At 43.4% G+C, this 136,398-nt stretch overlaps 2 protein-coding genes across 4 annotated transcripts; both read right to left on the bottom strand.

Moving 5' to 3' along the window:
• Positions 1-25,075: 25,075 nt before the first annotated feature.
• Positions 25,076-75,623, bottom strand: lmnb1 (lamin B1). Of its 2 annotated transcripts, none has more exons than XM_078566999.1 (11): positions 75,088-75,623; positions 48,817-48,973; positions 47,060-47,185; positions 40,981-41,151; positions 38,019-38,144; positions 37,708-37,928; positions 35,999-36,224; positions 35,791-35,895; positions 34,321-34,440; positions 33,738-33,836; positions 25,076-25,933 (listed from the first exon to the last, which is right to left on the bottom strand). In XM_078566999.1, the coding sequence occupies exons 1-11, from the start codon at positions 75,444-75,446 to the stop codon at positions 25,892-25,894; spliced, it is 1,752 nt and encodes a 583-aa protein (XP_078423125.1). In that variant the 5' UTR covers positions 75,447-75,623; the 3' UTR covers positions 25,076-25,891. The 2 variants fall into 2 exon arrangements, with proteins under 2 accessions (XP_078423125.1, XP_078423132.1); XM_078567006.1 differs by lacking the exon at positions 75,088-75,623 and adding an exon at positions 54,999-55,109.
• Positions 75,624-94,166: 18,543 nt separating this feature from the next.
• Positions 94,167-118,762, bottom strand: LOC144695897 (protein JTB-like). 2 transcript variants are annotated; one of them, XM_078566979.1, is made up of 7 exons: positions 117,788-117,862; positions 117,597-117,613; positions 116,380-116,487; positions 115,323-115,363; positions 112,232-112,317; positions 104,669-104,742; positions 94,167-94,888 (listed from the first exon to the last, which is right to left on the bottom strand). In XM_078566979.1, exons 3-7 carry the CDS (start codon positions 116,451-116,453, stop codon positions 94,732-94,734), a joined length of 432 nt encoding a protein of 143 aa, XP_078423105.1. In that variant the 5' UTR covers positions 116,454-116,487; positions 117,597-117,613; positions 117,788-117,862; the 3' UTR covers positions 94,167-94,731. The 2 variants fall into 2 exon arrangements, with proteins under 2 accessions (XP_078423105.1, XP_078423115.1); XM_078566989.1 differs by lacking the exons at positions 117,597-117,613; positions 117,788-117,862 and adding an exon at positions 118,728-118,762.
• Positions 118,763-136,398: the final 17,636 nt, after the last annotated feature.

Below are 136,398 nucleotides of genomic sequence, written 5' to 3'. Positions count from 1 at the left end.
GCATTTGCACCCCTTTAGAGATAACAAGGTCCTTGCTGTTTTCTGAAGGCTAGAAATTCCTTTTGTGTGAGCCGTAGCTTTGCCTACCTTTTTTAAAATAAAAAATTTATAAAGTAGCTAGGATGAGATAGACATGTTTTCCTTCATGACCTGAATTTTACCTTTGGCGGGCACGGGAGCGGTCGGGAAACAGGCCCCCGCCTGCGATCAGTCCCTGACCACAATTTCACACTGGCTAGCCAATTAACGGACAGCCAGCGTAAAAAGCACGCTGAAAAGCTCAGCGCTGCCAGAGTGGGAGCAGGTGATGGCGTTTCCGCTGGCACAGGTGAGCACTGCGAGAGAGCTCCCAGAAGGCAGACCGCTGCCTCAGGGAGCTGCAGACCTGAAAAAGCTCAAATAAAGACTTTAAAAGCTGCAGGCAAATGTCTGTGCATCACAATCAATCACCTGAAAATATAGCTGATAAAAATTCTGCCCGCAGATATTTATTTTTATTTTATTTCATAACGGAAATTTCATCCTGCCCTTGGGTGAGATTTGATGAAAAATGTAAAGGCCGCCTGGCCAATTCGCCCGTCCGCCAACCATCGATTTTTTTGTGACCCATCCAAATTTGAGACAATTGCACAGTTAATGAGCTTAATTGCCCTCTTGTCGGCGAGCGCGCTTCCGACTCTTGCGCACACCCGCCGAGCGAAACATCATGTGAGTGCACGATGATGTCGGGATGCTCCCCCGACAGCTTGCGCTCTTTATGCCTGATCGGGTCGGGCACACGCCCGCAGGACGTAAAATTCAGCCCCATGTCTTCTGGGCACGAGAGAATGTTTCAAAAATTCGTATCTTGTTCCTCCTCCAATGCCTCCCCTGCATGTTCAAACTGGGTGGGACTGCTCTTGTCTGATTCCATTTTTATCTATCCAGTTGTAGCTAGAGAATCACCTGTAATGGTTTCTCTTCCTGCTCCTGCATTGTTACCTCTGGAGAACCCCTGGGATCTGTCTTTTCCATGCTGCTTCTCATTTACATCATCCAAAACACAATATCTGGTTCCACTTGTACACTGACAACCCTCCGATCCACCTCACCACCACCTTGATTGACATCTCCACTGTACCGATTTGTCATTGTTTAATTTGTCATATTGTTTGTATGTAAGACATCTAATCCTGGATGTAAGAAATGTTCTGCAACTAATTTTTGGGAAGACTGAAGCTATTGAATTTGGCCCCTCTGCCAGTTCCATTCTCTAGCCATTGGCTCCATCTGGGAACTCTCAAGACTATTCACAACCTTGATGTAATACCGGACCATGAGATGACCACATATCCACTCCATCACAAAGGCCACTTACTTCCAACTCCATTACATCTCCTGACTCTGCCCCTGCTTTAGCTCATCTGCTACTGAAACCTCATCCACACCTCTGTTACCTCCAGCATTGACTAATAAAATGCTCTCTTAGCTGGCTTCCCATCTTCAAACGTACAGAAAATTGACATCATCCAAAACTCCTGTATCCTAGTTTGCACCAAGACACATCCCACATTAACCCCTGTGCTCACTGACCTGTCTGGCAACTCTTCAATTTTAAAACTCTCATCCTTGTTTTCAAATCCCTCCATGGCCTCTTCTCTTCCTATCACTGGAACTTCCTATCCTACAACCCTCCAAGATCTCCAAGCAGCTCTTGCTTTCAATTGCTCCACTGTTAGTGCCTAGGCTCTGAGCTCTAGAATTCCTCTCCCTGCCTCTCTTCTCCTTTGAGACGCTCCTTAAAAGCTATTTCTTTGGCCAAGCTTTTGATCATTTGTCCTTGCGTAGCTCAGTTTCAAATTATGTTATGCTCCTAAGCAGTGTCTTGGAATGTTGTGCTGCATCAGAAGAACTATATAAATGCAAACTGTTATTGGGTAAATGCCATTTTTCCAAGGACTCTGAGTTTACTCTCAAAGTTACAGTGGACAACAGGAGAACTTGTATGAAATTCAACCTTTTTTAATTGTGTGGTAACTAGAATTCAGAGAAACTAGAAAAAATTCTAAATTCAAGCAAGAAATGTGCTGAAATCAAGCTGGCTACCTTTATAATAGGTGCTACAGTGACATCTAGTGGCTGATGAGAAACTTTTTTATTCACTCATTGGATGTGAACTCGCTGGCAAGACCAGTGTTTATCACCTATCCCTTAATGATCTTGAGAAGGTGGTGGTGAGCTGACTTCTTGAACTGTTCTCAGTCCATGTGGTGTAGGTATACTGACAGTGATGTTAGGAAGAGAGTTCCAGGATTTTGAGCAGAAGCTTGGCCAAAGAAATAGGTTTTAAGGAGCGTCTCAGGGAGAATAGAGGTGGGGAGAGGAATTCTAGAGCTCAGAGCCTAGCCACCAACGGTGAAGCAATCATAGTGGCCTGGAAGGGAACTTGCAGGCCATGATGGTCCAATGCTTCTGGCTGCCCTTGTCCTTCTAAGCGGTAGAGGTCATGGGTTTGGAAGGTGCTGTCACAGGTGGCTTAGCAAGTTGATACAGCACATTGTGTAGATGGTACACACAGCTGCCATTGTACCAATGGTGGAGGGAGTGAATGTTAAAGGTAGTGGATGGGAATCAAGTAGATTTCCTTGTCCTGTATGGTGTCAAGCTTCTTCAGCATTGTTGATAAGTGTTCATCCAAACACATGCAAAGTATTCCATCACACTTCTGACTTGTGCCTTGTGGACTTCTTTTGGGAAGTCAGGAAGAAGTTCAAGCCTCTGACCTGCTCTTGCAACTACAGAATTTATATGGCTGGTCCATTTAAGTTTCTGCTCAAGGGTAACCCTCCATGTTGTTGGAGGGTTTGGTGATGGTAATGCCACTGAATGTCAAGGGAAGATGGTTAGATTCTCTCTTCTTGGAGATGGTCTTGGCCTTGCAATTATGTGGCGCAAATGTTACTTGCCACTTAGCTCACACCTGAATGTTGCCCAGAATGGACTGCTTCAGTATCTGAGTCATTGTGAATGGTACTGAACATTGTGCAATCATCAGTGAACATCCCCACTTCTTATCTTATGATGGAGGAACAGTCATTGATGAAGCAGCTGAAGATGTTTGCACCTAGGACACTACCCTGAAGAGCTCCTGCAGTGATGTCCTGGCGCCCAATAACCACAACCACCTTCCTTTTTGCTAGGTGGTGTGTCTCCAACCAGTGGAGAATCCGCCCTCACACCTTCTCCTCCCTCCCAGAAACATGATAGGGTCCCCCTTGTCCTCACTTATCACCCCACCAGCCTACACATTCAAATGATCATCCTCTGCCATTTCCGCCAACTCCAGCATGATGCCACCACCAAACACATCTTCCCTTCAACCCCCCGGCGGCATTCCGTAGGGATCGTTCCCTCCATGACACCCTGGTCCACTCCTCCATCACACCCTACTCCTCAACCCCCTCCCATGGCACCTTCCCATGCAACCACAGAAGGTGCAACACCTGCCCCTTCACTTCCCCTCTCCTCACCGTCCAAGGGCCCAAACACTCTTTTCAAGTGAAGCAGCATTACACTTGCGCTTCCCTCAACTTAATCTACTGCATTCGTTGCTCCCAATGCGGTTTCCTCTACATTGGAGAGACCAAACGCAGACTGGGTGACCGCTTTGCAGAACACCTTCGGTCTGTCCGCAAGCATTACCCAGACCTCCCTGTCGCTTGCCGTTTCAACACTCCACCCTGCTCTCATGCCCACATGTCCGTCCTTGGCCTGCTGCATTGTTCCAGTGAAGCTCAACGCAAACTGGAGGAACAGCACCTCATCTTCCGACTAGGCACTTTACAGCCTTCCGGACTGAATATTGAGTTCAACAATTTTAGATCATGAACTCTCTCCTCCATCCCCACCCCCTTTCCGTTTTTTCCAATAATTTATATAGATTTTTCTTTTCCCACCTATTTCCATTATTTTTAAATGTATTTCCATCCATTGTTTTATCTCTACCTTTTAGCCTTTTTAGTATTCCTTCACCCCACCCCACCCCCACTAGAGCTATCTGTACCTTGTTTGTCCTTTCTACCCCTAATTAGCACATTCCTTTAGATAATATCACCACCTTCAACACCTTTGTCCTTTTGTCTGTGACATCTTTTGGTTATCTCCACCTATCACTGGCCCTTTACCTAGCTTTTCTTGTCCCAACACCCCTCCCCCCTTAAACCAGCTTATATTTCACCCCTTTCCTATTTTTACTTAGTTCTGGTGAAGGGTCATGAGGACTCAAAACGTTAACTGTGCTCTTCTCCACCGATGCTGCCAGACCTGCTGAGTTTTTCCAGGTATTTCTGTTTTTGTCGTGGAGAATCCCATCGACTTCAATTTTGCACACCTGTCAACAAAATGGAGATGTAATGTTTTATGACAGAACATGTAACTAAGCTGTGTCACCTTTTGAAGGCCCAACCTGGGCCTCAAAACAGGTCATGGACACCACTGCCTGAGGCTGCAAAGGTCACTATGGTTGTTAAACTTTTATACCACAAACTCCTTCCAGGCTGTAGCAGACGATATCAGTGAAATCTCCCATTTCTATAACCATTTCTGCACAAGGGACTTTTTAATTCTCTGGGGACCAGGTGAGGCAATGGGCTTTATGTGGATTGCAGGTTCTCTAAAGATACAGGAGCTGATCAACTGATTGCCCATTACTGTGTGTTCCACGTGAGAAGCCTGGTGTGTTTGTATCCTGCTCAGACCATCAAATTAAAGCCTAGCTACTTGGCAATGTATGATTTATGCACCAAACACACCACCTGGTTCTGGTGTCAGGAGACAAACCACAGATGCAGAACTGTCCTACAAGAAACCTCAGAGCAAACCTTCAGCATACTCAAACAATAGTTCTTCTGCCTGGACTTCCCTAGAGATCTGCAATACATGCATGACCTGTCTCTAAAGTTGTATTGGGCCCAGAACACCTGGGCAGGAAGAACAGGAACAGTAACCCCCACCAATCCTACTATCCACATTACCACAGTCCTTATAGCCATCATCTGAATGGTCTTGCATCGTCCAACTTTAAAGTATTGCCTATAAATACCACGGAGCAGGCACACTGACATTGAGCATGGACAGCAGGTGCCAATGCCCTTTTCATTCATGGCCTTCAACTTTGCTGACAAGCCTAGGTTGTGGCATTTTATCAAAACACCTTTTGGAAGTCCATGTACACCAGATCAATCACATTACCCTCATCAACCCTCTGATATCTCATCAAAAAATCAATTAAATTAGTTAAACACGATAACCCTTTAACAAAGCCATGCTGAATTTCCTTAATTAATCCACATTTGTCCAAGTGACTGTTAATTTTTATCCATAGGACTTAGGAGCAGGAGTAAGCCATTCAGCCCTTCGAGCCTGCTGCCCCATTCAATAAGATCAAAGCTGATCTGGTCTCAAAGCTATTCTCTTATCATCTCCCCACCACCAACCCCATAACCCTTGTCTATCAAAAACCTATCTAACTCAGCCTTGAATAAATTCAATGACCCAGCTTCCACTGCTGTCTGGGATACAGAATTCCACAGACTAATGACACTCAGAAAAAAAATCACTCTCATCCCAGTCCTAAAAGGGATATCTCCTCTTAAACTGTGCCCCTAGTTCTCTCAGGATCTTATATGTTTCAATAAGATCACCCCTCATTTTTCTAAACTCCAATGGGTATAGGCCTGACTTGTTCAACCTTCAGATGATAAGCCCCTCATCCCAGGAATGAGTCGAGTGAGCTTTCTGCAAACTGAACATTTGGCAAATGGAGTTTAATGTGGGAAAATGTGAACTTGTCCACTTTGGCAAGAAGAATAAAAAAGCAGCCTATTATTTAAATGGAGAGAGATTGCAGAACTCGGTGATACAGAGGGATCTGGGTGTCCTGGTACATGAATGACAAAAAAGTTAGTATGCAAGTGATTAGGGCAGCAAATGGATTGCTGGTGTTTATTGCAAGGGGAGTGGAATATAAAAGTAGGGAAGTTTTACTGCAGCTGTACAGGGCCTCGGTGAGACCACATCTGAAGTACTATAAAGCTTTGATCTCTTTATTTGAAAATATATATTATTTTCTCCTATTTCTAGTAGCTTTTCCACCACCAAGGTTAAACTGACTGGTCTATAGTTATGTTTATCCTTGCAGGCTTTCTTAACAAGGGTGTAGCATTTGAAACTCTCCAGTCCTCTGTCACCATCCCTTCATCTGAGGAAGACTGGAAGATTATGGCCAGTTTCTCTGTAATTTCCAGCCTTCTTTCATTATTCTCAAATGCATCCCATCTAGTCCTAACCACTTAAGTACAGTCAGCTTTTCTAATATCTTCTCTAGACCCACAATCTCTCTATGGAATCCAATTATTTTATTGATTTGAATGTTAAATATCTTTCTGGATATTTGGAGCTCCAATTTTGCTTTGTTCTTTAATCCGCAGGCAAGTTTCTTGAAAATGTAGCTTCACTACTTGGTACAATATCTGTGTTCCTATTCAAGCCAGTACCTCAACTACCACCTCTTTCACTGTGACTTTGGCAGTGTCTTCTTCCTTGGTAAAGATAGATGCAAACTACTCATTTAGTACCTCAGCCTCCACGTGTAGACCCCCATTTTTTCTCGAATCAGCCCACCTCTCCTCTTACTATTTACAGAAGATTTTAAAGAGAACCTAGTATTAGCTGTGGCTCAGTTGGTAGCACCTTTGCCTCTGAATAATAAGATTGCAGATTCAATTCCCACTCTAGGAGGTAAGCACAAAAATCAAGGCCAACATGCCATTGCAGTACTGAGGGTGTGCTGCACGGCTGGAGGTGCTGTCTTTCAGATGAGACGTTAAACTGTAGCCACGTCCTCTCTTTGTAAAATATCCTGTGACACTATTTTGAAGAGATGGGGACAGTATTATCCCTCACTCAAAATCCCCCCAAAAAATGTGGTCGTTATCAGATTGCTGTTTGTGGAAATTTGCTGTGCCCAAATTGGCTGCCGCATTGTGAACATTACAGTGATTATGGGCTGAACTTTCCCAGAATTGCACTAAGTGCAGTAATGGGCAGGTAAAAGGGAGTCCTACCTGCCAACAAAAATGGCGGGTCTTCACACCGTATCTTCCATAGCCCGCCTCATTATATATTCACTCCCACGAAACATATCGTTTGCATGACAGGCAGGCTCTCATTCGCCCGCTCGCCAGCACTCCGCTGATGCATCACGCCAGCCGCCATCTTTAAAAGGCAGCCTGCAGCAAAACACTCATCGCCACCAACTCACCACCGCTGCCTGGGGGCACATGTCCTGCAAAGGCAAAAAGACTGCAGCCCCCCACTTCAACAACGGGTCCCTCAAGTGACTGCTGGATGCCGTGGAGGCCCGCTGGGACGTGCTGTACCCCCGCTCTGGCCGGAGGATGGGTAGCAATGTCACTAATCTGGCTTGCGAGGCGGTGGCAGTGGTGGTCAGCGCCAATGCCCTTCAGAAAAGGACAGCCACCCAGTGCCACAAAAGGATGAATGATCTCCTCTGTTCCACCAGGGTAAGTCACTCTTTTCATCACTCCCAACTCTCTCACTCATAAACCCATCACACATCCACAGGGCCCTCACTCACTGCCAGTGCAAGGAACATCGCCATTCACTCTTTCACACACACTGTCATTGTCCTCATTCCATCCATGGGACCACTCAGCACCCACACAGGCCAGGCACACATCATCTGATGTGGCAGGCATCCTGATACACTCTCCCCATCTCTATCCATGCAGGACAAACTGGCTCAAAACAGGGGGGAAAGGTCGCAGACAGGTGGAGGGATGCCGGAGATTAAAGCTCTGACAGAATTCGAAAACAGCCATCCAGTTGGCCGGCGATAACCGGGACCGGTCCTGTGCTGATGGTGAGGTCGGCACTGCTCTACCAAGTGAGGATCCAGTAATGCAACGTCCACCAAATAACCATGCTGTGAGTGATGTGTCCTCTTTCACAGGCCACTGCCATGCACTAATTATCTCCTCTTGCAGGCACAACTGTGAAGCAGGCGACGGAGTCCATGGCCCAGAGCCTCCAATCAAGCTCCAAAGAAATCTCTGAAGTGGAATCTGAAGGCACCCTCCCTGAGGTCACAGCGCTCACCCACACCCTCCACCAGCGCAGAGCCAAACACTTCGGTGGGACCTAGCTTTAGAGTAGTCTCAGGACCACAATCTGGTGAGCACATCGCACTTTCTGATCCACAGCAAATGGAGGCAGGGACTTCCCAGGTCCCCGGCACTTGGAGGACTGCTGGAGGCCAGAACATTGCTGAGTCCAAGTCAGATGACGAAACTCTGGACTCAGTCATGTCACAGTTGCTGGAGCTGCAAATCAAGCTCGGGAACATCAGGAAGGGATGGCTGCTGCACTCCTCAGATTGCAAGGCACGATGGAGGAGTCTGTCCACCTTCAGGCTAAGGTGATAGCGCCGGCATTGCAATGCATCGAGGTCAACACTGGCAGGATAGCGGCGGCCATGGAGACCTTGGTCCAGGATATCACTCCTGCATTGCTGAACGGGTTTAACTCCATCGCTGATGCCATAGTTGGCCTCCAACAGTGTGTACGCGAGAGGGATGCCCAGAAGCTCGATCTCACTTCAGCTACCCCTTCCAATCAGAGTCAGAAAGGGGCCCTCAGGCACCCATAGAGAGGAGGATCAGCAGATGCATACCCCAAGGCCATCCACCCAGTTGGCTCTGGGAGTAACTGGCCTATCTGACTCCCCTCTTCCTGTGACCTCCACGGATCCAGTTTCACAGGCCGAGGAGGGTGCCACTGCCACACAGCAGGACCCCAAAAGCAGGCCGGGGCCCTCCAAGTCCCAGCCCTCCAGAGGACGCCCGCCAAAGTCATAGCGGAGGCAGCCTGCTGACCGTGGTGGATGCCGGGGAGCACCAAGGCAAAGCAGCAGGGTTAGGAAAGTTAAGGAGAATTAACTCTTTTGAGTCAACCAAATAAACTAAAGTAACACAATGAGGGACAAAATAAACACAGCCCCTAAATTAGGGAAACTGCAAAAACAAAGACAAAGTCTAAAGGAAGCTTGCAAATATTAAACCAAAATGTGATTAACAGGGTCAATAAAACACCCCAGTCCCGACAGTGCCCACTGAGCATGAAAGGTGCCGACAGTGCCAGCAGACACCATGTGCTCCCTCTCCAGGAACACCCAGCCATGAACATAGCAGCGAAAGAGGGGCAGACAGTCGGGTCGGATGACCCCCTCGATCGCCCGCTGCCTGGGCCAGTTAATGGACAACTTGGCCAGGCCCAGGAGCAGGTTCACGAGGAGATCCTCCTCCCTCCCAGCCCCCCTCCGCACCAGGTGCCCATAGGTCAGGAGCATGGGACTGAAGTGCAAACAAAACATCAATAAAAGATTTTTTAGATAACTGAAAAGCGCATACAGCCTAACACCCTATATAAACGTGTTCCATGGACTCCACAAGCCACAAAAGATGCAGGTATCTTGGGAGTCCGTGACCCGACACATCCTGCGGTTGTACAGGACTGCTGCATGCAACACCTTCCACCCCAGTCCCCCGATGGAAAGCGGGAGGACACCTCCGTAGAGGGCCCCCCAACGGGGACCTCCGCCACCGGACGTCAACAAGGCATGCCAGGGCGGCAGGTGAGGGCAAGCAAGTGAACAGTGTGCAGCAGCAGCCAGTACAGGAAACACCTCTGCGCCGTGCTAAAAGACATAGAGGGCATTTCCATGAGGCGACTCAGTTTGTGGGGCACAGGCTCCCGAGGGAGGGTTCGGGGCTTAGGGCCAATATGGAAATCTGTCCAAACAGGAGTACGCTCGGACGGAAGACCATCGCACACCTGGGCCACCTCGAGACCCAGAATGACGTCAGGGCCCAAGTATAACCGTCCTGAGGTCTTGAATGGCATTGGCTGCAAGCTGGACATCCACGGACATGCGATGTGCCAACCCCTGCGGAAGCATTTCAGCCCACTCCTCCGCCACCCAGCACGTCCCCGATCTTGGTCACCCCGGCAGCCACAGCCCTCCTCTCTGCCAGCCACTGAAACGGACGGAGGTGTGGATTCCTGAGCAGCAGCTCTCTGACGATAGCTGCTACTTCTGACGAGGGAGAGCTGCGTCGCGAGGCGACCATGTTCCAGACTTTGATCAGGTCCTGGTAAAAGACGGGCAATGCCTGCAAGGAGCCACGAAGGCCCCTCAGGTCTATAAACAGGAGCTGCACGTCATAATTCAGGCCGTGCACCTGGCGGAAGAAATACGTCGCCAGGGCACACCATCTCGGAGGAGGCTCGACGTAAAGGTATTGCTGCAGGGCCTGAAAGCGGAAAGTCGCCACCTGGGTGAGTAGGCACACCAGCGCCTGACCGCCCTCCCTAAGCGGGAGACTCAGAACCTCAGCAGCGACCCAGTGGAATCTTTTGTCCCAGAAGAAGTCGACGAGCATTCTCTGGATTTTCGTGACAAAGTCCAGGGGAGGGGTCAAAGTGACCAGCCGGTACCACAACATGGCGGCAATCAGCTGGTTTATGACCAGAACTCGACCCCGGTAAGACAGCACTCGGAGCAGTCCTGTCCAGCGCCGCAGGCAAGTGGAGACTTTGGTCTCCAGCTCCTGCCAGTTCGCTGGCCAGGATTCATCAGCAGGGCAGAGATGGACCCCCAGGTAGAGGAGGCTGGTCCTGCTCCAGGTGAAAGGCCTGAGCTCCTCGGGTAGGGGATCCATCTGCCACTGACTGACCAGGAATCTAGAACATTTGCCCCAGTTGATCCTGGCAGAGGATGCGGCAGAGTAGACCTCCTGGCACTCACGCATCCTCCGCAGGTCAGTGAACATGAGGAACACGTCATCGGCGTAAGCCGAAAGGACCACCCCAATGTCCGGCCCGCGCAGAACCAATCCCGACAACCTCCTCCGCAAGAGGCACAGGAAAGGCTCCACACAGATAGAATACAACTGGCCAGACAGGGGGCAGCCCTGACGCACCCTCTCCCAAAGCGAAGGGGCGCCGCCAGGGACCCGTTAACCTTAACTAGACACTCTGCAGCAGTGTACAGAAGCCGGATCCGGGCGACAAAATGCGTTCTGAGCCCGAATGCTCACAGAGTCCCGAATAAATATTCGTGATCCACCCTGTTGAATGCCTTCTCCTGGTCAAGAGACAGGAAGGCAATTGACAGACCAGCCCTCTGGGAAAAATGGATAATGTCCTGGACCAGATGGATGTTATCAAAGATGGTGCGGCCCGGGACGGTGTAGGACTGGTCAGGGTGGATCGTGTGGTCCAGCAGGGTGCCAAGGCGAGGAGACATGGCCCTGGCAAAGATCTCATAATCGGTGCTGAGGAGGGAGACCAGGCACCAGTTTTTAAGAAGGCGGAGATCCCCTGTCTTAGGCAGCAGGGCAATGACCGACCTGCGTCACAAGAGGGGCATCTCCCCGGTCGTGATACTCTCCCCCGGGACCCCCGCATAGTCGCTCCCCAGGATGTCCCAGGACACCCTGAAGAACTCCACGGTCAGCCTGTCTAGCCCCGGGGATTTGCCCCTAGAGAGGCTGTCGAGGGCACCGGTCAGCTCCCCCAGACTTATAGGGGAGTCAAGCTCTCCGGCGCTCTCCGGGCTGACCTGTGGCAGGTCCTCCCACAAACCTCTACAAGCATCCTCGCTGGACGGATCCGGAGAGAACAGGGCAGTGTAATAGTTTCAGGTAACGGCCTTGATGCCCTCCAGACCCAAGACAAGGGGTCCATCGTCGGCCAGCAGCGTAAGGAGCTGCTGATGGACCCCGTGCCTTTTTTCCAGCGAGGAGAAGAAGGGGGAGCCGGGGTCCAGGTCCATGAGGAACTCACGTACGCGCCCCGGGACCCGAGGAGTTGCAGGTCCCGCAGCGCGCCCTTCTTCTCATCGTACACCGACCGCAGGGCCGGGTCCGCGTCGGGCTGACGGAGACGTGCCTCCAGGTCAAGCACCTCCTTCTCCAACTCCTCGACCCTGGATTTCTGCCTCTTTGTCGACCCCTTCGCGTACTCCTGACAGAAAACGCAGACGTGAGTCTTGCCCATGTCCCACCATAGCCTCAAGGAGGGGCTGCCTCCCCGCTTCCTTCTCCAGCCGGCCCAGAAACGACGGAACGAGTCCAGGAACCGCTCGTCCTCCAGCAGCAGGTTGTTAAAGTGCCAGTACGCGGACCCCATCCGAGCGCAGAACGGAGCGAGCTCCACCTACACCAGACGGTGATCCGTGCACGACACCCACTGCACAGAATCTGACGGAACGCAGGACACGTACGCCTTCGAAATGTAAAGGTGGTCGAGTCTGGCCACTCCCACTCCAGGTGACACGAAGGTGAAAATACCGGAGTCAGGATGGAGATTTCGCCTGATGTCCACCAAGTCGAAAGACCTGACTTGGTCCCACAACTTACTCACACCCAGTGTGTGGTGCTGGGCACCGTGACGGTCCCGGGCCTCAAGGGTACAGGTGAAATCCCCCCCGAGGACGATGCACTCACCCGCGTCGATGGAGCTGAGATGAGTGGACACTTCTTCAAAGAAGCTCGCTTGCTGCTTCGCGCCCAGGGGTGTGTACACATTCACAAAGTGAAGCACCGCGCCCCCCAGGTGCACAGTAAGGTGCAGCAACTGGCCTGGCACCGGCTCCTTGACCCCCAAGATCTCCGGCTGAAAACGTGGGGCCCAAAAGATAGCCACCCCGTCAGAATTGGAGGCTAGGTGACTCATGTAGACCCCCCCTCGTCAGTCCAGGAGCCACGTAGCTTTGTCTCCCGGAACGGTTGGGTTTCCTGCAGGAAGCACACCGCACACTTCCCACCCCTGAGGACCGAGAAGTTCTGGAACCTGCGCTGTGCGTCCCTGCTGCCGTGGATGCTGAGGCTGACTATGGTAGTCTTCATTGTCAGAAGTATGTGCTACCATCACCGGGGCTAAATAAAAGGAGAGGACTATTTTAATCCTTCCTCTCCTTCAGGAGCCCAGTGAGAAACATATGGACCCTCCGCCGGGCGCTCCTGTCCAACTCAGGGGCCTTAAGGGCCTCGTGGGCAGACCAGACACAACAGGAAAAGAATGCCACTGGTCCAGGGCTGACTGGACCCTGTCTCGGTGACCGCGATTACTCTAAGTCGTCCCCGGTGCTCACCACCGAAACTCTGTCCTCCTCCAGGTGGTCGCCTCCAGCTTCCAACCCCTCCCCCGTATTGAGTACGGGGGCTGGTTCAGAGCTGCCAGTCAGCTCCACCTTAATCCCACTCCCAGGATTAAGGGCAGAGGGGTCCTCTCTGGTCTCCTCCTGGGACTCTGGGTCAGAGGGCAGCAGCAGCACGGAGACCTGCTCTGTCTCAGGCACTGGGTCACCAGGCAAATCCAGAAAGAGCTCTGGGCCCAGAGCAGTAGCGCCCAGTGCCAAAGGCTGAGATGGAGCAGGGAGGCCCTCCTCTCCACCGCCACCCAATGACCCAGTTGTCGGGGCCAAGAAGGGACTGCTGCAGTCTCCTGGCGGGCCAGATGACATCTCGAGGCTACAAGGTGGGTCAGGTGGAGCACCACTTCTAGGGCGGTACCCTCACCAACCCCTGAGAGGCCCTGCTCAGGGGACTGCAGCGAGGGAACAGGGGTAATAGGGGTAACGGGGGTTTGGGCTCCCCCCAGAGGGCAGAGCAAGGACTTACGGGGTGGAGACACCACCACCTCTTCACTGGGGGAGAGGACACATCCAACCTCACCCCTCAGACCGTCCTGCCCCTCCAAGGAGTGACGTCTCTTCCAGGGTAGGCTGGGGAGACCTCAATCTGCGAGGCCACCCCGGCCTCGTCCAGCCCTCCCGGAGAATCCACCCTCTGGGGTTTGGGCAAGTCCACTCCCTTCAATGAATCCACCAGCTCGGGGTCATACGCCTCAACACCACTGGACCCGGTAACTTGCGCGGGGACGACGCTGGGACCAGCACATGGCGCTAAGGCGCACACGAGCACGTGCGGACACGTCGCCAGGGTTGGATGATTTTTGACTCCCCGAGCCAGTGTCATCAAGGGTCTGGTTTGCAGGGTTTGGGGAGTCTCGGGGACCGCCCCCAGGTGGCGGGTCTTCCTCCGTGCTCTCTTACGGTGTGGGGGCTCTCCACCCGCCTCACTGGCAGCCGAGAGGGCAGTGGCTGCCGGTGGCACCTCCCCTTGGGGGGTGTTTGGGGGGGGGGGGGGGGGGGGGGGGGGGGCAGGTGCGGGAGAGAGGGATGGAGTGGTGGCAAGGGGAGGAGCGGCCACCTGGATGTTGCTGGCGGCCTTGGAGGTGGGGCAGTTCTTACAAACGTGCCCCACCTCCTTACAAGCGTGGCACCACACGCCATCCGCAGCCCAGAATACCCGGCAGGCAGCCCCCTCGAATTCCAGGTTGAAGGCCCCCTCCACGCACTCCTCCCGGGCCAGGCGAGCGGAAGCCTGGCGCTGGAAGGAGTACACGTGTCAGAGGGCCGCACCCTTGAAGCCGAGTGGGATTGGTGCAACCCCGGACCTAACCTCTCCCAGTTGATGGAGGTGGGGGAGGAGGAGCTCACTGGGGACAAAGGGCGGGACATTAGAAATGATGATCCTCTTGGCGATGGCCTCCAAGGGGTCCACCGCCCACAGTGAGCCCCTTTTCCAGGGCCAGGTGCACTGCCCGCTCGGTCCTCAGGAAAATGACGGCTTTGCCGCACATCTTCGAGGCGGCGACAATGCCCAAGGGGCCGACAACCCCGGCCATCGCCTTAACGCACACCTCAATGGTCATGTCAGGGTGGGTGTAGCTCTTCACCCCCAGGCCTTAGTAAGGAAGTGGAAAGGTGACATGGCTGCGGGAGCAGCTGCTCCCGCATAGTTTTCTTGGAGGGCCCTGCCACCAGTGACAGCACCGCCTCCAAATTCACCCGGGAAGGCCCGGCTACAGGTGCCCCTGTCACAGCCATAGGGGCTGAGCCACACCCCACCCCGAGAAATATGAGTGACAATGTCCCTCCCTGGAAGAAAGGACGGTGTTACCTTCCCCTTCCGGGATGGCAATTAACAGAGGGGAGAGGAGGGAGAGGGTAAAGGACAGGGAGACACAGGAGGGAAAGGGTAAAGGGTAGGTGGGTGTCTATCGGCTGGTGGGTGCCTTGATGTTCTTCCCATAGGGGGAGAGCGATGTCTTCACCAGGCAGCCAGTGCTGCTCTGACTTGGCTGAAGTGAGAAGGTGGGGTGGCATTGGTAGCAAGATTTTAAACAGCACACACACATACTCCCTTTCTTCCCCTACAACTTCTTCAGCCCCCGCCAAGCAAAAATCTCTCTCTCTCTCTCTGGAAGGCAGCAACACCAGAGCAGGAACAGCCACAGGAATATAAGAAATGCCACTGGAAATCCCACAACAGCAGAAGAGCTCCAGCACACAGCAGCAGCCAGCAGTAGCACACCCAACTCTCCCAACTCCCAACTGCAGCAGCAGCAACAAGCTACAACTGAGAGCAATTGGGGAGAATTAACTCTTTTGAGTCAAGCAAATAAACTAAATTAACAAACTGAGGGACAAAATGAACGCAGCCCCTAAATTAGGGAAACTGCAAAAACAAAGACAAAATTTAAAGAAAATTTACAAACATTAAACCAAAATGTGATTAAGAAGGTCAATAAAACACCCCAGTCCCCACAGTGCAGCCTGGGCATGGATGTTAATCACTTGTACTTAATGTTCACTATTGTCAATAAACTCCCATGAATGTCTCCCTACCTCTGGCTCCCTGTCCTGATGAGCAGTGTTCTTGTCACTCAGATGTGAAACCTTGCTGCACAAGATAGAAGGCAAATGTCTCAGTCTGAGGCCTCTTCTGTGTGGCCTTCAGGCCACAGTGATGGTCCAACGCCTCACTCCCTGGAAAGATTACTGATGCCTGCACTTCGGCGGTGCTGGTCATTGCTGCCAGAATGTAGTGGGCAGGCACCACAGAGTTCTCTCATTCTCTCTGTGTGCTCTCAGCACCTTTAAGGTGGGGTTGGCCCCCATCACACCAGCATCTGTGACCAGTGATGCTGTGCACCAGCTCCTGAAGGGCTGAGGTGCTGAAGGCAGGCACAGCATCAGATGTGTCTAAAGTTTCATGGCTGCGTCTCTGAGATGGCCCTGATCATGCAGCGCATGCAAGCTGCCCTCGGCCAGACAGGAGTCAGACATTCTCAGAGGCCATGTGAAGATCTATGGAGTGTCCTCACTGCATGTCATCATCATCCTCCGGCGATCGAGCGACTATTAGGGCATCTCCACTGCATCTCCATGACAGGAGCATTTTCACCGAGGGTATTGATGCTGAGATAAGCCAGACTGGAGTCGAACGTTCACAAATGCAATATGAGGATCTATGGGGACACCACTGCATATTGTCATCATCCTCCACAAATCTGGCAGCTATGAGGGCCTCCCGAGCGTGCCTGCCTTGTCTAGCCAGTGCGGGAGCCTCATCCCCATCGTCGTCACCACCGAGGACCCCCTCACCCTCATCCCTATTGGAGTCCTCCTCATTGGAGGAGACATGCAGCTCCTCCATCTCCTCACTCCGTTGCAGCACCAGGTTGTAAAGGGCGAAGCAGACGAGGAAGATGCATGACACCCTCTGTGGACTATATTGCAGGGCTCCACCAGACCGGTCCAGGCACTGGAACCGCATCTTCAGCATCCCGATGGTTTGCTCCACCAAGTTGCGAGCTGCTGCACGAGCCTCATTATAGCGTCGCTCTGCTGCAGTCTGAGGCCGCCTCATGGGTGTCATCAGCCACGGCAACTGCAGGTAGCCCTTGTCCCCAAGGAGCCAACCCTGCAGCCTCTGTGGACCCTGGAAGACGGCAGGGATCTGAGAGCGACTCAGGATGTAGGCGTTGTGCACACTCCCTGGAAACCATGTGCACACCAGCAGGATGTGTTTCTGGTGGTCGCACACCAGCTGCACGTTCAGTGAGTGGAAGCCCTTGCGGTTGATGAAGTCCACGGAGCGTAGCGATGGAGACCTGAACGCCACATCAGTGCAGTCAATCGCACCCTGCCCTTATGGGAATCCCGAGATCAGGGCGAATCCAATGGCCCTTGTATCCTGGCTGTCCCGGTCCCGGGCGAAATGCACAAAGTTGTGTGCCGTGGAGAAGATGGCATCCGTGACCTCATGGATGCATTTGTGGGTGGTGGATTGTGATATCCCACAGAGATCACCTGTAGAGCCCTGAAAGGAGCCACTGGTGTAGAAATTGAGCACCGTGGTCACTTTCACAGCCACTGGCAGTGGATGCCCTCCATGTCCACTTGGCGCCAAGTCCTGCAGTAAGTGGTAGATGTGAGCCACCAGCTCCCTAGACATGCACAGCCGTCGGCGACACTGGCTTTCAGTCATCTGAAGGAATGGCAGGTGGTGTCTATAGGCCCTGGGTGTCGCTAGGTGCTGACCAGCCACGGCTCGCTCTCGCTCCTGGGCAGCATGTGCAGGAGCCCCTGCTGCTCCTTCTTCATGATGTTTCTGATCCTGCCTTTGTGCAGCCAGAAGCCTCAGTCACTCTCTCCTCCGTCTTCTATAGTCTCTGTAGGCCATCAGGCATACAGCTAGGTCACCAGGATCCATGATCCTGACGTAGTCCTCCTGCAGCATGAAAGAGAGAGAGACGTGGTTATCATGGGTATACTTAGCACCTTTCCTGGCCCTGTGTGATTGCCCCTTAATGCTTCCCGGAGAGTGTTGATCACCCCTCGGATGGCCAGAGATGAGTGCGCTGCATGGCTGTCCTGTCAACCTGCAACATGGGGGACACTGGTCCAAACCGGGATGCTGAGATTGCAAGGGGCTGTGAGCACCTCCAGCAGTGACTGCTACTTGGCCAGTGCTGGCGAGGAGATTGTACAACGTGTGCAGTCCAATAAAGTGGTGGTGGACTCGAAGTCTGTGCCAGTGGAGTAGGGGGACGGAGGGGCAGGGTAAGGTGTGGAGCGCTTAGTGGCCCTTTGGTGCCTCCGCATTGCTCGCGTGGGCAGGTATGCTAGGAGCCTGACTCCAATCACATCACTGTGGCTGCTCCTGATCTGTCTCAGTTGCAGAGGCCTGGTCAGTTTATACAGGTGTCCCTAATGCGTGGCCACTTCCCTCACCTGCCCTGCCCCCCACTTCAATTGCCTGTACGCGGGATGCAGCGCCAGAGCAGCACTTGACCACCCCCACTCCCCCTTCAGCAGTTGCCTCCGTGGCTGGCCAGCACTTGCCCCCAGACACCCCCCCCACCCCTCAGCTGTCGCCTCCGAGGCTGGCCAGCACTTGCCCCCAGACACCCCCCCACCCCTCAGCTGTCGCCTCCGAGGCTGGTCAGCACTTGCCCCCAGACACCCCCCATTCCTCAGCAGCCGCCGGTGGGACCAGGCATTAGTTGCCCCCGCCCCGTGGTGCCCCTGAGGCCTGTAAACAACGGGCGAGTTGTGGAGAAAGCTGCTGCTCACTCATCTCAGTTCCCCCAAAGCGAAGGCCGCCAAGTGCGTGTCGCCCATGTGCTGTTGTGAAACACGTCGGAATGTTTTCCCACCAACGTGGACGGACGATACGGTGGGGTTCCTAGTGCCTGGCAGGATGGCCTTTTAATTAAATGCTAACATTTTACAATTAGCTCCCTGCCAGCCGATGGTGGAAAACCCGGCCCACCGGTCGCGACCTGCCTGCACGTTGTCATGAAATGGGTCCTGCCATATCTTCCGTGCATACCACCTATCATGCCCACCGCCAGCGGGCTTGGAAAATTCCACCCTATACTTCAAACATACTTCATTAGCTAGAAAGTTCTTTGAGATGTCCAGTCCTGTTGTGAAAAGTGCAATTTAAATGTAAGTCTTTCTTTTCAGATTCCCTTTTATATCAGCTGTCTCTTTTTGCCCCTTACCTCTTTGCCTCACATTTCCTTTTTTGCTTGCCCTCTGAACTTTCTACATTCAGGTTGGTTCTCACTTGTATTATCAACCTGACATTTCTTTCTGCTTCAGCTCACACTCTCTGCATTGTCATCCAGGGAGCTCGGACTTTGGTTGCCCTACCTTTCCCCTTCATGGGAATGTACCTCGACTGTACCCAAACACACACATACACTTCTGTAAAGGCAGCCATTTCCCCATTACAATTTTGACTGCCAATCCGCGATTCTAATTTACCCAGGGTAGATCCATTCTCACCTCACTGAAATTGGCCCTCCTCCAATTTAGTATTTTTTACTCTAGATTGCTCCTCGTCCAACCTAAACTTTGACATTATGATCACTTTTCCCTAAATGTTCCCCTACTGACACTTGATCCACCTCATTTCCCAGAGCCAGATTCAGCAACACCTCCTTCCCTGTTGGGCCAAAAAACTTACTTTAAATTCCCCAAAATACACTTCAGAAGCTCTTCCCCATCTCTGCCCTTTGCACTATTATGACACAACCGATGGTGAAGGCAGAGTTGTTCAAATCCCAGAGAAAAACTTGAAACAACTGTCATAACCCATTTTTGCAATTTGTACGTTGAGATGCAGGCTTTCAATTCAGTAGTAATAAGACCGAGTCTCAAGGGTTTTTTTTTTATAAAACTAAACATTTATTAATGCAAGATTGTAAGTATATACATATGTCTACAAAATTACTATGATAACTACAAAAATCTCCTAATTAATCTAACTCTCAGTTACACCCCCATTAAAGCAATAGTAAATCTCAAATTTAAAGAGACACCTGGCAAAGCACAACCTGGGCAGACTCATTCAAAATGAGTTTCTTTCAGCTCTGGGTCCTTGCAGACAGCAGCTCGAGGCTTACTGACTGGAGGCTTCTCTCACTTGTTGAATCTTAAAATGCCTCTACCTTACACAATCTTCTTTATACATATCTTTCTCTTTGAACATAAATTTTCCATTGTATCACTAGGCTTTTAACTTTGTCTCTTCTAATAATAACATCCTTTCATTCCACCAATTTTATCAGTAAGCTGAAAAGAAACAAGCACATTGCTTGGCGTCTTCTAGCCAGGTGTGAGATTTCACCCGCAGTTTTAAATGGTTTCTTTTAACAAATGCACATTTACGCTTTACCTTCTACACTCCCTACGTTTATCTAATTAACATCTCAAAACTACTATACATCAAAACATCCAGATTAGCTGGCTTTAATCCAATTATGACACACACAGACACAGACCCTGCTAGAACTCTATTTTAAAATAATTTCCAATAACATTATATCTTATTAACACTACTACTATTGAAGTCTATATCAGGATAACTAAAACATCCATCATCACTACTCTAGTTCTTGCACTTCTAAATTTCCCTGTAAATTTGCTCCTTTGTATCATTTCCACTAGTTGGTAGCCAATAAAATACATTGAGCAGTGTAACAGTGAAACAGTTTGTTTCTTAACTCTTAACCAATTGGATTTGTCCTCAACTAATCCAAGGCATCCTCTCTCTCCAGCACTGTAATATTCTACTGTAAATCAATACTGTCATCCCTCCTCCTTTCTTTCCTGAATACCTTGTAACCAGGAATATTTAGTACCCAATCTTGTTCCTTTTGAGCCCAGTCTCTATCATCTTATTCCCATTTGGCTATCTGCGCCTGCTGCTCGTCAACCTTATTTACCACACTTTGCGCATTTACATAAGTAAACTGTAAACCTAATTCAGACCTTAAATGATCCCGTTATTACATCAGCCTTAAACTTATTGAATGGTTTACTCCTGCTGAGTCCAATGTTCCTCCTTAGTCTGACCTTCCTATTTCTAATTCTAGTGCTAGCTGTCTCTCTCCATCCTTTGGTGCACCTAATTTCTCTTTTCTACTGCTATACCCTAGTTCCCACCACCTCCCAAATTAGTTTAAACCTCCCCAACAGCACTAGCAAATCACCCCAAGAGGACATTGGTCCTGGGTTGGTTTAGCTGCAAGCTGTCCGGCCTGTACAGGTCACACTTCCCTCAGGATCAAAGTCTGATCTTATTGAATCATAACCTGTCAAGCCTCCTCAGAATCTTATGTGCTGAGAGGTTGTTTGCTCTCATGGGGCATCTAGAACTAGGAGCACAGTTTAAAAATAAGCAGTCTCCCATTTACGACGGAGATGAGGAGGCATTTTTTCTCCGAAGTTCATTAATCTTTGGAATTCTCTTCCACAGAGCTGTGGAGGCTGGCTCATTGAATATATTCAAGCTTGAGTTAGACAGATTTTTGATCTGCAAAACAGACTCAAGGGTTATGGAGGACCAACAGAAAGTAGACTTGAGGCCACAATATCAGCCATGATCTTATTAGATGACAGAGCAGGCTCGAGGGTCTGCTCCTGCTCCTATTTCTTATGATATTGGGAACCAGTCTAATGTCTCAGGAATATAAAGCCCTCCTGCACCATCTCTCCAGCCATACATTCATCTGCTCTATCTTCCTATTTCTATACTGAACAGCATGTGGCATTGGGAGTAATTTGAAAATTACTACCTTTGAGGTCCTGTTAGTCTTCAAAAACATCTGTCTGCAGGACCTTATCCCTCTTTCTACTTATGTCTTTGACATGGATATGAACTAAGACTCAGTTGCCGTCCGCCCTGCCACCCTCCACCTCCCCTCCAGAATATTCTGCAGCTGCTCAGTGGCATCCTTAACCCTGACACCAGACAGTCAGCATGCCAATCTGGATTCATGTCAGCAGCCACGGTAACACCTGTCTGCTCCCCTAACCGTAGGACATCCTATCACTATTGCTTTCCCAATATTCCTCCTGCCCACCTGTACAGCTGATGCCATGAACTTGGCTCTGGCTGCACTCCCAGATGTGCCATCACTCTCACTGAATACTTGTTGGAGTATGAGATGCACTCAGAGGACTCCTGCACTACCTGCTTGGTCCTGCTAGACAATCTGGCAGAAACCTCCCCCTACACACCCTTAAGCTGTGGTGTAACCATCTCTCGAAACACGCTATCACTCAGCCTCAGATACAGCAGTGATGCCAGCTGCTACTCAAGCTCTGAAGCCTAGAGCTCAAGCTTCTTCGGATGATAACACTAGCTGCATAAATAGTTGTCCAGGACATAAGAAGCATCATGGAGTTCAGACATGGAACAGGATGTGCATTCCATGGGACTGAAGTGCCTTAAATAAACACACACCAATCAGCTCAGCCCCTTGTGCTAACCTCACATTTTATAGGTTAACTTAATTCATTTTATGTATGCATCAGATATTAATTTAATGAAAATGAGGAACGCTTTAATGTTACAACCTCTCTTTAGTTAATTTCAACTTTATCCCAATAGACCAGATTAATTGAACATGGATTGTAATTATGATAAATTGTATAACATACAATGTAGAAAAATAAGTTAAAATTTGTGAATTCAATCAAATTTTCTTACTTTTAGTTTTATGCCAACTATTTTATCCAGCTTATTTTATAATTAAATGCTTTCCAGTAGGCTTAGCCCTACACGCCTCCTGTTGCAACATCACTATGGATTTTTTTCCCCCCATATCGCTCAAAGACTCAGAGGGAGAGACACAGACCGCACTCTATCAGCACTCCATTCCCTGCCTTAGCAACCATCCCCATCCCCAGTGATAATGACCAACCTGTGACTGCTCCCAGCCTCGGATCCAGCCATTGTTCAGCTCTTGGCCTTGTCCTGTATGATTACTCTGCTCTTGGCCTTGCCATCTCACATTTTCCTATATCAGAGTTCAAAACAGCAAGTAGAACTGACTGTTCTCCTTCCATCTCAAAAATCTTTTTTCACCTAGTTATATCCCTTACCATGGTATCTACGTGGCAACATAACATTCAGGGCCTTGATATGCAAACAACTTTATTCTCCTGGCTGGAATTAACCATTATGGTGTTATTCTGCACTTCACTTGCCACTTCTCCAGCCACCACTTGCTCATGGTTGCCTTGCAAGTTGCGATTGTGTTCAACACACAAGAGGAAAACAAGCTTTTTGGAGGCAATTTGATTGATCCGGACTCGTCAGGAGGTTCCAGTAGCTACATCCTGGTCAGCCCTGCAAAATTGCTCTCGCTCAGCCTTATAAATGCCAAGACCATGCAAGAGTTGATGACAAGGCAGCTCTAATGTTCCTTTCCTTCCTGGACAGAGTATAAAAATAGGCAGTTTTTAAAAAAAATTAAAATCCATTACTTCTAGCATCTAGATGGCTCCAATTTTTAAGAGATCAGGATTTGTTTACTGCCCCTACAAAGTTGATTTGAAAATAGACCATGATCAGATGCCAAACATTTCCTCATCATCCTTCTTCCATGTTTCCCGCATCATAGTACATGCTGGATAGTTGTCAATTATTTTTAATATAAAACAAAAAAATTCTGATAATTTGAAGTCACTGAGATGACCAAACAATGCAAAAACTGAATAAACAAATAATTTGAATTAAATAACTTTGAATTAACTGTGAACTACTAATTCACCACAAAGAAGGAAAATGTTGCCTCTATTGGTACTTAAAAATTGCATACCCTCCTACCTAAAACAGACCACCTATTTCCTAGATGTCAAAACTAAGTGTGGCTGGGATGTCAGGTATATGGGCAGTAAGTGCTACAACCATGATTTTCAAAGGGTTACTGCCCCTTTCTCACATTGATTTCCTCAAAATGGCCAACATTTACAATAAGTATCAATTTTCAATATGCAATTGTGAATTATGTCCCTGCACTTGTAGTATCAGCCAAAAGTTCTCAATTTAACAAAATTATACATCACACCAATAGAGGATAACCAAGGGGCTGATAAGGGTGAGGAACTTGCAAAGAAAGGGACTAAAAGCTGATAAATCCAGAAGGCCTGACAGCCTACCTCCTAACGGAGGTAGCTGCAGAGATAGTGGATGCACTGGTTACGATTTTCCAAAATTCCTTAAATTGTAGAATGGTACCAGTGGATTGGAAGTTGGGGAGAGAGGGTAATCTCATTGAAAAATACAAGAAACAGAAAGGGCTTGACAGGGTAGACACGGAGGCTGTTTCTCCTTGTTGGGGAATCTAGAGCACAAGGGATATGCCTCAAGAATGTTGTGAATCTTTGGATTTCTTTATTTGAAGATTGTGAATGTCCCATTGTTGAAAATATTTAAAGTGGAGACAGACAGATGGTTGGTCTCTTTAGGAATCAAGGGAGATGGATAACAGGCAGGAAAGTGGAGTTGAGGCAGATCAGCCATGATCGTATTGAACGGCATTGCAAAGTTTGGGGAGCAATACGGACTACTCCTGCTACTTATGTTCTTAAACGTAATGGCACACAAACATCTTTTCTCAAAACAATGCAATGAGCTGTTTTAATGTATGGTTACAAAACAATTGGTTTAGTACAATGTCTCTTCACCTCCAGTGTCTTAATCTAGCACAGAGTCACACTGTGACTCAACCCAATTCTTTAGACACAAACTAAAAAGCCACTAGTTCGGTACAAATAATCTCACTTAAAGAACACAGTATCCATAGAGAACATTAGCAGATACTTCATGGGCAAAGTACATACTTCATGGGCAAAGTACATTGCAGACAAAAAGAATGAAGAAAGCTAAGTTTTACTACAGCTAATTTAGAAGTGTTGCATCCCTCAGTGCCAACTTATTCTTGCAATTCACTTTAAATTTGTGAACCATAGCTCACCTCATGTGGTTTCCCCTTATATCCAAGAGTTCATCAGGAAAATGCAGCTGTTGCTGATCTCTGCCCAGACACTAGGTGAAACTCTGATTCTGAACATGCCTTATATAAGGGATTTCCCAATCTTGTGACAGTAAATGTTTCTCATCACCTTCCCCCAAACAATTTTTTTAGGGGGAGGTGGGGTTGGCCATTACGACAAAATCTAATCAGCCAATGCACAAAGCAAAACGCGAAATCCCACCTCTTCAGTTCACTTACAAATGCTAACCAGTATACAAGCTCAGTCTTAAAAACTGGGGAAAAAATGATTTCCTAAGGCAAGGCAGTAAAAGTCATCAAGTTTAAAGTTCAGTTGAACTACATACTTCATTAGAAGGTATTACAATGGCAAAGCAGCTATTTTGAAATGCCTCGAATCATGGTACTTTGATGCAGGTTTAGTATCAGAAAGAGATAAGTAACAATTATTTATTACACAATGTTTACTTTATTTATATTTGCCAAGAAAACCCAAGTAGATCATTGCTACATTAAAACTTATTAAAACATTTGCATTTAGTCATACCATGTTCCCAACCACTATCTAAATAAGGGGGCAAAAGCTACAAACAGAAGATTTTCTTCATCCCATTTTGTGGTATATTTTTGTCAACCTGGTATAAACAATTAAAAAACATTAAAAAAAGGTTACGTTCAGTGTTGTTCTATTTATAAATTTACAAAAATGTCATTACCAAAATGTCTAATCCCCCTTTCCCTGCTGCACATATTAACTCAAGTCCAGTCACAAATGCATGCTGCCCCAAAATAACTGTAGTTTCTTCAACTACACAAATTATTTTTCACTGGTTTCATCTGTAATCTTCGGAAAACCATCTTCCATAGGTTTAAAAAACCTTTGATTCACATTAGTTTGGTTTCAGAATTACACACTTTTTTAAAGTCTAGACCTTGTAATGTTCTAAAAAAAATTCTCAGTAACAGTATAAAAAGCCCTGAACCAATGCCATGTGTACAAAAAGAAATTAACAAAATATCTAAAATACAAATTACTGAAATACAAAAATAGTTTGAATTTCTAGATATTAAGTTTAATGTAGGCAGCGATGAGTTTTTGAAGAAAAGTTGTCTTGCAAGATGTTCACATTACTGCACAGCTCCTGTCAGCTGCTCTTGGATCTCCCTAAAAAAGGACCAATACAAGTTTAATATTTTAAAGTACCAGTTTTTGGTGGATTGGTAAAATTCAGAATAAGTCCATTCTTCCCAAATTTTACTCATCAGGTTTTTACTATTTTGATACTCGCAGACACTAATACAATGATTTGCATTTATATATCCTCTTTAAAACAAAAAAGGCTGTTCTTCATTAAAGCATAATCGATCTAATTTGAGCCAAAGACACATTAGGGTGGGGGTGTAGGGGCAAACTAAAAGCTTGATCAACGAGTTGGGTTTAGGTGGGTCATAAAAGGCAGCTGCAGAAGTTTAGGGGAAGAATTGTAGAGCTCAGCATCTAGATAGCTGAAGGGATGAAGATGCCAAAGTTGGATGATCGCAGACTGGATTGTAAAGGTTGCAAGATAGCAAGCAGATTAGGCAGTAGACAGGCTTGGACACAAGGGTGACAATTTTAAAATTGAGTCCTGGGAGACTGGGAGCCAACGTAGGTTAGGTAATATAGATAATAGGCAAGTGAAACTTTGTGTGGGATAAGAAACAAGCTGAAATCTGATGAGTTGAAATTCATATTGAGTACAAGATTCAAATTTGTGTACTACATTAGCCTCCTTGTTACCACATTACAATTGTATGGTCAATTGCCAGGTGCTACAGGAAAGTTATGGATTCATATAAATATTTCCATTAGTAACATGCTTAAAGATTTATTTTCTCATTCAAAAGTTTCTACATGCAGTCATTTTCATTCTTCGAACGCAGTTCAACCGCCCAAACAAGGAGTTCTCCAAGTGACCTGGCCAGCTTTTATCCCTCAACCAGATTAACTGATTATTTATCTCACTATTTGAAAGATCTTGCTGCACAAAAATTGGTTGCCTTGTTTGTCTATATTTCAAAAGTAATTTGTTAGCTTTGAAGCAGTTTGGGACATCAAAGAACTTGAAAAGAAATACATAAAAGCAAATACACTTGGAAGCATAGTGTACAGTGAAGCTAGTAGTAACCTTAAAAAGAACACTGACAGACTGGTGGAATGAACAGACACATAGCAGATTAAATTTAATTTAGAAAAAAGTCTGAGGTGTTGCAATTTGATAGAAAGAACGAGGTCAGACAATACAAGCTAAATGGTACAACAGACCTATTAGTGGATGAATTTCTAGAGCGTACATGAGATAGTTTTTTAGTCCAGTACGTCAAAAGAACCAACTAGGGAATAGGCTGTCCTAGAGAAGGGGTTACTTAATGATCTTGTTGTGCAGGGTCCTTTAGGGAAGAGTAATCATAACACAATTGAATTCTTTATTAGGATAGAAAGTGAAGTAGTCCAATCTGAAACTAGGGTCCTAAATCTAAACAAAGGAAACTACGAAGGTATGAGGGGTGAGTTGGCTACGATAGATTAGGGAACTTCATTAAAAGGATCCTTTTTCCCACCTCCAATATTCTCCCTCCACCTGGACCCCTCCCTCTGGATTCTTACCTTCTCTTGATCTTTTCATTGAGAACTGTCGGCGTGACATTAGCCATCTCAATTTCTCTGCTCCTCTCACCCATTCTAATCTGTCTCTCTCTGAACTTACTGCACTCCGTTCTCTCAGGTCCAACCTCAACATTATCAAACCCCCTGACAAGGGTGGTGCTGTTGTTGTCTGGCGCACTGACCTCTACCTCGCGGAGGCTGAGCGTCAACTCGCAGACACTTCCTCCTACCTCTCCCTGGACCATGACCCCACCACGGAACATCAAGCCATTGTTTCCAGGACTGTCACTGACCTCATCTCCTCCGGAGATCTTCCTCCCACAGCTTCCAGCCTCATAGTCGCCCAACCTCGGACGGCCCGCTTCTACCTCCTACCCAAAATCCACAAACGGAACTGTCCTGGCAGACTGATCGTGTCAGCCTGTTCCTGCCCCACGGAACTCATTTCTCGTTATCTTGACTCCCTTCTCTCTCCCCTTGTCCAGTCAGTTCCCACCTACATCTGTGATTCCTCTGACACCTTATGTCACATCAACAATTTCCAGTTCCCTGGCCCCAACCGCTTCCTCTTCACCGTGGATGTCCAATCCCTCTACACCTCCATCCCCCACCAGGATGGTCTGAGGGCCCTTAGCTTCTTCCTTGAACAGAGGCCCCAACAATCCCCATCCACCACTACTCTCCTCCGTCTGGCTGAACTTGTTCTCACACTGAACAATTTCTCCTTTAACTCCTCTCACTTCCTCCAAATAAAAGGTGTGGCTATGGGTACCTGCATGGGCCCCAGCTATGCCTGTCTCTTTATGGGGTATGTGGAACATTCCTTGTTCCAGTCCTACTCCGGCCCCCTCCCACAACTCTTTCTCCGGTACATCGATGATTACTTCGGTGCTGCTTCATGCTCTCGTCGGGACCTGGAAAAATTTATTAATTTTGCTTCCAATCTCCACCCCTCCATTATTTTCACATGGTCCGTCTCTGACACTTCTCTTCCCTTCCTTGATCTCTCTGTCTCAATTTCTGATGATAGACTGTCCACGAATATCCATTACAAGCCTACCGACTCCCACAGCTACCTCGACTACAGCTCCTCACACCCCGCTTCCTGTAAGGACTCCATCCCATTCTCTCAGTTCCTTCGCCTCCGTCGCATCTGTTCTGATGACGCTTCAAAAACAGCTCCTCTGACATGTCCTCCTTCTTCCTTAACCGAGGTTTTCCACCCACGGTCATTGACAGGGCCCTCAACCGTGTCCGGCCCATCTCCCGCGCATCCACCCTCACGCCTTCTCCTCCCTCCCAGAAACATGATAGGGTCCCCCTTGTCCTCACTTATCACCCCACCAGCCTCCGCATTCAAAGGATCATCCTCCGCCATTTCCGCCAACTCCAGCATGATGCCACCACCAAACACATCTTCCCTTCACCCCCCACCCCCGACGGCATTCCGTAGGGATCGTTCCCTCCGGGACACCCTGGTCCACTCCTCCATCACCCCCTACTCCTCAACCCCCACCTATGGCACCTCCCCATGCCCACGCAGAAGATGCAACACCTGCCCCTTCACTTCCTCTCTCCTCACCGTCCAAGGACCCAAACACTCCTTTCAAGTGAAGCAGCATTTCACTTGCATTTCCCCTAACTTAGTCTACTGCATTCGTTGCTCCCAATGCGGTCTCCTCTACATTGGAGAGACCAAACGCAAACTGGGCGACCGCTTTGCAGAACACCTGCGGTCTGTCCGCAAGAAAGACCCAAACCTCCCTGTCGCTTGCCATTTTAACACTCCACCCTGCTCTCTTGCCCACATGTCTGTCCTTGGCTTGCTGCATTGTTCCAGTGAAGCCCAACGCAAACTGGAGGAACAGCACCTCATCTTCTGACTAGGCACTTTACAGCCTTCCGGGCTGAATATTGAATTCAACAACTTTAGATCTTAAACTCCCTCCCCCCATCCCCACCCCGTTTCCTCCCCCTCCCTTTTGTTTTTTTTTGTTTTCAATAATTTATATAGATTTTTCTTTTCCCACCTATTTCCATTATTTTTAAATCTACAACTAATACCTTGTCAATCTTTCCACCCCACCCCCACTAGAGCTGTACCTTGAGTGTCCTGCCATCCATTCTTAATTAGCACTTTTCTTAGATAATATCATCACCTTCAACACCTCTTTGATCCTTTTGTCTGTGACATCTTTTGATTATCTGCTCCTATCACTGCTTGCTTATCTCCACAATCACCACACCCTCAACTTCTCGCCCCCCACCCCCCCACCCACCCCCACCACCTTAAACCAGCTTATATTTCACCCCTCTCCTAACTATACTTCAGTTCTGTTGAAAGGTCGTGTAGACCCGAAACGTCGACTCTTTTCTTCTCCACCGATGCTGCCAGACCTGCTGAGGTTTTCCAGGTAATTCTGTTTTTGTTTTGGATTTCCAGCATCCGTGGTAGTTTTTTGTTTTCATTAAAAGGCATGTCAGTAGGTAGGCAATAACTAAAATTTAAGGAATGAATGCAGGCATTGCAACAGTTATACATTCCTTTCTGGTACAAAAACACAACAGGAAAAGCAACCCAACCATGGCTAACAAAGGAAATTAAGGATAGTATTAGATTCAAAGAGGAGTCATATAAAGTTGCTAGAAAAAAATAGCAAGCCTGAGGATTGGGAGCAGTTTAGAATTCAGAGGAGGACAAAGAGATTGATCAAGAGGGAAAGAGAGTATGAGAGTGAACTTGCAAAGAAAAATAAAAGCAGACTGTAAAAGCTTCCAAGTATGTAAAAAGAAAAAGATTTGTGAAGACAAATGTAGGTCCCTTCCAATCTGCAACTGGAGAATTTATAATGGAGAACAAGGAAATAGCAGAGCAATTAAACAATTACTTTAGTTCTGTCTTTATGAAAGAAGACACAAATAATTTCCTAGAAATGCTGGGGAACCAAGGGTCTAGTAAGAAGGAGGAATTGAAGGAAATTAGTATCACTAAATAAAAAGTGGCTGGAGAAATTCAAGGTACTGAAAGCCAATAAATCCTCAGGGCCTGATAATCTATATCTCAGGGTACTAAAGGTGGTAGCATGGAAATAAAGGATGCATTGGTTGTCACCTTCCAAAATGCCATAGATCCTGGAATAGTCCCAGCAGATTGGAGGGTGATAAATGTAACTCCACTATTTTAAAGAGAAGGAAAGGAGAAAACAGGGAATTACAGACCAGTCTATCAACGGAAATAAATAAATAAATAAATTTTTTAAAAGTCTACAAAAAGGGAAAATGCTACAGTCTATTATAAATGAGGTGATAACAGGACACTTAGAAAATATTAACCGGATTAGACAAAGTCAATGTGGATTTATGATAGGGAAGTCACAGAAGAGGTTAGTGTGCAAAATTAAAGCACAAGGGATTGGGAGTAATATATTGGGCATGAATTGAGAATTGGTTAGCAGACAGGAAACAGGCAAGGTGAATTTTTCAGTTGGCAGGCAGGCTGTTCAGGAGCGGGCATGATCGCCGCCCACAATCGGGTGTGCACTGCCATTTTACACAGGCGGTCCAATTAAGGCCCCCCCCAGCGTAACACTCAGCACCACCTGTGTGGGCAGGGGGGAGGGGGAGGGAGGAGGGAGTCAGGGTCTGCACTCTTACGCACACGAAAGAGCGCAGCAATCTCCCTGAGGTACAGAGCTGCCTCATACAGATAATAAGAAAGTTTCATCATCAGCCTATAAAGTAAAAAATTATTTAAACATGTCCCCTCATTTGACAGTGTCACGAGCTGGGACATGTTTGTGAATGTAGCAAAATTTATTTAATTATTTTATAAAACCTTCAGGAAACCTCATCCCGCCCATGGATGAGGTTTCCTGAAAAATACGAAGGCCACTTGGGCTCTTCGCCTGCCCGCCAACCTTAAAGTTTGATGGGCAGCGTAGCTAATAAAGTAAATTACTTTTTTAATAGCCTTAATAGGCTGTTGAGAGTTCGGTGGGCACAACATCACCTCCAGCACACGCCCGCCAAACGCAATATCGAAATGACGCGTGATGATGTCGGGACACATGCCCAATGTCATGTTGCATCATTTTACCCGTCGGCGTGTCAGGCCTGCCCCTGCACACCAACAGCAATATTCTGCCCTAGGAATAAATGGGTCTTTTTTGGGGTAATAGGATGCGACTAGTGGGATACTAAAGGGAGCAGTGCTTGGGCCTCAGCTATTCACAATATATCTCAATGATTTGGATGTGGGAGCCAATTGTAATATTTCCAAGTTTGCTGACAACAAAAAATGAGGTGGGAATGTGAGTGGTGAGGAGGATGTTAAGAGGCTACAAGGTGATTTGGACAAGTTGAGTGAGTGAGCAAATACATGGCAGATGCAGTACAACATGGATGAAATTATTCACTTCGATAGGAGAAACAGAATGATCGAATATTATTTAAATGGTGATAGATTGGGAAATGTTGATGTACAGAGGGACCTGGGTGTTCTTCTACACCAGTCACTGAAAGCAAGCATACAGGTGCAGCAAGCAATTAAGGCGGCAAATGGTATGTTGGCCTTCATTGCAAGGGTATTTGAGTACAGGAGTAAGGATGTCTTATTGCAGCTATACAGGGCCTTGGTGAGACCACACCTGGAGTAGTGTGCACAGTTTTGATCTCCTTCCCGAAGAAAGGATATACTTGTCAGAGGGAGTGCAGCAAAGGTTCACCATGCTGATTCCTATAATGGCAGGGTTGTCGTATGAGAGATTGGGTCGAATTAGCCTGTATTCACTGGAGTTTAGAAGAATGAGAGGGGATCTCATTGAAACGTATAAAATTCTGACAGGGATGGCCAGACTGGATGATGTTCCCTCTGGCTGGGGCGTCTAGAACAAGAGGTCACAGTCTAAGAATATGGGGTAGGCCATTTAGGACTGAGATGAGGAGAAACTTCTTCTGAGGGTGGTGAACCTGTGGAATTCTCTATCACAGAAGGCTGTGGAGGCCAAGTCATTGAATATATTCAAGGAGGAAATGTATAGATTTCTAGACACTAAAGAAGTCAAGGGTTATGGGAAAAGAGCAGGAGTATGGCATTGAGATAGAGGGTCAGCCACGATTATATTGAATGGCAGAGCAGGGTTGAAGAGCTGAATGGCCAACTCCTACTTTCTATGTTTCTAAGTGGGAGCACGTGCTCAAACCTTTGAAGGTAGCAGGACAGGTTAACAAAGTGGTTAATAAAGCATATGGAATCTTGTGCTTTACAAATAGAGGCAGAGTGTACAAAAGCCTGGAAGTTATGTTAAATTTGTATAACACACTAGTTCGGCCCCGGTTGGACTATTATGTTTGATATGGGCACCACATTTTAGGAAGAAGGTGAAGGCTTTGGAAAGGGTGAAGAAAAAAAAAATCTTACTAGAATGACTCCAGGAATGATGCATTACAGTTATGTTAGATACAGCATGAAAAACTGTTTCCAATGGCTGAAGGGTTTATAGCCAGAAACACAGATTTAAGGTGATTGGCAAAAGAGTCAGAGGCAACATGAGGGAAAACTTTACTGATGAGTCATTTACGATTTGGAATGCACTGATTTGAGCAGTGGAAATGGATTCAATAGTATTCAAAAAGGAATTGGATAAATACTTGGAGAAAAATTACAGGAATATGGGAAAGGTGCAAGTAAGTTTGTGGGGCTGACTGGGTTGTTCTTTGAAAGAAGCAGCACAGACTCAATAACTGAATGGCTTCCTTCTATCCTGTGCTATTCTATGATTCTATGAAATAAAACACGTTGGTTTGGAGCCAGCATATCAGACTGATAAAAGCACATATACAGTCCTCTTCTGAAGAGAAGGGAATCACATTCAAGTAGCTGATATAGAGAAAGGCTTTTCTCAGTCATGAACATTTTCCAGATTTATTGGTCCTCCAATTACACAAAAATTAAAATTCACATTCAGGATCTGCGTCAGAACTGGTGTACGATTGAGTCAACCACTTCCCTTTCGCAAGTATTCACTTATACAAAATGAAACCAAATGTTACAGAGGATTGATCCACAATAAAAAGTTAAAAGGAAATGAAGCTCAAGACGTTTCAGTCCACTTGCATAATGCCTGGATGTATAGACATATGTTGTCTTAATTTTTAAAAAAACTTTAAATGCAAGTTTTTGCTTCAATTGCGGACATTCCATCGCTAATGTGACCTAGAAGCTTTCAAGCTCCCACAGCTAATTTATAACATGGCATCAGCCCACAAAGTCTCCCTGCACTTTGTCTGTGATACAAATGTCAATTGTTAGATCAAAACATACCTGTTGATGGAAGAGGTCTTCATCTTTAATCTCAACTTCTTCCTCCTCCTCCTCCTCCGGTACAGTGGTTGTGAAGATGGTGGTTCTGTCAGCCACCTCCTATATAACACGAGAAATCAATTGCTGATGAAGTTAAACCTAAAACTGTGGCCACTATTCTACATGCAGTGTGTGTTTTCTTAAATATAACCGCACATTTTAATCTTTACCATCTATGAATTTTAGATAAAATACCCCAGAACCTTGACCTCCCCATTGCTTAGTGCATCCAGCTGTTAGTTACTGAGACTAGGATTTAGTCAGTGTTCAAATTATAAGGGGAGTTATTTCAGCCTCCATAGCTGCAGCAAATTTCAGCACTTCTCGTAATAAACTGTACATATGCACGAGCTCCCTGACATCCTTTCTTTCTGCCAGTATGGAAAAAAATACCATTTAAACCTATGAAACATGCTAACATAATTTAAAGACTGTTACAGCATTAATTTTGATTGCTTGGAACTGGTAAGAGAGATACTACTGGCTAGGTACCACACACACAAGGTTTAAGTACAGCTTTCCCACTGATTGAAAGAAGCATTACCTCGCCCTGAGAATTCTTGAGAACTACTTTCACATCTGCCCCAGTGCCCCAAGCATTTTGGTTCTTCCAGATGAGGTTGGCAGGAGGCGCAGAGGTCACACCAGCATCAGCAGCCCAGATCTGCAGTAATACAATTATTGAATAAGCAACTTTTACATCAGGCTATCACAACAGCTACTGAGTTTCACACAATCCTTAAAATTGAGTCAACCTCATGGCAGGGACATCTTTGGAAAGTCTCTACATAACTATTTGAATTAAGCAGTGGGTATCATACATCAAAGTAACTTTTTTGGCAAACTGTGCTTAACTTCGTCCATCAGCAGCAGACACACAGGTAGTGTACAAATTTAAGACTTCAAATACAGTTGCTGGAACTGCTGGGTGTTATGACTTGGAAGCTAAGAACAAAAACATACATGCAAACCTTTACATCTAGGTTTCAGCACTTAAATTGATTGGTGAGAGTTAGGAAGCAGCTGAGGTTCCACTTCCCAATTGACAGATTAACTGTTTGGGTACAGTACAAAGTTAATCATGAGTTGTGTTTATTATTACATCACTTGTAAGAAAATTTAATTAATATTGCTAGGTTGACAAGTATTAAATCAATCACTGAACCTAAGAGTGACTATCCCCCCATATGTGGGTTGGGAAGAGTCTCTTGGGTCAAGAAAATCAGCTGGATGATGAATAGAAGGCAGTTGTTCTTATGTGGCTGGCTCAATACCCAAAGTCTAAACCAGATAGATCTGCAGCAGATGCAGATCTGTGATGAGGGACTAGGATTCTTCCCACTTGGCTGCAGATAACCCTGAAAACTAATGCCATAATAGGCAAGGTTACCCTACTGGACAAGAAGAAAGTTCACTAAAGTAGGGATCCCACCTTTGCTCATGCCATACTTCTCTAGGCTTAAGTGAGGCATAGCCCTGTCCAGAGAGAGAGGGTTAAGCACTCCTCAGACAAAAAGGAACTGCATGTTAGTCACCTGAATAACTAAAAAAAAAGGGGGGGGGAATTTAGGGGATCAATCACTGGAAGCATTCTTGCATTAGGAATATTAATACATTACTGATTAATATCCAGCCTCCTGTTATGGAAACTGTAGATTTTCTGGTTACAGGGCACATGCAGATCACTTCTTTCCTAAACCAACTCTACAAACCAGTCTAATTTCAGCTCCCAGAGAAAATAAGCACTCCAGCCCAAAAAAAATATCAGACTAATCATTTCAGCAAGGGTCACTGGATACCAAAAGCAGGATCTAGGACCCTGGCTGATTTTTCTAGCTAAGTACATTGAACCTGACGCTGTCGCTCCCTGCCACAACCCCCAATTGAGATGAACTAACTCTCAGACCTGATGCTAAACAAAACACCTTCCTGGTTTTTATGGGGCTGTATCTCACTTTAAATAAGCATCTTTATTAAACTTACTGTGGTAGTCTGTCCAGCTTTCAACACTTACTGTAGTAGTCTGTCCAGCTTTCAACACATACTTTGGGGTAAATTTGTAAGAGGCAGCTGCATCACCAATTTTCCTGGTCAGCTCCCAGCCACCCATAAGTTGATCCTGTTCAAGAAATATTTGAGGAAATAATACATTTTAAAAATCAGCACACCTAAAACTTAAATAATTTGATGCACCCTATACTTAATTTTGTCTCCACTCATACCTGTTCAGAATTGTTCTTTAGGCGGATAAATTTGCCATCTACATCCACTTCTTCAATGACAACATTCCCTGTGGCAGAAGCATGATGGGAGATACTAACACTGCTGCTGGCCTCAGATTCCTCAACATCAACACGCTTTCTCTTCCCACGAGTTGTGCGGACACTGCGGCTAGATGTCGCACGAGAAACAGTCACACGGGAAGATGGACTTGGTGACAACTTCAATCTGAAAGGTTAAGAAAACTAGATAGGCAAAAAGTCTACAATAAAGGGACAAGTTCCTACAATTTACATGTTTCAGAGTCCCTCAAGTTAAATTGTTGTATAATTCAAATAGCTTGTACAAAGTCGGAATTTTAAGAAGGTCATCCAGAAAATCAAATGAAAGCCTCTACCCAAAACATTAACCAATGTTATTGAGACACTGTTGTTTCTACTGTATATTCCAACATTTTGTGGATATAAGTAATCTTGATGTATAGTATTTTGGGTATTGAAACTCAGCTCAAAAAGATATTAAGTGTTCCTCATGCCTGAGGAAATGACTGATGAGGGGTTAGGGTCAGATGATGTCAGTGCATATACATTCTGGTGTGTCCAACTGTGCATACATGCAGGTGGTTCATAAAATTGAGGTTTTGAATCATGGTAAACCACTTTTGTTATTTGACTCAATAAAACCATGTCCTATAGTTACCGGCTCCAAACAAAGGGAAAGGCATCAGGAGTTTTTCCCCACCAGAATCCATAATAGTTTGTAAAGAGTGACTAAATACCTTAAGCAAAAAAAAAGGCTATAGAGAAAATGAACAGCTTTCAGAGATTAAGCACAGACTAAATGGCCTCATTTTGCCATAAAATGCTATTGACAAATGTTCTATGAACTTTAAAATTTAAGTTCCTGGATAATCTAACATAAATACAGAAACATATTTTAAATGTCTCTCTTTCTCAGATGACAAACCTCATATTTGGATTGCCTTCAGCCAAAGCTTGATTGATTAGCAATCCAATTTTATTGGGTATTTTTTTGCCAGTGAAACTCCAATAAGAGCAACACAGGAATAGCACTTTGTACTAGGGGAGGTGATGTCAATGGGAGATGTCATTTTGCAGAGCTATAAAGGTAAATATCAGATGCCACAGCATGGCTGTGTTCCAAACAGCATACTATATCCTTTACATGAAGCAGAGTTCTGTGCACTCATCTTTTAAAATCTATTGCTTATGTGCATATTGTAACTATTTATCTACTGTAAAAATCATATTCAATATAAACAGATCCAGCAACAAGATAGACAAGGCATTGCAAGCGCATTGATATAGGCTATGGTTGTCTGAATACTGAACTATATCCTTGCCATTTGCTTTAACATTACACTGTCTATTTTCCATAACTGCAAAATGAAAAGGGAGAGAGGAGGCTTTGAAGTGCCTATTCACAAGGATGCAGGATTCGAATTTAGTCTACTAGAGACATGTAGCCAGGGGATGTCAGTAAGGAAAAGTGTAATAGAGTTTGGTGCTCAACAGGATATGGGCACTGTAAAGAGCTGTGGTATTTGCAAACTGAGTTGGACATTGGACTTGGGTCTGGAGGGATCAAAACAAAATGTGGATAAAATGTTAAAATATGATCTCTCACAGAACCTCCTTAAAAATTAAACTTAAAAATACAATATTTCAAATTTTATCAGTCCGAAGATCACCTCTCCTCTTCACCCTCCAACAGTTTCCTGTACGCACTGATTTCCATATCCAATGCTAATTTAACATCCAAAAGATCTTCATATTCATTTAGTTGCTGCTGCATCTGTGCTCGGATCTCCACCATTTCTTTCTCCTTTTCCATCAGCAGCCTGCGTTTTCCATCCCTCTCTTTTTCCAGAGCATCTTCCAACTCCTGGACCCTTTCCTGCCAGGCTCTAGCCTACGGCATGGAGGCAGGATGAGATTAGAATAGTTTAAAGCATTTAAAATTACTGATTATATTTTAAATTCAATTAATAAATTTGCTTACATCTTTTTGCATGTTGAACAACTGAGTGCTGAGACTCTCTATTCTCATCGAATTTTCTTTTAGCTCCTCTTCAGCTGCCTTGGCTGACCTGGTGTTCATCTCTGAGGCAAGCCTTGCATTTTCAAGCTGAAAAACACATACTACTCAGGAAATTTCAAAATCTGCACTTCCTCAAAATGGTTTACAGCTGAGTCTCCTATGTAGCTATGCTGTCAATTTACCCTACATTTGAGTACTATTATTAGATAGTTATAGAATATAGAATTGAGGCTGAAGAGTTTTAAAACAAATTACTAATAATCTGAAGGGCAGTAAGGATACTGAATTATTCATATAATTAGCTGAACTTTTAGAAATAAAAAGTAGAGATTTTGCAGAGAGACAACTTACAAAACTTACTTCCATTAAAAAATTTAAAGTCAGATGACTAGTACTTGCAACTCTTCAGAATTCCTTCAGTTTAAAGCATTATCACACTTGATCTATTTCTAATTACTGTATACCCAATCTACATTTTGCATGTTCCTACCAGACCAAGGTTTTCTTTCAAACTAATGGTACACAAAGAAAACTCTGAACTGCTCAGTCACACCCATCATTGCTTCCTGACATCAGTAGGAAAATGTAGAACCTATTATTAGGAAAGCGGTAACAGGGCACTTAGAGAATTACGCAGAATCGTTGACTAATCAAAGGGAAATAGTCTTTAACAATGAGGGTTTGAGAGTGAGCTAGTAGGATGGATAAGGGGAACCAGAAGATGTAGTGCATTTGCATTTTCAAGAAGTCCCTCCTGTTCCATTAACTAAAAAGTGCTATACAAATAAATAATAATAATGATGAAGTATTGTACTAAAACATCTCAAAGCACTTCACAGGAACGTTATCAAGCCAAAATTTTGACACCTGAACACGGATTTAGGACAGGTATACAGAAGCTTGGTCAAAGAGGTTGGTTTAAAAAGGACCATTTCAAAAAGGAGAGAGATTTAGGGAAGAGAAATCCTATGCAGCTGAAGGTACAACTGTCAATGGTGGATGCGCAAGAGGTCAGAATTGGAGGCATGCAGAGATTTGAGAGGATTGTAGGAGGCTTGCGCAAGAGGTCAGAATTGGAGGCATGCAGAGATTTGAGAAGATTGTAGGATGCTGAGATTGGGAGGGACAATGCTATGAAGGGATTTGAAAACAAGGGTGAGAATGCTAATAGACATCACTGGACTGGGAGTCCAAGGACAGTGAGTTAGCACGGGCAATAGTTTGGTCACGGGTAGCAGAGTTTTGGATGACTTTAGGTTTACGGGGGATGGAAGTTGGAGGCTAGCCCGGGACAGCACTGCAACAAGAGTATAGGGGGTTAAAAAACACATGATGAATGAGTATTTCAGCAGCAGATAAATGAGGCAGGGATTGAGATGGGCAATGCCACTTAGGTGCAAGTAGGCAGTCTTAATGAGGTAGAATGGGACATCAGCTGCAGTAATTAAAGTAAGCAGCTGTAAATAAACAAATCAAAACATATTGTTCAATCCCTGCATCTCTTAGCTATTAAGTCAAACACAAATATTAAAGACATTCTGAAACAACGGTCAATAGGATATTTCCACATGGACAGAAAAAGAGAAGTCACATATGAATTTGTTCACATCTCTTCCAGTTTTCTGATGTTGCAAATGCGGCCATTTATTGGAATGTAACTGTCTAGAATCAGCACCACCTACAGGTCAGTTATCACAGAGGAACACAAAAAAATTGTCAGTGAACAATTTTTGGCCGAGGTTACTGGAAGCTGCAGAGTGAAATTTCATCATTACAATTAGTGTCACAACTCACTGGGGATAGTGCACTGTAGTATCAAGCCCCACTCTTCCGAGCCACAACAAACGTGAAAAGTTTGACCAAACCACCAGAATTCCCCAATTCAACCTGTTTAATTTAGGTTTACAGAATATGAGCACCAGGTTTGTAAAGTTAAATAACTGTTTATTGAACAAATTGTCTTTAACTCTACCTCTTTCTGGCACACACAAGGCATTTCCTCAAAGAGAGCGGTTATAGAGATATGAGGAAAAGGGATTTTAGATGTTTTCTCTTGGCAGGCCAGGAGTTTTCTACATTGCTCTCACATGAAACCCTGGCCACCTTGTCAGGAGCCAATTAAAATGCTGTTGTCAGGCAGCTCCCTTGGTCCAGGACTCCTTTCTGGCACCATCCTGTCTTTCATAGCACACTGTTCCAGGACTGCAACACTGTATATATCTCTCATCCTGTTCCAGTGGTCAAATCTCTCAAACTGCAGCCATTGCAACCCCAATCCACAGTCCAAAAGAAATAAAGATATATTTCTTACATTAGTGAGTTCTGATGTATATATTTCTGTACAAGCAGGGCCATTTCCCATTTATATAATCTTAGTGCATGACAGAAACGTAATTAAAATTAGCATAGCACTCATGTTTGAAAAAAGTAATGAAAAGAAATGTACTGCAAATGGTCAAATCTAGGGAGCAATAGATTCATGAATGTAAGCATATAGGTCTTCAGAGGTCAAAAGTGCAGGTTAAAAAGAGCTAGAAAAAGGACTGGTAGTTTTTCTGTTTCACACATAAAGATAGAATTTGCATAACACGCATTGGGAGTACTGTAAACAGCTCTGGACAGGCCATCATATGAAGGATATTAAAGCCATAGAAAGGGCAGTGAATACTGACTAGTGTTCCAGGGTTGCGAGGTGAAATTCAAGATGAGGAAATGGAAGCTTTTATGCCCACTACAAAAAGATGGCTATACGGAAAGATCAAGGGTAGTTTTTTAAAAGCTGTGGATAGTTTTGAGAAGTAAAAACATGATTCACTAAACCTAGGCAGTGATCTTTCTTGAATTATCAATTTTTGATGCACTGGATTAGTCTTCCCTGTACAACACCACAGTAATTGGTGGAGGGGAGGAAGGTTTTTATTACCTTATCGTGGAAGTTTTTTTCTAGTTCATCTTTATAGATTTTCACTTGTTGATCATGTTGTTCTCGGAGTTCCTGTAGAGCTTTGGCCAGCTTGTGCTCATATTCAACCAAACGACCTGTATCCACCTCAACCAGACGAGTCTCGTGTCTCTTTCTGGTTTCTTTGATTTCCTGGAGTCATAGAAAAGAGCCACAACTATATGGAGTAGTGAGACTAAACAAATACTGAAGTTCACATCCCTGAAGGCTTTCCAAAAACACTCACTTCTCTTCAAAAATACCTACTTAACATGATTTAGAATAGACATAGATGGAATCTGAAAAGGAAATAATAGAATAAAATAATACATCTCCCAAGGCAAGCGTGGTGTAGTGTATTTACATGGTAAGTTAAAGCACCAAGACTGCCTGGGGAATCTGGGTATACTTTGAAATATTAGAGGAAATCTAAAAAATCTACAAAAGCCTACTGAAATTTCTTCAATAGTTTCATAAGCTTCCCACTTTTAATTCCTACCAATGTGCCTGCAGCAACTCAAGCTACATCGATCTCCCCAGTTATTTTGAGACCGAACTCAAGCAGTGAACAAATTACCATATCCGGCTTCAAACTGACATAAGGTCAGAAATAGGTACAGCAGGGAGCCATTAGGCCCTTTGAGCCTAAGCCACCATTCAACAATATCATGGCTGATGATCTACCTCAACTGCACCTTCGCACATTATCCCCATATCCCTCAGTATCCAAAAAAAAGAATCAACCTCAAGTCTTGAATATACTCAAGAACCGAGAATCCAAAATTCTCTGCAGTAGAGAATTGCTAAAATTCACAAGTGAACAAACACATTTCTTCCTAAGTGCCTGACACCTTATTCTGAGACTGTGGCCCTGTTTTTTTTAAGATTCCCCAGTCAGGTGAATCTCCCAGTATCCTTCTAGCATCTACTCTGTCAAGCCCCATAAGAATGCTGTGTTTCAATTATCTCATTCTCATTATCATCTCTCATTCTTCTAAACTCCAAGGAATTTGGGCCTTGTCTATGAGAGGAAATTGTAAACAGCCCTCTCATCCCAGGAACCAGTCCAATGGACTTTACTTGCCCCAGTTCGCCATTATTTTTGGAATATTTTGTTTCTGTTTTCACAGTAGAAGACAAAGTTTTGTTTAATGCCTCTGCCTTTTCTCTATTCATCATAATTTACCTGCCTCTGCTTCCAATGGCCCAAGATTTCTTTCACTAATCGCTTCCTATTTGCAAACCTATAAAAATGTTTGCGGTCTATTTTTACGTCTGTTGCTAGTCTACTCTCATTCTTTTTCTTTCCTTATCAATATTTTGGTCCTCCTTTGCCAAATTCTAAAATCCTTTCAATCCTCAGGCTTACTACTCTTTTTGACAAAATAAGTTTGATCTACTGCTGTTTAACACCTCACGTTAGCAACAGTTGGCCCACTTTGCGGGCTTTTTTGCCTTTACGGAATGTACATTTGTCGCAAGTTATGTATTAATTCTTTAAATGCTAGCCATTGAATGTCTACCATCATATCTTTTAATGTAATTTTCCCATCTATCTTAGCCAACTCATACCTGCATACTTCACTTTGTTTAGATTTAAAACCCTAGTTTCAGACTTGCCTAAAGCACTTCAAACAATACAAAATTCTAACATTATGGTCGCTCTTCCCCAGAGGCTTCTTTACTACAAGATTATTGATTAACTCTTTCCCAGTGCATAATACTAAATCCAAAATAGCCTGTCCCTAATTAGTTTTCTAGTATGTCAAGAAAACCATCTTGTATGCATTCCATGAACTCATCCTCCTTACTACTTACAGCACTCAGGGGACTTTTGCAGTATTACTCTTATTATATACAACTCCAATTTTCTGATTTATACTCTGCCCTATATTACAAACTACTGTAGAGGAGCTTATAAACAGCAATCTTTTCTGACCATTGTTGTTTCTTAGCTCCACTCAAACTGATTCCACTTTTTGATTTTCTGAGCTAAGACTCTGTCTTTATTAAGGCTACCCCTCCTTTTCCATTTTGCCTCTCTAAAAAAGTATCCTGAAACATTTAATTCCCAAACTTGGTCATTCAGCAACCACATCTTCACAATTTCTACTGGATCAAACTTATTTCTGTTTGCACTCTTAATTCCTCTAAATTGATACGATGCTTCAAGCAAATATAGGTTTTTTTAGCTTTGACTTTTTCTAATTTCCCCAAATTCCTACTTCAGTCACTAAGTTCACACATTTCCCCTCTTCTCCCTACAGTGCACTACTCATTTTTCTCCTTTTGCCAGAACTCCAATCCATGATTTAAAATTAAACCTTTACCTAAACCCCTTCTGCCAATTTCTCTGTCCTTATTCTCTTCACCCAACACAGTCTCAATATCACACAAGGTCTAAGGTTTCAGTCACTGACAAAGCCACTTCTGACCTTCATCTTCCTTAACGTACAGAAAAGTCAGAAAATTGCATGATAGGTCATTCGGCCCATTGACCTGTGCTTATTCTAGTTCTTCAAATGGAACTATTTATACTAATTGCACTTAATAGGATATGGGAAACAAACAATGAACTTCTAATTTTTCCAATTTACTTACCATTATAGGCCTAAAAATTCCTATAGAGGGTTTTCCTGTCACACTAACACCAACGAAATTGACAGGATAATAGTAGCGCCCTCAAAACAGTAGTCATCATTTCTCCCTCAAATCATCCCATTTCAAATTTTAGTTCTATATTTGCCTCTATCTCAAATCTCTTTAGACTGGCTTGGAAGGTCAGTTTGGAAGAGTCCGAATACTATTATTGGCCTCCTCCCTTCTTCCTCCATGTGTTGTCCCCTAAGCAGCATCATCTTTAAGAATGAAAATTAGATCTATGCTCACCATATCCAGTTCTACATCACCACCAACCTCAATTCAATAAGTAATATGCTGTCAGATTAATGGTTAGATATCAAAAGTGGCCAGAAACTTCCCAATACAGACAACAAAAACAAGCCTTTCCCTACTCTGGCATGTTATTGCCTGTTCCAGGGGTAATGTTCTAGACTGTTGTGAAATAGTTAATCAATTTAAAGGCAGGGTGGGATTGTGTTCATTCTTCACCACTTACTGTAGCTCCATTTCAGCTGCTGAAAGTTATCCATACCTTTGTTACCTCCAGATTTGACTATTTTAATTATTTTAGACTTTATTTTAATGATTTGTCTATAATTTGTGTTATGAATTTTGATTACTTGTTTCATTTGTATCATCATCACAATTCGGGACCTGCCACTACATTTTTTCAATAATCTAATTACCTAACTGTCGATTCTGTTCAACTCCTGTCAAAAACTCCCTCAACTTTAAACCCCAATTCCAACCTCTGCCCAGCTAACTATTCAGACATAACCCAGTGTGCAACTTTCATATGGTATTGCACTCAGCTGAACTTCAAACCTTGTATCGCATCAGAGACAGTCCAAATTCACTTTTACAACCTGTAACCACCTTTATCTCATTCCCCCATTCCACTCAAAATTTCATCCACACCTCATTACTCCCATTGCCACCATCATCCCCAACAGTTTCCCAAGCTTCACCCAACATGAACTACAATTTATCAAAAATTCAGTTGCCTGCATCCTATTCCATACAAAGTCCTCCCACTTGCACATCACCCCTGTGCTTTGCAGCCTTCATTAGCTTATCACTTGCCCCCCTAGTCCAATACTCTGAATTCCAAAACAAAAATAAAAATACCTGGAAAAACTCAGCAGGTCTGACAGCATCTGCGGATAACTGTATTCCTCTCTGTAGATGCTGTCAGACCTGAGTTTTTCCAGGTATTTTTATTTTTGTTTTGGATTTCCAGCATCTGCAGTTTTTTGCTTTTACTCTGAATTCCAAGACTGAAGTCTACTTAAAATCACTCCATAGCTTTATCCCTTAAGTTTACAATGCCCGAGCCCACACTCTTGCACGTGACCTCTTGGTGTTCCAACTTTGGCCTCCCTACTTCATCTTCAATGTTGTTTTTCAGCCATCTTGATCATACATTCGAATGCTCTTCCTAAATTCCGCACCCAATCCCCCAACCCCACCTTAACACACTGCAAAACATAGCCCTTCAGCTATTCATTAGTCATCTCCACTAACTGTGCTACCAATGGTCAGCTTCAGTCTCCTTTCCTTCATCAAGCATCAGTTATTTCATGAAAAAGGCACTATAAAGACGCAAATAATAGCTCATCTGTTCAAGGATCGGTTACTCAAATACATTGTCCGATGATCTCCCCCTTCCACAAACCTCAATTAATCCAGAACGCTATTGCTGCATATCTTTCCTTTGCAATCTTCACTGACTCACTATAAGCTAGAGTATTAGCTTCAAATTTTCTCGTCCTCAAAAATGGCTCCCTGGTCTCACCGTTAAGTCTCACTGAACCTTCTCCATTTCTCCCAGCAGACATTTGCTGTGCATCAAACTCCATTACTGCTCACCTTTGCCCCTTCTGCTGAGGTAAACATTTCAACCAGTAAGCTCACGTTTACTCTTTCAAAACTACTTTATCTCTGGCCCTTTCTCCAAAAGTTTGAAAGACCTCTGTACTTTCTTCCCACTAAACTTTCTTAACTTGTCAAGTTCCCCAATCTTCTCCTTGTTCAGAAATTCTATGCAAGATGTGCAAGCTATTATAACAGGCTACAAACTAAAGATTTCCTTAATCCTTTAGCACAAGGAGGGTAGCATTCAGGGTGCAGGGAGGACGATAATACATTAATTACAATCAACCATTTTAGGAAAATGGCTCCTATAACAAAAAAACTAAATCCAGTAAGACAATTCATTCAATTTTGTTCTGTAGGCAAAAAGAACAAGTAATTATCATTTGACATTCAATAAATGTATGTTGCCTAAATAAAATTCATAATTAACTTGACAAGCCAAATCAGAAGAGAGGTACATTCTTCCAATGTGCAAATTCAAAAATTAAAATTAATAAGTTTTACTCACAGGCTGAGTTTTAGGAAGTGGCTTTGGCTGGTAGTTTGACTGATGCTGTGGCCAAAAACCATGCCCTGAATGGTCTCCACCACAGTTCATTTTAAAGATTATATATTTGAGTCTGAAATGATGACAAAGGTAAGCTTTACTGGCAATGGCCTATAGCACTTTCCTGTTCATTCCATAGGTATGAATCGAGGGTGTAAGAAATTGAGACCCAAATTGGTTTCCTGAACTTTACAGTTTTTGAGTGATTTAAAGTAAGTTTCCTACAGTAGTTCCCTCCTATATATCTCACTTGAAATTGTTGCCTGGAGTTAGAAAAATGGGAATGACAACAGCCCAGGGTTGCAGGATTTTTGGCTGTAAACTTTCAGCGTTTTCCACCATTACTCCTCTGAATTTGACCACAACTTCAGGACTTTGTGCAAACACAAGTATAGATTAATTCGGTGATCCTGAATTTACAGTTTGTCATTTACTGCTCGGCAAAAGACTGTGCTGTGAACATGCCCCCACGCCCCCAACAAGCTGGCAGTGGAATCAAGTAATTGGCAATAACTTCCCCTTTTCCACTCCCCTATCACTGTTAGAAACCCCAGAAAAGTCAAGTCTTTTCAATGAAGTGCAACTGGGCCTATTATTTAATCACCATTTTATAATTGCTGCTGATCTGGCCCTCAAAAGAAGTGGAATGATGTTAAATCTCCCCATGATTTATTACAAGCTGCTTTTTTTGTTCATATTTCAATCTCTACCTTTTCTTTGTGAGGAAGTATGTCCCAACCTTTACTTTGTTCTCTAATTTTTTTTAAGTGGATTATCAGCATTTCTCATTTCCTGGTGCTGTGTCAGTGAAAATTCTTTAATGTGATTGGCTAACTAGACAAGGTCGATGACATCACCGCAGCACAATGCTGGGAATTTCCATTAAACGCTACAAGTCGGCGCAGATCGCTAGTTCCATCCATACAGCTTTGAGGCCAGCGATGATTGCTGCCGCTTTGCTGCTAACTGCAAATTATGAATCAATAAACATTGCATTCCATTTAATTGCATTCTTACCTCCTCATATATATTTTTTCTAAACTCCAGTTCCTCTGTGAGGCTCTGACATCGATTCTCAAGATCGACTCGCAAGAGGGTCTCTTCTTCTAGATGTTTCTTTACAGCTGCTAAGGAGACTTCCAGCTTCAAGAAAGAGGGATTTTAATTTCATTATTTTCAAGAATTCAATTCTATCTTTAATATGAAAAGACGCTACTCATCTAGTCTATTCAAAAAATTGTGATATTAGATTTTAGGACCATATTTGCTATAATAGCATGGCATCTGCAATGTATGAACAGTGAAGACTTCTGGGGGTAAGAGTCATTCCTTCGGCAAGTTGAATTAGCAGAAACTTCTCAATGCGGAAAGTTATTAGAGCTTGGAGTGATTTATTAGAGGTTGTTACATCTTTCACAGGAGAACATAGAAAAAGACTAGACTATGGGGGAAAGAGTAGAGTAGCTGGATTAATTTTGGATTGCTCTAGTTAAAACCTGGACAGACAGGTTGCATCAAATAACTCGCTTCTGTGCAGTAAACTTCCATGGTGAGGGATTCCCTATGCTTCATTTCCTTTAATATTTAAAATTATGAGAAGGTTTTAATAGAATGGATACAGGGAGAGAATGTTGCCTCTTGTGAGGGAGAATATCACCAGGGGCCATCAATATAAGATAGTCACCAAGAATTTGGAAGAAACTTTACCCAAAGAATGGCAAGAAGGTGGAACTCGTTACCAAGAGGGTAGTGAGATAATTGGAGCAAGTAATATTAGGTACATTTAAGAGAAAGCTAGACAGACATTTGAAGGAGAAGGGGTTACGATGGTAGATTGAGATGAGAAATGATGGTAGGAGGCTCAAGTGAAGCAAAAACACTAGAATGAACTGGTTGGGCCAAATAGCCTGTTTCTGTGCGATATACATCATGTAACCATATTTTAAATACAAAAGAATTTTATATTAAAGCATCATCTATCAGCTCACTAAACTTTCCTACCCTTTGATCAGTTCATACAGATCAAGCTCATATGCATCTGATGAAATCCAAGGACAATCGTTTGTATCATGGTTGTTCAGCATTCTACATAGTTATCCTAGTAAAAGGATGATTTATCTTGGCAACCAATGTTTGCCTGATCAATTAAAGAAACACTCGGTTAAGGGACAGTTTAGAACAAACTGGAACCTGCTTAACAACAACTATGGTACTGGGTTTTCACTGAATATCTTTTAGAACAGTGGCATAGGTCATCTGACAGTAACATACAGCACAATTATTTTCAAATAAGACAAACTGTATAATGATTTACAAAGGGTTAACCTGGAAGAAACCTGTTACCTTTTCATCTTGCGTAGTAGTAGTTTGTAATTACTTTGGGGCGGGGCAGAGGACTGTGCATGAGTGACAGCTGGAGGTGGGGATAGGTGAGCCAGAAGGCAGGGAGTGCAGTGGGGTTACCACATGTGACGCAAAGTGGGCTGGCTATTGCTACTAGAGGGGAATGCAGGGATACTAAGTTAGAAAAGCTATTGCAGAAAAGCACTATAGGATATCTTATGAATACATGGAAAGCACTAGATGTTGTATCCAGTACTCTAAATGAAGATGGAAAAATATATGAGACCTTTTTGTAAGCCACAGTATCAAGATTAAAACAATGTAGGAAAAAGGAAAGAAATGGCACCTTTCCAAACAAAATTTTGATGGAGAGAAAAACAGCAGCCTGGTAGAATTACAAGGATTTTTCAGTCCAACAGTCACAGTGCTACCTTTGAAAGACGAGCCTGCAAATCCTCAACTTCCTCCTCAAGGGCGTCCTTTCCTCCCAGTGCAGTGGCGAGGCTAGCCTCCTTGGAGTGAAGCGCAGTTTCAAGATCTTTAATGTGAAGTTGGGCCCCATGAAGATCAGATTCCTTCTTGGTGTAACTGTTAGAATACCAAAGAAAAATATTCAAACTTAAACTTCCTGCCTCCAAGTTAACGAAGGTTGGATCTAGTGATTGCCCACAGCTATTAGAAACAGCAATTGGGCATCGAATGCAATAAGTTTTCCTTAAAGGATGGTGAAGTTAGTTATGATCAAATAAAGTCATACCACAAAAAAAGGAAAGGAGAAATTCAGCAGTAATGGCAACTTACAGTTCAAGAACCACTATGCCTAGAATTACTCTATTCTTGGCTCTAATACAAACAAAATGCCACATGCTTCAATTTGATCGTACATTTTTAAATTCAATGATTTCTTTTTACTTTACAAAGCATTAAAAAATAAGAGAATGGAAAGAATAACACACAAAAGAGGAAGTACATTCTTAAAATGAGAATTAAAGTAACTTGAATGTGAAAGCCATATCCTTTTTTAAGTTCACCATTTAGTACTAACTTAGCAAATAAAATCAATAGCACAAACAATCCAGTCTTTTGATCCTATAAGCCAAATCACAAACTCACAAGGCATACCAATTCCATAATGTGCAAGTATTAACCAAGAATTCAGTATTTGGAAATGGTCATACTTTAAAGTACTACCTTAAAATATACCCAATACAACAGCTGCAAATGGAAGAGCTTTGTACATGGACCTAAACCAGGTGCTTCAAAAAAAAGGGATGAGAGATTCATGATGGAGACCAAATCCACAGACAATAATACAGATGATTGCGCCCACCAGTAACCCTCACACTCCCCAACGAGTATGCAGGTTCAGTAGGGGACATGCATTTTTTAAAAATTTATTTGTGGGATGCAAGCATCATCACTGGCAAGACCAGGATTTGATGCCGATAGCTAACTATCCTTGAGAAGATGGTGGTGGGCCACCTTTTTGAATTCCTGCACTTGCACGGATGTTAGGAAGGAAGCTCCAGGTTTTTGACCTATTGACAGAGAAGGAATGACAATATAGTTCAGAGTCAGAATTAAGTTTGGCTTGGAGGGGAACTTGCAGATGCGTCTGCTGTCATTGTCCTTTAAGGTCAGAAGTATGGAAGGTTCTGTTAATGGACACCTGGCAAGTTGCTATAGCGCATTTTGTAGATGGTATACATTTCTGCCATTGTGTGCCAGGGAGTCAATGTTGAAGGTGGTGGATGAGGTGCCACAGACTGATTTTTCCTGAATGGTGTCAAGCTTTGCTTTGAGTGTTGTTGGAGCTGCAGTCATCCAGGCAAGTGGAGAGTATTCCATCACACTCTTGACATGTGCCTTGTAGATGGGGAGTCAGGAGAGGAGTCACTTGCTGCAGAATTGCTACCTTCTGGCTAATGTAAACATGGCATTCATATGGCTGACTCAGTCAAAGTTTCTGGCCAATGGTAACTCCCAGAATGCTGACATTTGAGCTTCAGTGATTGTAATTCCATTGAATGTCATGGGGAGATGGTTAGATTCTCTCTTGTTGAAGATGGTCATTGCCTGGCACTTGTGTGGTATGAATGTTACTTCCCATTTGATGAAGTAGCTGAAGACGGTTGGGCCCAGGAAGCTACCCCGAGGAACTTCTACAGTGATATCCTAGGGCTGAGGCAAATTGGACCCCAACAACTACAATCATCTTCCTTTGTGCCAAATATGATCCCAGCCAGTGGAGAGTTTCCCCCTCTTCCCCACCCACCAATTCCTGCTGACTTCAATTTGCTAGGACTCCTTGATGCCGCATTCTGTCAAATGCTGCCTTGATGTCAAGGGCAATTACTCACCTCACCTCTGGATTTCAGCTCTTTCAATGTTTTAACCAAGGTTTTAATGATGTCTGGAGCAGTGTGGTCCTGGCAGAACCCATACTAAGCATCAGTAAGCAGGTTACTGTTGAGTGAGTAAGTGCCACTTGATAGCAATGTCAATGACATAGCTACTATCTACTGCTGGTTCTGGAGCTCAAGGCTTCAGTACCATAATGGGGTGTTGTCAGAGCTTTGCTCTATTGCGTACTGCTTCTACCTTTTGGTATGCACATGTTGAAGCTTCACCACGTTTGCACTTTATTTTTATGTATGTCTGGTGCTGCTCCTGGCACACACACCTGCACTCTTTATTAAATCAGGGTTGGTCCTGTGGCTTGATAGTAATGGCAGACTAAGGGATATGCAAAGCTGTGAGGCTACAGATTTAGGTTGAATACATCTGCTGAAGGCCCACACCATTTCATGGATGCCCAGTTTTGAGCTGCTAGATCTGTTCTGAACCTCTTTTAGCACAGTGGTAGTGCCACATAATACGAAGGAAGGTGTACTCAGCATTAAGGACGTTGTCACCACAGGACTGTGTAGTGGTCACTCCTACCAATACTGTGACGGACGAGTTGTGTCAGCAACAGGTAGATTGATGAAGATGGGATCAAATAGGTTTTTCCCCCTCTTTGGGTTCCCTCACCACCTGATTCAGGCCCAGTCTGGAAGATATGTCCCTCATTAGCATCATTTCTAAATGAGCTGTGTATTGAGCTACTCATGGTGATGGATATTGAAGCACCCGCCCCCCACCCCACCCCCCCACCCCCCTCCGCGGCCCCCCCCCCCACCCCCTCCGCCCCCCCCCCCCCCCCACCGACCCCCCACCCCCTCCGCCCCCCCCAAGTACATCTATGCCCTTGCTACCATTAGTACTTCTTCCAAATAGAGTTCAACATGGAGGAGAACCAATACATCATTTGAGGGAGGGCAATAGTTGGTACCAGCAGATTTCCTTGTCCATGTTTGACCTGATGACATGATACTTCGTGGAGGTCTGGGGTCAATGTGGAGGACTCCTTCCTGACTGTATACCCTTGTGTCACCACCTCTCATCACTGTCCTGCCAGTGCAACAGGACATACCCAGTGGTAGCTGGATAGTGACAGCATCTGGGACCTTACCACCCATGTCAGGCTGTTGCTCGACTAGTCTGTGGGAAATCTCTCACAATTTTGGCATAATCCCCAGATGTTCATGAGGAGAATTTTACATAATCAACTGGGCAGGGTGTGCCATTGTTGTTTCCTGCACCTAGATCGATGCTGGGTGGCACACCCAGTGTGGTTCCTTCTTAACTTTTCTATAATGAATTGCTACAACTGAGTGGTTTGCTAGGCCAGTTTAGAGGGCAGTTAAGAGTCAACCACATTCCTGTGGGTCTGGAGTCACATGTAGGCCACACTAGGGAACAAGGCATATTTCTTTCCCCGAAGGTCTTTTGCATGGGTCAGTGTGCAGAAAAGCCATTGTAGCACTATTATTAGCAACCATCTGCCTCAAGCCAAAAAAAAAGTTCAGCTAGCCAGCCAGCCACTTGTGGAAGTGATGAGTTTGTCCAGGCCCTTCCCCAACCCTTGGCAATGCTACATTCAGTTCCGCAACCTAAAAAAATCAATCTCAGTATCAACCCTATTTTTTTTGCCCCTCAGTGGATTCTGAGTCAGGCAAAAGACCCACATCCATGGTGGAAACCGCTATGCCTCTTCTCTCATGCACAGGTTGCCACAATGTTGCATCCTCCATGAATAGCACAAGCCAAAAATAAGTTCCAGAAGAATAATTTTGACTTTAGATTACTGTAAAATACAGTTTCAATTCACCCTCTTATGCATCGCTCCCAACTTTCATTTAATGGAATTTTAAAGACAAAATTATCCGCCCTCCTCCAAGCATTTATTGTAGGAAGCTCACGGAAATTATGTAGCTTAAAAGGCAAACAGGAACCTCCCAGAAAATCTAAGATAAATCAAGTACCCCCCATTTACCTGTTCCAACTAAAATTAAAAGGTACGACAGCACTCCATAAAATTGCAGGGTTGAGGTGTTTGTACAGAAGGAAAACAAAAAAGCAGTTCAAATTTTCAAGTCAGTATGCAATGACCAGCTAGAAAGTGTTTAATATCAGCAATAAAAGCACAAGTCATCTCACTCAAAATACTATTTTATTCCTACAATGTGGGTGTGTAATTAGTATAGAGAAAAAAGGTAGTGGGGTTTAGGGCTTTGTTCTTGTTATGGAAGAATCTAAACTTAAAGTGAATACTGGTCTAGCCATCTCACTCAAATCACTTTTCTGAATGATTAGAAATGCCCATTTAGTTCTCATATGGATCAATTAAGATTTTGAAGCAAGGTATAGGAGCTTCATGTTGATTGACAATTCAAGTAAGACTATCAAATTACAAATGCATATTAGGAATGACTATATATTCCAACAATTTATGGTCAACTTCAACGATAAGATGTCAATTCTTGGGCATAATAGATTTTTCCTCAAATTTGCTGGAGCAGAATATCCTGCATCTCAGTTCAGCTGCAAAGTATCGATGTCTAGTCTGAAAACAATTACAAACTCGGAATCAATTTTCCCCGGGTTATTGCCAGCTGATTTTAGAGTGCCAAATCCATAAAATAACTGCTGAAAAAAGGTCTCAAAGTCAAACGTTGATCATCAAAACTCAGTAATTTGGGTTCCATAACATGAATAGCCTAGTAAGAATAGAAAAGTAAAGAGAAGCAAGTTAATGTCACACATGAAGAAACACCAGAACATTGGTTTGTTTGTACTGAGCCTACCATTGCCGGTACTAACAGCATTTTAACAAGTCCAAGCAAATAGCACCCATTAAAACTCTCAATTCCCATGCTGTTGGATTCCAGTCGGCTTCTTGGAAATGAATGAGGACTGTCAGAATGGCCAACTATTTTCCATAAGTAAAGATTTTTTTAAAAAGCAAACCACTTTCCATCAGTTGTGGTACCATTGTGGGTTAATGAGGTATTCTGTTGTCATCTGACTGAATGTATATTTCCAAGTAGTACAGAATAGCCAAACAGGTTCTATAATCTGCAAGATGTGGTGTGCGTGTTTTTTTGACCATACTAAAAACAGATTAACTGACAATGAATCTGCAGTTATGATGGAAACAGTTTTTACAGTGATGTGAGGCATATTGAACTATGAGCAGCAGTAATTATAATATTGTATTTTACCACCTCAAAGTACAAAATTCAGAATGATTAACTACACTTCCTTCCTTAGGTTCATTTTATTTAAATTATATTTAGTGATAAACTGCCATGTGTCCAACTATAGTCAATAGTTCTATAAATACAAGTTGCTGCTGAAGAGGTAAACAAAGATAAAAGAATATCCTCAAAGTTAGGGTGTCACAGTTTAGGAACTTATGGGATTAAGCATCATAGAGTTATTAAAAAGCTAGGTGGTAGAATGGGAGTGAATTAGCACACCCACCTTTGACACTCAAATTCAAAAACGGGTGGGTTCAAGTCGCCATTCTTAATAACTCAAGAATTTGTATGAAACAAATGGCATTTGGGCATTCTTATCCAGCAGTCAGGTAGGAACAGGGCTTAACAGCACAGAATAACCCATGATTCAGCATATTTAAGAGTCCAAAAGAGTCCAGTAGAAAAGTGAACATTTAAATTGCACAAGCATTTGAAAAGGGATACAAAGTGAAATTTTGATCACTAAAAAGTATCTACACCACATGATCCAGAACTAAAAACAATTAGGCAGCCAACTTCTTAAAAAGGACAGTTCCAAAAGGAAAAGAATTCACACACACACACACACACACACACACACACACACACACACAAACAGTTGACTTATTTGATGGTTAAAATCTTTAGCAAGCGCTCCAAACAAATTTCAACAAGCTGTACTACTGAAGCCAGTCATTGCAGGTGTGTGTGATAAAAACAGAAAATGCTGGAAAAATTCAGCAGGTCTGACAGCATCTGGGGAGATGCCCTTCAGAAGGGTCATATAGACTCGAAATATTAACACTGTTTCTCTCTCCACATATGCTGTTAGACCTGTTGAGTTTTTCCAGCACTTCGTTTTATTTCAGATTTCCAGCAGCCGCAGTATTTTGCTTTTAGTCTATGGGTCATGTTTTGCAAGAACCTTGCAGCAGTGCCGTATATTTCCATGCAATTCCCCCCTCAACGGTTTTCCCTAGGATACTCACCTACGTACAACTCGCTCCCAGCCTTTTCGCAACATTATTCCAAATGTAAATTAATGAAAATGAAAACTAACCATCCAGCCAAAGAACATTTAAAAACTGGTGGATCCAAATCAGCTTATCTATCAAACAATCCACTTCCTTCCTAGTTCTGCAACTAGCACTCTTGCACTGTCAGATTTGTCAATATAGGCAACCTAAAAATTACCACTAAGAGGCCTGTGATCTCTGCAGCAGGGTTACGTCTCAGGAATATGCAGTGAACACAATACAGTTTTAGCATAATTTCTATTCAACTGATCTAGTAATTTAACTAAATACATGCATTTATATAGCACTAGTAAAAGTTCAAGGCATTTCGCAGCAATATCAAACAAAATACATAGGGGGATATTACAACAGGTGACTCAAATGCTAAGGAGCATCTTAGATGAGGAGAGGGACAGAGGTTTAGGGAGGGAATTCCAGAACTTGGGACAAGGCAGCTTAAAGCACAGTCAATGGTGGACTGATTTAAATCAGGGGTGCACCAGAGCAGCACAGAGCTGGCTTGTAGGGCTAAAGAAGTTAGAGATAAGGAAGGGCAAGGTCACAGATTTGAAAACAGAAAAGGAGAATTTGGTCGAGATGGTGCCGTGCTTGGTTTGCTCATTTTTGATTACGCCAAGTCTGAATCTTCTGTTGACATCACTAATCCCTTTCCACTACAGCTATTTCTACAAGCTTACTTTCAATGTACAGTATTTTGCATTCATCTGTATTGTACTGTACTTCATCAGTCACTAACTCACTCATTTGTGTATTTTAATTAGCTTATTTTGTAGGTCCCTAACTAGACTGGTTCTTCCCCCAGTTTATTGTCCTCTACTTAATTAATGTTTGGTTTCCAAAGTCATTAATCTAGATTAGGAACATTAACGACTTCAAACCACAATCCAAAAATAATCCATTCAGCACTTACCTCTGTCCAGACATTATTTTGCAGCAAGCACCTAATGTTTTCTTTAGCCAATTCTGTACCCACACCCAGGTTAAGGCTGCTATGCAATGTTGCTGGAATTCACAAGCAACTTTATTTAAGGATTTTTTTTACTATCTACATCATGTGGTTTCCACTATACTATCTGGTTTGCCAATGCCCTTCAGGGAAGAAATTTGCCATCCTTCTCCAGTCTGGCCTACATTTGACTTCCAACCCACAGCAACGCAATGTGGTTGACACTCAATTGCACTCAAATGGGTTAGCAAGCCACCAGGGATAGAATTTCTTCAAACTTCAACCACTTCAAGGTGGTTTTCACTTCTAAAACCACATTAGCTTTTAAAGCATCACTCTTATACATAACAAACTGGGAAATAGATTCTATTTTCCTCCTACCAGATACAATAAAAAGGAGGAAGTATTCCTCATATTTCCCAAATGAATAATTGGATAAAGCAAACATTTAATTGGTTATCAAGTTTTGCTTGTATCTTTAGAGTTTTTCCAACTGCCTGCTTACTATTAGTACTTAAAAAACATAAAAACGACAACAAAAACAATCTGAAAACTGGTTCTTCTCTGGTTCATCTCGTCTGAAAGCCAGTTTAGCAAGTCTGAGTGGCTCCAAATCATCTCAAAAATGCACTGTTGCATGTTACTTCCAGTAGTGAGCTTTCTGTACCACAAACTCAAATAATGCAGCCAGTAAAACCAGCCTAACACTACCAAACAAACAAAAATGCTGGAAACACTCAGCATCTGTGGAATGAGAAACAGAGCTAACTTTGCAAGTCAGTTATCTTTAATCGGAATAGATGGGGATTATGTAGTGGTCACTCCCATACATACAGTCATGGACACATGCAGCTGCGACAGGTGATTGGCCAGGACAAGGTCAAGTAGGTTTTTCCACTTGCTGGTGTTCTCACCACCTTCTGGCAGATACATCCTTCAGGGCTCAGTCCACTCTGTCAATAGTGGTGCTTTATTCTTTCATGGGATGCAGGCATCACTGGCAAGGCCAGCATTTGTTGCTAAACCCTAATTTCCTTTGAACTGAGTGACTTGCTAGGCCATTTCAGAGGGCATTTAAGAGCCAACCACATTGTTGTGGGTCTAGAATCACATGTAGGCCAGACCAGGTAAGGAAGGCAAATTTCATTTCCTAAAGGACGTTAATGAATCAAATGGGTTTTTTATGTCAATAATAGTTGGCATTGTCAATACTGCTGAGATTAGATTTGAATTCCAGATTTATGAAATGAATTTTGAATTCCACCAGCTCTCTTTGGGGGATTTGAACCCATGGTCCCAGAGCATTAGCCTTGGCCTCTGGGTTACAAGCCCAGTGACATTATCACTGCGCCTTTTGTCTCCCCATAAAAGAGGCTACCGGGCCACTTTTGGTGATGTACACTGGAGTCCACCCACCCGAGTACCTTGTTCTGTTCTCGTTACCCTCAGTGCCTGCTCAAAATGTTGTTCGGCATGGAGGTGCACCGATTCATTAACCCAAGGGGAGGACAGAAAATAATAAGTAGACTTCCTTACACGTGTTTGCCCTGATGCTAAGACTTCATGGGATCCAGAAACAGTGTTGGGAGCTCCCAGGGACAATTCATTCCAGCTGTAAGCCAGTACTTGTCCTGATGAACTGTGGGCTTATATAAGATAATGGTGGAAGCCTAACCCCAAGAAATGGAAATAGCAAAGTCAAAGAGAGGAAGAGTCAGGTATGAACCATGTGAAGATAAGGGAGGGGGAGGGCTGGAAGTTTGAAATTTTCGGTTTGGGGGTGGGGGAAAAAATGGTGCAATTCTTGCACTACACAATCATGACGTAATGGAAAGGTAAGGGAGCAGTCTGGAGAAGAACGGGAACAAAGAATCCTGCAAAAAAACAGGCATAGCCAGGACCCATGCAAGTTCCTACAGGGACACATTTTATTTGAAGGAAGTGAGTGGAGTTAAAGGGCAAAGGGCAATCTTTCAATACAACAAACTCAGCCAACCAGGTGGTGGTGGTGGAGGATGAGGACTGATTGCTCATCTGTTCAAGGAAGAATGCAAGGCCCACAATCAATCATGTTAGGTGACAGAGGTGTAGAGGGACTGGATGTCCCAGATGATAAAGGAGACACTTGGGGTGAGGAAACTGCTAAAAGTGGTGGAGGGTGTCAAAAGATGGCTGTAGACAGGCAGAGACTGTACAAGGAGAGAAAAAAAGCCAAGATAGGAAAAAAGAGTTTGTCTATTCCTGCCTGACTGAAAGTATGGGTCTACCAGGACGGTCCTTTTTTTGTGGCTCTTGGAGGAGGTAGAAGCAAGCTGTGTAGGGTTGTTTGTGGGGGGTGCGGGGAAAACCATGAGGCTGAAGTTCATGGCTGGTGAAGACCTCCAGAGGTGAGAACAATGATGGTCTGGGAAATGATGATGGCAAGATGTTCAGTGGTCAGGTTCTGATCTGGGGGAGGTCGGCTGTGGTGTCAGAGATGGTAGGCAGCCTCCACAAGGTAAAAGGTCTGTTTTACAAACAAAAATGCTGCCTGTCAGACGCTTCAAAAAATAAAATAAGTATCAGGGTTGAACCTAAGAGAACAGAACTGCAAATTCAAAGGGAGATAGGTCAGAGGAGCAAAGGGAGCAGAGAAATTGAGACAGCCAATATCAAACTGGCAGTTCTCCCCCCCACCCCCACAAAAAAAGATTGGAGAAGGTTTAAGAGGCCAAAGGGAGCCAGGTACAACGTGAATTCTGAAGACAAAATTACACTTGCATACCTCTGGACCAAAGAAATGGTTGCAGAAATGGAAGAACTTTGGGTTCTCAAAATTCGTTGAGGTGGAGATTTAAGGGGATGAAGCCAAGATTTCTATTGAGCTTTTGAGCTCGTAAGTCTCTGAACTTTTCAAGGCCTGAGAGGGAAGGTCAGGGGGGATAGTAAAAACATGGCAAAATGACATGTATGGAAGGAGGGATGGGGTGAGAGGAGAAAAAAAAAAGTTCATTCTAGAGGGGTGTTACTATCCAATAGTTAAAACATAAGCGTCCTGGACACTGGATGAAGTGCAATTGCAGACTAAGACAACTCTGAAAGCAAGTCAGTCAGTCAGTCAGTCAGTCAATCAGTCTGAAGGCAGGTTGCGTGAGTGCATGCAAGTGGCAGTGTATGGTACTGAGCATCAATCTCAGGAAGTAGCATGAGCAACGGTTTGAAGGACAGCAAATATGATGGAGTTGGATATGAGATCATGGGTGGATCAGTAACATGAAAGGGTGGAATTTTAATTAGAACCCGTGTGGATAAGTTGTTGACGCAAGAGATGGGACTGTGCATGATCGAACACAGGAAAGGAAACAGAAAGCAAATAAAAGTAAAGGTGAGACACAGACAGAAATCCCTTCGGACAGACAAGGTGGGCATTCCTGGAAGAGCAGCAGTGAATCAAACACTAATACAAAGTCAAAATACTGCAGATTCTGGAAATCTAAAATAAGCAACAAAAAAAAAATATGAATACACCCAGTAGGTCAAGCAGCAACTATTAATATATTTTTTGCCAATTTAGAAATAGCAATCCAAGATCTGGATTCTGCTCCAGAAGGGTTTTAATATTCAAATTGGAATGAATATGATGCTGGGAACGAGGGATGGGTTAAGAGGTACAGCAGATGCTGATTGGCAATGTCCAGATATTATGCCTGATGTACCAGACAATTAAGTTGCAGGAAAGAGAGAACGAGTCATGACTTGCCCACAATTTCCAAGGTGGTACTTCCTGTGAGTATCACTGTGTGCCAGGATCGACTGCAACAATCAGTCCTCATTATTTCTGGGGGAAGTTAAAGCTTCACCAAAATGGTATAATGTACAATGTTTGACTTTCACACAAGATAGCATTGACGAATCAAATGTATAATTTGTTTCTATCCTCAAAAATCACAATTAGCAGTTAGCCCATCAGCATATTCCAGATTTTTAAACTCCTATGGAAAGAAAAAAGAGGAACTGACTATGCTTTCATGCACCAAAATGTTCATATTTTAGTACATACTAAATAAGGAGAACGTAAGTCCTTTGGAAGTGGAAAGAATTTTCACCTGACCTTAGTGCTAACTATTGGAATATAATCTGGCTTCTCATCACCTACAACATTCCTTGCATACCACTGTGCATTGTTCTCAGTATAGAACACATACAAGTCAAAATCAACACAATATTGAATAATTGCAGAATTACAATCCATACTCATATGGGAAATGTTGTGCTTGTAAAGTTCACAGCATCCTTTAGTGGCATTTGTACAATCCACAAGTTGGAAAGATTTGTAGAGGAAAAATAAAGCTAACAGATACAATAGAACTAAGGCTTACTGCTTGCCCTATTATTCACTGTATAAAGAAAAAAATAAATTTACTATCATTTCAAGCATGCTTCAGAGGCATAATTTTATGTAGGTGAATGCAACAGTCATTTTGCAGACAGCAAGATCCCTGAACAGCAGCAATATATATTAACTGGCAATTGACAAGTGCTGATTGAGGGAGACAGTCATACAGAACAGGAAAACTCCAGATGGAAATTGAATCCATTGTCAGTCCCTCAAAACAAGGATGACGTCTGCCAGGCTTCACTGTTGCTCAGGTGTTTCAACCAGCCAATCCTGAAGCCACAGGTCTTTGGGCAGAGAGGAGAAAAGTTGCCCCGAAGGCGGCAAGTGAGCCAGGGTTCTGCTTTCTCTCCTTCCACTTTCATCACTTCTGCAGAGTTTATGCAGTCCATTTCGGCTTGCTGGATGAGGCGCCACCAACATGGCATGGTTTGTGGCAAGTTCCTCCCATGCACTGATGTCAATTTGTTCCCTTTTCAATCTGGACTGCAGCTTGTCCTTAAAAACACAATGCCCTCCTTGAGATCAGGTGCCATCCTTAAGTTGAGAGAAGAGGATCTGCTTCAGAAGATTGTCATGCAAATGCAGTGTCCAGAGCAGCAGAGCCAACTTTGTATACTCAGTTATGATGGAGGAATTGGTTTTGGTGAGGATGCGGTAGGTACTTCATCAGTCCTCCCACTTGATTTTGAGTATCCTGCAGAGACACCACTGTTGGAAGTTCTCCAGCACTCGGCAGATCCTTTGGTAGCTGACCAAAGTCTCATGCCACATAGAAGAGCAGTGACACCAACAGGGTTGTAGACTAAAGCCTTTGTCCTCTTATGCAGATCCCTGTTCCTGAAGACTCGGTTTACAAACTATTGGGAGGCTGCAGTGGCAAAGCAGATTCTGTGCTGGATCTCTTCAATGGTGACTTTTTGAGAAAGGTAGCTGCTGAGACATGAGAAACGTTCAATAATCGTCTCCCCTTCAATAATAATTGGAGATGTAGCTGCTTGTCTGGGGGAGGGCTGGAGGAGGATATTGGCCTTGCTGAGGTTTTATGGGTTGCCAGTTTGCTCCTTAGCTACCTGAAAACTCTATTAACCATGTGATTGTTGGTGTAAAAGTGGTCGAAAGGCTGGCAAGAAAAAATCAGAAAATTTAATATTGTACACAAAATTAAGGTAAATGTTGCCAGAGCATGTACAGAATGTGTTTAAAAAAGTGAACAATTTGTCAAATAAAATCAGCTTCAAGCGCTCAGGCATACACTGCACCACAGGCAGGAGGCAATTAACTACCATGTTTCTTTTGATCAAGTACTTCGATACAATTGCACAGAATGGTGGCAAAAGCTAAGTCAGTCTTAGCTTTTGCATCTTTTGAAAGGATTTAATAAAAAAACTGTTCTTAATGACCTCCAGGAACCAAAGCTAACATTAAATTTGTTGACAATTTTACTCAAGTTTTATTTTTGTAGAATTATAATTTTTGTCACTACCTTAAACTATTAAGTGCAAAAGGCAAAACAGAGGCCTCCTCTGTTGATTTGATTGGTTAGTGACATGCAAGTCATAACCAGCCAAGCCAGTGGGGGCAAAGAAGAGAAGGAACACCAAAACTTAATTTGTGCTTAATCGAGTTACCATTTTAAATTCAGCTTTCAAATCATGCATACTCTAATCAGCAATGGAAATACTTTCGCCAAGATGTTACAAATAGCTCCTAATGTTAATTAATCCCACAAGTTGTAATGGATAACATATCAGGCATCAACAGGAGGATAACAGCATAGGTTGAGCACAACTGCTTTAGTCAGTACACTTCCTTGGATAGGAGGGATATTATTCAAACATCTGTCAAATAAAGCAGTTGGCTCTTTTACTTGCAGCTGCTTTACCCCATCAACATTTGACAAATTAAAGACAAAAGAGCACTATTATTTTAAACCTGGTTTAGTGTTACAGATATCGGACTAGTTTGAATTAAAACAGTGTCTGAATTATTGCTGTGCTAAGGATCTCCACCCCCAAAAGAGGGGACAGCTGAGATTACAGCTAGACTACAAGCATGCCAACAGCTTGAGATGTCCACCTGTCCTTCAGTAGTCTTGAATTTCTTTGCCTCATGCACATTTTTAAACATCTGCCAGCTCCTATTATTTTGCCATACAGGAAAGAAAACAAAATATTTATATTACGTACATTTTCCCCCTACCCCTACCAAAATATAACAAGACAGACCTGGGCTTGCACAACTTTTACGTTAGCACACTGGTATATGAAGAACTGAAAAAGATACACAGGTCGAGTATCCCTTACCTATAAATCCAAAAACCAAACACGCCTAAAAAACCACACTTTTTTATTGAACCTCATTGATCTCTAGCGCAGGAAGTCCCTGACCCGAGCCAACACGAACCTCACCACCCGCATCTGGCCTTTCGCGCAGTAAGTCTGGCTCTTTGTCTGCATTTCAACACTCTGCATCTTCTTCTACAAGCAGAATTGCAGATAGAGCCACAGGCAGGAACTTATTACAGGTACCTTGTATTTATTATTCAGTGATACAACTTACTTATCTAGCCATTTTATCTACTTTAGACTACATTGGCCTAAGCCTAGGCTAGCTATAACGCAAGTTTATATGTGGTATCCGAAAACCAGAATTATCCGAAACGCGACCGGTCCCAAGGATTTCAGATAACGGATACTCAGCCTGTAATCCTTTTGTGTTTAAGACCCTTTTCTTCATGTAAAATTACTGGGGACCATTTTTAGTTTTGCTCCGTTGACCAAACTCTGACACACAACTTCACTCAGTAATGAGGACAATCTCCGAAACTCAGATCAATTCCAATTCAGTGGATACCAGTTTTCTCAAATCATTGCCCCTCCCCTCACTCAACTGGATGCAGCAACACGCAGAGAAATAACTTATCAGCAGCAAGTTGGGCCTCCCCATCCATAGAGACTTTTAAACCACCCCCCCGCTCCCCCAACTAAATTTACCACATGGCTCTAGGCAGCAGCCTCTGGACATGAATCAAACATCTCCAACACCATAACATTGATGAAACCCTGAAGAAAGCTTGAGCAGAAAATACCCTTCCAAATAAATACCGTCTCCAACCCAATATCTCAACAACCAGGCTCCAATCTCGCCCGGAGCATGTGGACAACCCTCAACAGAATACAGACTGGACATGTGGCCACATGATGCACAGGTGGCACCTCAAAGCCTCACCTGGCTGCGACTGCAGAAACCCTGACCAAACCATGTTTGAGAGCGATGCCCGGGAGGGAATTGGACTGGTTAGGGAACTTTACATTAAAAAACTGTGACAACAGCTTCTGCTCCTAAAGCCGTACAAAAGAAAATGAGAGCGCCAGGGACCATCAAAGCCAAGTTTCCATCACTGCACCAGTAACCTTCTGAATTTTGTCTGCGTGGCAATTGAGAAATTCGAGAAGATCATTTCCCATTGTTTTTATTGAAGAATCAAGATGATACTCATGACATCCAGAATATCAGGCTGTACATTGCATAAAACATTTAATCACTACTGCTATTAACAAATGGATAAACTGCATACAATTTTAATATACTGCTTTTAACACATACTGCAAAATTACATTAAGTCAACTGTTTACAATCAAATTTCATGTAGCACTTTCCTCATTTTTGAAAATTTGTACTATGGCACATCTATGGTAATAGGGCACCAACTCCTGGAAATCATGCAATTACAAACACCACACCATAATTTGCTAGGGTATTCTAGAGCATTAAAAGCAAAGTATTGCATTTCAAAAACAAAAATACCTGGAAAAACTCAGCAGGTCTGACAGCATCTGCGGAGAGGGATACAGTTAACGATAGAAAAGAGGTGAAATATAAGTTGGTTTAAGGATGGGGTGGGACAGGTAGAGCTGGATAGAGGGCCAGCGATAGGCGGAGATTGCCAAAAGATGTCATAGACAAAAGGACAAAGAGGTGTTGATGGTGGTGATATTAGCTGAGATATGTGCTAATGGTGGCATTAAGGGTAGAAAGCAGGACGAGCAAGTGACAGACAGCCCTAATGGGGGTGGGGTGGGGGGGGAAGGGATCGAAATAGGCTGAAAGGTAGAGATAAAACAATGGATGGAAATAAATTTAAAAATAATGGAAATAGGTGGGAAAAGAAAAATCTATATAAATTATTGGAAAAAAGGGGGATCGGAAAGGGGGTGGGGATGGAAGAGAGAGTTCATGATCTAAAGTTGTTGAATTCAATATTCAGTCCGCGAGGCTGTAAAGTGCCTAGTCGGAAGATGAGGTGCTGTTCATTTGTTGTACTAACACTACTGTGATGACCATAGCCAATAAGGCCACTACAAAATAGTACCAAAGGGCTCAACCAGTAAAGTATGTTGCTTAGGGGTAACAGTTATCGGCTTGTGCTAAGAACTTGACAGAAATAATAAATTTCAATTGTGCCACATGTTCCGATTTCACCCCCCACCACCACCACCTGACTGATATTTTTAATGACTCAAATTTTGCAGTCAAAAGTGAAACAGCAGCACTCCCTGCTTACTTTGAAGTAAGTTACCCACAAAGATCTACTGAATTTGTGCTGTGGTTTTTCCCCTTTTCTGACAGCAGCTTAAATCTGGCACCAAGTCAAGGGAATGTCTTGCTGTGCAGTAGCAGTGATGTCAGTAAGCATCCAACACATTGAAGCATTTACACACAAACTAGGAAGTAAAAAGTTTAAATTTTCAGATAGTGAAATAATTTGATTATGGCGCAAGTTTAAAAAACCTTTAATTTTGTAAAATGTGGATTTCTTGTTAAAAGCTGAGCAATTTGACACTCCACAAATAAGATTAGTTTCTCAGGTGACAGAGTGTTTAGCAGTAATTATGAATTTACTATGCAATTAAACGAGTTACACCTCATTCAACAAGGTGCAGCTTTTTCAGGACTTTTTACAGCGAGAGTGATTTTGCAAGAGTGGATGTTCTAGATTTCCAATTGACTGCCGTCTGAAAGGCGTCTAAACACATCCTTTGGACGCTTCACTGACAGCAACTTATGGATTTGGGCATTGTTCTGCACATGTGCGCATTCCAGAAGTTGCTGTCAGATTTAGTGGAGCGACGGTGGCAAACACTGACAGTTGTCATGATCACTGTAAAATGCAGGCCAAAATCTATTGAGCTTATATGCCAAGTATGGTTGCAACCAGTACCCAAGTATGGGCAGGAAATAATTTGCAGTGCAGGAGATAATACTATGCATGTAGGTGCCTTCTTGGAGCTAATTTTTACCGTTAACATGAACTTAAATTAAACCTGACCATGCTGCCTACAAATACTGCAACCTATCCCACGTTACCAAATCGAAGTTATGATTCTCAAACATATCCCCGTTTGTTCCATTCTATATCAGGCCCCAGTATCTTGTGTCAGAAGGGTCTGAATTACTGCTAGGCTTACCAAGGCATCTAATAACTATTTTTCCAGCAAATTGGGCTGCAAATTCACTACCCAAGAAATGGGGAGTGTAGGAGTCTAGTTATCATATTTGCTGCTAATGTCCCCTATGCATCCAGTTCCAAGTCATGAGATGAGAAGTTCTGGGAGTGGGAGCCTTCAGTAAGGACTGGGGTAATGGGCAAGTGGACCAGGTATGTGACAGGATACAGGCAGCAGTTTGAAGACTTGGAGTTTTGGAGGTTAGTCAGAGCAATATTTGAAATCAAATCTAGAGACAATGAGGCATGGATGGGTTACCAATCAGAAATCGCTCAATTGCCCCAAAAAGGTGACAAAAAAATTTAGGGTTAATAATAGCAGAGCAATTCTACTTTTTTTTTAAAAAAGCCACTTCACTTGTCCTGTAGAAGCTGGATTAACCCCAGATTCCCAAAGGCATTTTTTATCTTTTGTTAGAGAACGAAGAGGAGAAAAATTGTTCAACGTATCACAGCTGAACCGAGAAATACACAAAGCAGTAACCACTCAAAGCAGAAAAAAGTGATCTCTAGGAAGCACTGGGTAACACCATCTATTCCTTAACAATTAAACCACCATTATGCATCAGTAAAATTACAGTGCAATAAGTGGCTAATGTACCAAGGGGGCTGGAATACAAGGGGGTGAAAGTTTAGTACAATTATAGAAAGCTCTGCTTAGATATCTGGAGTACAGATATCCTGGTTTAGAGCATGTTCTAATAAGGTGATTTTGTTTTACAACATTTCAAAATAAGGAAACTTCCTCAAATAGTGCTGCCGGTCACGGACCTTGATTCTCACGAGTGCACATGCATCAAAAAAATACATTTAGTCAATTATTGCTGCACACGTTTGTGATCTCACTACAATATCCAAAGTCATGGCTATGTCACCTTATTTAAATGCCATCTTGAGAGACTAGATATTATGGCACAGGTAAGAAGCTCTTTAATAAAAAGCAAAATACTGCAGATGAAGATCGGAAATAAAAACAAAAAGTGCTGGAACAACTCTGTTCTTAAGAGTCCTATCAGGCTATAAACTTTAACTTTCTTTCTCCACAGATGCTGCCAAGCCTAAGTTTTTCCAACACTCTTTAGTCCACCTCTACAATTTTAGCCTGCTGCCCAAGTAACTCCCATGATGTTGATAAAAGATCCAAATTTGACCCTTAGCTGAGCACCAGATCTGCCACACCACCCTGACATCGGGGGCCACTTTAGGGGTGGACAAAATTTACACCCACCCAGGCCTATGCAAAATGGCTGCGGATATTATTTTGAGCAAAGACATTGCTTTCTCTGTCCCTGCCAGAAAGCCCAACTCTACTAGATCTCTTGGGGTTCAACTTCCAACTAAGTTTACTAGGCTAACACCAGGAATGGGTAGGTTGTCTTATGAGGAAAGGTTGCACAGGTTAGGCTTGTATCCAATGGGAGTTTAGAAAAGTAAGAGGTGGCTTGATTGAAACCTTTAAGATCCTGAGGGGTCTTAACAGGGTGGAAGTGGAGAGGATGCTCCCTCTTGTGGGAGAATCTAGAACTAGGGGGTCACTATTTAAAAATAAGGGGTCACTCATTTAAGACACAGATGAGGAAATTTTTTTTCTCCGAGAGTCGAGTGTTTTTGGAACTCTCTTCCTCAAAAGACAGTGGAAGCAGGGTCTTTGAATATTTTTAAGGCAGAGCTAGGTAGATTCTTGATTAACAAGGGGATGAAAGGCTATCAAGGGTAGGCAGGAGGTTACAATCAGATCATTCACGGTCTTATTGAATGGTGGAGCAGGCTTGAAGGGTCAAGTGCCTACTCCTGCTCCTACTTCGTATGTTTGGTAAATCATTTATCGTCTTGCATCAAGTTTGAAACACCGTGGCAAAGTTAAGTATACACTTGACGTAAATACATCACCTCCCACTCATATTGGAGGGAAATATTTTTAAAAGTAGCTTAATTTTTTTTAAGCCTATTTTGAAAAATGTAATCTGACAATACAAACATTAATGCTTTTCCTCTCTCTCCAAAGGTAATGTTTCAGGTTCATGATCTTTCATCAGAACTGGGTCAAGTATGCCAGTTCTGATAAATGGTCATCAACCTGAAACATTAACTGCTTCTCTCTCCACAGATGCTGCCAGACCCAAGTGCTTCCATCATTGTCCATTTCCATTTCAGATTTACAGCTTCAGCAGTATTTCACTTTTGTACAAGCATTACCTTGTTGCACTGAAATAATACTTTACATGTATCGTATTGCAAGCAAACCAGTCAAATTTGCAGCAAACCAAAAGGACAGGGTGGAAAGAAAAGCAGCTGAATCTGACAGTTGTCAGGAGGGTTAGCTAAAATACATTAAAAGCAGACCAGTGAAATTCAATGCAGTTAAATTCTGCATGTTGGAGGTAAAATGTGAGCATTTACACAACCCATGAAAGGTGAAGTAACTAACAGCACATGAATAGGTCATTTAGCCCCTCAAGCCAGTTGCCAGTGACCTGTGATTTAACTCCAAATATCTGCCTTGAACCCCTTCTCTTTCAATATCTTTGGGTTAATAAAAATGTGTTTTTCTCTTTTAAAACTAATTAATCTAGCATCAATTGCCATTTGTGGAAGAGATTCCAAACCTGTGTAGAAGTCTTTCCTAATTTTACTCCTGAGGGGTCTGGCTCTAGGGTTTAGACTATGGGCCCTACCCAACCAGCAGAAACAGTTTATTTCTCCAACTAATCTATCAGATCCCCTTAATATCTGAACCTTCTAAATTCTAGGGAATACAACCCTCGTTTGTGTAATCTCTCCTTGTAATTTAACCCTTAAGGTCCAGGTGTTCTGGTAAATCTACGCTGCACTCCCTCAGAGGCCAAATCTAAAAGCAACATACCTAGGGATGTATCACTGCATAAAAAAAGGTACTAAATGCACATAATAAAAGCTAGAAAAAAGACAGGCATGGTGTGCTCGTATAGTATTCCTACCTCCATAGAGACCGATAATCTTTGAAAAGAAATAGCTGTAACAATGACAAGATTTAATGTTCCAAGACACATTTTCCTGGAGGCTTCTCCTAGCTAAAGCTAGGCTAATCTTCCAACCTCGTTTTAACTCCCCATGAAATTGGTCTTTTCGATTTGGGCTTGAGCTTCCACCCACATTCCAGCACGATGAACCAGAGACTTTTGACATCTAGATGCTCGCAGACTAACTTGTGATATTCAGTGATATTTATAAAAAGCCTGTAACCCGATATCACAATGACTTCCTCTGTACCCTTCCCATCTCAAAGTAAGTTACCATGGTAACGTGAATCACATAGGCCTTGTATCCAGGCAGAGGTGATGAGAGCCCAGTCCTTTCATCTTGGAAGTAGAGGGACAGTTTAAATAACAACCGTTTATGAACATACGAAATGGGAGCAGAAATGAGCCATTCGGCCCCTCAAGCCTGCTCTGTCATGGCTGATCTGTTTGTGCTGAGTTCTACATTCCCATTTACCCCCAGTAAAGGCAAGGCAATCAATCTACCTCTGTCTTAAAAATATTCAGTGACCCCACTTCCACTGCCTTCTGAGGCAGAGTGTTCCAAAGTCACACAACCCTCGAAAAATTTCTCTTCATCTCTGTCCTATAAGGGCGACCCTTAATTTGATAATAATGTCTCCTAGTTCTGGATTCACCCACAAGAGGAAACATCTTTTCCACATCCAACTTGTCAAGATCATTCGAGATATTTTATCTAGTAAGCTCCTTCTGAACTGCCTTCAATGCATTCACATCCTTCCTTAAATAACGAGATCAAAACTGCACACAGTATATCGAGAAGTGGTCTCACCAATGCCCTGTATAACTGAAGCATAACCTCCCTACTTATGTTCAATTCCTCTTGCAATAAAGGATTACACTTCTTGATTACATCCTGTACCTGCATATTAACTTTGTGACTCATGCACGAGAACACCCAGATTCCTCTGCACCTTGGAATTCTGCAGTCGTTCTTGGTTTAAGTAATATTCTTCCTGCCAAAGTGAACAACTTCACATTTTCACACATTATACTCCATCTGCCATATTTTTGCCCACTCAACTTATCTATATCCATCTGCAACCTCCTTTTGGTCTTCTTCACAACATACCTATCTTTGCATAGTCTACCTATTTTTGTTTCATCTGCAAATTTAGCTACTATGCCTTCGCTCCCCTCATCCAAGTCATTGATGTAAATTGTAAAAAGTTGAGGCCTCAACACAGACCCGTGTAGTACCCCACTTGTCTCATCTTGCCAATCAAAGACCCATTTATGCATACTCTGACTGGCAGGCAGAAAACAATATTCTATCCTGGCTAATGTTACCCCCTACACCATGGGCTTTTATTTTCCACAATAACCTTTGACGCAGCACCTTATCAAATGCCTTCTGGAAATCCAAGTCTACAGGCTCCCCTTTACCCACAGTGCATGTTACTCCTTCAAAGAACTCTAATAAATTGGTTAAACATGATTTTCCCTCTCACAAAACCATGCTGACTGTTCCTGGTTACTTTGTGTTTTCCTAAGTGCCCAGCTATATCCTCTTTAACGATAGACTCTAACACCTTCCCCACAACAGGCATCAAGCTAACTGGCCTATAGTTTCCCATTTTCTGTCTCCCTCCCTTCTTGAATAGAGGTGTTATGTTTGCTACTTTCCAGTCTGATGGAACCTTTCTAGAATCTAGGGAATTTTGAAAAATTAACAGCAACGCATCTACTCCACCTCTTTTAAGACCCTAGGATGAAGTCCATCTGGACCCAGAGACTTGTCAGCCTGCAGCTCCATCAGTTTGCTCAGCTTCCCTAGAGATTGTAATTTTACCAATTCCTCTCTCCTCCACCTCCTGATTTATAGCCATTACTGAAGTGTTTTTTATACCCTCGACAGTGAAACAGAAGCAAAATATTTGTTCATTTCATCCACCATTTCCTTATTATCTATTAACTCCCGATTCTCACTCTCCAGGTGATTAACACTCACTTTATCTCCTTTTTTTTGTTTAAATACCTGTGGATACTCTTGCCATCTGATTTTACCTTTCTAGCTTGCTTCCTCTCATACATTTCTTTCCCCGATTAACCTTTTCGTCATTCCCTGTTCTTTATATATTCCCTGTTCTTTATATTCAGAACAATCATCTGACCTGCCACTCATCTATGTGCAGTTATGTGCTTTTTCCTTAAGTTTGATGCTTTCCCTAACTTCTTTAGTTAACCACAGATGGTGGGTCCTCCCTTTAGAATTCTTTATTAGTAATTTACCTATTGAGTATTTTTAAAAATCCCCTTAAATGTCTGGCACTTCTCTATTGATTTATCCCCTAGCCTAGTCTCCCAGTTAACTTCAGCTAGCTCAGCTTTTATGCCCACATAGTTGCCCTTATTTAAGTTTAAAATACTAGTCTTACACCCACTCTTCTCCCTTTCAAACTGGATGTAAAATTCAATCATATTGTGGTCGCCACTACCTAGGAGTGCCTTTACCCCGAGGTCATTAATTAATCCCTGTCACATTACATAATACCAAGTCTAATATAATCTGCTCTCTGCTTGGTTTCAGAAAGTGCTGCTGTAAGAAACTCTCTCAAAAGCATTCTATGAACTTCTCATCCAGGCTACTATCGTCAATCCAATTTTTCCAGTTTATATGTAGATTAAAGTCATCAATGATTATTGCCACCTATTTATCACAAGCACCCAATATTTATTTTTGTATACTTTGTCCTACATTGTGGTTACTGTTAGATGGCCTGTAGAAAACTCCCACTAATGACTTCTCTCCCCTACTATTCCTCATCTCCATCCAAACCAATTCTACATCCTGATCTCCTGCACCAACTATTGCACAAATGCCATCCTTGATTAACAGTGCTTCTCCTCCACCTTTACCTAGCTTCCTATCCTTCTTGAATGTCATATACCCCTCAATATTCAGGACCCAATACTTGTCATCCTGCAGCCATGGCTCCATAATGGCTCTCATTTTTATTTACTTCAATTTTGCTATTAATTTATTTACTTTGTTATGAATACGACACACATTCAGATACGGAGCCTTTAGTTTTGTCTTTTTGTTACCTTTGTGACATCTAGTCTTGATTGTTAGTGCATTCTTAGGATTTTTTTCTTCTGTCCCTTCCTGCCATTCTCCGACCCTCATTTCTCATATTACTATTCTCCTCTCACACCTCATCTCTACGTTCTGATATACCACATCTTTCCACATTTGATCCTTTGCCCCCACTATTTAGTTTAAAACACTCTCTACTTCCCTAGTTATGCGGTTCACAAGAACACTGGTCCCAGCACAGTTCAGGGTAGGCCATCCCAGTGGTACTGCCCCCACTTTGCCCAGGACTAGTGCCAGTGCCCCACAAAACAGAACCCACTTCTTCCACACCAGTCTTTGAGCCACATGCTCATCTCTCCAATTTTACATACCCTATGCCAATTTGCACGTGGTTCAGGTAATAATCCAGAGATTATAACCTTTGTGGTTCTGCTTTTCAATTTAGTACCTAGCTCCTCATACTCTCTATGCAGAACCTCTTTTCTAGTTCTACCCATGTCATTGATACCTACATGGACCATGACAGCCAGATCCTCCCCTCCCACTGCAAATTCCTCTCCAACCCTCAACAGATGTCCCGAACTCTGCCACTAGGCAGGCAACAGAACCATCCAGACTCTTGCTCTTTGTTGCAGAGAACAATGTCAATCCCCCTCACTATACTGTCCCCTAACACTGCATTCCTTTTTGCTCCCCCCCCACCCCCAAATTGTATACCATTTTACACTTAGGAAGAGAATAGACCTTAGCCACTCACCAGGTACTCACCAAACAGCTAGCTGCTTTCTCTATAGCAGAGCAAGAACCATTCCTCCTGCTTTCTCTATAGCAGGGAAAGAACCATTCCTACAGGATGAGGAAGATAGGAAAAGGAAATGGACACAGCTTTCCCCACACCCTCCCTCACCAAATTACAGGTCTGCACTCAGTGCCCTCAGCTGCACTCATTTGCCTTGGCTGCACTAAACAGGCCTGTATTTATAGCCAACTGAACCAGATTCGGTTAACTAATTAACTACTCAGCTCTCACAGCAGTGAGTTTACCCTGTCTAGGCTGCAAGAAAAAAAACAGCCTGCTTACACAGTACTTTCTAGTTACTGCTAATTAGAGACTAGATTAGATTTTAAGAGTAAAATTCAAGAACAAAATTAACTCTTTAAACTCTCACCAGACTCCAAGTCTGCACTCAGTTTCCTCAGCTGCGCTATGTTTGCCCACCAACCCAACATTTTCACTTTACTTTCACTTTCACTTGAGACCCTCAGTTTATTCACTGTTAGCTCGGGCTGATGCCATTCTGTCCAAGCAAAACCAATTTGCACCTTCTTCCCAGTAAAATAATCTGGGCCCCCTTTTATCTCTTAACAATCAAACCATTCAAGGCTTGCTGTCAGGCAGATTTCAGATGACTCTCTTCCCGTTATCTGAAATTAAATATGGTCCCAAAACAATTTTTATAAACCTCAATTTTAACAATAAAGGTGATTCCAAAACACTTTTTGAATGATGATGGTGATCTTCATATTGTGATCACAAGTTTGAACAGGCTTTGGAGTAGGTTAGTACAAGGAAAAACATTTGAACCATTTAACTAACAGCTAGGTGTGAGATATTGGGTGCAGGGGCAGGAGTCTGAATTGATGCCTAAACAAGCTACAATGTATCTAACAGCCTCCCTTTATTTGAAACTCCTGTGGGAAAGATGGAAAAAGCATTTTATCAATGACTGAGGGAAAGAAAGTAAACATGAGAAAATAAACACCAGCCCCTTGCGATTTCACAAAAATCTCATTCTTTTCAAGGACTGGGAGGGGGACGTTTATCGGAGAAATTGCCTGTTAAGTAAAAAGGTTTCATCCGTTAGATCAATCCAAAAAAATGGCAGATAGCCATCACCCCTCTCCAAGGAGCTTCTTTGTCATCAATACACACTAACTAGTCAGCCAGCCTTCTGACCCACACAGCACGGTATAAAAAAAAAGGGGGAAAGGTTACAACATAACCCTACGTGCAAGATTGTTCTTATTCAAGACATTTCAGGAAAGTTGCCATTTATTTCGCTTTAACTGTAACCATTGTATCCCTGCGTGGTGTTTTGCAGGGACCCAGCTCTCGGCTGAATGGAGCAGCTCTTTGTCTGCACAGCGGCTCTCCCACGCGACAGATGGCTATTGTCCAGCTCACACATTCACCAGTTCCCTCCAAACGCAAATAAAAAAACTACATTTACTACCGATCTCACACCGTTTCATCGTTAAACAGTACAAAAACAAACTGACTGCAGGGTGTGATATTCGTGAAAGAACTGAGATTTCAGAGACTTTCCCTCGCCACCAAGAAAGCGCGATACCAGCCCATATATGGTCAGCCCGTGTAGTAACTTGACAAACTGGTCCATTCAACCGGCGCCAATTACACCCGGTAGACAATTAAATGTATTTTTGTCTTGTATAAGTCACCGGGATCAGCTTTAATTAAAGATTCGGATTTCACATCAGACTGCACAATATCGCTTAATTCAACACAAGTTCCTACGTGACACATTAACATCTTGTGAACTCTGGCCGCATCTGCACACTGGTTTACTAGGAAAAAGGTGGGAATTCCGTACACTATAAAACCCTCTCAGCAACAAACCGACCAACTCTACATCTCGTAATTTATTCCCCGCACAGTTTACCACAGATATTCGTCCGACCATCGACTCCACTCTTTTATAAACAGGATATAATAGGAATTATATAGATAAAATTAACTTAATGTGCCTGAAGATGTCGGTCTACTCAAGCATGAAAATCAACCCTAAATCACTGCCGTAAATGCACAGTCACAAGAGGTCCAACTATAACAAATACATTGGAGATATGAACCACGGTTTACGGGGATTTTTCAAAACGCACAAATCTCGTGAAATAAGATTTTTCCTCCTCGAAACTCTTGCTCAATACTGTATAGTTACAAATATACACATTTTAGCCTTGAACCCATCACATGCAAAGAAATGGGAGAGGAGGGAGAAAAAAAAAACACGTCAGGTAGATTATTGTGAAATCCTAAAGAACAGATTTAGCCACCTAAAAATGACATTTTACCAATAAAAAAAAATTTACCCTGAATTTCAGTCACTCTTACTTTTGCAGCACGCTGTCGTAGTCCCCGCGGAGTTTGCCCAGCTCTATCTGTAAGCGCGCTCTCTCTTTGGCGGTCTCATCCAGAGATTGGCGAGCGTCCGCCAGCTCATTCTCATACAGGTTCCTGATGCCGGTCAGCTCTCGGGTGGTCACTTCTTCCCTCTCAGAGATTTGCAGCTGCAGGATACTATTCTCGGACTCCAGCGAGCGCACCTTGTCGATGTAGACGGCGAGCCTGTCGTTCAGGTTCTTCAGCTCCTCTTTTTCCTGCAGTCGGGAAATGCGGGTCGGACTGAGCGGGGAGCTGGCTGCACTCCGGCCGCTCGGACGGTGCTGGCTCTTCGGAGTAGCCATCGCCATAATTTACATACAACTGTTTTTCTTGTACAATGAAGTCAAAAAATGTGAACTAGGATTTTTTTTTTAATAAAACCAAAGCAATACGAGAAGCGCCAGCACCTGATTTATCTTCCTCCTCCTTGTGCCTACCCGCGCTTCTTTTCCACAACCACTGATTCCCGCTGTTAAAATGGCTCCTCGTTTGAGATACACAACGTGACCGTCTGCAGGCCAATTGTACCGCGAGACTAGACCGGTCCTCACAACACCACCCCCAGTTTGAAAGTTTGTAAAGTATTCATTTTCCTCCGTAAATCACGGCATAACCGCGTGTAATTTTTTCTCCCATAAACAAAGGTAAACCAGGACGCATCTGTTGAGAATTGATTAACCAGGGATTACACTTGTAAAATCCAGTCTTATCGTTGAGGGCATTTTTTGCTCTTGGAATCAGTGCTGCTGCGGTGCAGTGATTACTGTAGATGTGAAGCTGCTTATTCAATTATACGGGCCCTGTATCACCTCATATTGAAGCACAGCCACATAAGGATAATGAGATAATAGGTTGATTGGGAGGGTGAAAGAAGTTGAATAGATTTGTCTAAATTATTTTTAATCATGATTTAAGTTCAGATTTTTTTAAAGTTATGTTATTCGAACAGTTTCTCATCTGTATTTCTCGTGCTGACGATAAAATATTGTTAGGTCGTATGTCGAACATTCGTGAGCACAGGTTTCCTATTGTGAATGCTTACACCTTTAGATTATAGACAGGGTAAATGATTATTAGTAAATATTTGTTTCTTTTCATAAATGCCGCGAACGCTTGAAATTTGAAAACAAAGGGCTGGAAACACTCAGCAGGTCAGGCAGCGCCAGCGGAGAAACAAGGCAGTCGACGTTTTCACGTTTAAACTTTCTCTTTCTTCGCAATGTGGTTTATTACGCTGCTCAGGTATTGGCAGATAAACGAACCACTGCTCAAAATCATTAGTTAGTTACCATCCAACCTAAAAAAAAGTTTCAATTTCAATCTAGTGTATGGGACCATTTTCTTTGATTTTAGGCAAACCTTACGCGCAAGCAAGGCAATGGATCGTACAAACCTGCACTGCCCTTCTGGAAGATAGAGTACGAAATAGAGCTTCTTAGAGTCAGATTTTTTAAAACTAGGGCAACTTGTTTGATATACCATTGGCACCACGTGAAATTAAAGGCCAAGTCTATAAACTTGCATTTACTGAATTTATATTTAGCGTAGATTTATTTCAATGTTTATAAGAGCACGTAAGTACCGTATTCAAGTTCCATATGCAACTAATTGCAAATATGTGAAATAAGAGTGTGGATACGAAATAACGAAGCGGATCATTTGACTATAAGGCACAAATTTCGCATAAATTTTCACTGCTGATGGATCTCCAAATGTACACATTTTTGAACAGCTGTTTCACAGCTTTGTGTTATGTGTTACTTGTATACATTATTAAAGTGAGAATATTTCAAGTTTATGCCATAACAAAATACGAGATTAAAAAATATCACCCATTCCAGACACAGAAAATCGAGCAAAATGTACTGTACTAAACCATTTTGTTGTGCAGAATAGTAAACTCAGCATAACATTGAAATCTAAAATCCTAAACAAGGCATAAAATATTCCTTAATCTGTTATTTTAATAAGCATGCTAAGACACCAGCATTTTCAAACAGACTTAATCAACTTCCAAGTTCACCTTTTGAGGTTTAACTATTCCAGTATGAGAAAATAATTACCAAATGGGTGACCCTCTATCAGGAAAAACTGAACGGGCTGAGCTCTTTTTTCTAGAAGAGTAGAGCAAAAAGTGAGGTTTTATAACATAAGAAATAAGAGCAGGAGTAGGCTCTTTAACTTTTCTGGAGCCCACTCCACCAATTAATTAGATATTCTAACTGATCTTAACCTGATCTTCTACCCAAACTGCATCTTCCTGTTGTAGTCACATATCACTTGATTCCAAACATCTGTTGATCTCTGACTTGAATTACTCAACATATGAGAATCCACATTTCTCCTAGTAGAGAATTTTCAAGATTCAGAGTCAAGAAATGTCTCCTTATCTCAGTCCTAAAATGGTCAATCCCTTATCTTGAGACTGTGTCCACCTAGACCTGGACTCCCCATCCAAGGGAAAAATCCTCCCAGCGTCTGCCCTGTCAAGCCCCTTAAGAATGTTATATGTGTCAATGAGACCACCTTTCATTATTCTCATTGTTTTTGGTCCCAACACCAAATTCCATTCCCTAGTTACAGTCTCCATCCCTTTCCCTGGCAACAGTCTAAGATTAAGCCAGTCTGTTGCAGCCTTGGTGTCACATTTGATCCTGAGATGAGCTCCCAACCTCGTATTCTTGTCATCACTAAGATTGCCTGTTTCCACCTCTGTAATATCACTCAACAGCACCACAGCCTCAGCGCTTCTGCTGCTGAAACCCTCATCCATATCTTTGTTACCTCTAGGCATGGCCAAACCAAAACACTCCTGGCTGTGCTCCCACAATCTACCCTCTGTAAACTTGAGATCATCCAAAACTCTGCTACCTATGTCTTAACTCACAGCAAGACCCATTCCCCTGTGCTCGCTGACCTACATTGGCTCCTGGTCAAGCAATATCTTGATTTTAAAATTCTTATCCTTGTGATCAAATTCCCCCATGGCCATGTCCCTCCCTATCTCTGTAATCTCCAACCCCACAAACCTCTGAGATATTATAATTGCTCCACCACTGGTAGCCATGCCTTCAGTTGCCTGGGTCCCAAGCCTTGGAATTCCCTCCCTGCTCTCCAACTGTTTACCTCATTTTCCTCCTTTAAGGCAATTCTTAAAACTTATCTGTTTGACCAAGCTTTTGGTCACCTGACACTTTTTCATGGGATGTGGACATCTCTGGCCAGGCCATCATTTATTGCCCATCCCTAATTGCCCTTGTTCACGGGGCATTTAAGACACACATTGCTGTGGATCCGGAGTCACATGTAGGTCAGACCAGGTAAAGAAGTCAGATTTCCTTCCCTAAAGGACATTAGTGAACTAGATGGGTTTTTACAACAGTCGGCAATGGTTTCATAGTCATCATCAGACTTTTAATTCCAGGTTTTTTATTGAATTCAAATCTCACCATCGACTGTGGACCCAGGTCCCCAGAGCATTACCCTGGGTCTGCTGGAATATGAGTCCAGTGACAATACCACTATGCCACCATCTCCCCTGAATTATCCTTATGTGTCTCTATTTTATAATGCCTCTGTAATGTGCCTCGGGGTGTTTCATTACATTAAAGGCACCATATAAATGTAAGTTGTTGCTATAAACTCTAGGGAATAAAGACTTAGTGTACTCAACTTCTCTGCGTTGGACAATCTCTCATTAGCAGAATCAATCTAATGAACCTATGTTGCACTCCCTCTAAGGGAAGTCCATCCTTCCTTGGGTAAGGAAACCAAAACTGCACATAGTACTTCAGGTGTGGGCTCACCAAGGTCCTATGCAATTGCAGTAAGACTACTCTATTCTTATTCTCCAATCCCCGTGCGATAAAGGCTAACATTCCATTTATTTTTCCTAATGGTTGGTGCATCTGGATGTTAACTTGTTGTGATTCATGTACAAAGGTTCCCAGGCCCCTCTGGATATTAACATTTACCAGTCTCTCAACATTTAAAATATATTCCTCTTTTCCATTTTTCTAGCCAAAGTGGATAATTTCACATTTTACAACATTACATTCCATCTGCCATGTTTTTGCCCTCTTACTTAATCTGTCTAAATCCTTTTGCAACCTCTTTATAGGTCACTTTACCACCTAACTTGGTATCATCGGTAAACTTGGACACCTACTCGGTTCCCTCATGTAATTCACTCATATACGCTGCAAATAGCTATTGTTCCTTACCATAGCCCATCAGTCACAACCTGCCAACCACAAAATGACTCCTTTTTTCCTATTCTCTGTTTTCTGTCTGATAACCCAATCCTCAACCCATTCTAATATATTACCTCAATCCCATGAACCCTAATTTTGTGTGATAACCTTTTGTGTGACTCTTTATCAAATAACTTTTTGAAAATCAAAAGACACTACAACTCCTATTTTCCCCTTATCTATCCTACTAGTTATCCATGAAGGCCTCGCCTTCTTAACCTCACCCCTCACTTGAGGTGTGGTGACCCTCAGGTTAAACTCACCACCAGTCGTCTCTCTCTAATGACAGAGCAGCCTATGGTCCTCTGAGACTATGGCAACTTTCATTTTTTTTCTTTCCTTGACATACTGATCTAGAAAATTATCTTGAATGCATTCCATGAACCTATGCTCTGCACCAGTATTACAAATTTGCTTTGCCCATGAAGATTATAGTCCTCCTTGTCACATGCACCTCTAATTTCCTTGTTTATATTCTGTTCAACACTACAATTACAGTTATGGGCCTTTAAACTACTCCCACTAGTGTTTTTGGCCCTTGTTGCTTCTTAGCTCAACCTAAAGTGATTCTATACATTGATTTTACAAACTAAAATCCTTTCTCTTTATTGTCTTTATCCCATCCTTTATCATCAGGACTATCCCCCCTCCTGCATTTTGCCAATTATTCTAGAATGTTTAATTTCCAACCTTGGTCACCCTGCAACCATGTCTCTATAATGGTTATTACATCAAAATCTTTAATTTCCACCTGAGCTATTAATTCATCTATTTTGTTGCAAATGCTTCATGCATTCAAATCTAATGGTTCTGGCTTTCTTTCCTATTTTTCTCTAATATCACCTAAATCTCTAATGCCCTTTTTCCATTTCTAAGTTCACTTTCCTTCCTGATTCACTGTGCTTACTTTAACTGGTGGAATTTGAATTCAATAAAAAAACAATCTGGAATTAAAAGTCTAATGATGACCATGAAACCATTTTTGATTGTTGTAAAAACCCATCTGGTTCACTAAGGGAAGGAAGTCTGCTGTCCTCACCTGGTCTGGCCTACATGTGACTCCAGACTCACAGCAATGTGGTTGACATTTAAATGCCCTGTGAACAAGGGCAATTAGGGATGGGCAATAAATGCTGTCCTAGCCAGAGACACTCATATCCCATGAATGAATTAACAAAAACTCAAATTACAATTCTGCCCTACAGCCTCAACATTTCTCTTATTGTTTATGAATTTATCTTTTCCTGAATAGTCTTACCAGTTCGCCCCTTTATTAATTTAAAAATTATGAAGGGGTTCCATTGGGTAGCTGTTGAGAACAAACGCTTGTGTCTTTCTTGAAGCCACATCCATAAGCACTCAGGCAAGACTCCTGCAAAATTTACTTTGATGGATGAGCCACTGTGTACACATTCCTGAAAATTGTCTACCCCACCATGCCCTGTTTTCTCAATCCTCAAATGACCAACGTTCTGGGGAGAACAAAGAAAACACTTCAAAGACACTCTGAAGTTCACCTTGAAGCATGACAGTATTGACCTTAAAGACTGTGAGGAACTGGCTACCAGTAAGTCAGAATTGTGACAACCTATCCATCAAGCAGCATCTTGCCTCAAGTCCTACATCTTAATGATGAGGCAGAGCGGCAGCAGAGGAGAAAAGAAGAAAATCCTGCATCGTGGATCCCACTATCTTGTGGGACATCCTACCCTATGTGCCCAAAGATCTGTGTGTCAAAAATCAGCATGCACAGTCACATGAAGACCCATGGCAGAAACTCGCGACCCTCATGGCATCATCCTCGAATCAAGGGACAGCCGAAATGATGGCGTGGAGAAGATGTTTCCACTTGTGGAGGAGTCTAAAACTCGGCACCATAAATATATTTCAGTTACTAATAAATCCAATAAGAAATTCAGAAGAAATGTCTTTACTAAGAGAATGGAACTTGTTAGCTCATGGAATAGTTGAGGCAAATTGCATAGATACATTTAAGGGAAAGTTGGATATCTACATGAGGGAATTACAGAATCACAGAATTGTTACGTTGCAGAAGGAGGCCATTTGGCCCATCATGTGTGCACTGGATTTCCGAATGAGCATTATGACTCAGTGCCATTCTCCTGCCTTTTCCCCATAACCCTGCACATTGTTTCTATTTAAATAATCATCTAATGTCCTCTGAATACCTCTCTTGACCCAAACCGCTCACTGTTTGCTTCTTTTGAAAATCACTTTAAATCTCTTTCTCGATCCTTTTCTGAGTGGGAACAGTTTCTCCCTATCTACTTTGTCCAGCCCCCTCATGATTTTGAACACCTCTATCAAATCTTCTCTTAGCCTTCTCTCCAAGGAGAACAGTCCCAACTTCTCCAATCTATCTTCATAACCGAGGTTTCTCATCCCTGGAACCATTTTTGTAAACCTCTTCTGCACTCTCTCCAATGTGTTCTCATCCTTCCTAAGGTGTGTCACCCAGAACTGTACACAATACTCCGGCTGAGGTCTAACTAGTGTCCTATACAAGTTCAGCATAGCCTCTTGCTCTTGTACTCTATGCCCCTATTAATAAAGCCTAGGATACTGTATTCTTTATTAACTGCTCTCTGCCACCTTTAATGACTTATGCACATATACACCCAGGTTCCTTTGCTCCTGCACACCCTTTAGAGTTGAATCCCTCATTTTATATTGTCTCTTCATGTTCTTCCCACCAAAATTAATCACCTCACACTTCTCTGCATTGAACTTCAACTGCCACCTATCTGCCCACTCCACCAACTTGTCTATGTCCTTTTGAAGTTCTGCACTGTCCTCCTCGCAGTTTACAATGCTTACAAGTTTTGTATCATCCACAAACTTTGACATTTTCCCCTGCACACCAAGATCTATATCATTAATATACATTAGGAAAAGCAAGGGTCCCAATACAGACTCCTGGGGAGCTCCACTACAAATCGTCCTCCAGCCTGAAAAATATCCATTAACCATTACTCGCTGTTTCCTATTACTCATTGTATCAATGTTGTTACTGTCTCTTTAATTCCATGAGCTATAACTTTCCTCTGTTGTGTGGCACTGTATCAAATGCCTTTTGGAAGTCCATGTACACCACATCAAAGCATTACCCTCATCAACTCTCTCTGTTGCCTCTTCAAAAAACTCCAGCAAGTTACTTAAACATGATAAACAAATCCATGCTGGCTCTTCCTAATCAACCCACATTTTTCTATGTGACTATTAATTCTATCCTGAATAACTGTTCCTAGAAGCTTCCCCACCACTGAAGTTAAACTGACTGGTCTGTAATTGCTGGGCTTATCCTTACAACCTCTTTTGGGGTAAAAATACAATTGAGAACAAAACTTTTGAAGAAAAGCATAATGTTTGCAATTCTCTGGTCCTCTGGCACCTCCCCTGAGTCTAAGGAAGACTGAAAGATTATGCCCAGTGCCCCTGCAATTTCCATTCTCACTTCCTTCAATATCCTTGGGCGCACCTCATCCAGTCCCAGTGCCTTGTCAACTTTAAGTACCGACAGTTTAACCAATATCCCCTCCTTATCAATTTTGAACCCTCTTAGTGACAGAGTTTCCTCCTCTGTCACCATAGCCTGGGTAGAATCTGCTTCTCTAAAGACAAATGCAAGGTATTAATTTAACACCTCGGCCATGTCCCCTGCTTCCATCTGTAAATTCCGTTTTTGGTCTCTAATCAGCCCCACCCCTCCTTTTACCATCCTTTTACTGTATATGTGCCTGTAGAAGACTTTGGGATTCCCCTTTATGCCGGCTGCCAGTCTTTTCTCATAATCTCTCTTCACTTCTCTTATTTGCTTCTTCACCTCCCCTCTGAACCTTCTGTATTCAGTTTTGTTTTCAATTGTATTTTTACCTGACACCCACCACTTTTCCTTCTTTATCTTAATTTGTATCTCCTTTTTCATCCAGGGAGTTCTGGATTTGTTTGCCCTACCTTTCCCTTTAATATACCTTGACTGTGCCTGAACCATTTCTTCTCTGAAGGCAGCCCATTGTTCAGCTACAGTTTTTCCCACAAACCTTTGGTTCCAGTCTATCTGGCCCAGTTCTGTCTTGCCCCATTGAAGTCCACTCTCCACCAATTAATTATTCTTACTCTGGATTGCACATTGTACTTTTCTACCGTCATCCTATACCTTCTGATCACTGTCTGCTAACTGTTCCCCCCACTGACACTTGATCTACTTGGACCACCTAATTTCCAAGAACCAGGTCTAGCAGTGCCTCCTTTCTTGTTGGACTGGACACGTACTGTTGTAGAAAATTATCCTGAACACAATCTAGGAACTCTTGCCCCTCTCTGCCCTTTATACTACCACTATCCCAGTCTATATTCGGGTAATTAAAGTCCCCCATTGTAACTACTCTATAATGTAACCTATAATGTAACCTCTCTGTAATTTTCTTACAGATTTGTTCCTCTACATCCTTCCACAGTTGGTGGCCTATAGACTTCACTGAGCAATGTAATTGCACCCTTTTTGCTCCTTAGCTCAAGCCAAATTGATTCTGTCCTTGAAACTTCTGGGACATCCTCATTCTCAGCACTGCAATGCACTCCTTAACCAATACAACCATCCCTCCTCCTTTCCTTCCTGCCCTTTCTTTTCTGAACACCTTGTACCCAGGAATGTTTAACATCCAGTCCTGCCCTTCCTTGAGCCAGGTCTCTGTTATCACCACAACAACAGGCAAGAATAGAAGGATATGTTGATAGGGTGAGATGAAGTAAAGTGGTGGAATCTTATGTAGTGTACAAATACCTGCATAGATCTGTTGAGCCAAAAGGCCTGTTTCTATGCTGTAAAAATGCTATAACCTGATTTCACAAAGAATGAGCAATGAAATGGAGTATGCTGTAAAATCAGAACGTATTTGAAATGTGCAGTCGGATGATCAGTTTCTATAAAGAGGAAAGAGAGGCTAACAACAGGTTCTAATAAAGGATCTCACTTGAATCTTTAACCTGACTTTTCTCTTTATAGTTACTGATAAACTTGTGTATTTCCAGCATTTACTTTTAATTTTGAGTTCTAATATTTGCAGTTCCTTTCCTCTTTTCTTACATGAGTGTTACATGCAGCAGGATCTACAAACTTTATAAATCTATCATAGAGGGACCCATGTGGTGTTTGCCTGAAATGAGTCGTTAGAAATTTATCCATTATAATAAACGTTTTCCTTTTTGTATTTTTCTTCCCCAATTTTCTGACCAATTTCCCCTAGAACTAGTGGCAGCTTTCTGGTACCTCACCTCACCTCAGGAACTATTCTTCACATGTGAGCTTTGACAGTGAGTATTGTTAGGACATTTTAGTATCAAAACTATCATTGCCAATTCTATTTCTACTTTCTTCCTCTGTTGACAGACATGCACTTTCACCAACTGTTACTAAATGGCAACAGAAATCTTGAATAATTCACTTTCTCCGAGTTCAAGAACACAGGAACCAAATTTAGCACCAGCTGCCACTCTGCCTCAGATCATCCAACTCATGTATTAAAGTTTGACTCTCCTGGTTTGTACCACTCTGACAGATCACCTGACCTTTCTTCTAAGGCAGTCCTTCAGGATCGAGGATGATTTTCTTTCACTTCAGTTTGATGGATTCTGAGATGGCTGATAAGTCCAATGCATGATCATCATACTCAGCCGTATGCAGGGCAGATGGTGCTTGAAGGGTTGGGGTAGATGAGTTATTTGGAGGTTTATATGCTCTGTCCAATGCCTCGACTTGACCTCTGCTAACTCCTGACAAAGTCCTTCATTATGTTTGGTGCCTTCCTGAATAAACCTTCCCTATTTTGGTTGGTCACAAGCCAGGGACTCCCATGAGGATGCTTGACCTTTCACAGATGCTTTGAAGACAACCCTAAAGTATTTATGTTGTCTGCCTGGGAGTCTCCTGCCACGACCGAGTTCTGAGTAGAACAGTTGCTTTGGGAATCTGGTGTCATGCATATGAACGACATGTCCTGTCCAATGGAGCTGGTTTTGAGTGATTAGCACCTTGATGCTTGGCATATCGGCTTGCGAATGGACACTGCTTTTGGGCCGCCCTTTTGTCCACCGGATTTGGTGGATCTTGTGAAGGCACCACTGATGGTATTTCTCCAATGCTATGAGGTGTCTAATGTAGGCTGTCCAAGTCTCCAAAGCATATAGGAGTGCGGGAATTACTGCTGCTTGGTAAATCATAACCTTGGACTTCAAGGTGAGATCCTGGTCCTCAAGTACTGACCTGACCCATTTAGCCATCAGAATACTATATTTTGACATATTTAGCTATAATACATGTTTTAGTATTGGTATGAATGTGCTCAGTGTTTTTTCATCAAAAGATGACTTGGGCTCCATGATAGGAGTTGTGTCCTGTTGAAGCCAATTAGAATCGCATCGCTGTAGAGCCCACAATTTTTAAATATTAAGCATTTAAATGAACTATGGTACTAATTATTTGTTTATGTAATTTTGACACAAATATAATGCCAAGTTAAATATTTTTCTTGTGAACAACTTGTTTTTTTTAACCAGGCTTTAGTTATTTATTCATTCATGAGCGTTGTGCCGTAGGCAGGTCTTTCTGATTGTCTTCATTGTCTTCTGATGATTCATCCTGAGCTGCTTTCTTAACAGATTTTCAGTGGTGGTTTGCCATTGTCTTCCATCCTCAGGGCTAGGGCGAGGTGGCAGGTTCCAAGTTTTCAGCTGGAAAGGGAATCAATCCATGCTGTTGGCGTTATTCCGAACCACATGCTAGCCATCTAGTCAATTGAGCTAAATAATTGTAGATAATAGTAGCAGGTACCGTCTGAATTTAAGTAATAAAATGCTAATGGTTGTTTAGCACTTGCCGCTTACCTATACGTAATGTTGTTAGATAACTAATTGAGGCCATTATTGAGCCATTAAACATGGAATCTCTTCCTTATAGCCTTAACTTAACAAGTACAATAATTTGCATTAATACAGCATCTTTAAAATAGAAAAGTTCCCTAGGTGTTTCACTGAGGCATGAGGAACAGGGATGCTAATCCAAAGGAGAGATTAGAAAGGACAACAAAAAGCTTGGTTAAAGAGGTCAGTTTTAAGCAGGTTCATAAAGGAGGAAAGAGAGTTGGAATGGCTGAAATAGAAAATGCCAGAGTGTGGGATCTAAGCAGCTGAAAGCATAGCTATCAATAGCAGGCACAAAGAAAGGGGTTGCACAGAAACCTAGAGTCCGAGGAACAGAGAGTTTGGAAGGAATTGTATGGTTGGAAAGAGTCACAGAGATGAGGGGACAAGATGTAATAAAGGACATGAATTTGAAATGTGAGCTTTTGAGGGATCAGGAGCAAATGTAGAACAGGGAGGATAAGAGTGATGGCCAAGCAGAGCTTGGTGCAGGATAGGTATAGGCAAGAGGATGAGCTGGTGTTTATAGAATAAAATGGAAGATTAGGAAGGAGAGCATTCGAGTAAGTAAGTCTGGAGGTGATGTATATATGTATCAGGGTTTCAGCAGCAGATTGATTGAGATAGTAGTGGAGGTGGGCAATGATACAGAGAGGGGCTGTCTGTGATGGAGTGGATATGGAGTCAGAAACTCAATATGGGGTTAAAGAGCTGGACTGCAAGGTTGCAAGCAGTCTGGTTCTTTCTAGTAAGGGGAGTGGAGTCATTGGGTTTGTGGCAGATTGTGACAAGGCTTCGGTGTTCCCAATGTTTAATTGGAGGAAATATAGTAAAGCCACAAATCATTCCCCTCACATGAGACAAACTATATTCAATGTTTGATGTTAATCATTCTGCTTAATTTTATTATATCTTAATTTTAAAATCTATTATCATAAGTACTCTGCTTTTGTACTCTGCAGGGCCGTTTGATAGACAGCAAAAATAGGTGGGAAGGCAAGTGGTGAGGATGACACAAGAAGGCTACAGAGGTATATAGACAGGTTAAGTGAGTGAATGGGCAAAAAAGTGGCAGATGGAATATAATGTGGGAAAATGTGATGTTATGCACTTTAGCAGGAAGAATAGAGGAGTTGAATCTTATTTAAATGGAGAAAGACTGCAGAAGGCTGCAGCACAGAGGGATTTCTGAGTCCTTGTGCATGAATCCCAAAAAGCTAACATACAAGTTCAACAGGTAATAGAGAAGGCAAATGGAATGTTGGCCTTTATTTCAAAGGAAATGGAGTATCAAAATAAGGAAATCTTGCTAAAACTATACAAGGCATTAGTTAGACTACAACTAGAATACTGTGAACAGCTTTGGTCCCCTTATCTAAGGAAAGATATGCTGGCATTGGAGGCAGTTGAGAAAAGGTTCACTTGGTTGATCCGGGGTATGGAGGGATTTTCTTATGAGAGGTTGAGTAGGTTGGGCCTGTACTCTTTGGAGTTTAGAACAATGAGAGGCGACCTTATTGAAACATATAAGATTCTTAGGGGGCTTGACAGGGTAGATGCTGGGAGGTTGTTTCCCCTTGTGGGAGAGTCTAGAACCAGAGGGCATAATCTCAGAGTAAGGGAGCACCCATTTAAAACAGAAATGAGGAGGAGTTTCTTCTCTCAGAGGGTAATTATTCTGTGGAATTCTTTACCGCAGAGGGCTGTAGAGGCTGGGTCATTAAGTATATTCAAGGCGGAGATAGACAGATTTTTAGTCAGTAAGGGAATCAATGATTATGGGGAAAAGGCAGGAAAGTGGAGTTGAAGATTATCAGATCAGTCATGATCTCATTGAATGGTGGAGCAGGCTCAATGGGCCGAATGGCCTACTCTGCTCCTATGTCTTATGGTCTTCTGTTTCCTTGCTACAGCTGCTAATTACCATTTTGGAAATCCTTTAAATGGGGACTAAAGTTACCATTTGGATGAGCTATTGTCCCTAAACTAATGTGAACTCATTTCAATTATTTTTGGAATATAAACAGAAAATGCTGGAAATATTCAGCAGGTTAGGCAATAACTGTGGAGAGAAACAAAGTTAACATTTCAAATTGATGATGACCCTTCATCTTGTCTTCAGTAGGCTAATTATGTAAAGTTAGTGTGGGAATTTGAAAAACTAATTTAAAAAAATAACACATTTTCTATTTGTCTTTCACCACATTTGAGTGGCACTCTGAAATATGCCTGAGATTTGACCTTTGACCAATATCATGAAAGACAGGACTGAAAATCTGTGAGATCTGCATGTTTGATTGAACATTTAAGAATGAGAGTGATTTTTGGATTACTGAGAGGATGAACAATGCCATTGTCTAGTGCCTATTCTTTGCAGTTTGTTGGTCCTGCCAGCATTGATGGTCAGACACAATAGATTGATATGTAGTAGGCTCTTTCATCTTCTGATTTTCTGCTTGGCATGGCTGTAGTAGTAGGGATTTTCATCATGTGTCTTTTCATTCCCTTCCTCCCTTGGTTTAAAGTTCTGGCCTCAAATATATTCTACTGAAATAACCTGAATGTCATTATGCAGTTCTTTCAATGGGGGTACATTTCTTGTTTGACAGGGAGAAAACTTGTACTTCACCAACTGTCTCAGCTGGATGTAAGCTCAGTGCTGGGGTTAAACACAATATCCCAATACAAATTGTCCACTAATATTCTGGTGGAGGCTTTGTTTCCCTCTGCCTCTTGTTAATTACATTTGTGTGTTCACATATGTTCAGTCCTAATCCTATAATATGATTTTAATATTTCTGAAAAAAGAGACAAGCTGTCAAAGCTTTTTGCCTTGTGCTCATGAGGACAGTTTCGCAAGAATAACAATTGTAAAGGGAACAACAATTTGTACTTCATGAAAAGAGAGTGCTGGCTGGTTGGCAAGTGGACTCTGATTGGCAGAGGCATTGACTTGGAGAATGCACCAGGGAACAGTTAACTGCCAAGTTTTTGTTTAAATTCAATCCAGGCAGGACAACTCTGATTGGCCAAGGCATTGCCATGGAGAATGAACCAGGGAATGGCTGTTCCCCCAAGTTTCTGTTTAATTGAAAAAGGTGCAACACATGGACATGCTCCTTCTGTCTGCAAAGGACAGGGCCGTGTGTGTGGATATATGTAGCTTCCAGCACACATATGTAAGCTACACTGCAAGCCCGTCTGATAATCTTAGATTGGCTGTCAGTGTAATTCTTAGCACAATCAGGATTGTTTAGCAAGTTTTGTCCAATCGTGGAATCACATTTTATGTTGAACACTATGTTTTGAGGTTTACAAGCACAGGTTGGTTGGGTATGTCATACTTTGCCTCTTGCAAACAGCCCAAGGGATATGCTGTTTGATAATGATCCGCCAGTAATTGGGACATACAGCCTACATACCTGGCAACACGCTGAAACTGAAATTCATATACACATTACTCATTTGTGTGACAGACAGAAAGTCTTATTGGCTTGATGACAATATCCTGTTAATGGAGAATACAACTAACCTTGCTACTACATAGTAGCAGTGTGAAACTGCTAGTTTCACCTAGGTAAAAACAAAAAACTGCGGATGCTGGAAATCCGAAACAAAAACAGAATTACCTGGAAAAACTCAGCAGGTCTGGCAGCATCGGCGGAGAAGAAAAGAGTTGACATTTCGAGTCCTCGTGACCCTTCAACAGAACTGAGTAATATTAGGAGAGGGGTGAAATATAAGCTGGTTTAAGGTGGGGGGTGGGGGGAGAGAAGTTGGGGGGCGGGTGGTTGTAGAGACAAGCAAGCAGTGATAGGAGCAGATAATCAAAAGATGTCACAGACAAAGGAACAAAGAGGTGTTGAAGGTGGTGATATTATCTAAACAAATGTGCTAATTAAGAATGGCTGGCAGGACACTCAAGGTACAGCTCTAGTGGGGATGGGGTGGAAAGACTAACCGAGCATTAAAGGTATAGATTTAAAAATAATGGAAATAGGTGGGAAAAGAAAAATCTATATAAATTATTGGAAAAAACAAAAGGGAGGGGGAAGAAACGGAAAGGGGGTGGGGATGGAGGAGGAGGGGGTTCAAGATCTAAAGTTGTTGAATTCAATATTCAGTCCGGAAGGCTGTAAAGTGCCTAGTCGGAAGATGAGGTGCTGTTCCTCCAGTTTGCGTTGGGCTTCACTGGAACAATGCAGCAAGCCAAGGACAGACATATGGGCAAGAGAGCAGGGTGGAGTGTTAAAATGGCAAGCGACAGGGAGGTTTGGGTCTTTCTTGCGGACAGACCGCAGGTGTTCTGCAAAGCGGTCGCCCAGTTTACGTTTGGTCTCTCCAATGTAGAGGAGACCGCATTGGGAGCAACGAATGCAGTAGACTAAGTTAGGGGAAATGCAAGTGAAATGCTGCTTCACTTGAAAGGAGTGTTTGGGCCCTTGGACTGTGAGGAGAGAGGAAGTGAAGAGGCAGGTGTTCCGGGACACCCTGGTCCACTCCTCCGTCACCCCCTACTCCTCACCCCCCACCTATGGCACTTTCCCGTGCCCATGCAAAAGATGCAACACCTGCCCCTTCACTTCCTCTCTCCTCACCATCCAAGGGCCCAAACACTCCTTTCAAGTGAAGCAGTATTTCACTTGCATTTCCCCAAACTTAGTCTACTGCATTCGTTGCTCCCAATGCGGTCTCCTCTACATTGGAGAGACCAAACGTAAACTGGGCGACCGCTTTGCAGAACACCTGCGGTCTGTCCGCAAGAAAGACCCAAACCTCCCTGTCGCTTGCCATTTTAACACTCCACCCTGCTCTCTTGCCCACATGTCTGTCCTTGGCTTGCTGCATTGTTCCAGTGAAGCCCAACGCAAACTGGAGGAACAGCACCTCATCTTCCGACTAGGCACTTTACAGCCTTCCGGACTGAATATTGAATTCAACAACTTTAGATCTTGAACCCCCTCTCCATCCCCACCCCCTTTCCGTTTCTTCCCCCTCCCTTTTGTTTTTTCCAATAATTTATATAGATTTTTCTTTTCCCACCTATTTCCATTATTTTTAAATCTATACCTTTAATGCTCGGTTAGTCTTTCCACCCCACCCCCACTAGAGCTGTACCTTGAATGTCCTGCAATCCATTCTTAATTAGCACATTTGTTTAGATAATATCACCACCTTCAACACCTCTTTGTTCCTTTGTCTGTGACATCTCGATTATCTGCTCCTATCACTGCTTGCTTGTCCCTACAACCACCCCCCCCACAACTTCTCTACCCCCACCCCCCCCACCTTAAACCAGCTTATATTTCACCCCTCTCCTAATATTACTCAGTCCTGTTGAAGGGTCATGAGGACTCGAAATGTCAACTCTTTTCTTCTCCGCCGATGCTGCCAGACCTGCTGAGTTTTTCCAGGTAATTCTGTTTTTGTGCTAGTTTCACTTGTTGCTCAAATTTTTTGAAACATCTTACCCTTCCAGGGTAATCTGAGTTAGACTGGGTACTTTTCAGGACTGAAAGTGACGGCCTTAGGCCCATTCATGAGTTTGTACGATATACAGGAAGCAATGATCTGATTAGGGTAGCCATTATACTGCAGGATGGCTTTGATATGCCCTATATCAGCATCAAGGTTACACAGTGAGCAAATGACTCAGGCCTGATTTACGATGTTGCCGATAAGGCCAATCTTATAACACGTGAAACTGTAGGAATCCTAATGAGTATATCCACCAGTGAAAGTAAGCTTGTGATAAGACAGTAGTACAGAAACAATTAGCAAATTTCTCAACTAGCACATTGAGGAAAGGGACCTCATTTGACTGCTCCATTTCAAAGGTGAATTTGAGTGCAGGATGGAGCACATTAAGGTGTGCAAGGGAATTCTTACATGCAGCTGCAGATTCAAAAATAGCAAACGCATCACCTACGTTATCAGAAATATGCAATGGGTAGGAGGTTAGGTGTCATTCCATCGAAGACGCGTTTCTTGTGGAAACTGACAAAGATGTTTGCAAGAGCTGGGCTTAGAGGGGATCCCATGACAACACCATCTATTTGGGCATACATGGTGTTATTAAAACTGAACTCAACTGCTGAGTTCATAAGTTCAATGAATACAGATTCAGACAATGGCAGTGCATCTAGATCGCCATAATATAGTGACGGAGTGCAAATGTCTATGGCTTCCTTGAGCATTACATTGGCGAATAGGTTAGCAATGTCAGACGAGCACACAAACACAGCATTGCTATTGATATACAAGTCCTGTATAGTCTTCTCAAACATGAAAGAATCCTTCACTATATTTGCAGAAAACTTGCTCGAAAGTGGTTGTAGCAACTCACCCAATTCTTTGTGCAGAACCAGTCATAGATAATTTAAGGTGTAAAGGGACATCACTTTTGTGTCTTGGGCAATCCACACATACGTGGATGCAGTGAACCGTGAGGATGAATCCTATCATATGCCACCTGGCAGCTCGTCACCCTTACACTAGTTCAACAAGCAGTTTATTGGTAAGTGCTACTTGATGCCGTTACTAGTGATTCCTTCCATCACTTTCCTGATGATTGAGAGGAGGTGATGGAGCGTTAATTTGTTGGGTTGGATTTGTCCAATTGTCTATGTTGTAGGGTAAATACCTGCATTATAGCTATATAGGTAGAACAGCTCGGCTAGGACTGAGGCTAGATTGCAGCACTTTTGTTTTGATGTTGCGAGGGCACGTAGCCTTCACCAACGTAATAAGTATAGATTTAATAATGGACCTTTTACATTTGCTGCAAGTGGTCTTCAACATGGAGGAATAAGGATTCATCAATTGAGGGAGGTCAGTGGGTGGTAATCAGCAGCAAGTTTCCTTATGTTTGACCTGAAGCCAAAAGACTTCATGGGGTCTGGTTTCAATGTTGTGGGAGCCCAGGAAGCCTCTCCATAAATACCACTGTGCCTCTATCTCTGGTAAGTTTGTCCTACAGGTGGCTAAGACATACCCAGGGAACCTGATTGAAGATAATAAAAACAAAGAGCTGGAAATAGTCAGCAGTGCTGGTAGCGTTGTGGAGAGAGAAACAGATTTAACATCGAGTCAAATATGACTTCTTCAAAAATTCCTCATCTTTAAACTGTGACTGACCCTAATTCTAGATTCCTCCAGGAGAGGAAACAGCCTCTTAGCATCTACTCTGTCAAGCCCCCTCAGAATCTTATACATTTTAATAAGATCACCTCACATTCTTCTGAACTCCAATGAGTATAGCCTCAAGCTGCTCAACCTTTCCTTATAAGACAAACCCTTCAACCCAGGAATCAGCCTAGTGAACCTTCTCTGAACCACCTCCAATGCAAGTATATCCCTCCTTAAGTAAGATGACTAAAACTGTACACAGTACTCTAGTTGTGCTCTCACCAATGCCCTGTAGAACTGTAGCAAGACTTCCCTACTTTTATACTCCATCCCCCTTGCAATGAAGGCTAACATTTCATTTGCCTTAATTACTTGCTGTACCTGCATTCTGATTTTTTGTGATTCATGTACAGAGTTACCCAAGTCCCTCTGTACCACAGCATTCCACAGTGTCCCTCCATTTAAATAACATTCTACAATATTGATCAAGCTCTTAACAGGATTAACCAAATGTTGTTGAGGAAATAATGACCCCTTGGTAAGATATAAAATGCAGAGTGGTTAGATAAAACCTTTTACTTTTGGGGGAAAAAATAAAAGATCTAACATGCATAGTGTTACTTCTTGTTAGCTATGCAGTATTTCTTAAAGAACTGACTGCTTTTATGACTTTATTCCAAACAAACAATGCCAAAGAGACAACTTACATGCATTCAAAACTGCATTTAATACAACATTTAGATTACACTGCTATGGGGAAAGAAGGGACACAGTGGGAAGGAATACAAACGAAGTGCAGCACAAAGTACAAAGTAGTTAACACTAGTACAAGAATTGTAAATTGAAATCAGTGCCAATGTGCAGTTTTATTAGTTTTGTACAAAAGGAAAAGATACTTTAAATTAAATATCATAATATTTGGTAAAACAATATACTGATCAGACCATTTCCATCCAATTTATTAATTTTCTACATAAATAGAGCTTTTATATTACAATTACTTCTCCATATATAAATATTATACATATTGCAAATGTCTAACCAGTAATGGCTTCTTCAGGTAGTTACACCTCAACATTTGTAACCATCTTGAAAGCTGCAGTACTATTTGAAGTAAAAAAAATGTGAACTCTTGCATTTCTGCAATGCACATGGGTAGGATCATGAATGTAGAATAAACAACAATGAGGATCAGCATTTGAAGAAAAGTTAATTCACAAAGCAAGTTACTTCTCTTCCAAAACTCTCAAACATCAATAAAATTGTGAAAAACTTAAATTGACTCAAGTTGCCGTCGCACTTTTTGTTCAGCACGTCTATCTAGGGTCCTTTGTCTAAACATAACAATGATGGCAAAAATTACCCCCACCAAAACCACAATTCCTTCGAACTTCCAGAACTTCAGCTCTTCCATTTCAACTGAACGACAGCTGCAAAGAGGTGGAAGTGAAAAAAAACACTAATTAAAAGTAAAGTTTAATATATATTTTATTAGGCAATTTCCTGGGTTCAACATCGAGATCTACTAGGTTAATGAAACATACAGCATTGAGTTTTATACATAATTCAAATACAAATTGTAGAGGATATATGATAGGTTTCAGTGCAGCACATTTTTGTATTTCACAGTACAGTAAAACAATTTAAAATAAACTTAGCAGTGATAAACAAGCCTAAGTATGCGGTAGCTATACCTCTACAGTATAACCATCTTAAACATAGCGTCCCACAAAATCCCTGGTTAACCACAAAAAACAGTCGTTTGCCCCTCTGCAGAATCTGCTAAGTACAGATCCCAAAAGCAGCCAATAAGCCAAAGCCAAAGGATTAGCCCGTTCAGACATCTGAGGAATGTTGCACAAGGCTGGGAATAACCTTACTACAACACCTTTACTTATGTAGTGTCTTTAATGTAATAAAACATGCTAAGGCACTTCACAGGAATGCAGACTAAAATTAACACCAAGCTGAAGGAGGAGCTACTAAAGATGCATGACTAAAATCATGGTCAACAAGACAGATTTTAAGTAGTAAATTAAAAGGAGAGTAGTGGAAAGGTGTAGAGGATTAGGGAAGGAATTCCAGAGCTTGGGCAGCCGAAGGTACAACTGTGAATGGTTGGGGGAAAGAAGTGGATGATGTGCCAGAGGTGGAGGAGCACTGCTCTTGGAAAGTTGAATGAATTTACAGAGATAAGGAGAGTGTCAAGGCCCTCAAGAGATGTGAAGACAAGTAAAATCAGGCCGTTGGTGGACCAGGAGCCTGTGTAAGTTTGCAAGCATAAAGATGACAGTTAGGACACAAGCAACAAAACTTTGGATGAGCTCATGTTTACAGAGTGGAAGATAGAAGGCTGACCGGGAGAGTATTGAATAGTCAAGTTTGGAAGTAACAAAAGCATGGATGAGAGCTTCAGCAGCATTTGGGTAGAGGCAGGGATGGAGAGGGGTGGCATTATGAAAGAGAAATAGTCAAGCGTTTGAGATGAAGATACGAGGTCAGATGCTCAGCTCAGGGTCAAATAGGGCATCGAGGTTGAAGACAGCCTGGTTCAGCCAGAGACAGTGACCAGAGGGAGATGTGGAATCTGTGGCTAGGGGATGGAGTTTGTGGCATGGGCTGAACAAAATGGCTTCACTCTTCCTAGTCTTAAACCAGAGGAAGCTTCAGCTCGTCCAGAATTGGATGCCAAACAAGTAAAGTTGTGTTTGACAGAGGCAGTGATAAACTAGAGTTCGATGTCACAAAGCACACTGAACAACATGCAAACATGTTCAGCATGGATGAATTCCAAATCTTGACATAAGAATGACACCACCTGGGTCAGTCAGTGGCACTGCAAGGGATCATGAAATTTCAACATCAAGTTGACAAGTTCTATTCTGCACTGTTGGAGGTATTCTTCTTGTACAGTCATAGGGGAGGCAGTGGCATAGTTCTATTCCCACTGCACTAATATTCCAGAAACCCAGGGTAATGCTCTGGGGACCGAGGTTCGAATCCCACCATGGCAGATGGTGGGCAGATAATGGAATTTGAATTCAATAAATATCTGGAATTAAATGTTTAATGGTTTCATGGTCATCATTGTCGATTGTTGTAAAAACCCACCTGGTTCACTAAGTCCTTTAGGGAAGGAAATCTGTCGTCTTTAGCTGGTCAGGCCTACATGTGACTACAGGCCCACAACAATGTGGTTGACTCTTAAATGCCCTCTGAAATGGCCTAGCAAGCCACTCAGTTGTATCAAATCTCTAAAACAAGTCAGTAGAGAATGAAATCAGACAGACTAACCAACATTGACCCAGGCACTGGAAACGGCAATGACAAACTCAGCCCTTTTGACCCTGCAAACATCTGGGGGCTTGTGCCAAAATTGGGAGAGCTGTCTCACAGACTATTTAAGCAACAGCCTGACATAGTCATCCTCATGCAATCATACATTACAAATAATGTCCCAGACACCACCATTACATGCTGTGTCCTGTCCCACTGGAAGAGGTGGTGGCACAGTGGTGTACAATCAGGAGGGAGTTGCCCTGGGAGTCCTCAACATTGACTCTGGACCCCATGAAGTCTCATGGCATCAGGTCAAACACGGGCAAGGAAACCTCCTGCTGTTAACCACGTACCATCACCCATCAGCTGATGAATCAGTATTCCTCCATGCTGAACACCACTTAGAGGAAGCACTGAGGGTGCCAAGGGCACAGAATGTTCTCTGGGTGGGGGACTTCAATATCCATCAACAAGAATGGCTTGGCAGCACCACACAGACCGAGCTGACTGAGTCCTAAAGGACAGAGCTGCTAGACTGAGTCTGTGGCAGATGGTGAGGCAACCAACAAGAGGGAAAAACATACTTGACCTCATCCTCACCAACCTGCCTGCCACAGATGTATCTGTCCATGACAGTATTGATAGGAGTGACCATTGCACAAAGACGAAGTCCCATCTTCACATTGAGGATACCGTCCATCGTGTTGTGTGGCACTATCACTGTGCCAAATGGCATAAATTTCAAACAGATCTAGCAATTCAAGACTGGGCAACCATGAGGCACTGTGGGCCATCAGCGGTAGCAGAATTGTACTCACCCACAATCTATAACCTCATGGCTTGGCATATCCCCCATTCTACCATTACCACCAAGCCAGAGGATCAACCCTTGTTAAATGAAGAGTGGAGGAGGGCATGCCAGGAGCATCACCAGGCATACCCAAAAATGAGGTATCAACCTGGTGAAGCTACAACACAGGAATACGTGCGTGTCAAACCTCATAAGCAACAAGTGATAGATAGAGCTAAGTGATCCCACAACTAATGAATCAGATCTAAGATCTGCAGTCCTGCTACATCCAGTCATAAATGGTGGTGGACAATTCAACAACTCGCTGGAGGAGGAGGCTCCACAAATAACCCCATCTTCAATGATGGGGAGCCCAGCACGTCAGTGCAAAAGATAAGGCTGAGGCATTTGCAACAATCTTCAGCCAGAAATGCTGAGTGGATAATCCATCTCGGCCTCCTCCAGGGATGCCCAGAATCACAGATGTCAGTCTTCAGCCAATTCAATTCACTCCACATGATATCAAGAAACAGCTGAAGGCACTGGATACTGCAAAGGCTACGGGGCCTGACAACATTCCAGAAAAAGTACTGATGACTTGTGCTCCAGAACTTGCCGCGCCCCTAGCCAAGCTGTTCCAGTACAGATGCAACACTAGCATCTACTCGACTGTGTGGAAAATTGCCCTGGTGTGTCCTGTACACAAAAAGCAAGACACATCCAACCCAGTCAATTACCACCCCATCAGTCTACTCTCCATCATCAGTAAAGTAATGGAAGGGGTCATTAACAGTGCTATCAAGTGGCACTTACTTAGCAACACCTACACACTGACGCTCAGTTCAGGTTCCACCAGGGTCACTCAGTTCCTGACTTCATTACAATCTTGGTTCAAATATGGACAAAAGAGCTGAACTCCAGAGGTGAGGTGAGAGTCACTGCCCTCAACATCAAGGTAGCATTTGATCAAGTGTGGAATCGGGGGAAAACTCTCTGTTGGTTGGAGTCATGCCTAGCACAAAGGAAGATGGTTGTGGTTGTTGGAGGTTAGCCATCTCAGCTTCAGGACATCAGTAGAGATTATCCTCAGGATAGTGTCCTAGGCCTAACCATCTTCAACTGCTTCATCAATGACCTTCCTTCCATCATAAGATCAGAAGTGGGGATGTTCGCTGATGATTGCACAATGTTCAGTACCATTTGCAACTCCTCAGATACTGAGGCAGTCCATGTCAATATGCAGCAAGACCTGGACAATATCCAGGCTTGGGCTGACAAGTGGCAAGTAACATTCGTGCCACACAAGTGCCAGGCAATGACCATCCCTAACAAAAGAGAATCTAACCATTGCCCCTTGACATTCAATGGCATTACCATCATTGAATTCTCCACTATCAACATCCTGGGGATTACCATTGACCAGAATCTGAACTGGACTAGCCATATAAATACTGTGGCTACAAGAGCAGATTAGAGGGTAGGAATCCTGTGGTGAGTAACTCATCTCCTAACTCCCCAAAGACTGCCTACCATTTACAAGGCACAAGTCAGGAGTGTGGTGGAATGCGCTCCACTTGCCTGGATGAGTGCAGCTCCAACAACACTCAGATAGCTTGACACAATCCTGGACAAAGCAGCCCGCTTGATTGGCACCCCATCCACAAACATTCATTCACTCCACCACCAACACACACTGGCAGGAACGTATACCATCTGCAAGATGCATTGCAGGATCTCACCAACTCTCTTAGACAGCACCTTCCAAACCCACAACTGCTACCATCTAGAAAAACAAGAGTGGCAGACACATGGGAACACCACCAACTGGAAGTTCCCATCCAAGCCACTCACCATTGTGACTTGGAAATATATTGCCGTTCCATCACTGTCGCTGGGTCAAAATCCTGGAACTCCCTCCCTAACAGCACCGTGGGTGTACCTACACCATATGGACTGCAGCGGTTCAAGAAGGCAGCTCACCACCACCATCACCTTCTCAAGGTCAATTAGGAATGCGCAATAAATGCTGGCCTAGCCAGCGATGTCTACATCCCATGAATGAATAAATAGAAAACGCAACAGAAAACATCTTGGAGATATTTCATAAACATGCAATAGTTTTCCAAAGAATTGCATTTGCAGGTTATTCCTCCAAGAGCTAATCCATAAATATATTTAACCTATACCAATACAGAATTCAATGTGAGATAATTTCAATGATATCAACTGTATCAAATCATATGGATTCACTGCATCATGGGATAGTTACAGCACAGGAGTCTATTTTGGCCCATCGTGTCTGCTGGGTCTTTGCAAGAGCAACATTCAGCTGCATTTGGGCGCCCCTCCTAATATCTGCCTCTTTAGCTCCGCATCCACTGATTTGTTATTGCGTCTCTGTGAAGCACCATGGGTGGTTTAGCTATATCAAATTGAAAGTACTTTAAAAACGCAAGTTGCTGGTGTTGTCAGCTCAACTTAAGATCTTCTAATTTTCTTTATATACAAGATTGTCAATATACTGCTTGTTTTCAATTAATTTTTCTTAGCCGACAGGGTCACAATAAAACTAGGCCATAATACCACAGCTCCAAGTTTATCAGGGCTTCACAACATTATACATTCGTAATGATTCACGATAAAATGGTAGCTGAAACATTTACAGTAAACTCAAGCACACAAATGCAACTGAACACCAAATGCAGCTCCCCTGCAAAGTTTTGCTCACATTTTTTCCTCTTGGAATTCACTTCAACTATGACAAATGTTCCAGTTAATTATTTATCAGATCGTTGACCAAATTTACTAATTAAGCACTAATTTAACAGCCATTTAATTTTGTATTCTAATCACAGAGCAAAAAATCATTTTTTTGATGGATTTAAGAAAACATGCTACAATTTTCTTCCCTCACTTTCTTTCACTCAACTCTTTACACCCACACATTTGCCCACAGGCAAGAAAGCAAAATAGGTAGATCACAGAAATTAGCACAGTTATCACATCAGTGAAGCAATAATAAACTTCAACCTAAAAATCAGTTTAATTTAAATAACTAATATAGTATTTAATATTGCCAGAAACCCATCAGTTTTCTCACCAATAAATGAAGGCATTTAAAATTGTGAAGGGGCTGAAGAGAGTAGACTTGGAGAAGATGTTTCCACTTGAGAGTCCAAAACTAAGGGTCATAAATGCGAGATAGTTGCAGATAAATCCACTCAAGAACTCGGAAGAAACTTCTTTAACCAGAGAATAATGGAAATGTGAAATTTGTTACCACAAGTATAGAAGTATAGTTGAGGCGAATAGTAAAGATATATTTAAGGGAAAGCTAGATAAGTAGATAATGGAGAAGGGAATAGATATATAAGCAGGTAGGGTGAGATGAAGAGCGGTGGGAGGAGGCTCAAGTGGAGCATAAATGGTCCTAATGGTCAATATAAAAGCAGAAAATGCTGATAAAACTCAGCAGGTCTGACAGCATCTGTGGAGAGAGAAATAGAGTTAACGTTTTGAGGCCGTATGACTTCTTCAGAGCTGAAGAGAAGTATAAATATGATGAAATTTATACTGTTTCAGTGGGGTGGAGCAGGTGAAGTTGGATAGAAGGTCAGCAATGGGTGGGGGTTAAGGAAAGATTGACAAAGAAGTCATGGACACAAGACAAAGGGACTATTAATGGTAGTGTTAAGGGCTAAAGAAGGTGCTGATAGTGGCATAAAGTTAAGAAAGCAGAATGTGTTAGTAGCAGAACAAGGGTCGGCACTCTGTGAAAGAACATAGAACAAGGAACAGATGGTCTTTTTGGGGGTGGGGTGGGGCAGGGTGAGGGGGCGGTGATTGGGGAAAAAGGATAGAAAAGGGATAAAACAATGAATAAATGAACGAAAATAAAAATAAGATGATAAAAAATATTTCTTTAAAAAAGGGGTGAGGATAGAGGAGAGAGTTCATGGTCTGAAGTTGTTGCACTCAATGTTAAGTCCGGAAGGCCTAATCAGAAAATGAGGTGCTGTTCCTCCAGTGTGTTGGGCTTCACTGGAACATTGCAGCGGGCCAATGACGGACACGTGGGCATAAGAGCAGGATGGTGTGTTGAAATGGCAAGTGACAGGAAGGTCTCGGTCATGCTTGCGGGCAGGCCCAAGGTGTTCCACAAAGCAGTCACCCAGTCTGCATTTGGTCTCCTAAATGTAGATGAGATGACATTGGGAGCAGCAAATGCAGCAGACCAAATTGAAGGAGGTGCTGAAATTGAAGTGAAGCGCTGCTTCACCTGAAAGGAGTGTTTGGGCCCTTGGACAGTGGGGAGGGAGGAGGTAAGGGGCAGGTGTTGCACCTTCTGCGATTGCATGGGAAGGTACCTTGGGAAGGGGATGAGGTGTTGGGGGTGATGGAGGAGTGGACCAGGGTATCCCGGAGGGAACAGTCCCTACGAAATGCTGACGGGTGAAGGTGGGTGGTGAGGGGAAGATGTGTTTGGTGGTGGCATCATTCTGGAGTTGGCGGAAATGGTGGAGAACGATCCTTTGAATGCGGAGGCTGGTGGAGTGAAAAGTGAAGACAAGGGGGACTCTATCATGGTTCTGAGAAGGAGGGGAAGGTGTGAGGGGAGGGGAGGGGCGCGAGAGATGGGTCGGACACGGTTGAGGGCCTTGCCTACCACAGTGGGTGGGAAACTTCGGTTAAAGAAGAAGGAAGACAGCAGAAGTCCCGTTTTGGAAAGTGGCATCATTGGAACAGATGCAACGGATGTGAAGGAACTGAGAGAATGGGATGAAATCCTTACAGGAAGCAGGGTGTGAGGAGTTGTAGTCGAGGTAGCTGTGGGAGTCGGTGGGCTTGTAATGAATGTTCCATGTTGTTCTTTCACAGAGTGCCGACCCTTATTCTGCTATTAACACATTCTGCTTTCTTACCTTTATGCCACTATCAGCACCTTCTTTAGCCCTTACCACGACCATTAACACTCCCTTTGTCTTGAATCCATGACATCTTTGTATTGTGTCCATGACATCTTTGTCAATCTCTCCTTAGCCTCCACCTATCGCTGACCTTCAATCCAGCTTCACCTGCTCCACCCCCCACAAACAGTATAAATTTAATCATATTTCTATTTCTCTTTTGCTCTGAACAAGAGTCATACGGACGCGAAACATTAACTCTGTTTCTCTCTCCACAGATGCTGTCAGATATGCTGAGTTTTACCAGCATTTTCTGTTTTTATTTCAGATTCCAGCATCTGCAGTACTTTGCTTTTAGTCATAATGGTCAAATAGTCGAAGGTTGAAAGGCCTGTTTTTGTGCTGTATGTTCTATGTAATTACATGTAATTTCTGTAACTTTAAAGGGTAGACACTTTCAGAGATACATGGGCTGGAGGGAGGTGAAGGGTAATCTGTGAATACACTAAGGGTTTTCTTTAAGAAATGTCTTGGGAAACAAAGTGAGATTTAATAAAGTCAAAGGCAAACATTTATTGAAAAAGCTAAGACTATGCATTTGTAAATTTGCAATCTTGGTATTCTGTTCAAATCCAAACTGAGCTTCCATCCCTACATCTTCTCAAAGGGCATCAAATCCACTCCATTACAAAGACCCACCTCCAACGCTATCTCTGCCCATCTGATGCTGGAATCTCTAAACCTGATTATCCTTATGTTCGTCTGGCCAGTCTCCCCAACCTCCACCTCATATAAACTTTAACTCATCCAAAATTCAGCTGTTCATACCCTATCCCACACCAAGTCCTGGTCACCCATTGCTCCTATCCTTGCTAATCTACTTTGGCCAAATTTAAAATGGTCATCCTCATATTTAAATTCATCCACGTCCTTACCTGTTCCTTTCTCTGTCACATCATCCAGCCCTACTATCAGCACAGAATACTCTGACTTGTGCAAGCCGCCTCCCTCCTTCCCTCCACTAGTAGCATGCTTTTTGCCACTTAGGGTGGAATTTTACAGCAGCGGGTTTTCACATTCCCACTGAAGTCAATGGAGTTAAGGATGGCTCACTGCATTTTAAAGGCACAGTCCCCACCATGACAGGACTGTAAAATTCAGGTCCTAGACTCCAGAGTGGTATTTCCTCTCTATCATTCCACCTCTTTTGTTCCTTTCAGGTCTCCCTTAAAATGCCTCTCTAAGATTTTAGTTACCCCCCCCCTCCTAATATCTCCCTCTCTAGCTCAGCGTCTACTTTTTTTGTTATTGCGCTTCTGTGGAGCACCATGGGAGGTTTAGCTACATCAAATTGCAAGTACTACATCAAATTGCTATTGTTGTAAGCTCCAAGTAAAGATCTTTCGATTTTCTTTACAAATAAGATTGTCAATTTACTGGTTGTTTTCAATTAATTTTTCTTAGTCGACAGGGTCACAAGAAAACTTGGCCATAATACTGCAGCTCCAAGTTTGTCAGGGCTTCACAAAATTATACATCCACAATGATTCACCATAAATGGTGCATGAAACACTTACAGTAAACTCATGTGCCCAAATGCATCTGAACACCCATCCAAAAAGGACCATCTATAGCAGTTAGAAATAGAATCAAAGGTGGAAACTGTATGATCTCTGACTCTCCACCATTGCAAAATTTATGGCAAAGATGGACAATAAAAAGAGGGAACTACTAAAGAGAATGAGAGTGTTCTTGTATGGGTACAAGTAGAATGTTATAGACTTTACTAAAACATTCAAACTTGTCAACAAGCAATATAGGAATTCAGACTTTGCTCGAAACAAGATAAAAAATATCACGTATGGATGCTAAATGTGAATGTAAATAGGATTAATGGGGTGATTGGTTTCGCCATTCCAACCTTATGTTCTAATGCAGACAGGGAAAGAAATGACAGCCAATTGGTGGACAGCGAGAGCTACTATAGTCCCAGTTAAAGGTAACAGACAACCCAATGGGGAAATCACTAACTTGCAAGTGAAGTGTAACAAACAGAAATACACAAAACTTCACTTGTTTTTGTTTCTGAACTAATCTAACGCAAGTATCGGATATTATTTTTTCCCTGAAGATAATTTGGGATTTACTGATTAGGTAGGCCTTTTCAATGTCAATAATTTCTTACTTAAAACAAACAAGGAGTTCTATTGAATTGAATTCTGGGTTTGCCTTACCTCCTATACTTATGGTCTGATGTACACTTTACTTCTTCCACAAACCCAGTAAATGTACATTCCACATGCACCGTCTGCAAAAAGTTAGATAATAAATCATAGAATAACAGCAAAAATATACATCAGGAGTTTTTTTTAAAGATATAAAATGCATGGGTAGTTAACCATGTCAACACTAGCTATATGACGGATTCTTCATTAACTTAGAATTTGGTTCTTCAATAATATGGCTGATTTGCTTCAGATGTGCAAACTGTGTCGTTGCTTCAGTGATTGTGGTATTATAATTATATATATTCTGTCTTTAATTTCATTATTAGTTTCACCAGGATTCATCAAGGTGGTAGAATTAATTGGGTCGCAAATATTTCCACACACATTCAGCAGCAATATGCTCAATTCTAATGGGGCAATTTCTCAAAGATAAGCTTTTTTCTCCTCCTACTCCTCTTGCATTTTCTTCCCATAACCAAAAAGAGAAATAGAAAAGCGTATGTGTCAATTTACTCAGCTAGCCTCAGGGCCTCATCCAAGATGACAAAGTGAGGATGTTGGGGGGGGGAGAGAGAATGGTGGGTGGCAGGGGGCGTGGCCCTCATAATAAAGAATAGGATGGAATAAAACAAGTAATGAGAAAGGACTTTAGCTCGGAAATCAAGATATAGAATCAGTTTTAGTAGAGCTAAGAGACAACAGGGCCAGGGAACACTGGTGAAAATGGTTATAGGGTCCTAATGGTGGTTGCAGTGCTGGACAGGGTATCAATCAGGAAATTAAAGGCACATGTAATAAGGGTAATTGAGTAATCGTGCAGGACTTTAACCTTCATATAGACTGGACAAACCAAATTTGCAGTAAGAATGTGGAGGACAAGTTCATGGAATGTATTCTAGATAGATCAGTATGTCAAGGGAGCAGGCTATTTCGGATCTAATGTGTAATGAGACAGGTTAATTAATAGCTTTGTATAACTGGAGCCTCTCGAATGAGTGAATACAATATGATAGAATTTTGTTTTGAGCTTGAGAGTGATCTGGTTAAGTCAGAAACTCAGATCTCAAATTTGAACAAAGTAAACTTTATTGATATGAAGGATGAGTTGGTTAAGGTGGATGAGGAGAGAGTTTAGCTTTGCCATATCATCTTATGTGACTGTGGCAAAGATAAACTCTCTCTCCTCATCTTTGTCAACAATTCTGCAACCTTTAACACAGATGATGATATTATCCTTCTCTGACACCTCTCTACCATCATCCAGCTGGTTGGCACTGCATTTTGCCTGGTATCATTCTTATCTGTCTAATCGTAGCTAGAGAATCATCTGCAATGGCCTCTCTTCGAGCACTGTAAACTCCGGTGTCCCCTTTTTGTCCCTTTGTCCCTCCTATTTCTCATCTACATGATGGCCCTTGATGACATCATCTAAAAACTCAGCATTTTCATATGTATGCTGATGTCACTCAGCTCTCCCTCACCACTACCTTGCGACTCCTCCACTGTTTCAAAATTATCAGACTGCTTGTCTGACATCCAATACAGAACAAGCAGAAATTTCCTCCAATTAAATAAGGGGAAAACAAAGTCATTATCTTAGTTCTCCACTGCAAACTCCATCCTCTAGCCACCGACTCCATGGGCAGAATTTTCACATCGGCATGCGGGGCCCCTGCACACTGATGCATAAAATGACGTGCGGTGACGTCGGACATGCATCCCGATGTCACCGTGCGCCAAAGTGATATTTCAGTGGACGGGCGCATGCGTGGTGATCTCCGATGTGTGCCCGCCATTAATTAACAGGCCAATTAAGGCCTTTGAGCCAGTAATAGAGCCGATTTTTCGGGGCCCGTGCGATCTTCAGGTCGTCGCACGTCCACAACGGGCAGGCGGATAGGAGACATTTTTATAAACCTCATCTACGGGCAGGATAAGAGGGGTGAGTGGGGTCGCACGTGTTATTTGTCAGACATTTAATGCTTAAACTTACTGCTACTTGCCTGTGTGAGCAGGAATGCTTCAAAACTTTTCACAGCTGCTTGGACAGGAGTAACAGGCTTCAGGTCAGGACTCTGGAGTAAACATCATTTTTGGGGCCTTGTTGGTTTCAGGAAGCCTTCCCTTATTCTGGGAATGAGAGTTGTGCTCTCCATTGGAGGCACCTCTAAGGAGGAGGAAGGGAGGGCCAGAAGGGGGGAGGAGACCAGGAGTCCATATTCAGCCTCCAGGGGAGCCACCTTTGGGAGGGCAGGCACAGGCACAAGGGGCGCAGGGCCAACAGGAAGTGCAAGGTGGAAGAGGCTGCAGAAGACGCCACTATCCTGCTGCCAGGGTATACAGGTGGCGAAGCAGCTACCGCAATATGTCTGAGGTGCAGTGCCGAAGGAGGATCCATCTCTCAAGGGAGACAGTCACCTCCATTTGTCAGATGATAGGCCCTGAGATCTGCGCCAACTGTGTGGGTGGGCACCCCCTGCCAGTGGTGTTAAAGGTTTCAGCTGCCCTCAACTTCTATGTCTCCGGCTCTTTCCATGCGGAGTCTCCCAGTCAGCTGTCCACACTTGTATCAAGCAGGTGACAAACGCTCTGTTCAGGTTTGCATTGACTTTCATTCACTACCGCTGGGACGCCAGCCAGACACAGCAAGCCAGAGGCTTCGCAGTGATTGCTGGCTTCCCCAGTGTCCAGGGTGCAATCGACTGCACACATGTGGCCATCAAGGTGCCAGCAGGTGCCTTTGTCAACATGAAGGGATCCCACTCCTTGAATGTGCAGATAGTGTGTGACCATAGGATGCAGATTCTGCAAGTCTGTGCAAGGTACCCAGGCAGCTCCCATGATGCTTACATCCTCAGGCACTCACAGGTGCCGAGGCTCTTCAGTGCTCCAGCCCGGCTGGATGGATGGTTGCTGGGGGGACAAGGGCTATTCCCTCAAAAGGTGGCTCATGACGCCTCTCCATCATCCAAGAACAGAGGCCAAGCAGCGGTACAAGAGGAGCCACGCCTCCACAAGGCCTGTGGTAGAGAGAACCATCGGTCTTCTCAAGATGCGCTTCCAATGCCTGGACCGTTCAGGGGGTGCACTCCAATACCCCCCAGATCGTGTGTCACCGATGGTGGTTGCATGCTGCACTCTCCACAATCTGGCGTTGGAAAGAGGGGACGCAGTGGAAGAAGATGATGTAGACACAGATGCTCCGGCTGCACATGATAAGTCCAGTAGTGAGTCCGAGGATGAGCACGCACATGAGAATGCTGAGGGGGCAGATGTTGACCCGGGCATCCTCTAGGGAAACAGGGACACTCAGGAGGCTTTAATCCAGTGAACCTTCAGCTAGCCCACTACAGATGGACCTCCAACATACACTAGGGCTGCAGGCTCCATATTCGATACCTGAGAGCATCATCTGCCTGGTTAGGAACATTAACAATGTGCCTTGTCAATAAAGCTCAATGGCAAACAAGTCACTCACAACATCATGGTTTCTCATCCACCTGCAGAAGTAAGGAATCACACCCTGAGCCCTGTTCACATATAAACATTTAAATGAATTAACAAAATAAAGCAGAAAAGAAACTGACTGCAAAGGTGTTCAGCATCACACCAACTTGTCATCAACAGCGGAGCAACATAAAACCACCAGTGAGAAGCCCGTGGTGTCCCTAAGGTGCCTTAAGCTTATGCTTCCGGGTGCTACATCTAGGTGCTGCTCCCTCGCTGGCACTGGCATTTGAGACAGCCTGCTCACTGTGCTGTCCTGTTGGCCTCGATGAACTTGGTGGGCGTCCTCTGGCCCATGGAGCCTTTGATGGGCCCGCCTTGGAGGGAGCTGCCAGTTCCATGGCTGGCATATCCCCAGTTGCCACAGCCTCATCGGATCCCACAGTCACTGACAGAGGGGCAGAGGAGCTGCTACCCTCATCCGGAGTGCCCTGAGAGGAGCCCGCAGAGACGACAGGCAGCTCCTGTGCCGACGTGAGGTCGCTTCGGACCTCCCTGCTCACCACTGATGGATGGGCACCCAGCTGGGATACTTGGTGCCCAATCCATCTCCCACACTGCCACCGACCAGCTGAGGTCAATGCCTCTGTGAGGGCTTGCAGGTCCAAGCGCAACCCCAGGAGGCCCTGATTGTTCTCCTGGAGGAGCCTCTGCACGGGAGTGGCCACTCTCTCCACGGAGGAAGCATGGTGCTCGGCATGAGGTTCATTGTATCAGTGATGCTCCGCGTGGACTCCTCCAGCACGGAAACCATGCCATGCATTGCCTCATGTATCTCCACTAGATCCTCCCGCACACCCTGTTGGACTTCCAGCTTCTGCTGCCTCAGGGACGACTCCAGAGGCGCATCATCAGCCACCAACTGAGCATGTGACTGGTCCCCTGCAGTCTTCCGACTGCCAGCGCCATGGGCACTCTCTGTCTCTGCCTGCACCCCAAGTGAGTGTGAAGTGCCCTCACTGCTGTGCCCGGGACACTAGCCAACGATCTAATTCTCACCAAGGTGCTAGTATCTGCGCTGGTGCCTGCCTGGCAGAGATGGTGTGACCCTGGTGATTCTAATTGTTCTGGGCCCTCAGGCGTTAGAGGTGGACCCTCTGCCTCCTCCTCTCGGCTCTGCTCTGGTGATGCTGAAAGGGAGAACAAGGACATTTGATTAGGTCAAGTGGAGACAATGTCAATGTGCATGCTGGCCCCTAGATCAGTATGTGCTCATCTTTCTATAATCAATGGTCAACCCATGTTGGAAGCTTAAATCACTGAACATTCAACAGTGGGATGGCTGCTGGGACACACTTGGTGACCTACGTGCACGGCAATCTTACCTCCCCCAGGTACCCCAGCCTCACCGCCACCAGTGGACCTGGGTGCAAGGTGTCTCTCCAGCTCCATCGCCTCCTGCTCGTATCTGGTGATTATGGCCAACTTGGCCTGGCCTCCGCTAGTCCGCATCCACTTGGCGGCTTTGTGTGCAGTCTTCTCCTGAAAAGGACAGAGGAGCATTGATTAATCCATCCTGTACCTGGATTCCCATCGTATCCCTGCCATCCTCACCTGAGTGGGACATTGCAGGGCTCCAGTGAATCGTGACCCCGCAGCTGCTGCACCCTCAGACTGAGAAGCCAGGGCTGACCCCCCTTGCCCACATGCTGCCTCCATCACATTTGCCATGACACGGTTTAACCTTGCAAAGCAAGGATGCACAAGCACGTGGAACACCAAGGGCAGCAGATGGGTGGGTCCCCTGCCACTTGGAAGCTCCCCTCCCAGCACGTCAGCAGCCTGGCTTTGACATGTTTTGCAGTTCCAGTCCTGCGCCTTGGTTTCAGTCTACCACTTGCTGCTGGTGCAGAATCCATTTCAGCACAACCCTCTCGGGGTGAACTAGGCATGGGCAATATCTGCTGGCCCACCCAGCGAGGGACACATGCCGTGAATGATTCAATGCTGTAACTGCACTCAGAGTTGGGAGGGGGCTGGGGGAAAGCCTACCTGCTGTGTTATTACTAATGCCAACATGGTACTTACCCTTCCCGAGCACAAGATGTCATTGAAACACTTGTGGCACTGGACCCAGGTACGTCGCACCACATCGTGGGAGCTAACTATGTCCGCCACCTCCTCCCAGGCACGTTTGGTCATGTGGGGAGGGCCTCCTCCTCCTGTCCTCTCCCGCCATGCTGCCACCTCCTCCAGGAGGGCAGCAAGGCACTCGTCGGAAAAGCGAGGGGCACAGTGCCCCGCTGACCTACCCTCCTGCCTGGCCTGCTCACCAGCAGTACTCTGGGGAGCCCTTCTGTTTGCCATGATTCACAGCCTTTGCAAGGCTCCAGGAGTGCTATTTAAACAGGCTGCGGGGTCACCATTGGATCTGGCGGTCATTGCAATCCTGCCGCCGCCCGCCCTCTCCCGCTGACCTCGGGAGCCGCGTTTCACGCTGGGGAAACCTTAATTGGGCCCCCACATAAAATGGTGGCACGGAGCCGATCGCGGATGGCAATCAGCTTTGTGCCCGCCCGCACCTGCTCCCGAATGGCCCGCCCGACGGGGAGAAAATTCTCCCCCATCTTTCTCCCTGGCAACACTCCGGAGCTGAACGAAGCTGTTCGCAACCTTGGTGTCATATTTCATACCAAGGTGAGCTTTCAACCAGATATATGTGCCAGCACTAAGACCAACTATTTCCACTTCTGTAGTACTGCCTAATACTGCCCCTGCCTCAGTTCAACTGCTGCTGGAACCTTCGTCTGTGCCTCCATTACCACTAGACTTGACTATTTCAATGCACTCCTGACCAGCCTCTAACATTGTATCCTCTGCAAACTTGAGGTTATGCCAAACTCTGCTGTTTGTGTCCTAATTTGCAACAAGTCCCATTCACCAACCACCCTTCTCCTCACTGACCTATAGTGGTTGCTGGTTATGAAATGCCTCGATTTTAAAATTGATATTCGAGTTTTCAAATCCCTCCAGGCGTTCACCTTGCCTTATTTCAGTAATTTCTCCCGTCCCACAACTATATAAGTTATTTGCATTCCTCTAACTCTGGCCTTTGAGCATTCCTGATTTTAATTGTTCCACTATTGGCAGTTGTGCCTTCAGCTGATAAGGCACTAAGCTCTGGAATTCCTTCAGTAAGCCTCTCTGCTTCTACCTTTCTCTCGCACTTTGACCAATTTTTTTGTCATCTACCCCAATATCTCCTTATGTGGCTCAATGTCAGATTTTGCTTTATAACACACTTGTGAACCACCCTGGGATGGTTTACTGCAATAAAAATACTATATTAATACAAGTAGTAGTTGTTGACAACTGATGATCAATGCCAAACAGTTAAAGAGTTAAATCATAATTCGCAATGAATATACATTCCCCATGAAGAATAAAATCCTCATCGGAGAATGAAGATCCAATTGTGGCCAACAAGAATTTAAAGATAGTATTAGATTAAATGAAGAAGCTTATACTGTTGCCAAAAAGAGTACTACATATAAGGATTGGGAGGATTTAGAATTTAAAGGATGACAAAAAAATTGAAAATAGAATGAGAATAAACTAGCAAGAAACATATAAACAGATTGCAAAAACTTATATCGGAATACAAATAGGAATAGATTAATGAAAGTAAAGTTAGGGGTAGAAGCAGAACAGATCATTGTGGTGAACTAGAGACCAGCTAGCCTGATATCAGTAGTAGGGAAAATATTAGAATCCATAATTAGGATGATGATAACAGGGCACTTAGAAAATCATAATAGGATTGGGAAGAGTCAACAGGACTTACTGGAGCATTTTATGGTTGTACCCAGCAGGATACATAAGGCGAAGCCTGTAGACATAGCATATTTGGATCTTCAACAAATTACAATCCAATATATTGTTATTCTGCACAATTTACTAACTAGTTATGAAGTGACATTGAGAGCAGGTTGGTTAGTTCCTGGTATATGTTGTCCATATAGCAAAGACACAAGGGTAATAAATAAATGTCTTAGTTATTTTTATTAATGTTATCTTAATTAATATAATTACTAATGTTTGTAAATTACATGCACACAATACCTTTTCATAATCACTGCATGGAGTGCATTCTCTTATAATGCTGAATTCTTCTTTTTCCCAGCAAGGTCTTGATTGCAAAATACTTGCTGTTTAATTCATAAAGATAATAAAAATCAAGTTCTGGAATGTTATTATGATTTTTTTTTCCTATAAACTAATGTTTAAATATTTTGTAACAATTGACATTTTAAAATAAGTTACCTTCAAAAGTTACATTTATTTTCCCTGAATTAATTCATCTCAATTTTTTCATAGTTGCAGTTAACTAGCAAAACTCTAAAAAGCAAATATATCGTCTTTTGGGCCTATCCAGTGGTACAGGATATTCAGTGAACAAGCACAGCCAATGTATCTGTGATCCCCACAAGACAGGTAATAAACTTATGGGAGTGGGTGGAGAATAGCAGGGGAAGGCACAAAGCGAAGATCAAGTACTTTCCCAGAATAAGCAAGAAGAAAAAGATGACAAATGAACTTGGACCACACTTCCACACAGAATGACAACCAGCTTCAGAGAGCTGTTAGCAAAGATCAGGTAAGTCTTTCCCTCAATGGGTCCTTGAACTACATTATACATAACATACAAGTCATGTCTTGACTTTCAAGAGAAATATCAATGTATTTGCAGCCTATCAAGTCAAGTGTCACATTAGCACTAAGCAATTTATATAGTGCAAGAAAAACAACAAAGATAATTCACAAATTCCTCTTCATGCCCAGTCATCTTTTAGCTCAACATCACACTACCCTTTCCTTTCACAATGTTTCTAATCTTCATACTGTAATTAAAAAAAGAACTGCTTACTGATTCCTATTAGGAAATAAGAAACAGCTCTTTAAAGACATGTAGACTATTGAGCTAATCGGACGAATGAGTGATTTCCAGTTGAAAAGGCTCCAGATGGCTTTGTTTCCTGATACATCTCAAAATTAAGGCAGGCTTGACTATTCTAGGACCCATACAAGTAAGCTTTATGTAAGATATTATGGTTTTTGAAGTGCTACATTAACAATCTCAAATGTGCTGCAGTCTGGAAATAAATTGTTTACCCATTCATTGAGCTCTGTAAAACTCTGTGTACATGTGTGACCCTCAATTTAATAGGGGAAAATCTACATTATTACACTGCAATTTCTTGTAACCAAGGCCAGAACAGGACTGAGTTATATATATTCTTTTCAAAAATTACCAGCTAATAATCTAATTCATCTGTACACATTAGTATTTTAATAGTAAATCAAGGCCATAGTTACTCAAGTTCAATTTATTTTAGGTGTAATTTTTCATCATGCTTTTGCACATCAAAAGCATAAACGATCCTGAATTAACTTACCAGACATAAAACCTGATCTCAACAGAGTGGCACATGCAAGAAAGCAAATCTTAATGGGCAGGACTTTCGTGTCTTCGGGCGGGCTCGATAGGCGGGCCTGGGAGCGGTCGGGAAACAGTCCACTGCTGGCGATCGGCCCCCAACCGCGATTTCACGCTGGCTGGCTAATTAACAGCCAGCCAGCGTGAAACACATGCTGAAAGGCTCAGTGCTGCCGGGGTGGGGGCAGGAGGAGGGTGAGCGCTGAAGTCTGTGCAGGGGACCGTACAACGAAAGCTCCCTGGAGGCAGGGAGCTGCTTCAGGGAGCTGAAGAGTTTTAAAATCAAAAATAAAGAGTTGAAAATTCTGAAAAAAATTGTCCCCACATAGGACTCACTCACATGAACATATAATAAAAATTATGTAAAAACATTTTTTTTTAATTGTCAAAAACCTCATCTTGCCCGTGGATGAGGTTTCCTCAAAACTACAAAGGCTGCCTGGCTGATTCGCCTGCCCACCAACTGCAAGGTTGGATGGGCAGCGAAAAATCTCCCTTAATACTTTAATGGCCTCTTAATTGTCAGCTGGCGCGCTGCCGGCTCTTGCGTGCGCTTGCCAACCAAAATATCGCGCGAGTGCGCAATGACATCAGGACGCTCGCCCAACGTCATCGCGCACTATTTTACGCCCGATCGGGTTGGGCCCATGGGACGTAAAATTCTGCCCAATATGTTTTAAATGAATTTCAGGACTTGGGCATTGCAGGTAAGGCCAGCATTTATTGCCCAGCCCTAAGTGCCTGTAATGAGGTGGTGGGCCGTCGCGCAAGTCCCTGTGGTGAAGGTGCTCCCATAATGCAGTTAGGTGGGGAGTTCCAGGATTTTGACCCAATTTTGATGAAGGAACGCTGAGAAATATTCAAGTTGGGATAGTGTGCTATTTGGTGGGGAACTTTAGGTTATGTTGTTCCTTCTTTTTTTGTTATTTGTCTTTAAAAGTAGTGGATTCTTGACTCCCCAAGCGTTTCCATCATTTAAAAGGCTCAAGTCAGCAGTGTAATGGAATACTCCCCACTTGCCTGGATGAGTGCAGCTCCAATGACATTCAAAAATCTTGACACCTTCCAGGATAAAGCAACCGGCTTGATTGTCACCCACCCTTCACCTTAAACCCTCACTCTCTCTGCCATTGCTGCAGTCTGTGCCATCTACAACATGCACTGCAGCAACTTGTCAAGGCTTCTTTGAAAGCACCTCCCAAACCTGCAAATTCTACTGCCTAGAACATGGGCAACAGGCATATGGGAACACCACCATTTGCAAGCTCCCCTCCAAGTCACGCAACATCCTAAGTGGTTCTGTGTTACATTTTGTTACATAATGCCTCTGTGCAGCACCTTGGGATTTTTTATTACATTAAAGGCACTATATTGCTGTTTCTGGATTAAAATCTTCAAATACGTCATCTAACAGCACTGTGATAACATCTTCCTCACACAGACTTCAACCTTTCGAGGAGGCGTCTCACCATCACTCAAGAGCAACCAAGGGCAATAATTGCTGGCCTTGCCAACACGACATCACATGAATGAATAAATAATAAAAAATGTCGGGGAACTCACGTTCAATTTTCTGTGGCCAAATACTTGTATCACTGCACATTGGTTTTAACAGCAGTTAGGATTCGGTACTTAAAGGCTCTTTTTTTCTCTAATATCAAAAATGAAAAGCAAAGCTTTGATACAATTTGTAAATTTGATCATGACAGTACTTACTTGTATTTCTTTCTGACTGCAATGGAATAGCTTCACATACCCTAGAAGAATCCAGACAATAAATTCAACAAAATACAGCCATTATATAACCATACGCGAACTGATATGTTGCACATTTCAGTTTTAAATTTATCTGAAATCAAAAGAAGTCATTAAGATGGATTCCTTCTTGAATGCAGTATGTAAAATTGAAAATATTGTATGCATCATTAAGCTAATTAAAATGGTACTTTCATCATACTGTGCTTTGAGCAGAAAAAGTGTTCTGGTAACACAATGTGACAAATAATTCATCAAGTACAACACTTTCAAGAACAATTTAATCTGGTAATGGTCCAGAAGTGAAACTCCTGACCATTTTCCCCCTTACTAGCCCAGAAGATGGGGGCCAGTTGTAGCACACAACTCTGTCTTAATTGAGATGAGCTACATTATTAAAGAGCAGGAAAGGAATCTGGGGCATTCTGTTCTGTATTGATTACAGCTATCCTAGATGATACCTTTATTTAATAAACCATCGGTTTAGCAATTTATACACCTGTACCTGTCATTGGTTGGGAATCATGAGCTGCAATAACAGCTTGCAATTCTATGTTTTCTTTAACAGAGTGAAATCCCAAGGCACTTTGCACATTTTCTGTGGAATCAAAAGGCTGCAAGCCTTTACACATGTCATACTTCAAACTCTTAGAAGGGTGCTTCACTTTCCATTGCCATGCCCACACTCAGCCAAGTGGACTAAAGCTGCAGCTACGATTTCCCAAAGTCCCAAACTGATTTGCCTGGAGGTGTTCTACCAGGACCAAATCAATAGATTTACTAACGTGTCTGTTCCTAAAACAGCACTACAACAATGGGGCAAATGCAGCACTTTAAATAAAATATAAACATCAAACAAAGCAACAAAGGGCTCTTTGGGGTTCAGTGAGGCTCAAATGACACATCAAAATTGCTTTAAATAGGTTATTTTCCAATTGTGCAGCAATTTTAGCAGGTTAAATTTGTTGGCAAGGCCAGTCAAACTCAAAACTCGACTCTGCACATAAGCTTATTTTACCTGAAAGATGTGAACATATTCCATATTGTACACAGATAAACCAGAAGATACACCAACTCTGCCAACTGCAACATTTTTTTTCCTTCTCCACTCTCAGCACCTTACTTGCTGCAATAAAACAATAGGAATGTTAGGAAGTGCATTTACCCACTTAGAAAAAAATCATGGCTCACATTTGATAGTGATCTAATTATAAAAATACACTTCAAAAGATTCCAGAAATAATGCCTGGGAGCACGAACGCACTCTGTAACCTAATAGAGGTGTTCAAATGTCAACTGAAAGAACACTCAACTTTGTCACCTGAACCATAAAATTAGATTAGTCTGAGTATCTCATTCCAGTTATTTTAGGAAGTAAACTTTTAAAAAACGTACTACAAAACATTCCTCTTACTTTACTTTAAAAAAAAAGGAGTCTTCCCGAGTGTCAGTGGAGTGCAGGATAGTAGGAGGGTCCTTTATTCATCTATATCAATACAACTTTATTGAAGAATAACTTATACCACATTGCAGACACAGTATATATTGTAATAATGGTTACCTGGGAGTAACCATATAGCAGTCCACTTAATGAAGTTAGTTAATGTAATAAACTCAGCCTGTTTCAGACTGGATTTGACATAGAAATTAGATTACTATTTGGAAGTCACTCCCATGAATCAGTTCTATATTTAAAAAATAAAAACAGGTGCAATTGCATTTTGGTTCTGTGTTTCACCTGGATTTAGAGAGAATAATGTACCAAATAGGGGAGGGAAAAAAAATCATCTTTATATAGCATATTTCAATACCTCAGAACCTCCCAAACACTTCACAATCAATGTATTACATCTGAAATACTGTCACTTATTATGAGCCAAGTGCAGCAACCAGTGTACACTTTGGTCCTACAAACAGTAATGAGATAAATGATTAATCTGTTTGGTAGTGTTGGATAAATGTTGGCTGAGACACCAGGCAAATGCCTCTGCTTTTCTTAAATATTGCCATGGGATATTTAACATCCACCTAAGACAGACTGACTGGGCTGCGTTTAATGTCATATGAAATATAGGACCCCTAGCAATGCAGCAGTGGCTAAGTACTGCCCTGAACTTGCAGCCGACATAAAGTGCTCAAGCACTGCATGTGGTCACATTTCAAGAAGCGGTTGTCGCCAAACAACTTTGACTTAATTAGTCAACAAACTCAATAGTAACGGAGGATTATACTCACAAAACAAATAACTCAACGCAAACAAAATCCTATCTATATGAACAAAGAGTTGAGTTTCAGGACCATGATATTGTGACAAATAGGAAGGCTTTTTTTATTTAGGCAGCTCCAAGTTGCAAATTATTTGTGACAATTGTGACAAATGGATGTAAAGCTATCTGCGTACAAAGAGCAAGGTGTAATCTACAGCTCCAAATTGAGCTGTAGATTACACCTTGCTCTTTGTATGCAGGTAGCTTTACATCCATTTGTCACAATTGTCACAAATAATTTGCAACTTGGAGCTGCCTAAATAAAAAAAGCCTTCCTATTTGTCACAATATCATGGTCCTGAAACTCAACTCTTTGTTCATATAGATAGGATTTTAACACAGCAGAAATATGCATATTTATATAAATATAGGCAGCTTGTTTTCAAATTCTAGTTTGTGCTAAACCCCCTGCAGATTCCCAAGCCTTCAATGCACGCTTTAGCCCGGCCCCACTGTGTTAACTAGGAAAAAGCAGTATCTGCTATTCAAAGTAAAACACTCTCAGTATACAATAACATAAATAACATGGTAAGCCAGATCCTTGTGGAACATTGAACCACCTCGGAGACTCCAGTTTGGGAACTCATGACCTGTATGTTTGTGCGAGTGAGTGAGGGAAATGGAAAAACAAGATTCCATTCACAGGGACAGCCCAGTTCCCTCGAGTTGAGAATACTCCGAAAGGCCCACATGGCCCCAAACTTCCCACCCAAACAATTTTCCCCAACTCCAGTAGTTTCATAATAAACTAAAACACTCAGATAAAATCAAACGTGCAATCTGGCATCATATCAGTGCGATGTTTCTCCTGAATGGCAGTGAACAGGAGAGAGTACACACGGGGGAGGGCGGGGGGCAGAGAGTAGCTGGGGTGTTACAGGATCAGGGTGCAGTGCCTGGATGGGTAGGGGGTATCGGTCTGGGGGGTGGGGTTAGGGTTTTACTCACTGCCCCGGGATGGGGGTGGGGGAAGATTGGGTTTACTCACTGCCCTGGGATGGGACATGGCTGGATTTACTTACTGCCCCGGGGATGGGGGGGGGGGGGGCGGCATTGGGTTTATCATTACCCTGGGATGATAGGGATTGAGTTTACTCACTGCTGCTACCGCCACCCCTCCTCCTCCGCTCTCCTGACCACGCCCCCAGAGCTTGTGACCTCGAACCGCCCGCGACACAATCAGACGGGAGCGGAAACAGCCAATCAGAGAAAGCCGATTGGGGCTGTATTTGCATAAGGGGTGGTACTTATCTATGAATGACGGAATCGTTAACCAATCCGATTCGAGAGTTTCCTATGATGTTTACTGGTTGCCTTCCTCTCCCTCTGACGCTATTGAAGTGGGATGGCGGTTGCTAAACTGGTTACTCAGCAGTTGCTAGGTGACGACTGACTAGTAGGCCCTCCTTCCCCCCCCCCCCGGGTCCCGGTGCAGTGTCATCCTGGAGAATTCTGTTGGGAAAATATGTTCCACGGGATAATAAAGGAATGGGGAATGTAATTGTAAAAGTAGAAGACTGTGGATGCTGCAAATCTGAAATATAAAATGCTGGAAATATTTAGCAAGTCTGGCAGCATCTGTGGAAAGAGATCCAGGGGTCAAAGTTCACTGATGAAAGGTCATTGGCCTGATACATTTACTCCGTTTCTCTCTTTCTAACGGTGCTGCCAGACCTGCTGAATATTTCCAGAATTTTCTGTTTCCATTAAACAAAGGCAATGTTTTAGCCCCTGTTAGTCTGTGAACATTAGGCCAGGTCTTCCGGTCTCCAGATGGTCGTACCGGGACGTACCCCGAGGATACAATTCAGGACCTTTAGAAATCTCAACACAAGGGCCCCGTATGAATTGCTCAGGAAGTTTCAACTTCCGATGAGCAATTTGCCTGCATCAGGAACCTTCCAAAAAAGTCTTTAACTCTGAGTTAGAGTCAGACTTTGGACGGTTCTGATTCACTTACCTAGTTACCCAAAACGTTAGAAAAAAACATGTCTAACCCCTGGGTAATTATGCAACTGACACCACCCCACCCTCGCGACTCCCCACCGGCTCCTCGCCCGACCCTTGGACCCTCCGACTTCCCCGGACTCTCCAACTCTCTCCACTGCCCCCAACCCTCCCCTGACCCCACCCCCCCCCTCCCCCCTCTCCAACCCTCTGACTCCCTCCTGACTCTCTGAACCCTCCATCTCCCCTTGATCCCCCAATTCCCCTCAGCCCTCCGACTCTTCCCCACACCCGACTCTCCAACCCTTCCACTCCCCACCAGCCCTCCGATCCCCCAATCCTTCAACACCAACCGACTCTCCGACCATCCTACCTCACACACTCATTCACTAACACATTGTAAAGCTATTTAAATGTCTCAAAGCTTTTCACTGTGTTAGCGAATGAAAATACGGCAGCTAGTGCCGTAAAAAGGGGGCGTGGCTTGGCTTCTCCCCGACCATCCTGCCTACGAAGGGGTCCAAGAACAGGAACGCTCCGCATTTCTGAAGAGGTCTGGTTCGGAAGTCAGGTCCTAAATGCTGAGCTCTGGCATTGTGTAAAAATACAGCAGCAGAGCGGCAAATCAATGGTAATTGCCACTCCCTGGAAGATTTGGCCCAAAATATCTCAGAAACAATGGATGAATTTCAACAAAACTTGGTGCACGTTTAGTGTATGGCCCAAGGAAGAGTTGATTAGGTTTTGGCGATGATGCGGATCCAAATCCAGATCCTAGAATTTTTTAAAGGATCCATTAACATTGGGAGATAGGGCAAATTGACCAATTTTTTTTTACAATGTTGTGGATTGTTTTATTTAAAATGCTGCTAATGGTTTTAGAAAATTGTGGATTGTCTCAGCTGCTGTTGTGGAGTTTGTCACAGCTGTCAAAATGTGAGCAGAGTCTTCAGAGCAGGTTGTTGGATGTGGATTGGCCTGGAGCTGCTTCAGAGAGATAGAAGCTCAAAATAAAAAGATATTTTTTCAGCTTTGTAGTTACAAAGCATCAACCAGGTAGGGAAAAGCCTCAAGGAAGAACTGCGTAATTGTAATAACGTTGAATTAACACAGCTTGGTGGAGGAATGCACTGCACTGAGTGACCTCTTCGCTTATTATTAATGTAAGTACAAGCTGTTATCTAACTGTTTTCCTTCTGTCAGGCTTTTGCTCTTTGCTGCGTACAATTCACAACTCCTCAGATACTGAAGCAGTCTGTGTTCATATGTAACAAGACCCTGACAACATTCAGGCTTGATTTGATAAGTGGCAAATAACATTCTCACCACACTGCCAGGCAATGACAATATCCAACGAAGGAAAGTCTAGCCACCTCCCCATGACATTCAATGGCATTACTATCACCAGACCCCACCAGGTTAACATACCGAGTGTCACGATTGACCAGAAACTTAACTGGACCAGCCACATGAATGCTACAGCTACAAGAGCATATCAGAGGCAAAATATTCTGCAGTGAGTAACTCCCTCCTGACACCCAAAACCTTTCTACAATCTACAAAGCTTGCAGAGGGATCTGGACCAACTGGAAAAATGGGCCAGAAAATGGCAGATGGAATTTAATGCAGAAAAGTGTGAGGTGTTGCATTTTGAAAGGACAAACCAAGATAGGACATACACAGTAAATGGTAGGGCACTGAGGAGTGCGGAGTAACAAAGGGATCTGGGAGTTCAGATACATAATTCCCTGAAAGTGGCATCACAGGTAGGGTTGTAAAGAAAGCTTTTGGCATACTGGCCTTCATAAATCAAATTATTGAGTATAGGAGTTGGGATGTTATGGTGAGGTTGTATAAGACATTGGTGAGGCCAACTTTGGAATATTGTGTGCAGTTCTGGTCGCCTAACTATAGGAAGGATATCAGTAAGATAGAAAGAGTGCAGAGAAGATTTACTAGGATGTTGCCGGGTCTTCAGGAGTTGAGTTACAGGGAAAGATTAAACAGGTTAGGACTTTATTCCTTGCAGCGTAGAAGAATGAGGGGAGATTTGATAGAAGTTTACAAAATTATGAGGGTATAGACAGAGTAAATGTGAGTAGGCTCTTTCCACTTAGATTAGGAGAGATAAACACGAGAGGACATGGCTTTAGGGTGAAAGGGGAAAGGTTTAGGGGGAACATTAGGGGGAACTTCTTCACTCAGAGAGTGGTGGGAGTGTGGAACGAGCTGCCATCTGATGTGGTAAATGCGGGCTCACTCTTTAAGTTTTAAGAATAAATTGGATAGATACATGGATGGGAGAGGTCTGGAGGGTTATGGACTGGGTGCAGGTCAATGGGACTAGCGGAATAATATTTCGGCACAGACTAGAAGGGCCGAATGGCCTGTTTTTCTGTGCTGTAGTGTTCTATGGTTCTATGGTTCTACAAGGCACATGTAAGGAGTGTGATGGAATATTCTCCACTTGCCCAGATGAGTGCTGCTCCAACAACACTCAAGAAGCTCAAGACCATCCAGGACAAAACAATCCACCTCATCGGCACTCCATCCACCACCTTAAACTCTGTCAACCACCAATGCATTACGGCTGCAGTGTTTACCATCTACAATATGTCCTTCAGCAATTTTCCAAAGTTCATTTGTCAGCACCTTCCAAACCCGTGACCTCTTACCACCTAGACGAACAAGAGCAGCAGACATATGGTAACACCACCACTTCCAAATTTCCCTCCAAGTCATACACTATTCCGACTTTAAATATAATGCTGTTCCTTCACTGTCGCTGGGTCAATATCCTGGAACTTCTTCCTGAACAACACTGTGAATGTACCTACAGCACCCAAATTGCGGCGGTTCAAGAAGGCAGCTCAAGGGCAATTTGAATCCATAGATTAAGTCAGATGACTCTCAGTGGCTATCTATTGCACCATTTTAAAGTCCATTTTTAAAAAGGAAAGTTAGTTCCAGAAGATTCCACACATTATTATTCATGTGTCAAAAATGGCTGGAGGAGGTGCTGGGAATCATGCAGGGTGAATCTATCCTGGGAAACAGTGAGCAATGGCAAAGCATGGGAGAGCACGGACTGTGCAGTTTTTGGACTGGAGGACTTGATGGAGGAGACGTGGCCTGTATTCACAGGGGTTAGGAGGCCCTCCATGCTCAAAAGATAGTGTGAACAAATAGCCATGGAAATCAGTGCCAGGACTTTAGTCCCGAGTCCTGGAGGCAGTGTCACAGTTCAATGACCTCACACAAGTGATCAAAGTCAGTGAATGCAGCTTCAAATATCATATCCTACCAACTGTGCCACTATCCTCAGCTACTGATCAATTCACCACCATCACTTACCTACCAATCACCCATCAATCGGGAGTCATACCTAACACCCTCCCACACTGAGGATTGCTGCAAATCTCATACAACTTGTACACAATGCCAGTTATTCAAGCATGTCAAATACATCATCAAAACAGGACAAGGTAGGGCCCAATCAAAACAGCAAGAGCTAACAGGAAGAGGGCAAGTGTACCTGAATGTCCTAACCTTTATGAAAGAGAGACTACTGGCATTATTGGAAAGGCAATTGCTGAGCCGTGGCCAGTGGAGCTGAATCAATTGAAGATTATACCTAATCCTTTTCACATTCCAGTTTCCCCTCATCCCACAGTCTCTTCTGACTTAGAAGCTGCAGATGCACCTCTGACTTCCCAGCACCCACTCCCCCGTCCCTGTAGCTTTACCCTGTGCTTTCTCCTTTCACCCAAAAAGTGCAACCTGGATAGGTAATGAAGACACACTGGCACTGTATCTCACACTTGCTCAGATACTGATACTGCGCACACTTTAAAGGAATGTAGAGAGGTGCGATCTGCATGTAGTGAGACCCTGGACACAAGTGTACTGCAGACAGTGCATAGGGCAAGGATTGCACAGGTGCCAACTTGTCAGAGTGTGAGGTCACACATGAATTCTGCTGCAGAGGACTTTGATAGGGCAGCTTATAGAAAAAGGCTGATCGGTATGCACAACAAAATATTGATGCATTGGGAAGCCTACCAGAAATCACGTGTTCAGTGTGAATAGAATTGTACAGCACAGGCAGAGACCATTTAGCCATTTGAGTCTACACCTCATTTGAAGAGCAATCCAGTTTGTCCCACTCTCTAAAGCTGTGCATTTTTTCTCCTTCAAGTTTTTATCCAATTCCCTCTTGAAAGCTACTATTCAAACTTTCCACCACCCTATCAGGCAGTGCATTCCACATCCTAACCACTCATTGCATAAAAAGACTTTTCCTAATGTTGCCCTGGTTCTTTTGCCAAACATTTGTTCCCTTTCCCATCAACCATCACTGGAAACAGTTTCTCTTTATTTACCCTGTCTAATCTCTTGATGATTTCAAACACCTCTATCAAACCATCTGTTAGCCTTCACTGCTCTAGGGAGAACAACCCAGTTGTTCCCAGACTGTCCAAGTAACTGTAATGCACTATCCTTTGTACCAGTCCAGTATATCTCTGCTGCACCTACTCCAAAGTCTTCACATTACTCCCAGGTGCATGAAGGAGTCCAGCATCAGCTTGGCACATGGCTTTGCGCAAAACCAAGAGCCTATCCTTTCTAACATGGAAGTGGTGGCAAACTCCATTAGCAAACTTGTGGATGCAACCATGATGCAGCTTTTGATGGCTGATGTCTCAGGTTTCATTGCAGCACAAGCGTCTTCCACCAGAGGTCTGAATGCTGCAGCAGACGCTCAGACTGCGGCCATCAGGGCTGTGGATACCAGTGTTCAAAGGGACTTGCATGATGTCACAGCAATTCATCAATTTTTGCTCCAACAGGGAGTGTTAGGATTGCTGAGGTGCAAGCCCAGGCAAATGCCTACAGGTCTGCTGCCCTCTCAGAATGACAGCATTTGTGCTCCTATCCCTGCCACAGTACCAGTGCCAAGCTGATTTCTGTCAGTCAGCGCAGACTGCTGCCATGCATACCTCTTTTTCTTTATTACAAAGGAACATGTGAACAAGGAGTAGGAATAGGCCATTCGGTCCCTCGAGCCTGCTGTGCCTTTTAATAAGATCATGGCTGATCTGATAGTAACCTCAAATCTCCATCCCGCCTACCCCCGATAACCAATCATCCCCTTACTAACCAAGAATCTATCTGCCTCTGCTTTAAAAATATTCAAAGACTCTGCTTCCACAGCCTTTTCAGGTAGAGAGTTCCAAAGAGTCACGACCATCTGAGAGAAAAAATTTCACCTCATCTCCATTTTAAATGAGTGACTACTTATTTTTAAACAGTGACCCCTAATTCTAGATTCTTTCACAAGAGGAAACATCCTCTCCACATTCACCCTGCCAAGAACCCTCAGGATCTTATATGTTTCAATCAAGTGGCCGCTTAATCTTCTAAACTCCAGCGGATACAAGCCTAGCCTGTCCAACCTTTCCTCAGAAGACAACCCACCGATTCTAGGTATTATTCTAGTAAACCTAGTAGTTTAAACCTCAGTAGTGCTCTGAATAACTGAAGCAAAACTTCCCTACTTGGGTATTCAATTCCCCTTGCAATAAATGATAACATTGTATTAGTTTTCCTAATTACTTGCTATACCTACAACTAGCCTTTTGTGATTCATGCACAAAGACACCCAGATTCCTCTGCATCCCAGGGCTCTGCTATCCCTCACCATTTAGATAATATGCTTCTCTTTTATTCTTCGTGCCAAAATGGACAATTTCACATTTTACCACATTATATTCCATTTGCCAGATATTTGCCCACTTTCTTAACCTATCTATATCTTTTTATGCCCTCTTCACAACTTACTTTCCTACCTTTTTGTCATCAGCAAATTTGGCAATTGTCCCTTCATCCAAGTCATTTATATAAATTGTAAACAGTTGCGGACCCAGCATTGATCCCTGTGGCACACCACTCGTTACATCTTGCCAACCTACTTATTTATGCCTACTCTCTTGCTTCCTGTTAGCCAGCCAATCTTTTATCTATGCCAATATGTTACTCCTTATACCATGAGCTTGTATTTTCTGCAATAACCTTTGATGTGGCACTTTATCAAATGCCTTCTGGAAACCTAAGTCCAGTACATCCACCAGTTCCCTTTATCCACAGCACATGTTACTTCTTCAAAGAACTCCAATAAGTTAGTTAAACATGATTTCCCTTTCATAAAATCATGTTGACTCTGCCTGATTACGTTGAACTTATCCAAGTGTCCTGCTATAGCTTCTTTAATAATAGCTTCTAACATTTTCCCTATGACAGATGTTAATTAACTGGCTTGTAGTTTTTCTGCTTTCTTTCTCCCTCCCTTTTTGAATAATGGAGTTTTTTGTTGCTATCTTTCAATCTAATGGGACCTTGCCCAAATCGAGGGAGTTTCAGAAAATTAAAACCAATGCATCAACTATCTCACTAGACACTTCTTTTAAACCCTGGGATGAAGTCCATCAGGACAAGGGCACTTGTCAGCCAGCAACTCCAACAATTTACTCAGTACCACTTCTTTGGTGATTATAATTTTCCTGAGTTCCTCCCTCCCTTCTATTTCCTGATTTATAGCTGCTTCTGGGATGTTACTTGCATCCTCTATAGTGAAGACTGATGCAAAATACCTGTTCAGTTCATCTGCCATTTCCTTGTTTTCCACTATCAATTCTCTGTGCTCACTTTCTATAGGACCAATTCCTTTTTTAAATATTTATAGAAACTCTTACTATCTGTTTTTACATTTCTGCCTAGCTTTCTCTCGTACTCTAATTTTTCCTTCCTTATTAATCTTTTAGTCGTCCTTTGCTGTTCCTTATATTCTGTCCAATCTTCTGGCCTTCCAACAATCTTTGCACAATTATATACCTTTTCTTTAAGTTTGATACTAACTTTAACCTTTCTAGTTAACCACAGATGGTGTGTCCAACCCTTGGACTTTTTCTTACTCACTGGAATGTATCTATTCTGCATATTCTGAAATATCCCCTTAAATGTTTGCCACTTCATTTCTATTGACCTATCCCTTAACCTAATTTGCCAATTCACTTTAGCCAGCTCTGTTTTCATGCCCTCATACTTGCCCTTATTTAAGTTTAAAAACATAGTCTCGGACCCACTCCTCTCTCCCTCAAACTGAATGTAACATTCACTCATATTATGGTCACTGCTACCTAGGGGCGCTTTCACTATGAAGTTATTTATTAATCCTTTTTGGGTGCACAATATACATGCTGTTCTAAGAAACTATCCTGGAAACATTCTATGAACTCCACATCCAGGCAACCTTTGCTAATCTGACTTTTCCATCATTGGACGTGGGTTTTGCTGGCAAGGCCAACATTTGTTTCCCATCCCTAAATTCCTTTGAGCTCAGTGGCTTGTGGGCTATTTCAGAGGGCATTTAAGAGTCAACCACATTACTGTGGGTCTGGAGTCACATATAGGCCAGATCAGGTAAGGACAGCAGTAACCCCTCTGGATTACTTGTGCAGTGACATTATGAACTCTGCAGGAGAGCATGCCAAGAGCAGCACCAGGCATACCTAAAAATGAGGCGTAAACCTGGTGAAACTACAACATGGGGCTACTTGCGTGCCAAACAGCATAAGCAGCAAGCGATAGACAGAGCTAAGGAATTCCAAAACCAACAGAACAGATCTAAGATTAAAGCAAAATACTGCAGATGCTGGAAGTCTGAAACAAAAACAGAAAATGCTGGAAAAACTCAGCAGGTCTGACAGCATCTGTGGAGAGAAAAACAAAGTTAACGTTTCGAGTCCATATGACCCTTCTTCAGGCGGATCAGAACAGATCTAAGCTCTGCAGTCCTGTCACATCCAATCCCGAATGGTGGTGGACAATTAGAAACTCACTGGAGGAGGAGGCTCCATAAATGTCCACATCCTCAATGATGGGGGAGCCCAGCACATCAGTGCAAAAGATAAGGCTGAAGCATATGCAACAATCTTCAGGCAGAAGCATCGAGTGGATGATACATCTTGACCTCCTCCGGAGGTCGCCAGCATCACAGATGTCGGTCTTCAGCCATTTGATTTACTCCACATGATATCAAGAAACAGCTGAAGGCACTGCAAAGGCTATGGGCCCTGACAATATTCTGGCAAAAGTACTGAAGACGTGTGCTCCAGAACTTGCCACGCCCCTAGCCAAGCTGTTCCAGTACAGCTACAACACTGGCATCTACCCGGCAATTGCCCAGGTATGTCCTGTACACAAAAAGCAGGACAAATTCAACCCAGATAATTACTGCCCCATCAGTCTACTCTCCATCATCAGTAAAGTGATGAAAGGGGTCATTAACAGTGCTATCAAGTGGCACTTGCTTAGCAATAGCCTGCTCACTGACTCTCAGTTTGCGTTCTGCCAGGGTCACTCAGCTCCTGACTTCATTACAGCCTTGGTTCGAACATGGACAAAAGAACTGAACTCCAGAGGTGAGGTGAGAGTGACTGCCCTTAACATCAAGGCAACATTAACTGAGTATGGCATCAGAGAGCCCTAGCAAAACTGGAGTCACTGGGAATCATGGGGAAAACGCTCCACTGGTTGGAGTCAAACCTAGCCCAAAGGAAGATGATTGTGGTTGTTGGAGTCAATCATCTCAGTTCCAAGAGAGCACTGCAGGAGAGTAGTGTCCTAGGACAGCCATCTTCAGCTGTTTCATCAATGACCTTCCTTCCTTCATAAGGTCAGAAGTGGAGATGTTCGCTGATGATTGCACAATCTTCAGCACCATTCGTGATTCCTCAGATACTGAAGCAGTCCATGTCTAGATGCAGCAAGACCTGGATAATATCCAGGCTTCGGCTGACAAGTGGCAAGTAACGTTCACGCCACACAAGTGCCAGGCAATGACCATCTCCAACAAAAAGAATCTAACCATCACCCTTTGATATTCAATGGCATTACTATAGCTGAATCCCCCATTATTAACATACTGGGGGCTACCACTGACCAGAAACTGAACTGGACTAGCCATATACAGTGGCTACAAGAGCAGGTCAGAGGCTAGGAATCTTGTGGTGACTAACTCAGTTCCTGACTCCCCAAAGCCTGTCCATCATCTACAAGGCACAGGTCAGGAGTGTGATGGAATACTCTCCACTGGCCTGGATGAGTGCAGCTCCCACAACACTCAAGAAGCTTGACACCGTCCAGGACAAAGCAGCCCACTTGATTGACACCACATCCACAAACACTCCACCACCAACGCATAGTGGGAGCAGTGTGTACCATCTACAAGATGCACTGCAGTAACTCACCTAGTCTCCTTAGACAGCACCTTCCAAACCCACGGCCCTACCATCTAGATGGACAAGGGCAACAGACACATGGGAACACCACCACCCACAAGTTCCCCATCCAAGCCACTCACCCTCATGTCTTGGAAATATATCGCCGTTCCTTCAAATGTCACTGGGTTAAAACCCTGGAACTCCCTCCCTAACAGCACTGTGGGTGTACCTACACCACATGGACTGCAGCAGTTCAAGAAGGCAGCTCACCACCACAATCTCAAGGGCAATTTGGGATGGGCAATAAATGCTGGCCTAGCCAGCAACGCTCTCATCCCATGAATGAATTTTTAAAAACTACTCCACCATCTCCTCCATGTCTAGGTTGTGCAGCTCAGAGCCAGGCCTTCTAGTCCCAGAGGTGCTTGAGGTTATCCTTCAAGGCCATCTGCAGTCTCTCCCAGTGAAAGTCAATAGTCTTGTACCTAGAGTTTTGCAGCCTCGAGGGTAGCATTGCATAGAAGCACTGGGACAGGCAAAGGCTTACAGAGGACTGACACTAAGGGAATGGACAAGTCTGATTCATTTACATTGTATGTAATATGGAATGATTTCATTTAAAAATTTGGTTTGGCTCATCCCATTCATCTTCATCTGAGAATGAGTGTTGCTGCTCCCTGTCGTTCCAATGCATAGACTTGCCATAGTGCATGGCCACGTTATGCAGTGCACAACATACCACGACAATCCATGACAACCTCTGTGGTTCATACTGCAGAGCCCCTCTGGACCTGTCAAAGCAGTGGAAGTGTATTTTCAATGTGTTAATAGTCCGTTTGATGATGGCTCAGTTAGAGGTGTGGGCTGTGTTGAATTGCTCTTCTGCTGCATTGTGGAAATGCCTCATTGGCGTTATCAACCAGGTCCAGAGGGGATAGCCCTTGTCAACCAGGATCCAGTCATCAGTCAAGACAGGGTCTCGAAAAGCTCAGGGAGCTGCGAGTTCTGCAAGGTATATGAGCCATGACAGCTCCTTGGAAAGGAGTGAACATCTGCATGATTGTTCATCTGTGGTCACAAACCAGTTGGACAATTATAGAGTGGAATCCCTCGTGGTTCACATATGCTGCTGGCTGTGCCCAGGGAGATCTGATGGCAACATGAATGCAGTGAATTACCCCTTACATCCTAGGGAAACTAGCGATAGCTGCAAGGCCCATGCCCTGACCATCTAGCTGTCATCATCTGTGGTGAACCTGATGAACTCATTGGCAGGTCACCATCTTAATTTAATGCACCAGATGTCAATCATGTTGCCATGGAGTCCTGAAAGCAGCCTGTAGTGAAAAAGTTGAGCACCACAATCACTTTGAGGGCTCCAGGCATGGGATTGACTCCAAATCCATGTGGCTACAGGTCTTGCTGCAGAATCCAGGAAATTTCAATGACCACTTCCCGGATCAGTCTCAGGCGTTTCTGGCATTGCTTCTCAGACATCTGGAGGCATTATATCTGCATCCTGAAGACACGCTGACACAGCAGTGACCATCTTCTCTAATGCCTTACCTAGATGGCTGCCTCGTGACTACTCTCCCCTCCCTGGTGCTGCTTGGTCCTGGTCATGTGGCCTTAGTTATGGACTGGCAAGAACCCTCCTATGTTACATCCTCTTCTTCTGTTCCTGAGGTTAAAGGAATATTGGGAATATGAAGCCCATAGGTATTCCACCAAGTGAACTGTGTGAAAAAGGCAGACAGTGATATGAGAGGCTGTGTATGCTTGGGTTTCGTCCAAACAACTGCTGAGCAGTGAGATTTTCCACTCTTCCTATTGTTCACACCCAAAACTCCATCCATCCCACACTGACCTCCTTCCACTTGGATCGGAGCTCTTGAGAGCTACAAGTAAGTTTTTGGACAGACATACATACATACAAATTAAGAGCAGGAGTAGGACACTCGGCCCTTCGAGCTTGCTCTGCCATTCAATGAGATCATGGCTGATCTGATTGTGCCCTCAAATGCACATTCCCGCATACCCCCGATAACCTTTCATCCCCTTGCTTATCAAGAATCTATCTATATTTTTGCCTTAAAAATTTTCATAGACTCTGCTTCCACCGCCTTTCCCAAAGACTCAATCATCTGAGAGAAAAAATTTCTCCTCATCTCTGTCTTAAATGGGCGACCCCTTATTTTTAAAGTGATCCCTAGTTCTAGACTCTCTCACAAGAGGAAACATCCTCTCCAGGACCAGGACGGTCAAGACCTCTCAGGATCTTATATGTTTCAGTCAAGTTGCCTCTTACTCTTCTGAACTCCAGCAGATACAAGCATAGCCTGTCCAACCTTTCCTCATAAAACAACCTGCCCAATCCAGGTATTAGTTTAGTAAACCTTCTCTGAACTGCTCCCAACGCATTTACATCTTTCCTTAAATAAGGAGACCAATACTATACACAGTACTCCTGATGTGGTCTCACCAATGCCCTATATAACTGAAGCATAACCTCCCCTCTTTTGTAATCAATTCCCCTCACAATAAATGATACCATTCTATTAGCTTTCCTAATTACTTTCTCTACCTGCATACCAACCTTTTGTGATTCATGCGCTAGGACACCTAGATCCCTCTGCACCTCAGAGCTCTTCAATCTCTCACTATTTAGAGAATTAGCTTCCTTTTTTTAGTTTTCCTGCCAAAATGGACAATTTCACACTTTCCTACATTATACTCCATTTGTCACGTCTTTGTCTACTCACTTAACCTATCTATATCTGTTTGTATCCTCCTTGTGTCCTCTTCACACCTTACTATCCTATCTATCTTTGTGTCATCAACAAATTTAGCAACCATACCTTTGGTCTGTTCATGCAAGTCATTTATATAAATTGTAAAAAGTTGTGGCCCCAGCACTGATTCCTGTGGCACACCATTCGTCACATCCTGCCAACCGGAAAAAGACACATTTATGCCTACTCTCTGGTCCCTATTAGCTAGCCAATCTTCTATCCATGCCAATATGTTACTCCCTACACAATGAGTTTTTATTTTCTGCAATAACCTTTGATGTGGCATCTTATCAGATGCCTTCTGGAAATCTAATACAGTACATCCACCCTTCCCATTCTTCCACAGCATATGTTACACCCTCAAAGAACTCCAATAAATTGGTTAAACATGATCTCCCTTTCACAAAAACATGTTGACTCTGTCTGGTTACCGTGAATTTTTCCAAGAGCCCTGCTATAACATCTTTATTAATAGCTTCTAATATTTTCCCTATAACAGATTTTAAACTAACTGGCCTGTAGTTTCCTGCTTTCTGTCTCCCTCCCGTTCTGAATAAAGGAGTTACATTTGTTATCTTCCAATCTAATGGAACCGTCCCCAAATCCAGGGAATTTTGAAAAATTAAAACCAACGCATCAACTGTCTCACTAGCCATTTCTTTTAAGACCCTAAGATGAAGTACATCAGGACCTGGGGATTTGTCAGCCTGCAGCGCCAACAATTTTCTCAGCACCACTTCCTTGGTGATTGTAATTTTCCCAAGTTCCTCCCTCCCTTCCATTTCCATTTACAGCTATTTCTGGAATGTTACTTGTTTCCTCTATAGCGAAGACCGATGCAAAATACCTGTTCAATTTATCTCCCATCTCCTTATTTTCCTTTATTTAATTCCCCAGGCTCACTTTCTATAGGACCAATGCTCACTTTGTTAACACTTCTTTTTTTAAATATCAATAGAAACTCTTACTACCTGTCTTTATATTTATAGCTAGCTTTTCCTCATACTCTAATCTTCCTTCCTTATCAATATTTTAATCATTCTTTACTCTTTTTTATATTCTGTCCAATCTTCTGACTTGCCACCCATCTTTGCGCAATTATATACTTTTTCTTTAAGTTTGATACTATCTTTAAATTTTTTAGTTGGTGGGTCCTCCACTTGGAATTTTTCTTTCTCATTGGAATGTATCTATTCTATGTATTCTGAAATATCCCCTTAAATGTCTGCCACTGCATCTCTATTGATCCATCGCTTAATCTAATTTTTGCCAGTTCACTTTAGCTAGCTGTGCTTTCATGTCCTTACAATTGCCTTTATTTAAATTTAAAAATACTAGTCATGGATCCACTCTCCTCTCCTTCAAACTGAATGTAAAATTCAATCATATTATGATCGCTGCTACCTAGGGGCGTCTTCACTATGAGGTTATTGATTAACCCTTTTTGGCAAAATACCAGGTCTAGTATAGCCTGCTCTCTGGTTGGTGCCAGAATGTGCTATTCTAAGAAACTATCCCAAAAAAATTCTAAGAACTCTTCATCTACGCTACCTTTGCCCATGTGATTTTTCCAGTCTATATGTAAATTAAAATCCCCCATGATTATCACTGTACCTTTCTGACAAGCTCCCACTATCTCTTCTTTTATCATCTCATCTCTACTCAAATCATTTCTACATCCTGGTTTCCTGAACTTACGTCAACTTAGGTCATCCCTCTTTAATGTGCTAATAACATAATTAATTAATAGAGCCACGCCTCCAGCTTTTTCTGGCTGCCTGTCCTTCCTAAATGTCACGTACCTTTCAATATTCAGGTCCCAATCTATGTCACCCTGCAGCGTGTCTCTGTAATGGCTTTCAGATCATACTTATTTATTTATATTTGCATTCTCAGTTCATCTGTTTAGTTTTGAATGCTATATGCATTCTGATACAGAGCCTTTAGTTTTGTCCTTTTATTATTTTTGTAACTTCTAGCCTTAACTGCTGAGTTACTCTTAGATTTGTACTCCCTGTACTCTCTGTTCTTTCCTGTCACAGTCTGTTTATCATCTCCCACATTAATACCTTTCTCTCTTGTCTTTTCTCTACTCTTTGATATACTACATCTTCCCAAATTTGATCCCTTTCCCCCAGTATTTAGTTTAAAACCCTCTACTTCCCTAGCTATGCAGCTCGTCAGAACACTGGTCCCAGCACGATTCAGGTGTAGACTGTCCAAACAGTACAACTTCCACTTTCCCCAGTACTGGTGCCAGTGCCTCACGCACTGGAACCCACTTCCCCCACACCAGTCTTTGAGCCACATTTTCAACTCTCTAATTTTATGTGCCCTGTGCCAATTTGCATGTGGTTCAGGTAATAATGCAGAGATTAATAATCCGGAGATCATTACCTTTAAAATTCTGTGTTTTAATTTAATGCCTAGCTCCTCATACTCTCTATGCAGATCCTCTTTCCTAGTTCTACCTATGTTGTTGTACCTACATGGACCATGACCACTGGATCCTCCTCCTCCCACTGCAAATTCCTCTCCAGCTCTGAGCAGATGTCCCAAACCCTGACACTGGATAGGCAACACAGCCATCAGGAATCTCATGCTTTGTTGCAGAGAACAGTGTTAGTCCCCCTCACTATAACGTCCCCTACTACCACTACATTCCTTTTTGCTCCCCCAACTTGAATGTGCCACGGTGCCATTGTCAGTTTGCTTATCCACCCTGCAGCCCCCACTCTCATCCAAACAAGCTGAGAGAACCTCAAACCTGTTGGACAATTGCAAAAGCTGAGGCTCCTGCACTCCTGCCCTCTGGGCCCTCTTACCTGCCTCACTCGCAGTCATACCCTCCTGTCCCTGACCACTGACCAAATCAGAAGACCCTATCCTAAGGGGTGTGACTGCCTCCTGGTACAAAGCATCCAGGTAACTTTCCCCCTCCCTGATGTGTCACAGTGTTTGCAGCTCAGCCTTCAGCTCATTGACTCTGAGCCGAAGCTCCTCGAGCCACAAACACTTACCACGCACTGGCATCCAGGAGTTCCCACATGCTGCAGCCTTGACAATCACCTGCACCGCCATCCTTAATGCGTTTTAATTAGTTACTTAATAATATTATTCACTTATTTATTTTCCTTTTTCATATATTTTATTAACTTTACCAGCAGTTCTTATACTATTTACCACCAGCTCGTATATTTTAAACCCAAGGATTGGAATACACCTTAACCACTTGCCAGATACTCACCAAACAGCTAGCTCCTTTTCCGGTAGCTGAGGAAGAACTAAACCCTACAGGGTGAAAAATGTAGAAAAAGCAAAAGGAAAGGAACACCTCCTTCCCGTCTTCAATGAACTTCCCCACTCACCAGACTCCCAGGTATGCACTCAGTTCCAAAGTTGCACTTGTTTGTCTTGGCTGCACTGAAGAACCCTGAATTTATAGTAAACTAAACTGGAGCTAAAGAAACCAGATTCAACCAGTTAGTTAATTAACAACTCAGCTCTCTCAGCAGTGTGTTTACCCTGCCTAAGGCTGAAAGAAACTTAGGGCTGAATCTTACTTATGTCGGGCAGGCTGGGCGGGAGCAGGCTGGGGCGCCTGCGATCAGCTGCGCACTGCCATTTTACACGGGCGGGCCAATTAATCCTGAATTTATTGTAAACTGAACATGGCTAGTAAAGGTATGCGAGTCACCATCAATTTGCCACCTGTAACCCTCCACCTTCCCCCTGTCATCTTCCACTTTGTCTCCATCACCCTTGACCATTACTGTGTGCACCCTTCCTCTGTAACCCTTGAACCTTCTCCATCATCCTGGACCCTGTCATTGATGGCTTGATCCTCAACTGCCATGCTTTATTTTTCGTTCTTAAACTACTGTCATAATTTCAACAAGTCGGCTCCCGCATTACCCCGCCCATCACATTTCCCACGCACAGACTCATCATTAAATTCCGCCGACAGTGTGCACCCACCAGCTGGAACATTTCCAGCAGCAGATATCAGCTGCTGATAGTGTCCCATCATGGAGAGCCAGGAGCTTATAAATATATTTAAATTGCACTCCTACAGTGCAACTGGGAGTCCGATTTGAACCATAACTGGTGCTGTAAAGGATTCCCAGGAGTCAGGATGCATGGCTACAAAATGGAGCTGTGAATTACTGGATCCTTTTTTTATTCATTCATGGGATGTGGGAGTCACTGGCCAGCATTTATTGCCCATCCCTAATGGCCCTTCCCAGAGGGCATTTAAGAGTCAACCAGATTGCTGTGGGTCTGGAGTCACATGGAGGCCAGCAGATTTCCTTCCCTAAAGGGCGTTAGTGAACCAGATAGGTCTTTACAACAATCGTTTCATGGTCATCATTAGACTTTTAATTCCAGATTTTTATTGAATTCAAATTCCACCATCTGCAGTGGCAGGATTTGAACCCAGGTCCCCAAAGCTTTACCCCGGGTCTTCGTATTACTGGTCTAGCGACAATATCATCACTTCCTAATCAGCAAGGTAAGTGGCTCCTTTAGCACTTCCCATGGGTCAGGAGAAGCAGGAGTGCTTTCCCAGGCCCCTCAGGAAACCAGACTCTCCCATCACTGATCACCAACCTCTGCCCCACCTCCCCAACACCCTCGCACCACCCCCCTAACCACAGCCTTCCCAATCACAGGTCTCCACCTCCCAGCAATGTGAGCCTCTCTCACTTAGCCTTCTCAATTTCAGCCTCACACACACCCACCTACCTCT

This window comes from Cetorhinus maximus, chromosome 2 (genome assembly GCF_964194155.1).
Source record: "Cetorhinus maximus chromosome 2, sCetMax3.hap1.1, whole genome shotgun sequence".
In the NCBI taxonomy this organism is placed as follows: Eukaryota; Metazoa; Chordata; class Chondrichthyes; order Lamniformes; family Cetorhinidae; genus Cetorhinus; species Cetorhinus maximus.
This window is presented reverse-complemented; position numbering and strand designations above follow the sequence as displayed.

Coding starts and splice junctions, on each gene's coding strand:
- lmnb1 (XM_078566999.1), bottom strand. CDS start 75,446: ATGGCGATGGCTACTCCGAAGAGCCAGCACCGTCCGAGCGGCCGGAGT. Junction 47,186..48,816: donor TGCAGGCTCGTCTTTCAAAG/GTAGCACTGTGA, acceptor TCTTTCTTGAAG/CTGGAAGTCTCCTTAGCAGC. Junction 38,145..40,980: donor AAAAAAACTTCCACGATAAG/GTAATAAAAACC, acceptor TGTGTTTTTCAG/CTTGAAAATGCAAGGCTTGC.
- LOC144695897 (XM_078566989.1), bottom strand. CDS start 116,453: ATGTTGCAGTTGGCAGAGTTGGTGTATCTTCTGGTTTATCTGTGTACA. Junction 112,318..115,322: donor GCAGTCAGAAAGAAATACAA/GTAAGTACTGTC, acceptor TGAATTAAACAG/CAAGTATTTTGCAATCAAGA. Junction 104,743..112,231: donor CATGCAGTGATTATGAAAAG/GTATTGTGTGCA, acceptor AACTTTTTGCAG/ACGGTGCATGTGGAATGTAC.